We start from the raw sequence: 144,179 nt of genomic DNA on the forward strand, positions 1-144,179 counted from the left end.
CAAGCAAAAGTTAAGAATATTCAGCACCACCAAACCTTTGGGCTTCCCACATATGACTCAGTGGTAAAGAATCTGCCTGCCAATGAAGAAGATGCAGGAGACAAGGGTTCAGTCCCTGGGTTGAGAAGATGCCCTGGAGGAGGAAATAGCAACCCACTCCAGTACCTTGCCTGGAAAATGCCATGGACAAAGAAGCCTAGTGGGCTACAATCTATGGGGTCTCAAAAAGTTGGATATGACTGAGCACGCACACACGCAAACCAGCTTTACACCAAATGCTAAAGGGACTTCTCCAGGTATGAAGGACAAGAGAAGTAAAAGTCTACAAAAACAAACCCAAAACAATTAAGAAAATGCCAATAGGAACATATATATCAATAATTACTTTATTTATTTCTTTACAGACCAACTGAATGGATAAAAAAACAAGACCTGTATACCTGCTGTATACAAAAATCCCTCTTCAGATCTAGATACATATTCAGAGGGAAAGTGAGGGGATGGAAAAATATATTCTATGCGAATGGAAGTCAAAAGAAAGCCAGATTAGCCAATCTCACATGAGATTAAATAGACTATAAAATAAAGACTATCACAAAAGAAAAGGAAGGACACTATATAATGATGAAGGGACCAATCCAAGAAGACATAACAATTGTAAACATTTATGCACTCTACATAGGAGCACCTCAATACATAAGGCAAACACTAATGGACATAAAAGGGGAAACTGACAGTATCAAATTAATGGGGACTTTAACACCCCACTCACACCAATGGACAGATCATCCAGACATAAAATAAGGAAACACGAGCTTAAATGACATTATATCAGATGGATCTAATTGATACCCATAGGAAATTCCAGCCAAAGAAGCAGAATACATTTTTTTCCTCAAGTGTACATGGAACAGTCTTCAGGATAGATCACATACTGGGTCACAAATCAAGCCTTGGTTATTAATAAACTTATGAAGATTGAAATCATATCAAGCATCATTTCTGAACACTACACTATGAGATTATGCTTCCTTAGTGGCTCAGACAGTAAAGAATCTACCTGCAATGTGGGAAACCTGGGTTTGATCCCTGGGTTGGGAAGATCCCTTGGAGGAGGAAATGGCAACCCACTCCAGTATTCTTGCCTAGAGAATCCCATGGACAAAGGAACCTGCTGGGCCACAGTCCATAGGGTTGAAGAAGTTGGACATGACTGAGTGATTAAGCACAGCATAGAAAAAAAAAAAAAACAACTGTAAAAAACACACACACATGGAGACTAAACAATACGCTTCTTAATAACCAAAGGGCACTGGAAGAATCAAAGAGGAAATAAAAACATGCCTTGGAAAAATGATAACAAAACACAGTGACCCAAAGCATGTGGGATGGTGGGATGGTACAAAAGCAGTTCTAAGAGGGAAATTTATAGCAATACAATCCTACCTCAAGAAGTGAGAAAAATATCACACAAACACCTTACCTTATACCTAAAGTAACTAGAAAAGGAGGAATAAAAACCCCAAAGTTAGTAGAAGAAAAGAAATCATAAAGATCAGAGCAGAAATAAGTGAAAAAGAAAAGAATGAAACTAGAACACTTTCTAACACCATACACAAAAATAAACTCAAAATGGATTAAAGATCTAAATATAAGACCAGAAACTATAAAACTCCTAGAGGACAAACACTCTCTGACATAAATCACAGCAAGATCCTCTATGACCCACCTCCCAAAATACTGGAAATAAAAGCAAAAATAAACAAATGGGACCTAATGAAACTTAAAAGCTTTTGCACAACAAAGGAAACTATAAGTAAGGTGAAAAGACAGCCCTCAGATTGGGAGAAAATAATAGCAAATGAAGCAACAGACAAAGGATTAATCTCAAAAATATACAAGCAACTCCTGAAGCTCAATTCCAGAAAAATAAATGACCCAATCAAAAAATGCCGGCCAAAGAACTAAACAGACATTTCTCCAAGAAGACATATAGATGGCTAACAAACACATGAAAAGATGCTCAACATCACTCATTATTAGAGAAATGCAAATCAAAACCACAATGAGGTACCATTACACGCCAGTCAGGATGGCTGCTATCCAAAAGTCTACAAGCAATAAATGCTGGAGAGGGTGTGGAGAAAAGGGAACCCTCTTACACTGTTGGTGGGAATGCAAACTAGTACAGCCACTATGGAAAACAGTGTGGAGATTTCTTAAAAAACTGGAAATAGAACTGCCATATGACCCAGCAATCCCACTTCTGGGCATACACACTGAGGAAACCAGATCTGAAAGAGACACGTGCACCCCAATGTTCATCGCAGCACTGTTTATAATAGCCAGGACATGGAAGTAACCTAGATGCCCATCAGCAGACGAATGGATAAGGAAGCTGTGGTACATATACACTATGGAATATTACTCAGCCATTAAAAAGAATTCATTTGAATCAGTTCTAATGAGATGGATGAAATTGGAGCCCATTATACAGAGTGAAGTAAGCCAGAAAGATAAAGAACATTACAGCATACTAACACATATAAATGGAATTTAGAAAGATGGTAATGATAACCCTATATGCAAAACAGAAGAAGAGACACAGAAGTACATAACAGACTTTTGAACTCTGTGGGAGAAGGTGAGGGTGGGATGTTTCAAAAGAACAGCATGTATATTATCTATAGTGAAACAGATCACCAGCCCAGGTGGGATGCATGAGACAAGTGCTCGGGCCTGGTGCACTGGGAAGACCCAGAGGAATCGGGTGGAGAGGGAGGTGGGAGGCGGGATCGGGATGGGGAATACATGTAACTCCATGGCTGATTCATGTCAATATATGACGTAACCCACTGAAATGTTGTGAAGTATTAGCCTCCAACTAAAAAAAAAAAAAAAGAAATGAAGAAAACAACAACAAATATCAATACAACTAAGAGCTGGTTCTTTGAAAAGGGAAACAAAAAAGACTCAAGTCAAGAAAATTAAAGGAGAAGACTTAAATCAATAAAATTTGAAATGAAAAAGGAGAAGTTACAACAGACAACACAGAAATACAAAGGATCATTGACTACTACAAGCAACTATATGCCAATAAAATGGACAATCTGGAAAAAATTGACACATTCTTAACAAAAGTATAATCTTCCAAGACAAAACCAGGAAGAAATAGAAATTATGAGCAAATGAGTCACAAGCATTGAAATTGAAACTGGTCAAAAACTGTTTAACAAACAAAAGCCCGGGCCAGGTGGCTTCACAGGTGAATTCTATCAAATATTTAGAGATGAGCTAACACCTATCCTGTTCAAACTGTTTCAAAAAATTGCAGGGGGAGGAAAACTCCATAACTCATTCTATGAAAACTCCCAAACTCATCACCCTCATACCAAAATCAGACAAAGATATCACAAAAAAGAAAATTACAGGCCAATATCACTGATTAACACAAATGCAGAAATTGTCAACAAAGTACTAGCAAACAGAATCCAGTATCACATTAAAAGGATTATACACCATGATCAAGTGGGGTTTATCACAGGGATGCAAGGATTCTTCAATATATGCATATCAATCAATATAATACCTCATATTAACAAACTGAAAAATAAAAACCATATGATAATCTCTATAGATACAGAGAAAGCTTTTGACAAAATACAACACCCATTTATGATTAAAAACTCTCCAGATAATGGGCATAGAAGAAACACACCTCAACATAATAAAGGCTATATATGAGAAACCCATAGTAAACACTATTCTCAATGGTGAAAAGCTGAAAACATTTCCTCTAATATCAGGAATAAGACAAGGGTGCCCACTCTTGCTATTATCACTTAACATATTTTTGGAAGTCCAAGCCATGGCAGTCAGAGAACAAAAATAAATAAAAGGAATCCAGATTGGAAAAGAAGAAGCAAAACTCACACTGTTTGCAGCTGACATGAGATACATAGAAAACCCTAAAGATATCACCAGAAAATTACCAAAGCTAATTAATGAAGTTAGTAATGTCACAGTATACAAAATTAAGACACAAAAATCCCTTGCATTTTTATACACCACCAATGAACAATCAGAGAGAGAGAAATTAAGGAAACAATCCCATTTACCATTGCAACAAAAAGAATAAAATTGTTGTTCAGTTGCTAAGTCGCGTCCAACTCTTTGCAACCCCATGGACTGCAGCGTGCCAGGCTCCTCTGTCCTTCTCTGCTCAAACTCATGTCCACTGAGTCAATGATGCCATCCAACCATCTCATTCCCTGTCACCCCCTTCTCCTCCTGCCTTCAATCTTTCCTAGCATCAGGTCTTTTCCAGTGAGTTGGCTCTTTGCATCAGGTGCCAAAGTATTGGAGCTTCAGCTTCAGCATCAGTCATTCCAATGAATATTCAGGGTTGATTTACGATTGACTGGTTTGATCTCCTTGCTGTCCAAGGGACTCTCAAGAGTCTTCTCCAGTACCGCAATTCAAAAACGTCAATTCTTCCGCACTCTGCCTTCTTCGTGGTTCAACTCTCATATTCGTACATGACTGCTGGAAAAACCATAGCTTTGATTATACAGACTTTCGTCAGCAAATTGATGTCTCTGGTTTTTAAAATGCTGTCTAGTTTGGCATAGCTTTCCTTCCAAGGAGCAAGTGTCTTTTAGTTTCATGGCTGTAGTCACCATCCACAGTGACTTTAAGAGCACAAGAAAGTAAACGTGTCTCACTGTTTCCATTGTTTCCCCATCTATTTGCCATGAAGTGATGGGATCAGATGCCATGATCTTAGTTTTCTACATGTAGAGTTTTAAGCCAGCTTTTTCACTCTCCTCTTTCACCTTCATCCAAGAGTCTCTTTAATTCCTCTTTGCTTTCTGCAATTAGGGTACTATCATCTGCATATCTGAGGTTGTTGATATTTCTCCCAGCAATCTTGATTCCAGCTTGTGATTCATTTGGCCTGGCATTTTGCATGATGTACTCTGCAGAGAAGTTAAACAGCAGGATAACCATATATAGCCTTGACATACTCCTTTCCCAATTTTGAACCAGTCTGTTGTTCTATGTCCAGTTCTAACTGTTGCTTATTCACCTGCATACAGGTTTCTCAGGAGGCAGGTAAGGTGTTCTGGTATTCCTGTCTCTTAAAGAATTTTTCCACAGTTTGTTGTGATCCAATAAAATTGTTGGATCTTTAGCATAGTCAATGAAGCAGATGTTTTTCTGGAATTCTCTTGACTTTTCTGTGATCCAATGGATGTTGACAATTTGATATCTGGTTCCTCTGCCTTTTCTAAATCTAGCTTGTACATCTGAAGTTCTTGGTTCATGTACTGTTGAAGCCTGGCTTGAAGGATTTGGAGCATTACCTTGCTAGCATGTGAAATGAGCACAACTGTACGACAGTTTGAACATTCTTTGGCATTGCCCTTCTTTGGGATTGGAATGAAAACTGACCTTTTCCAGTGGCCACTGCTGTGTTTTCCAAATCTGCTGTCTTATTGAGTGCAGCACTTTAAAAGCATCATATTTTAGAATTTTTAAATAGTGCAGCTGGAATTTTATCACCTCCATTAGCTTTGTTCATAGTAATACCTAGGAATAAACCTACCTAAGGTGGCAAAAGACCTGTATGCAGAAAACTATAAGACACTGATGAAAGAAATGAAAGATGACACAAACAGATGGAGAGATATATCATGTTCTTGGAAGACTCAATAGTGTCAAAATGACTATCCTATCCAAAGCAATCTATAGATTCAATGCAATCCCTATCAAATTACCAATGGCATTTTTCACAGAACTAGAACAAAATATTTTACAATTTGTATGGAAAGACAAAAGACCCTGAATAGCCAAAGCAATCATGAGAAAGAAAAATGGAGGTGGAGGAATCAAGCTTTCTGACTTCAGACTACTACAGTAATCAAGACAGTACGGTACTGGCACAAAAACAGAAATATAAATCAGCAGAACTATATAGAAAGCTCAGAGATAAACCCATGCATCTATGGGCACCTATCTTTGACAATGGAGGAGAGGATATACAATGAGGAGAAAACAGCCTCTTGAATAAGTGATGCTGGGAAAATTGGACAGCTATGTGTAAAAGACTGAAATTAGAACACTTCCTAACAGCACACACAAATATAAACTCAAAATGGAATAAAGACCTAAATGTATGTCCAGAAAGTATAAAACTCTTTTAGGCAAACATAGGCAGAACACTCTTAGACATAAATTGTGACAAAATCTTCTTGGATCCACCTCCTAGAGTAATGGAAATAAAAACTAAAATAAACAAATTTCTCCTGACTTTGATGACTTTTGATTCCATGAGGAATGCCTGGTTTAAGCTTCTTATCAACACAAATCTTTACACAAGTAATATGTGTCTGACTGCCACAGATATCAGAAAGTTCAGAAGAAATCTGCAGCCACACTTTAGCAAATCTGTAAAGTCAGAGGACCTTTATCTATCCACATGACAACTCTACTGAGCTACTCATCTGCTTTTCTATTATTTTCCTTGAATAATTCTGATCAATTTCTATATCTACCCATGCCATGTTAACGAACCACCTAAAATCCATTATTAAAAAGGTGTTAATGAGCAACTCACCTGAGACATGTTCATTCTCTGCTGCTACTGGGAGAATGCAGAGAACTGTGGAAGATACACTTAGGGTAAAGAAAAAAGGAACAGAGTCAGAAAAGGTCTGGTGAGCTTCTGTATTCACTTGCCAAATTTCATCACACTAGTTGGGGAAAAAGTCTCTCTATGGAAAATGTTCTGTTGATCTTTGAGAAGGGGCAGGAAACACGCTAGAGATAGCGCTCCCTGAATATGTACATCTCTGATATGATCACATGGATTTAACCCTGCTGTTTTTCACTGGGTGACTATAAATTATTTTCCTATTGATTTAAAAAAATGTATGTCCCCTCAACTAATTAACAAAAAAATTGAGCAGATTAGTATTAATACTTTAGTATTATCACTTACACCTTGAATTATAAAATCAACAGAAAACTCTGAACAAAAATATAATAAAATCTTTTTAATTAGTTGTAATTTCTCAAAAAGACTTTTGATAAGACTTTTAGTGACTTACCTGTGACAGAATGTATAGTACTGTGCCTTGAACAGCACTGTGCTTTTGCTCCTAGCTCTGTCCCGGGTGACCATGGGACATATATCTCAAGCTCAATATTTTATTTTAAAGTGTTAAGAATCAAAAGTATAAATCATTTCCTGTATTACCATTTTGTGATTTTGTATGTTCAGGATAAAGGAAGCCTCAGTCTATCTCTAGATGCCACATGTCACGAACATGGTGTGAGAGTGGTTCAGAATCTGGAAAGGGTGAGGGAAGAATGAAGAAAGTAGGGGGTTATTTAAGGACTAAAGGCAATTTCTTTGACTTTGGCTGTGGCTTTACCTATGTGGTCTACCAGTCACCGATCCCTTTCCACTCCCATTCATCACCTTCTGCGAGCTGACATGGATCACAGTTTGTGATGGCTTCTGGATGTGGTGGCATCACCAAGTCTGGCTCTCTCTAGGCAAGATGATTAAGACCTACTACTTGTGGAGCAATTCACACCCTGTTCCTTTCTGGGTTTTTCTGCATCTGTTCTTAAGCTCTAAGGAGGGTAGTCTCTCTGAGGCAGGCTGTTCTTCCAGGTGGGACTTTGTGCCACAAAAGAGCTGCTTTCCAGAGGTGCTGAGACTTAGGCCTAGGAAACAAATTCATTTTAGTTGAAACTTTCACAGAGAGCAGTGTTTTTGAGCTTCAGCACTAATGATGTTGTAGGTTGGATAACTGTTTGTCATGGGGCGGGGGCAGGGTGGGCACTGTCCTGTGCATTGTAGGATGCCAAGCAGCATTTCTGCCCACCAGGTGCCAATAGCACTTTTCCTCCCAGTTGTGACAATCTGAAGTGTCTCTTGACATTTCAAAGGTCCTCTGGGGAGCAAACCCTGGTTGGGACCACTAGTGCAGGGCCTTAAACTTGATTCTCTTGGAATTCATTAGAACTGTTCTACCCATTATGTAGCCACTAGCACATCCCACTATCCAGCACTCTAAGTGTGGCTACTGCCACATGCTAAGGTAACATTTTTGATTACTGAGATAGACACAATAGGTTCTTAGAATTAATTTCAAGTTTCTTTTTAGTTTTTAACGTGGCTACTACACATGCGGCACATCTCTATTGGAGGAGACTGCATTGGAATATCAGATTGCTTTCTGAAGACAGAGACAGCCTGGACAGTGCAGAAGTTGCTAGGAACCTTAGTCTTAACCCAGAGGCTCTGGAGACAGTCAGAAATCATAGAATAAACACTCCTGTCACAGAGGGAGATTAAATTCACACTGACTTTACGATCACAATCCTGGGGATTTGAGGGCAAGTCACCCTGTTAGTGAAGTGATAGCTGCAACGCTGGGTGGGCAAGATATTAGCAATAGCCTGAATCTAGGAGTAAAGTATACCTTTCTTACATCCTAGCTTCCTCACTTCTGTGACCTTGGGTCTGTTATTCCACTGCTGTGAGCCCATTTTCTCTTTTTTTTAAATGATGAGTTATACCCATAAATAGGGTGGTTGTGAGGATTAAATACTAAATGAAAAGAATAAAGTGTCTCCTAAGTATGATGTGAACCAACTTTCTATGTCAGCTTATTAACTATTGCTTATTAGTGCTTATTACCTAGCACTTGACCGAATGCTTTACTGGTGAAAACTTATCTCTCTCACAACGCCACGAAACAGTTAATAATAACCTTATTATTAGATGAGAAACCTGACTCACGCCCAAGTAACAGTGAAGTAATTCACTTAATCTTTTTGGCTCCAAAGCTTGGGATCTCAATGCAGACCCAACGGTCGCGCGCTTCGTGGCTGGTTCACGGTCAGTATTGTAAAGGCGCACTCCCTTCCAGCTGCTGGCAAGGGGCTTCCCCAGGTCCGGCTGCATCAACTCCCACACCCCTGCCTCACCGAGCATTTCTGACCAGCACTCAGCCTTCCATCGCTAGCCCGGGGCCCGCCCCTATCTGCCTTTCCCAGGTTTACCCCCTGGACGGACGTGGAAACACGCGGTGGGACTCCCTCCTTGGGTCAGGAGAGGTTCCAGAGACGTGCTGCTCCTTGACCACGGGCACGCGCCCACCCTTCCAGGCCGGAGGCACAGACCTAAAACGCCCTCACCTCAGGGGTGAACCCCTCCCCGCCAGCGTCTCTGGAAAGAGCAGAAGTAGGAAAAAAGGACAGACTGCACCCTCGCAGAGAAAAGCCCCGACATCCCTTCCCAGGATGCTGCGCGATAACCCGTGAAGTTCACGACTACGTTTCCCATAAACACCGCAACCGCTCGCAAATTTTGGGGGGTGGGTGTGGGTGTGTGTATGGAGGGGGTGGGTGTTAGGGAGCAATGAGATGTTAGTAAGTCTGTACTGATAAATGGCGCTCAGATTATACCCAAACCCCGGAGGTTATGGATTAGACTCTGACACTGTAGCAAATCCAGTGTGTGGTCCTCGATCAATGATTTCTCTTTGGAGAAATCAAGCTATTTGAAAAACAATTGTGGAAATTTGTATATGGACAGGATGTTGGAAACATTAAGGGAAGTTACCATTACTTTTGTTAATTGTTATATAATATTGAGATTATATAGGTAAAGTTACTTTTTTAAAAGAAATGTATATTAAAGTACTTATCAAAGTATTATGTATTTGTAAGCCAAAATGGTTGTCTGACGAGGCCTTACAAATAGCTGTGAAAAGAAGAGAAGCCAAAAGCAATGGAGAAAAGGAAAGATATTCCCATTTGAATGCAGAGTTCCAAAGAATAGCAAGGAGAGAAAAGAAAGCCTTCCTCAGTGATCAATGCAAAGAAATAGAGGAAAACAACAGAATGGGAAAGACTAGACATCTCTTCAAGAAAATTAGATATCAGGGGAAAATTTCAGGCAAAGATGGGTTCGATAAAGGACAGAAATGGTATGGACCTAACAGAAGCAGAAGATATTAAGAAGAGGTGGCAAGAATACACAGAAGAACTGTACAAAAAAGATCTTCATGACCCAGATAATCAGGATGGTGTAATCACTCACCTAGAGCCAGACATCCTGGAATGTAAAGTCAAGTGGGCCTTAGAAAGCATCACTACGAACAAAGCTAGTGGAGGTGATGGAATTCCAGTTGAGCTATTTCAAATCCTAAAAGATGATGCTGTGAAAGTGCTGCACTCAATATGCCAGCAAATTTGGAAAACTGAGCAGTGGCCACAGGACTGGAAAAGGTCAGTTTTCATTCCAATCCCTAAGAAAGGCAATCCGAAAGAATGCTCAAACTACCTCACAATTGCACTCGTCTCACACACTAGTAAAGTAATGCTCAAAATTCTCCAAACCAGGCTTCAGCAATACGAGAACCATGAACTTCCAGATGTTTAAGCTGGTTTTAGAAAAGGCAGAGGAGCCAGAGATCAAATGGCCAATATCCGCTGGATCATCGAAAAAGCAAGAGAGTTCCAGAAAAACGTCTATTTCTGCTTTATTGACGATGCCAAAGCCTTTGACTGTGTGGATCACAATAAACTGGAAAATTCTGAAAGAGACGGGAATACCAGACCACCTGACCTGCCTCTTGAGAAACCTGTATGCAGGTAAGGAAGCAACAGTTAGAACTGGACATGGAACAACAGACTGGTTCCAAATAGGAAAAGGAGTACGTCAAGGCTGTATATTGTCACCCTGCTTATCTACCTTATATGCAGAGTACATTATGAGAAATGTTGGGCTGGAGGAAGCACAAGCTGGAATCAAGATTGCCAGGAGGAATATCAATAATCAGATATGCAGATGACACCACCCTTATGGCAGAGAGTGAAGAGGAACTAAAAAGCTCCTTGATGAAAGTGAAGAGGAGGGTGAAAAAGTTGGCTTAAAGCTTAACATTCAGAAAACTAAGATCATGGCATCTGGACCCATCACCTCATGGGAAATAGATGGCGAGACAGTGGAAACAGTGTCAGACTTCATTTTTCTGGGCTCCAAAATCACTGCAGATGGTGACTGCAGCCATGAAATTAAAAGACACTTACTCCTTGGAAGGAAAGTATGACCAACCTAGACAGCATATTAAAAAGCAGAGACATTACTTTGCCAACAAAGGTCCGTCTGGTCAAGCCTATGGTTTTTCCAGTGGTCATGTATGGATGTGAGAGTCAGACTGTGAAGAAAGCTGAGCACCGAAAAATTGATGCTTTTGAACTGTGGTGTTGGAGAAGACTCTTGAGAGTCCCTTGGACTGCAAGGAGATCCAACCAGTCCTTCCTAAAGGAGATCGGTCCTGGGTGTTCATTGGAAGGACTGATGCTGAAGCTGAAACTCCAGTTCTTTGGCCACCTCATGTGAAGAGTTGACTTATTGGAAAAGACACTGATGCTGGGAGGGATTGGGGGCAGGAGGAGAAGGGGATGACAGAGGATGAGATGGCTGGATGGCATCACTGACTCGATGGGCATGAGTTTGAGTAAACTCCGGGAGTTGGTGATGGACAGGGAGGCCTGGCGTGCTGCGATTCATGGGGTCGCAAAGAGTCGGACACAACTGAGTGACTGAACTGACTGACTGAATCAAAAATAACTAGAAAAGGCAAATACAGTAAAATGTTGAGAATTTCTGCCTCTAGAAAAAAGCAGTGGAACACACTATTCTGAGGGGTTTGGGGCAAAAGGCAGCATACAAACAGGACATGATTGGATATGAGGTGAGAGATTTTGGTATAAGGCAGGTCCTATTTTCTAAATTAATCTGGCTAAAGGTAAGTTGGAGGATTGTGATTGGTGTGTGTTAAATTTCATGACAGTTGTACCTGTCCCATAAGTGCAAGCCAGCTTAGGCTTTGACTTGCAATGTGAGCCCCCATTTTGTGGGTCCTGATAAACAATTTATCACATAAAAAGAGCTTTTGTAAATAAAACTATAAAATGTAACAAATACTAGAAAATGGAGCCAATGATTAACATAAAAGAATAGTGTCTATAATCGTTAGAGTTTATTTCTGAAGAAAAAAGAAGAAAAGGAAAGCAATACCTGAAAGTACACATAACTCAAATAAGGAAATGATTGTCATGCAAATTATGCATCTCCTACGGGTGAACTAGCTTAAAATTTGTGTGCACACTTCTGAAATTAGAACTAGAGACTTCTGCTTATCTTGTATATAAACACACACATCTTTCTTGGTTAATATTTTATAACACTGATCATTTTATATGACAATGATGAAAAGTAGTTGTTTTGATTAGTGAGAAAGAAGGATTGACATTATCAGTAAGTGCAATTTTGTGAATCAAGATATACAACTTAAATCTGCTGACACTTCAGAACCTTTAATAAATACTATTTCCTAGATGAAAATAATTAAAATTCCAATCAGAATTCTAAAGAATTTTTTATGTGTGTTTTTCTCTTTGACATTAGTATTTTTTGTTTATTAAGCCTAAGAGAAAAGTTCTGACTTTCATCACAATAAAAATGTTTAGTAATGATTAGAAAAAAAATTGAAAATGCATAGCCGTGTGTCCATATTAACATGTATGCTGCTGCTAAAACATTTAAAAACTGATCATTGTGCAATAAAAGTTCAAATCCAGGAAGAAAATAAAGTGAGAATGTTTTTTTTTGTATCAGAACTGGCTTCAGTAGTGGAAAAAGAACCTTCAGTAACCTTGTTAAACAGTGAGGTAGGTGTGGGAACAAATTAAGGCTATACCCATGGCATTTATATTACAAGAAATAACTTTCATAGGGATTCAAGTTGTAAGCACTTAAAAGACAATTCTGAAGTTCTAAAATTTAAATTTCTTAAATTCTTAAGGAATATACAAATGTTTGTAAAATATAAGGCCTTTCAGCTTCTTTCCCTGGAAACCCTTGCCCTTCACTCCTATCTCATGCCTGGGACCTGCCCCAGGTTTGGGAACACAGCCTAGGTGTCCTGTGACAGGCCACGGATATGCACAGCGCTCCACCTCTTCCAAGTCCTGTGCTATCACAGTAGATGTGGCACCACTAGAATTAATAATAAATATTTGCAGAGAGATACATTGATGCTGTAAAAGATTATTTCTCCTTAAAGCATCAATCACCAATTTAGTGTTCATCCATGGATCTTGCCTGCATTAGTTATCACTCTGGTGTTCTAATGGTGAATTCAATTTTTGTCTTCCTTTGACAAAGTATAAAGGAGCCTCTGACATTAGGGAACTGGCCTGACATTTACAGCCTGGCTGTCAATTAAAGCTCTTCTTGTCTCAGAGCAACACAGTGCTGTTTTCCTGTTGGACATAAACAATCTCACTGAACACCAAGTGGACAAGGTCATTTTATGACTACAATGATGTAAGACAAGCAAGACCACTTTATCCTTTGTATCCTTGTATCCTTTGTACAATGTATCCATTGTATTCATTTCCTCAGTCCTGTCTGACTGTTTGTGACCCCATGGACTTTAGCCTGCCAGGCTCCTCTGTCCATGGTATTTTCCAGGCAAGAATGTTGGAGCGGGTTGCCATTTCCGATGCCAGGGTACTTCCCTGACTCAGGGATCGAACCCATATCTCTTGCGCATCCTGCATTGCAGATGGATTCTTTATCACTGTGCCAGCTGGGAAACCCATAATCTTGATAAGTAGGGACAAAAACAACATGGTTCTGCTTTGTTCTGCTACTCTCAAAATTAGAAATGTCCCTTCTCAGTTTATATGACTGACTGCTGCCTCATTTTTCAACGACACCCAACCCAGACTAAATTCAGTTGCCTTCACACCTCTGCAAAATGAACCTCTGCAAAGCTCAAATCTGTTAGTTCCTTCCTAATCAGTTCAGTTCAGTCGTTCAGTCGTGTCCGACTCTGTGCGACCCCATAGACAGCAGCCCACCAGGCTCTTCTGTCCCTGGGATTCTCCAGGTAAGAATACTAGAGTGGGCTGCCATTTCTTTCTCCAGTGCATGAAAGTGAAAAGTGAAAGGGAAGTCGCTCAGTCGTGTTGACTCTTGGCGACCCCATGGCTTAGCCTCTTTGGTAAAGTTTTCCAATCTTTTCGTATTATTTAGCTATAAACTGCCCCTTAGCAGTGTTTTCATTGTATCCCAAAAAGACCCTACCAGGCTCTTCCATCCATGGGATTTCACAGGCAAGAGTAGTGGAGTGGGTTGCCATTGCCTTCCCCAGATGTTGTTGAGAGCTAAGTATTGTACGTGTCAGCAGCTGTTGTGCACTCTTTCATGCACACAAGCTACTCTTTGCTCTTAAAGATTACACAGAAAAGGCAGATGTATAGGAAACATTGCTTGACAGCCTGAAGCTTACAGCAAGCAGACCAGCAAAAACACCTGCCATGATCCCCAGGATCCTGAAAGCCCCTGGCACCAGTTGTTACCTACCCTGGATTGTTCTCTGTCAAATCAGGCAGAACTAGAAATCCCAGAGGCTTCTGATCCTCAATAGCCATTACAGATTTTGATCTGGGAAGTTGCTCAAACCTTGTAGCCTGGCTTGTATTTCCAGTGTGGTACTAGCAGGGCTTTATAGGAGGCCCCTGAAGTCTACCTGGTTTGCCTGTTTGGAGACATCAACCTCTGTGCTATCTGTGCCAGAAAGGTCACTTTCATGTCCAGGACCTGCCAGCTACAAAGGGGCTTCCATGAGACAAACACTTGGCTTGGAGACTCAGGATAAGATATTGCTCAGCCTCCTACAGAGATTAGACATTGCATTTTGCTTTTTCCAAGGATAAGTCACCAAAACATATGTTGTAAATTGAAAAATAAAGGCCCCAAACCCTCACTTCCATTTAAAATCTGTGGATATAAAGCATTAGTTCAGGGAATAAAGTTCCACAATTGATGGCAAAGTGGCTTCTGTTGCATGCTTAAATATGATCACATCTTTTCAGTATAATTTTCTATACTTATTTTTTCCTGTATCTTGTGACTACGGTTTGTTTCTGTGCTGTTCCAATAATTTTGACATGAAAATGTTATACTATCAAGTAAAAAACCCCTTTGTCTCATCACTCCATTTGATTTCATCTCACCTACTGCTGAAGCATTTACAGGTACAGTCATGCCTTCACCACTGATGACTGTAAGTTTCCCTTAGGAATATGGAGGGGCCTCTGAGAATTGAGTTAAATATTTTCTTCCTATTAAAGTTTCTTTTTTATTGGAGTATGTTGCTTTACAATGTTGTTAATTTCTAATGTACAACAAAGGGAATCAGCTTTGTATATCAACCCAAGTGACATACATTCCCTCCCTTGGGAACCTCCCTCCCGCCTCCCCATCCCATCCCTCTAGGTCATCACAGAGCACCGAGCAGAGTTTCCTGGAAATAGATGGGGAAACAGTGGAAACAGTGGCTGACTTAATTCTTTTGGGCTCTAAAATCACTGCAGATGGTGATTGCAGCCATGAAATTAAAAGATGCTTACTCCTTGGAAGGGAAGTTATGACCAACCTAGATAGCATATTAAAAAGCAGAGATGTTACTTTGCCAACAAAGGTCCATCTAGTCAAGGCTATGGTTTTTCCAGAGGTCATGTATGGATGTGAGAGTTGGACTGTGAAGAAAGCTGAGCGCCGAAGAATTGATGCTTTTGAATTGTGGTGTTGGAGAAGACTCTTTGAGAGTCCCTTGGACTGCGAGAAGATCCAGCCAGTCCATCCTAAAGGAGATCAGTCCTGGGTGTTCATTGGAAGGACTGAAGCTGAAGCTGAAACTCCAATACTTTGGCCACCTGATGCTACGAGTTGACTCACTGGAAAAGAACCTGATGCTGGGCGGGACCAGGGGCAGGAGGAGAAGGGGGTGACAGAGGATGAGATGGCTGGATGGCATCACTGACTCGATAGACATTAGTTAGAGTAAACTCCGGGAGTTGGTGATGGATAGGAATGCCTTGTGTGCTGTGATTCATGGGGTCGCAAAGAGTCGGACACGACTGAGCGACTGAACTGAACAGAACAGCAGTTTCCCACTAGCTAACTGTTTACACATGGTAGTGAATGTATGTCACTCTAGTCTCCAAATTTGCCTCATCAAGCTCAATCTTATCTCAAGGTCCTTCTCAAAATTCTCCACTGATCTTGAAGATGAGTTCTCAAACTCCGGCCCAAGTCATGCCCCTCAAAACTCTGTAACCTGGCAGGTGGCTATCTACTACTTGAAATGGTGTCTTTTTAAGGTTCTGACATAAGCTCTGCTAAAGAACGCAAAATTTCATGCCTTTTGCCCATGATTAGGGCCAAATCACCTGCTGATCTCTAAATCTTCTTTCATCAGAGAGGTCACCATGAAGTGATTCCTGTACACAAGAGAAGTCAACATGCAGTTCCTGTGTTAAAAGGCATTAATGGAATCACCTTCAGTATGGCAGGGAAACAGGACTCAGGGCAGTGGTGACCATTAGAGGATGTGTGTGTGTGTGTTGCTGGTACTATCTTAAAGGGTGACTTCTGTCTAGAATATTTATACATCTGCTGTGTAACTCCTACCCTGGATGCAAGAACTTGTAACAGAGAACCCAAGTGACAATATTCCAGTGTAGCTCAGGCTTCTATCAGAGAAGCTCTGGGGGGAAGGGGATAGATGGTGGTGATTTTCCTGCTTTTGTGGAAAAGCAATTTCCTGGGAATTGGACACTTGGAAAACATTTTTGGCTGAGGTACATAGGCCAGTGCACAGATCTGAAGCTTCCAAATTTCAGGAATTGTATCAGATAAAAAGTAATGCCTCAAGAGTATGAGGAACTCCCACCTATATCAAGGCTGAATCTCCTTTAGGCCTAATGTATTTTTTATTATTATCAGCTATAATTTTGGTTTAAGCTCTGTTTTTAATAATAGTAGTAAAATAGATAATGGTTTGTTGTTGTTCAGTTGCTAAGTCAAGTCTGATTCTTTGCTATCCCATGGACTGCAGCACACCAGACTTCCCTGTCCTTCACTGTCCCTCAGAGTTCGCTCAAACTCATGTCCACTGAGTTGATGATGCCATCCAACCATCTCATCCTCTGTTGCCCTCTTCTCCTCCTGCCCTCAATCTTTGCCAGCATCAGGGTCTTTTCCAATGAGTCAGCTCTTTATATTAGGAGGCCAAAGTATTGGAGCTTCAGCATCAGTTCAGAACCTGAATATTCAAGGTGGATTTCCTTTCAGAGTGACTGGTTTGATCTCTTTGCTGTCCAAGGAACTCTCAAGAGTCTACTCCAGCACCACAGTTCAAAAGATAATGGTTAGTTATTACTTTTAGCTCATTTACTCTGTGCCAGGCATTGTTTAAAATGACTGACACATATTAACTCAGAAAATGCCCTCAAGAAGCATTGTAGGTAACTACCATCATTATGCACCCCCTCACAAATGAGGAAACTGAGGGATATAAAGGAGAATTGTCTTGCCCAAGGTCACACAGCCACATTGGAGGGAGAAGGGAATAAATACACAAGTAGTAAAGCCAGTGAGCCATGTGACGAATTTAGAATCTGAGTCCCATAATATGCTGGAGATCCAAAATTCACTTTTATAATCTTTAAAATCAAATATATTGATGTGTAATTTATATAAATATGTGGCTCAGATGGTAAACAATCTCTCTGCAATGCAGGAGACCTAGGTTTGATCTCTGGGTCAGGAAGATCCCCTGGAGGAGAGTATGGCAACCCCCTCCAGCACTCTTCCCTGGAGAATTCCATGGACAGAGGAGTCTGGCAGGCTACAGTCCAAAATCAACGAACAACTCTCAGTTACATTTCAGATCATTAGAGAGCCAGAAAAAGCACTGTTCCTATTCTTAAATAAGAAGATAGCTGGGAAGAGTTTCAATTAACAACTTTTTTTGACTACATCAGATATCTGAGTTTATGGGGCAAAAAAACAGTCCACAGTCTGGAGAGCTAGGTAGCTGCAGGGAGAAACAAGAACTCAAGCAGTTGTTTAACTGAGACAGAGAATGCCAGCCACCATATAAAATGACTGTAAAAGAAGCTAAATAACATGCAACATCAGAAGGTTAGTTCAGAAGAGAGAGAAATTATAGCAAAATTTAAATGCTGGAAATAAAAAACACAACAAATGAAGAATGCCTTTTAAAGGATGGATTATCAATATACTTGATACAACGGAGGAAGGATTCAGTGACATTGAAGACAGGCAGAATACAAACACATTTATATAAATCTGTATGTGTGTAGGCTTCAACACAATATTTGTATTAGTGACCCTGAGATAATACAAAAGTACACAGAAAACAGGGTTTGCCTTTGTTGAAAAAAGGCAGCTTAGTAAAAATGGCAACAAGAGAAAAGAAATGTGGTATAGGATTCCAAATTTTCAGATACTTCCTGTGAAAGGTTTATTTGTTATTAATATACATGTAGATGATGTATTAATATACATAGCTGATCAGAATAGTTACTAAATAAGGGGTACATAATTCTATTACAATGCTGTAGAGTTCTAGGATACATACAAAACAAACACTGAAGTGGCATGCACATACAAACTGATGTAGACAACAGAAAACTCAGAAGATATTCACATATATTCAACACTGTGTAGCTTATACCATTTATTTCTTATTTTTAAAAATCTTCTTATTCTAGTAAATGTCCATGAACCAATACTGTTATAGTTCATTAAATGTCTCAATATTATGCAAGGAACAACAGTTTTGATTAACATAAAGGCTATTAACTTTCTCAAACTGATAAATTTTTCCCTCATAACAAACTCTGAGTGATATTAAACTTTGACGACTCATTAAAAGCTTTGACACATTCACAGCTCAATTATCAGATATTCAATGAGATTTCATTTTTTGGGTAATGGATTACCTATATATGCAGTAATATTAGATATCTTCCCCTGATACTCACCTGATTGACGAGGAAGAGTTATGGACAAAAGCTACGGTCATTCAGGATTTGCCAGGTGTTTTTCCTGTGTGATATTTCTGATATACTACACTGAGTTCACATGTCCACAGAAATCATATTCATAGGTTTGATGAGTATATGTCAGTATTAAGTATACTCAAACCTGCAGAAGCTCAGCAAAGAACAAGTCTATTTCCTCATAGCAAAAAGTCTGTGTACACGCAGGAGAAAATTCCATTCAATATTTATTCTTTGGCCCTGTTTCTTTCTATTTTGTACTCTTTCATCTTCTGTGCATAAGCCCCTTAGTTTTTCTGGGGGTAATAATCACTGCATTCTGACAAGGGACAGGAGAAAACATTAAGAATTTGAGAGATGTATTTAGTAAGACCTGTCATTGACCCCTACATTTCACTATCCAGAGGTTAAAAATATGATTTCAAGTTGGATGACAGTAGTTGAGAAATTTAAGCTAGGTGTGGCATTAGAAAAAGAGGAAATGGTTATTGGTGAACAATGAATATGTCATTATGTCATATATCATATGACATATGTCATATAGTTATTACTCTTGTGTTAGTCAAATTGAGGTTTGACATAGCAGGATTCCCCACATCCATTACCTTGTTTTCTTGTCTGCTTTAATATACTGTAAGGTCTCTACCCTTTATGTTATTTTCTGCTTATTGAAAAAACTGGTGTTTGACTAACATTTACTATCACACACTTACTCCATTCCCAATTTTCTCACTGTTAGATTTCTCTGATGATGAATGAATTTTGATTTGCTGGGACAAAGTTTTGACATATTCATTACATTCCCAGAGTTCTTCTGCAGTGTGAGTTTTCTAAGGATTGAATGCCTAGAGTATTTCTTGTATTATTTTAGTTTCTTTACTGGATTGCATTCTCTGATCTACAATGAGGACTACACTCAAGATGAAACTGCCCATATAAAATATATTCTAAGAGATTTGCTCATGTTAAGTTCTCTGATGTTGAGTGAAGCTAGTATCTTGCATAAGAACTTCCAAGTTTTTATTATATTCATAGGAGTTCTCTCATATGTGTTTTATTTTGTATTATGAGACTTTATTTTCAGCTCAGAGTTTTTCCATCTTAATTATATTTATATTTTTATTTCCCTGTATGGGCTTTCTGATGTTCTCTAAGGCTTGATTTTTGACTGAAAGTTTTTCCACATTGATCACATTTGTAGGGTTTCTCTCCAGTGTGAGTTCTCTGATGTACTCTGAGGTTTGACTTCTGGCTGAAAGCTTCACCACAGTGATTACAATTATACGGTTTCTCTCCTGTATGAGTTCTCTGATGTTTCCTTAGGATTGACCTCTCACTGAAAGATTTGGCACATTCGTTACATTCATAGGGTTTCTCCCCAGTGTGAGTTCTCTGATGTCCTCTAAGATTTGATTTCTGCCTGAAAGTTTTTCCACACTCATCACATCTATAGGGTCTTTCCCCAGTGTGAGTTCTGTGATGTACTCTGAGGTTTGACTTCTGGCTAAATGCTTCCCCACAATGATTACATGTATAGGGTTTTTCCCCTGTGTGAATTCTATGATGTCCTCTGAGTTGCGATTTCTGACCAAATGCTTTCCCACATTGATTACATTTATAGGGCTTCTCCCCTGTATGAGTTCTATGATGTTTCTTTAGGCCTGACTTCAGTTTGAAAGCCTTCCCACATTCATCACATTTATATGGTCTTTCACCTGTGTGAGTTCTCCAATGATTTCTCAGCCCTGACATATGGCTGAAAGATTTTCCACATTCATTACATTCAAAGGGTCTCTCCCCTGTGTGAGTTCTTTGATGTACTATGAGGATTGATTTATAGTTGAAAGATTTCCCACATTCATTACATTCAAAAGGTTTCTCTCCTGTGTGAGTTCTCTGATGTATTCTTAGTCCTGACTTTGCACTGAAAGCTTTCTCACATCCATCGCATTTATAGGGTTTCTCTCCTGTGTGAGTTCTCTCATGTTTTCTTAGACGTGACTTCTCACTGAAAGCTTTCCCACATTGAGGACATTCAAAAGGTTTCTCCTCCACGTGACTTTTCTGAGGCTGAATCAGGCATGAAGTTTTAGCGCAGGATTTTCCACATTCATTACACTCACAGGGTTTCAACATTATTTGAGTTTTCTTATGCACATTGCAAGTTGACTGGTAACCCAATGTTTCTGTACATGTGCCATAGTCAGAGGATTGGTCTACTGTGTGAATTCTCTGATGCACTGGGAGGGTTGAATTATGGCTGAAATTCTTTTCATATTTAAAGGATTTCACCCCTATATAAAATTTTTCCTGTTCTTTAATGTGTAATTTTTGGCTGAAAGATTTCCCTTCTATGTCAGTTTTTTGAGTGATCCTACTAAAGTTATTTCCATTTTTAGTACATTCATATTTATTAAACTCATAGTGACTCTTCTCTGGATGACTGCTCTGAGAAACTATCAAGGTTGATTTCTCATGTTGGTTTTCCCCAAATTTATTGAATTTATAAGGTTTCATTTTTGGATGGGTACTCTTAGACATAACAAGGGCAGTCTTTTCAAGAAAATGTTTTCTACATTCATTATATTCAAAAGCTTGCTGCAAAGTCTGAATTGTCTGATGCTGGATAACTTTGTCTTTATGTCCAAAGGTTTTCACATTTTTACTATAAACCAAAGAATTCTCTCCAGTATTAGTTCTGCCATCCTTAATGCTGAAGAGCCAATTCTCACAAACATTAGGCACATAAGTCTTCTTTCTTGAATACTGACAGTGTGGGGCCAGTGAGCTAAGAAGCAAGTAAGTAGACCCTGTAGTGTCAAATTTACAGGGGATTGTTTCTGCAGGAAAAATGTTTATGTCCAGAGTACATGGTTTTCCTGATATTTCTTGCTCCACAGTCAATGATTTGTTGATGAATAAAACTTGCCTCAAACGTTTGCCTTGGTTTTCTAGGCTCTCCTCTAAGAGTTCATCAGGTTGGGATTCTTCTAAAAATGAGAAAATTAAAAATATTTTATGATATTTAACACACTTATGAAATGAGATTTATATACCTATGCCCCATTATGTGTTTACTCCTTGGTGTCTGGCTCAGTTTCCCCAAAGTAATGTAATTTCAAGTTTATAGTCTCTCTTCTTTTGTTGTTAAAAACTTTTTCTACTGGAAAAAGAGAGAGCAATCTAGAAATGAAATTACACATATCTTTGGTAACTTAAAGCATAATTTTCAAAACGGGGAAAAGAAGAGGATATAAAGGAAAGCAACAATTAAGAAAGGAGGATATGTTTAAGAGAACTGAATCCTAGGAACAGAGAAACAAAGACTGGAATGAATTCAGCAAGAATTTTGCTCTAAGTAGACAACAAAAAGTATCAATGGAGAATTGCTTTTAGTGGCTTTACTGAGATAGAGTTTGCATTAGGGAAGCACACCAGTGACTATATTCACAGTGAAACAGAGTACAATGGTAAGAAAACCACTAGTCTGTATGTTTCCAACTGGAGCCCCACCCTGGTCTGGGAACTAAGATTCTGCAAGCTACATGGTAGGGCAAACAAACAAACAAGAATCGTGACACCAACTTTCTTACATTGAAAAAGAGAATCAGAAACATAAACGTATAGGTGGAAGTGAGAAAACTGATGAGAGAGTAATTTTTCTGCCTCTGTTGGAGTTACCCCTCTTTCCTGGTTCTAGTGCCTTGGTATTATATCAGGGTTGTTCAGTAGTGAATCCCTCTTAATCATCAAATCTTTACTTTTCTTTTTTTCAATTTGTTCACTTATATCCCCCAAACCAGTCTTGCTCCTGTCCAGTCCTTAATTTCCATCTATTTTCCCACATATCTAGTTTTTATTCACTGCAAGATCTTAAGGATTGTGTTTCAAGTTGGCCCTAGGAACCTTATAAGTATCCTTTTTTTATATTTATTTACCACAAATTTCCTGTGCATATTTGACTGCTACTGTCCTCTTGCTACCCACACTCCATGTAAAAATGTCATGCCCATGCTAAAAATATTTGAAGGCTTTGGCTATACTACCTTAGGTAGCAACAGATGAAAGATTAAAGTGATATAATTCAGAAAAAGAAAGTTTTACACTAACTATATGCTCATTATGTGTTCTTGCTACCAATCCTCTTAGCATGAGCATGCATGCATACTCAGCTGTGTTTGATTTTTTGCAAGCCCATGGACTACAGCCCACCAGGATCCTCTGTCCATGGAATTTCCCAGTTAAGAATACTGGAGTGGGTTGCCATTTCCTCCTCCAGGGGATCTTCCTGACCCAGGGATTGAACCCACGTCTCCTGTCTAGTACACATTATTTTCTGCTCTAATTCTTGATAGAGTATCAGTCCTCATTAAGTGGTTCATTTCCAACAATAACTTCATACTCACATTCTTTCCCTAAATTATCCTCCATTCTAGCCTTAGGACTATTGAGAACCTAGGTACCCTTCAGGCAGGGCACACTATTTTCCCAAATCTTAACAACAAAAAACAAACTTTGTAACATCCTTCTCACAAATTTAAACAACATTTATTTTAAAATCTTAAAGAAGCTACTACCTATATATCATTCACTTTATAAAGGGATAAAAGCATCCATATCTGTGACTTTATAGTAAATACCCATCACCAAAATCAAGAGGCATCTTAAAATTGAAGGAAAATCCATAGTTAAATGAGAAGTATTTTCTCTTTCTTGGTTGTACCGAAAATAATAGCTCACCTTTTAATCTATAGCACCATATATAAGCTTTATGAAGCTTTGCTCACTTTTTCAAAATAAAACCTTCACTGTGATATTCTTTGCATCCCTCTATAATATAAATTTAGAGGTACATAAAAAGCTTCATGTCTAAAATTTACCTAGAGTTCTTTCACATATAAGGGCTCAGATGCAATAACAACCCATACCTGATGATTCCAAAGTCACAGAAATTTACATTTGTGGACAGTGTTTTCTGAGTGAATCAATGTGAAATACCTCTCCCCACCTGACTTTGGAATCAGCCTACAATATTATTATATAATATTTATTATGTGACAAGTGCCCAGGCAGGAAAAGTGAAACAGAGACCATTCTTCTTGGGAGATTGTAATCCAGGTGAGGAAAGGAACTCTCAGTAACTTATACTATCTGGCACAGAATCTCATTTTCTTTAGACACATCCATCACATGGGTTAAGAGTTTACAAAAGTAAGAGATTACATATAGACTAAAATATTCTGAGATTATATGATATAAGTAGGACTCTGAGCCAAAATTTAAAATGAGTAATAGTACTTTCTTCTCTTTTTCTAGCTGAGGTTAGCTATTTTATTTGCTTTTATTCCAAGAACCACCAGCTTTATAATTATAATGACTTATAACTATAATATTTTATCTTTATTGCATCTTTTGGTTTGCTTAGTTTTCTTCTAAAACTTTATTGCTTTTAAAAACAAGTACATGAGGTGAAAATAGTTTCCTCTAAGCATTGCTTCATGTACAGCTGAAAGGGTCTAATAATCATGCTTTTCATTAAAAAAAAATTTCTGCATATCGTACAATTTTAATTTTGAAGAATAGGTTTTTAAAGAGAGAGATATATATATTCATTATTAGTTTTAAGATAGAAGAATTTAAAATTTTCTCTTATTGTGTGCAATTTTTAGTGTTATATAATAATATCTTTACTTTGTAGAATTTGCCTAAAATAACTTTGCTAAGTTACTTCAGTTGTGTCCAACTCTTTGCGACCCTAGGGACTGTAGCCCACCAAGCTCCTATGTCCCTGGTATTCTTCCAGCAAGAATACTGGAATGGGTTGTCATGCCCTCCTCCAAGGGATCTTACACACCCAGGGATGAAACTACGTCTCTTATGCATCCCGCATTGGCAGGCTGGTTCTTTACTGTTAGCGCCACCTGGTGCCACCTTTACATTTTATCAATGTTCTAAGGTCATTTAAAAGGAAGTTTATTCTTTAAGAATAGTTATGTAGTGTGTTTGCATAGCTTTGTTTTCAGAACATATTAGATTCATCTTTATAAAATATGCTATTTATATTTCTAGATAAGATGTTGGTAAACTTTTTCTGTGAAAGGCCATAAAGTTAATGATTTAGGCTTTACTGGTTATTCAGTCTCTATTGTAGCTATTCAAGTCTGCCTTGTAGCTTGAATACGTAAACAAATGAATGTTGCTGTGTTCCGATAAATGTTTCTTTGCCAAAACAATCAGTAGGCAGGATTTGGCATGTGGGCCACAGTTTGCCAAGCACTATTCTAGAGTCCTGGAGAAGGAAATGGCAACCCACTCCAGTACTCTTGCCTGGAAAATTCCATGGATGGAGGAGCCTGGTAGGCTACAGTCCATGGGGTTGCAAAGAGTCAGACATGACTGAGCGACTTCACTTTCTTTCTTTCTATAGCTCCTTTTGGAGAAGGAAATGGCAACCCTCTCCAGTGTTCTTGCCTGGAGAATCGCATGGATGGAGGGGCCTGGTGGGCTGCAGTCTATGGGGTTGCAGAGGGTCGGACACGACTGAGTAACTAACACACACACACACACACACACACACACACACACACATTCTAGAGTCCACAGGCTGTGAAACAAAATTAGAGAGGCATATTAAGGTTGACTATATCTAATGGGTTCTTGTTTCTCCTTATAACTCTTGCAGTTTTTTGTTTTATGAATCGTGATGACAATTTATTTGGTGTACTAATATTTTGAACTTTTTTGTATCCTTTAAAAATTATCTTCTTTAGCATTATCAAAATGTCCTTTTTCCACCTGTTTTTGACCTGAACTGAACTTTGAAATAAATAATCACTGAGTTGCTTTTATGTTTGCTGGCTTAATAATTCATGACTGCATTTTCAAACTTCCTATTTTGTAGATGTACTCTTTGATGGGCTTCCCTAGTGGCTCAGTGGTTAAGAATCTGCCTGCCAAGCAGGAGATGCAGATTCGATCCCTACAGTGGGAAGATCCCTTGGAGAAGGAAATGGCAACCCACTCCAGTATTCTTGCCTGGGAAATCCCATGGACAGAGGAGCCTGGAGGGCTACAGTCCATGGGGTCGTCAAAGAGTCAGATATGACTTAGTGACTAAGCAAGAACAATATCTTTGATACAATATGATAGCCTTTTCTCTTAATAGGTGCATTTCCATTTACATTGAGAGTTGATATGTCAGATATGTGTGTCTTCCTCTGTTGTATGTTGTGTGTCTGCATAGCTTTTGTGGTGAAAACTTTTAACACAGCAGGCCTAACTTTACCCTTAGAAAGGCCTGCTTACAAGATGAGCCCTTAACTAGCATTTGGGAACTCAGATTTCAAGATGGTTACCAAGATTCCCAGAACTGCTAAGAGGGGCTCAATGTGCTTAAACTGTTTGTACAAACAATATATTTATGCTGAATAATTAGTTTCTATCTGAAAGCCTAGAATTTGATACACGGGAGCCTATAGTAAAAACTCTGGGTAACTCATTGCAAATGAACTTTCCAGGTAGATATCTCACACAAGTTGTCGTAACTGGTTTTCTACTGACTTTGCCCCATACACCTGTTCTTTTTGCTGATTTTGCTCTGTATGATTTCACTGTATAAATCTTAGTTATGAGTATGCCTGTGCGCTGAGTCCTCCAGGTGAATTAATAAACCTGATGATGATCCTGAGGACCCTGATACAGTATTTATAAGAAAGTTCTCTAGTAACAGGTCTGTTTCCTTTGGTTTGTCAAATGTAAATAACTTTTAACAGTTAGGAAGGTTGCACTTTGCTCTAGTCTTTATCCTTTCTAACTATACAATTCCTTAATCATTTATTAATTTAGATGATTATTTAGATTAATTATCTAATAATTTATTATATAATGATAAAATTAATTTCTTTCTTTCTTCTGATCTGTTACTCCCAATTTCAGTTTTTTATTAACTTTTCTTAGTTTTTATCTTTTTACTGTTAAATAGGCATCCATTATTTAATTTTTTAGTTTCAAATGGCATACTTAGCTCCCATCTTTTAAAGAATATCAACATGCTTACATTCCATTCCTTTTTTTTAGTTGTCCCCTTCTCACATTTTATTAGATTTATTATTTCTAAAATTTCAAATGTAAAGACCTCTAATAGGAGAGTGCTAAAAAACATTTCAAACTGCTCACTTCTATCTAGGTGATCACTTCAGATCTAATTTTCTTGGCTGCCTTGTGCCAGTATTCAATAACTCACCTGGGGAACTTCTGTTTATAAATTCTTTCTCTAATAACCATGGATCTTCTCCTTGTTCCAACATGAAGATCAGTTCTGGCTTTGTAAAGCAGTACCCTGTAAATGGGAAATACTTTAGCACTTGAGTTAGCTGCATAGGTTTCATTGTTTCTGAATGTGAAGAAAGGTACAGCTTCAGAAATGGCACATTGAGGGTGCTTGCTAGTTTTTTTTGGTGGAGGGAATGACAGCAAAAACCATTTTCTTATGAAGGATCACTCTTCTTAAACCTATAAATCACAAGCCTAAATAACATTAAGTTCTAAAATTGTCAATGTCTGTTCTTTAAACAAGATTTCATAAGGACCGACTCTATATCTGGCCGTAATGGAGTAAAAGAACCAATTTACCTCTCCATGAGGGCTTCTCAGGTGGTGCTAGTGGTAAAGAACCTGGCTGCTAATGTAGGCAACGCGGGTTACATCCCTAGGTGGGCATGGTAATCCACTCTACTATTCTTGCCGGGAGAATCCCACGGACTGAAGAGCCTGGTGGGCTACAGTCCATGCGATCACAGAGCTAGACACAACTGAAGTGACCACACACACACACACCCCTCCATACGACCACACACACACACACACACACACACCCCTCCATACGACCACACACACACACACACACACACACACACACCCCTCCATACAACCACACACACACACACCCCCCTCCATACGAACACACACACACACACACACACACACACACACACCCCTCCATACCAGACATCTGAACAAATCATACAAAGTATATGAAATGGGTTTTAGACTTTAGAAAACTGGCAGTACAGACAGTGATACTTGAGAACAGAGAAACAAATGAGGTGAGCCCTGTGATTACCACAGCTTATTGCTTAGAGAGTTTTCAACCCTAAACAAAAAGAGACCACCAAAACAGAGCCTCGCGGACTCACTAAGTTAAGGCAATAGAGTTAGACTTCAAGAGAGTCATGACAAATAGGATTTGTAAGATAAAATACAAGAGAAAAAGGATACAGAGCCTTTGTCTGATCTGCAGGAGGGTCTCCTGAGTACTAACTTTTGAAAATGTAAGGAAAACACTTGAGGTTGGGGGAAAACCAGAGAAAAAAAGTAGGCTGAAATATCCCCAAAGCACACAGAGAGGTATAAAACTTCCTAACCCACGGCCAATGGGATAGAATAACCAGAAGGGCATTTATTGCCTTGGTAGAGGAGCCAAATGAGTCTGAGAGTAAAATGAGTTCTGAATCCAATACAACAAAACTTAAAGCAAACCTTAAAAGGATTAAAGTAATTCCAAGTAATTTAAATTCATCCCAGGGAAGGGCCCAGAAGATTTCAGACAATACAACAAAACTACCACTTAACAACATAAAATCTGTAACATCTAGCCCTCAATAAAAAATTACTTGATATGAATAAAAGGGATGTATTATTGTAATCAAGAAGAAAAATCAATCAGTAAGCCACAGAGAAAGAAACGACACATAAAATTAATAATCAAGGCCATTAAAACCGTAAAAATACTCTATATGTTCAAGAATATGATAAGAGAAAGAGAATTTATTTTAAAAAGTTCCTAACTGGAATTCTCAATATGAAAAACATCTGAAATGAGTAAACAAATCAACCAAACAAGAAACAAAAAAAATGGATAAGATTAATATCCACCACATATGGAAGGTTAAACGACAAAAGGCACAATGGATAACTTTAAGGTTAAAAACTATGAAAGAAGAAACCCACAATGAATAAAGACTAGAAAATAATAAACAGAGTTATCTCTGACCTGTGGGATAAAGTTGTCTAATATGGGTAACTAGCATTTCAGAAGGAACAAAGAGAGACTGAAAAGAGCAATAATGGGCAAAAGTTAGATTTTTAAAAGTGAAGTGAAAGTGAAAGTCGCTCAGTTGTGTCTGACTCTTTGCAACCCCATGGACTATATAGTCTATGGAATTCTCTAGGCCCAGAATACTGAAGTGGGTAGCCTTTCCCTTCTCCAAACGATCTTGCCAACCCAGGGATTGAACCAAGGTCTTCTGCATTAGAGGCAGATTCTTTACCAGCTGAGCCACAAGGGAAACCCAAGAAGTGTATAAATCCATGGACCTAAGAAGCTAAATGAATGCCAAGGAAAAGAAACATGAAGAAAACCACACCAAGAAACATTATAATTAAATTGCTAAAGTCACAGATAAAAAGAAAATGTTGAATAGATAGAAAAAGACATAATATGCATGGAGGAAGAAAAAAGAATGGATGCCTACTTTTTGTCAGAAATTATACATCTGAAGACTATGAAGTAACAATTTTAAAGTACTGAAAGAAAAAAAGCCCACCTAGAATTTTACACTTGACTAATATAAGGCATTTTCAAACAAATAAAAATTGAAAGACTTTATAACCAACTGCCATGTATTACAGGCAAGTTAATTCTCTGAAAGAAATTCTTCAGCTAGAAGAAAAATGAGATCAGGTGGAAACTTGGATTAATACATAGGAAAAAAGAGCAACATAATCTGGACACAAGTGGATAAAAATAAAATAAACTTTTATCATTTTCAGGACTCTTAAAAATAGTAAATTGTGTTTTAAAACAACAGTAATGTACTGTAGGAGATGGGAAATAGTGAGAGTTAGGAATATTGGGGATTTTAAACTTATGTAGATCAGGCATGCAGAGCTGCTGATAAATTGACCAATATTTATTATGAGTTCAGTTCAGTCATTCACTCAGTTGTGTCCAACTCTGTGACCCCATGGACTGCAGCATGCCAGGCTTCCCTGTCCATCACCAACACCTGGAGCTTGCTCAAACTCATGTCCATTGAGTTGGTGAGGCCATCCAACCATCTTACCCTCTGTCATCCCCTTCTCCTCCCGCCTTCAATCTTTCCCAGCACAAGGGTCTTTTCCAATGAGTCAGTTCTTAGCATCAGGTGGCCAAAGTATTGGAGTTTCAGCTTCAACATCAGTCCTTCCAATGAATATTCAGGACTGATTTCCTTTAGGGTTGATTGGTTTGATCTCCTTGCAGTCCAAGGGACTCTCAAGAGTTTTTTCCAACACCACAGTTCAAGAGCATCAATTCTTCGGCACTCAGCTAGTCCAACTCTCACATCCATACATGACCACTGGAAAAACCATAGTTTTGATTAGATGGACCTTTGTTGGCAATAGTAATGTCTCTACTTTTTAATATGCTGTCTAGGTTGGCCATAGCTTTTCTTCCAAGGAGCAAGTGTCTTTTCATTTCAAGGCTGCAGTCACCATCTGCAGTGATTTTGGAGCCCCCCAAAATAAAGTCTCTCACTGTTTCCATTGTTTCCTCATCTATTTGCCATGAAGTGATGGGACCAGATGCCATGATCTTAGTTTTCTGAATGTTGAGCTTTAAGCCAACTTTTTCACTGTCCTCTTTCACTTTCATCAAGAGGCCCTTTAGTTCTTCACTTTCTGCCATAAGGGTGGTGTCATCTGCATATCTGAGGTTATTGATATCTCTCCTGGCAATCTTGATTCCAGTTTGTGCTTCATCCAGCTCGGCATTTCTCATGATGTACTTTGCATATAAATTAAATAAGCAGGGTGACAATATATAGCCTTGATGAAGTCCTTTTCTGATTTGGAACCAGTCTGTTGTTCCATGTCCAGTTCTAACTGTTGCTTCTGGATCTGCATACAGATTTCTCAGGAGTCAGGTAAGGTGGTCTGGTATTCCCATCTCTTGAAGAATTTTTCAGTTTGTTGTGATCTACACAATTAGAGGCTTAGTCAATAAAGCAGAAGCAGATGTTTTTCTGGTATTCCTTTGCTTTCTCAATGATCCAACAGATGTTGGCAATTTGATCCCTGGTTCCTCTGCCTTTTCTAAATCCAGCTTGAACATTTGGAAGTTCACGGTTCACATACTGTTGAAGCCTGGCTTGGAGAATTTTGAGCATTACTTTGCTAGTGTGTGAGATGACTGCAGTTGTGTGGTAGTTCATTTATTATAAAACAATGGACAAAAGAAGATGGGCACTAACCAGGCTGAATCTGGACAAGGCCATTTTGATATGGAATGGAATTTGTTACTATAGGGCTGGAAGCCCTAATTTTTTTTGAGATGTTGCCTTCTAGTGAGTCCCAGGCCAATCTGTTAAATTGCTGGCCAGTTTGTGAGCAAGCTACTCAGGCCTAGACTACAGTTCCTTCTGTGACCAGTGGAACTGTGAAGTTTGATGGAAACACCCCGACTTCAACCAGAACTTCCTGCTGACCGTTCAGTCTACTCCTAACAATGCCATGTGGAAGACTACAAGTGACTGCTTCTGTTTTCAAGACTGGACTAGTAGTTAAAGGGGGCAAAATTCATACTCTTTTGGTCCATTAGTTCCAGCAACAGAAATTTATGTGAATTAGTTCATTACATTGGGGAAGCACTAAAAACTAGTATGTGCTAAATCTATTTAATTTTTTTATTTCTAGAAGCACCTTTTCTAGCAGCTGCCAGTTTGAACCGCTGCCCTTAAGAGATTTAATGCTAGTTTTCTACATGTCTTATACATGTTTCACTAATGACATTCTTACCGTAACATTAAACCCAGGATGTCTGTACTAACATACTCATTGTGAGCCTGGCATATCACAATAATGAAATCCTTTTATAGTGTTATCTATGGATATCAGCACAATGTAGCTCTCTGGGAGGAAGTGGAGTATTTTTTGTTATTAGGTTAATTTTGCAGTATAACATGTACCTGTTTTTTGGTAAACACTGGTAATGCAGTTCTAATATGTCTTTTTCAAACTACTTCAATGAACACATTACTAATTTAGGTTTACATAACCACTCTGACATACTAGAATCACATGTAGGTATGTTCAGTAGTCTTTTTATGTTAAGAAATGTGTTTTTTTTTTTAAACTGTTGGCATGTTTTCTTCTGAATTAATATACTGGAGAGGTGTAAAATGTTCTGGAGTGGTACCTTTGAGTATTGGATACATTCAGTGGCTTAAAAGCAAAACTTCTCAAAAACATTTTTCTTGGTAGCTCCAGATCTAAAACTTTAGATAGTGAACCATAGTAGGATTAATACCTTTAAGGGGAGAATGAGGAATGAAAAATGTAGAGATCTGAGGTTGGTCAAAAGTAAGGAGGAGTGGTCAAACGGTACACTTTTGGTACTTGTTTTCTACCTCCTAAATATGTAACCTAATTTTATGATTTAGGTCATTAAAGTAATAAAGTATACTTACCAAATGATCATGAATGTCACTTTTGTTCCAAGAATTATCCTCAAAGGTTTTTCCAATTCACCTCAAACTTATCACAATTGAATGTATCAATTATATTCAACAACTTATGGGGGTAAAATGTCAGCAATAAGCCTGACCCTGCAGCAGGGTCTGAAAGGCAAGCTGGAAACAAAACCATCCCTCTCTATTTGGGAGTCTTAACTTCTAAGCCTTCCATGTGAACTTCAGACCAGAAGTCTCTTGAGAGTCACTCAGTCATGTGCGACCCCATGGACTGCAGCCCACCAGGCTCCTATGTCCATGGAGTTCTGCAGTCAAGAATATGGGAGTGGGTAGCCATTCCCTTCTTCAAAAGACTCTTCAGTTCAGTCGCTTGGTCATGTTCGACTCTTTGCCACCCCATGAACTGCAGCATCCCAGGCCTCCCTGTCCATTACCAACTCCTGGAGTCCACCCAAACCCATGTCCATTGAGCCGGTGATGCCATCCAACCATCTTATCCTCTGTCATCCTCTTCTCCTCCTGCCCTCAATGTTTCCCAGCATCAGGGTCTTTTCAAATGAGTCAGCTCTTCGCATCAGGTGGCCAAAGTATTGGAGTTTCAGCTTCAATATCAGTCCTTCCAATGAACACCCAGGACTGATCTCCTTTAGGATGGACTGGTTGGATCTCCTTGCAGTCCAAGGGACTCTCAAGAGTCTTCTCCAACATCACAGTTCAAAAGCATCATCTTTGACAATCAGCTTTCTTTATAGTCCAACTCTCACATCCATACATGACCACTGGAAAAACCATAGCCTTGACTAGATGGACCTCTGTTGACAAAATAATGTCTCTGCTTTTCAACATGCTGTCTAGGTTGGTCATAACTTTCCTTCCAAGGAGTAAGCGTCTTAATTTCAAAGCTGCAATCACCATCTGCAGTGATTTTGGAGCCCAGAAAAACAAAGTCAGCCATTGTTTCCACTGTTTCCCCATCTATTTGCCATGAAGTGATGGGACCAGATGCCATGATCTTAGTCTTCTGAATGTTGAGCTTTAAGCCAACTTTTTCACTCTCCTCTTTCACTTTCATCAAGAGGCTTTTTAGTTCTTCTTCATTTTCTGCCATTAAGGGTGGTGTCATCTGCATATCTGAGGTTATTGATATTTCTCCTGGCAATCTTGATTCCAGCTTGTGCTTCTTCCAGGCCAGTGTTTCTCATGATGTACTCTGCATATAAATTAAATAAGCAGGGTGACAATATATAGCCTTGACATATTCCTTTTCCTATTTGGAACGAGTCTGTTGTTCCATGTCCAGTTCTAAATGTTGCTTCCTGGCTTGCATACAGATTTCTCAAGAGGCAGGTCAGGTGGTCTGGTATTCTCATCTCTTTCAGAATTTTCCACAGTTTATTGTGATCCACAGAGCCAAAGGCTTTGGCATAGTCAATAAAGCAGAAATAGATGTTTTTCTGGATCTCTCTTGCTTTTTCGATGATCCAGCGGATGTTGGCAATTTGATCCCTGGTTCCTCTGCCTTTTTTAAAACCAGCTTGAACATCTGAAAGTTCACGGTTCACATATCACTGAAGCCTGGCTTGGAGAATTTTGAGCATTACTTTACTAGCGTGTGAGATGAGTGCAATTGTGTGGTAGTTTGAGCATTCTTTGGCTTACCCACCCACAAATGAGTGATTTGTTCCCTGTGTTTACACTGTCAACTGCATGATCTTTTTTTACTAAAGTTAAAATTATTTATATTTTGAAGATTGACCCTTTGTCAGTTGTTTTGTTTGCAAATATTTTTCCCCATTCTGAGGGTTGTCTTTATGTCTTGTTTGTGGTTTCCTTTGTTCTGCAAAAGCTTTTAACTAGGTCCCACTTGTTTATTTTTATTTTCATTACTCTGGGAAATGGGTCAAAAAAATCTTGTTCTGATTTATGTCAAGTAGGTAAGTAAGTGTTAGTCGCTCAGTTGTGCCCGACTCTTTGCGACCCCAAGGACTGAAGCCCACCAGGCTCCTCTGTCCATCATATTTTCCAGGCAAGTATACTGGAGTGGGTTGCCATTTCCTTCAAGGAGTGTTCTTATGTTTTCCTCTAAGAGTTTTATAGGGTCCAGTCTTACATTTAGGTCCTTAATCCATTCTGATTTTATTTTTGTAGATGGTGTTAGTGAATGTCCTAATTTCATTCTTTTACATGCAACTGTCCAGTCTTCCCAGTACCACTTATGGAAGAGACTGCCTTTTTGCCATTGTATATTCTTGCCTCACTGTCATAGATTAGGTGACCACAGGTGCATGGGTTTATCTCTGGGCTTTCTGTCCTGTTCCATTGATCTATATTTGTTTTTGTGTCAGTACCAAATTGTCTTTTTTTTCTCTTAAAATGAAACAAAGATGAATATTTTATTAATAAGAGGTACAACTCACAAAGAAGATAGACATCATAAACTGTTAGACACCTAACAACCAAGAAACAAAGATACATAAAGCAAAAATAAGAAATATAAGGGAAAACAAAAAATATATAATCATAGTGAGACATAATAACATTTCTTTGAGAATATTTTATCAAGTGCAGAAAAAAATAAGAATAGGAGCACCTTGATTGAGGTCATTAGTAATTTAAATATAGTAGATTTCTATTTATAGTACTCATATCCTATACAAATATATTTAAAATTTTGTATCTCATACATTGTTATTAGACATCCATAGGACATTTAGAAAAACTGGCAAAAAGATAAACATTACTAAATTTCAAAAAGTAGAATTCTTTTTTTGTGTGATTCAGTTATACATATACATATATATTATTTTTGAAATTATTATCCATTATAGGTTATTTTAAGATATTGACTATAGTTTCCTATGCTACACAGTAAACTTTTGTTGTTTGTTGCATATCTATTTAAGTTAGAAATCTAACATTCTATTTATACTAAGTCAAACAAGTGCAATAAAAATGCCATAAATTTTTTAGTTAGGCAAAAATTCATAAGTTTTCTAAAACATATATATTATATGTATTATTTATATATGTGTATACAAGAGCATTTCTACTATGCTTGATAAAGACTTGAGAAAGAACATCAAAAAAAAAAAGAAGAGATGGAGAAATTGGAAATATAAATGAAATGGGAGCACTAAATATGAAATAGAAAAAGTGAAACAAACTAGATAAAAGTAAAAGATCTTCATATAGTCCAGTAGTCTTTAAACATGGCTACTCATTAGAAACATATCTGGAGCTCTGGTGGAAAAAAAAAAAAAGCAAAACCTGGGCATTTGTATTTTTCAAAAAATTCCAAGATAATTCTTATATGCATCTGGATTTTAAAAAGTGGTTACAGGTTTTTCTATTAAATGGTAGTTTTCGTGATATAAAATTCTATCACTTTTCTGTTGACCAATGATGATACAATGGTATTAAGTTAGAGTTACATAATCACAATAGAGAAAGATGTTTATCAGTTTTCATAATCAACAGACAAAAATAAAAGATAATTACAATTGCAAGTCATAATGGGAACATGATTAACCTAACAATATAAAATAAGTATATACAATCTGGGGGGATTAAGTAGAGTGATATGGTAAGTGGAATTGGATACATGCACATGTTTTCATCTGTTCAGTCAGTCTATATGTCTTTTGGTTGGTGCACTTAATCCATTTACATTTAAGGTAATTATTGATATGTATGATCCTATTACTGTTTTCTTAATTGTTTTGGGTTTATATTCTGTAGGTAGGTCTTTTCCTTTTCTTGTTTCCTGCCTAGAGAAGTTCCTTTAGCATTTGTTGTAAAGCTGGTTTAGTGGTGCTGAATTCTCTTAACTTTTGCTTATCTGGAAAGCTTTTGATTTCTTCAACAAATCTGAAGAAGAGTCTTTCTGGGTAGAGTATCCTTAGTTGTAGGTTCTCCCATTTCATCACTTTAAATATATCATGTCATTCCCTTCTGGTATGTAGAGTTTCTGTTGAGAACTCAGCTGATAGCCTGATGGGAGTTCCCTTTTATGTTGCTGTTTTTCCCTTGTTGGTTTTAATATTTTATCTCTGCCTTTTATCTAGTTTTTGTCAGTTTGATTACTATGTGTCTCAGTGTGTTCCCCCTTGGGTTTATCCTGCCTGGGGCTCTCGATGCTTCCTGGACTTGGTTGACTATTTCCTTTCCCATTAGGGATGTTTTCAGCTATTATCTCTTCAAATATTTTTTCAGGCCCTTTTCCTCTCCCTCTTCTTCTTCTGGGACCCCTATAATGCAAGTGTTGGTGCGTTTAATGTTGTCCCAGAGGTCTCTTGGGCTGTCTTCATTTCTTTTCATTCTTTTTTTTCCTATATTTTGTTCTGCGGCAGTGATTTCCACCATTCTGTCCTCCAGGCCACTTACCTGTTCTTTTGCCTCAGTTATTCTCCTATTGATTTCTTCTAGTGTATTATTCATCCCTGTTTGTTCTTTAGTCCTCCTAGGTCTTTGGTAAATATTTCTTGCATCTTCTCAATCTTTGCCTCCATTCTTTTTCCAAGCCCCTCAATCATCCTCAGTATCATTATTTGGAATTATTTTTCTGGAATGTTGCCTATCTCCACTTCATTTAGTTGTTTTTTTCTGGGGTTTTATCTTGTCCCTTCATCTAGGATATAACTTTCTGCTTTTCCAAGGTGACTAAGTTTCTGTAATGTGGCTTTCGTTTTAGTCACTGTTGGACTGTGGTTATTTTTGCTTCTTCTGTCTGCCCTCTGATGGAGGTTAAAAAGCCTGTGTAAGCTTCCTGATAGGAGGGGACTGACAGTGGGAAAAAACTGGGTCTTGCTCTCTTGGGCAGGGCCATGCTCAGTAAAGCTTTAATTCAATTATCTGCTGATGAGTGGGGTTGTGCTCCCTCCCTGGTAGTTTTTTGGCCTGAGGCAACCCAGGCCTTGGGTATACGGGCTCTTTAGTAGGGTTAATGGCAACTCCTAAGAGGGTTTACACCAAGGGGGACTTTCCCAGACTTCTGCTGTCCGTGCCCCCATCCCTGTGGTGAGCCCCTGCCAATCCATGCCCACACAGGAGACCTTCCAAAACTAGCAGGTCGTTTTGGTTCAGTCTCCTGTGGGGTCACAGATCCTTTCCTCTGAGTCTGGGTGTATGCAAGATTTTGCTTGTGCCCTCCAAGACTGGAGTCCGTTTCCCCCAGTTCTGTGGAAGTCTTATAATCAAATCCCACTGGCCTTCAAGGTCAGATTCCCTGGGGATTCCCAGTCCCTTTGTTGGATCCCCAGGCTGGGAAGCCTGACAGAAGATCTTCATAAGCCCAAACTTCAAAAGAACCAACAGATGCATTTTATGTCTCAATATCTAAAGAGAAAGAAATCTAGCTTTAGGTTTTGGTTAAACTTTAAATGTCTTTCCACTTTTGAATTTACTGTTTTCATGTTTTTACAACAGATATGCCAGCTTTGTTTCTTACACTGCAACTCAGTTAATGCTTCTTGTCACTTAATTTGGAAATCTTTATTTACCCTTGTACCAAACCCCAGATTACCTTTCTGATATATTAACAAAACAGAATTAAGTGATGGGGATGGAACTGAAATTAGACCACACTTTTTTATTATTGTTAATGTTCAGTTGTTAAGATTTGTCTGAATCTTTGTGACCCCATGAACTGCAGCACATCAGGCTTCCCTGTCCTTCACTATTTCCTGAAGTTTGCCCAAACTCATGTCCACTGAGTTGGTGATACCATCCAACCATCTCATCCTCTGTTGTCCCCTTCTCCTCCTGCTCTCAGTATTTCCCAGCATCATGGTCATTTCCAGTGAGTCAGCTCTTCATATCAGGTGGCCAAAGTCCTGGAGCTTCAGTTTCAGCATCAGTCCTTCCAACGAATATTTAGGGTCAATTTCCTTTAGATTGACTGGTTTTATCTTGCTGTCCAAGAGACTTTCAAGAGTTTTCTCCAGAATCAAAATTTGAAAGCATCAATTCTTCAGCACTCAGCCTTCTTTATGGTCTGACACTCTCATCCATACAAAACTGCTGGAAAAACCATAACTTATATGGACTTTTGCCGGCAAAGTGACGTCTCTGCTTTATTATACGATGTCCAGTTTTGTCCTAGTTTTTCTTCTAAGGAGCAATGGCTGCAGTCATTCTCCGCAGAGATTTTGGAGCCCAAGAAAATAAAATCTGTCACTAGTTTCCACTTTTTCTCTACCTATTTACCACGAAGTGATGGCACCAGATGCCATGATCTTAGTTTTTGAATGTGGAGTTTCAAGCCAGCTTTTTCATCACCCTCAGCTCTTTAGTTCCTCATTGCTCTCTGCCATTAGAATGGTATCATCTGCATACCTGAGGTTGTTTTCTTCCAACTACCTTGATTCCAGCTTGTGAGTCATCCAGCCCAGCATTTTGCATGATGTACTCTGTATGTAAATTAAAAACTTACATATTAAATTTGATTCAAAGTGAGCTTATTCTAATTTTGGTTTGACTTTTTAAAACCACAGTGTTAGCAGCAACAATCAGATTGCCCAAATAATGCACCTTCCCTTAGAGATGTTCTGCTTATCTGTATTCTACTTTTTCTCTTTGTGATGACTGAGCCATTTACATTGTTCTGTCATACAGTGATTCCCCTCTCCCTTTCCCCTCCATTCTGCTGTACTCATGCCTTGAGGAGGTTCCCCCCACCCCAAATAAATGTCTTATTTAAGAAAACTTCTAAATTCACAGAAAAATGGCAGAGAGAGAAAGGAGAATTCTTGTATAACTTGTATCCAACTTACCCTACTGTTAACATTGTTTATTACTAGCATGTTTGTCATACCTGTTAATATAATAATGATACACTATTATTAAGTAAAATCTATACTTTATTCAGATTTCCTTGTTTTTTTTAACCTAATCATTTTTCCTTTCCTGTTCCACAATTCCATCCAGGATACCACATTATATTTGGTTATCCTGTCTCTTTAGCCTCCTCTAGACTATAAGTAATCTTTTTTTTTTTTTTTAATATAATCTTGACAGTTTAGAGGACATTGTAAGAAGGTTCTCCAGTTTTGGTTTATCTGATGTTTTTCTCATAGTTAAAAATGGTGTTGTGTTTCTGGGAGAAGGACCCCAGAGGTAAAATGACTGGCATTCCTACCCCACCAAATCAAGGGTACATGCTATCAATATGATTAATCATTGATGACAACCTGGTTAAAAGTATACCAGGATTCTCCAATGTAGTTACTTCCCAACCTCACCCCCATACATATTGTATTCTTTATTATCATTATTATTATTAACTTTTAGCATGCAGAGTGGCATGCAGCATCTTTTTTCTGACCAGGGATTGAACCTGTGCCCTCTTCAGTGGAAGTGGGGAGTCTTAAACATTGGACTGTCAGCTAAGTCCCTATATTGTACTCTGAGAAGGAAGTCACTAGGCAAAGCCCACTAAAGTGAAAGTCACTCAACCATGTCCGACTCTTTGCAGCCCCATGGACTTTACAGTCCATGGAATTCTCCAGGCCAGAATACTAGAGTGGGTAGCCGTTCCCTTCTCCAGGGGATCTTCCCAACCCAGGGATCGAACCCTGGTCTCCTACATTGCAAGCAGATTCTTTACCAACTGAACCACAAGGGAAGCAAGCGGTGGGAAATTTTGCTCCACCTCCTTGAAGGTACAGTAACTATGTTGTTAGTAATTCTGTTTGGAGATTTTTCGGTTCTCTCCCATTTACTTACTTAATCATACTTATCTGTATGATTAATTGTATTAATCAACCACACTTACTAGTATGGACTCATAAGTAATTTATACTTTGAGTTATAAACCAACACTATTTTATTATTTATCATTTTATTGTTCAAATTGTTGCAGCTTTAGCTATTGCGAGCTCTTTCAGTTAGGCTCCTGTGGTCTTTGACATGCCCCCATCATTCTGTTTTTTGAGTATTTCCTTATGTTCTTACATACTCATCTTGCATGTTCCATGTTCCAGCTCTAGAACCAGCCATTTCTCCAACGAACTTTGGTTCCTCTTAATTGGAGAATTATACTAGAAACTACATATAGATCTAGGTTATTTTCTATTTCTTTATAATTTTGTTTTGGAAGACAAAGGGTTTCTAGGAATTTGACCATTTCGTCTAGGTTGTCCAATCTGCTGTCCTACACTCATAGTATTTTCATAGATATTTTATTTCTGTGGAATTGGTAATATTGCCCCAATTTCATATCTGATTTTGGTAATTTGAGCCTTCTTCTTCTTTTTTTTTTTTCTTATTCATCTAGCTAAGGTTTGTGAATTTTGCTTCTTTGTCAAAGAACTTTTGGTTTCACTGATTTCTTGTTTATCCGTTTACTTATCTCTTTTCTAATCTGTATTATAATATCTTCTTCTTTCTGCTAACTTTAGGTTTAGTTTGTTCTTTGGTCTCTACTTCCTTAAGGTGTAAAGTTAGGTCATTGATTTGAGATCTTTTTTCTTGTTTGATATATGTGTTTACAGGTATAAATTCCCACCTTAGTGTTATGTTCACCACATCCCATGAGTTTTGGTATACTGTATTTATATTTTTACTGTCTCAAGGTATTTTCTAATTTCCTTCGTGATTTCTTCACTCACTGGTTGTTTAACAGCATGCTATTTTCTACATGCTTCCCTGGTGGCTCAGACAGTCAAGCGTCTGCCTGCAATGAGCGAAACCCAGGTTCAATCCCTGGATCGGGAAGATCCCCTGGAGAAGGAAATAGCAATCCACTCCAGTATTCTTGCCTGGAAAATCCCATGGACAGAGGAGCCTGGTAGGCTACAGTCCATGAGTTTGCAAAGAGTCGGACACAACTGAGTGACTTCACTTTCTATTTTCTATATATTTATGACATTCCATTTTCTGTTAATGATTTCTTACTTTTATTAATTGTGTTTGGAATAGATACTACATTTGATTTCAGTCTTTTAGAATGTGTTAAAACTTGTTTTGTGGTCTATCTTAGAGAATGATCCACGTGCACATCAGAAAAAAATGTGTAGTTTACTGAACTTGGATGGAGTCTTCTCTGTCAGGTTCAGTTGTTTTATGATGTTCAAGTCCTTTATTTAATCTTTCTCTGGTTGTTTAATCCATTATTGAAAGTGGAATACAGAAGTGTTCATTATTGTAGAATCATATGCTTCTCCCTTCAATTGTCAGTGTTTGCTTCATATATTTTGAGACTCTGATGTTTGATACATATATGCTTATGCATTTCTTTTTCTGGTGGATTGACCCTTTTGTCAATAAATGATGTCCTTTTTTTCCCTCTTGTAACAGTTTCTGACTCCAAGTCTATTTTGTCTATTAATAGAATAGCCTCCTCTACTGTCTTTTGGTTACTATTTGCATAGAATATCTTTTCCCATCTTTCATTTTCAACCTAAGTGTGTTTTTAGATCTAAGTTAAGTCTCTTATAAGACAGCATAAAGTTGGTTAATTTTTTAAATTCTGACAATCTCTATATTTTGATACAGTTTAATCCATTTAAAGTATTTACTGACAAGGAATGACTTACTTCAGTCACTTTGCTACCAGCTTTTGGTATATATTATAGTTTTTTTTGCCCTCATTTTCTCCATGACTAGCACCATTTGTGTTTAGCTGATTGTTTTGTTCTGATAAATTTTGATTCATCTCATTTGTTTATGTATATTCTGTAGAATTTTTTTTGTGGTTATCACGGGGGTTATATACATAGTTATAAGAATTTAATTTAAATTGATGTCAACTTGACATCAATCATATGAAAGCTCTACAGTTCTATCCTCTATGTTTATGCTACTGATCTCACAAATTACATCTGTATACAATGTGAGCCCAATAATATAGATTCATAATCATTTTTATTTATTTGTTAGTTTTGCAGAATATAAACAGTGAAGCAACACACCAAAGTTAAAACTAAAACTGGCTTTTTTATTTGTCCATGACTTTGCCTTTACTGGAGATTCTAGATGACAGTCACCATCTAACATCCTTTCATTTCAACCTGAAGGACTTCCTTTAACATTCCTTAAGGGCAACTCCAGTGGTAATGAACTCCCTCTAATTTTCTTACAATTTCTTAATTTCTCCCTCAATTTTAAAGGACTATCTTGCTGCTGCTGCTGCTAAGTCGCTTCAGTCATGTCTGACTCTGTGCAACCCCACAGACGGCAGCCCACCAGGCTCCGCTGTCCCTGGGATTCTCCATGCAAGAACACTAGAGTGGGTTGCCATTTCCTATGGATATAGAATTCTCACTTGACAGTTCATTTCTTTTACCACTTTATACATTATTCCACTGCCTTCTGGTCTCCAAAGTTTCTGGGGGGAATAGGGAGATAATTGTGTTCAGGGTCCCTTGCATGTGATGAGTCACTTTACTCATTGCTTTCTAGATTCTCTGTATATATTTGGACAGAGTATGTTTCTCAGTTTGGGTCTTTTGGGGCTTACACTTGGAGTTCATCAAACTTGTTGGATTTATAGATTCATGTATTTCATCAAGTTTGGAGTTTTTAGCCATTATTTTTTCAAATAACTTTTTGTTCCTTTTTCTTTCTTCTCTTTTGGGACTCACATTATGCATTCATCGTTCCTCTTGATGGTACCCCGAAAGTCTTTTGGTCTGTTCACTTTTCCTCATTCTTGTTACTTTGTGATTCGCAGATTAGGTAATTTCAATTGTCCTATCTTCTAGCTCTTTTTCTGTCTTTCTGTTTCTTGTTGAAGTCCTATAGTGAATTTTTCATTTCAGAAAAATTTTCAACTGCAGAATTTGTTTTGTTCCTATTAATTTTCCCTTTTTTTTTTTTGCTGTTCCAATTGTATCCATATGTTGTTTTCCTAATGTCCTTTAGTTCTTTACTATGTTACCTTTTCGCTTTTTGGTCATATTTAAGACAGTTATCTTAAAATACTCATCCAGAAAATTTGATGTCTGGGTTCCTCAAGGGTGGTTCTTCCTGTCAAAGAATTTTGTTCCCTTCAATGAGGCATGTTTTCCCATTTCTCTGTATACTCTGTGATGTTTCATTGAAAATAGGGCATTTGATTATTAAAATATGTCAACTCTGGAAATCAGATTCTCCTCTTTTCCAGGGTTTGCTAATATTATTATTATTATTATTTTGACTGTTGGAGGCTGTAGTAGTCCAAGTGTCTTGAGACTTACCCAAACTACTTTTTTGTAAAGTCAATTGCTTGTAGTGTGTGGATCACCAACTCTCTGTTCCTCTGGTTCACATTTAGGTATTATTTTGATGGAATTCCTTGACAGAAGCTAAAAAAAAAACTGCCAAAAACAAAGAACACAAAAATGAGAACCACCTCTCCCTAACTTTACAAACTGGATCTATTCTGTGGCACTCCTTCACACTTACCTAGGTTTGTCTTATGCCACAAGTCAGACTGTGGTGGAAGCTTAAGGTCTTCTCCAGTCTTAGATTCTGAGTATGTGTCTTGCCCAGGCAAGTCAATGGCTTTTTAAATTTACCTATCTTTTTGGCTACTTTTGAATGTCCTAATTATCAAGACTCTCTCCCCAGCTTACCCTCTTTGTCTCAGATGGCCTATGATGTGTGTCCACTTATAGTCTCTTGCCCCAGGCATCTGTGGACTTGTAGCCTGCTTTGTCTTTTATGAGCATGTCTTGTCACTTTTCCTGCCTGTACTCTGTATTATGTGAAACAGATGAACATCTTGAGTTAACCCTTTAGGTATTCCCCTGATAGGTCAGAACAGACATACAAAATAATTTGCAAATTTTGCAAATTAATTTGTAAATTTTCTGGTTATAGGAAGGACCTGGAAACTGGGAAGCCATCTGCTCAAGACCAAGACCATCACTGTACTCAGCAATCTGAGGGACAAGGATGAGTAAAAACACTAAAGAATTTTCTACCATTTTGTAGATGACCTTTTCTTGATCGTGTATTTGTTTAGTTGCTTAACTGTAAAACTTCACTCTTCGGAGTTCTGACAAACTTTTAAAAAACTGTTTCTATGGGGGAATGAGAGCTTCAAGTTTTCTAGCTCACTATTTTACTGACATCATTATCTCTTACTATTGAATTTTAAGAGCTCTTTGTATATTCTGTACAATTCCTGAGTACAAGTACAATTAACAAATTTTCTTCCAGTCTGTGGTTTTTGTTTTCATTCTCTTAACAGTGTCTCTTAGAGCACCATTTAAAAATTATAATGAAGTCCAATATATCAATTTTTTTCTTTCATAAATCTTCTTTTGGTGTTGTATGTAAAAATGTATTGACAACCCTAGTTCACAGATATTCTCCTATGTTTTTGGCTTCTAGATGGTTCTGTTTTGCAATTTACACTTATGCCTGTGATCCACACTAAGCTGATTTTTGGGTAAGATATGAGGCCTGAATTTGAGGTTGTTGTTTCTATAATATATGGACATTCAATTGTTCTGGCACTACTTGATGAAAGGTTATACATTCTCCATTGAATTGCCTTTGAACTTTGTCAAAATTCACTTTATTATGTTTGTGTGTATCTACCTAAGTATCCATTCTGTTCCATTCAATAACAAGAGTATTCTTTCACCAATATCATAAACCTTGAAATCAGGAAATATCATTCTCTGTTCTTCATCAGATTTATTTTGGCTATTGTAGATCCCTTGATTTTTCCGTATAAATCTTAGAATCAGTTTATTGATAAAAATTTCCTATAATCATGATTGACACTGCCTTGAATCTATAGATCAAGATAGCAGAGAGAACTGATATCTTAAATTGTCCAATCCATAAATAAAAAACATCTCTCCATCATTTGGATATTGTTCAATTTCTTTCATCTGCATCTTATTGTTTTCTGCAAACACATTTTGTAGATTTATCCTTAAGTACTTCCTCTTTTTAACACAATTATTATTATATTTTGTACTTAAGTTTCAATTGTTCATTTTTAATATACAGGACAGAAATAACTTTTACAAATAGACCATGGATCCTGTAAAGTTGTTATATTTGCTTATTATTTCCAGGAATGTTTTGGTATATTTTGGGGGGTTTTCTATATAGGAAATGTCATGTGTGAATAAAGGCAGTTTTTTTTGTTCCTTTTCAATCTATATACTTTCTTCCCCCTTTTCTTAACCTTACTTTACTAGTAAGGAGTTCCAGTAAAACACTAAATAATAGTGATGAGAAATTAATCCTTACCTTATTTTCTAACTTAGAGGGAAAGTGTTCTGTCTCCCACAACAAGTATGTTGTTAGCATTAGATCTTTCACATATATATCCTTTATTGGGTCATATTCTCATATTCCTAATTTTCTGAGAGTGATTATTTTTTTCTCAATGAATGGTGTCTTAGTATGTTCAGGCTGCTGTAACAACAATTCCATAGACTGTGTGGTCTATAAACAACAAACACTTATTTCTTATAGTTCTGGAGGCTGGGAAGTCCAAGATCCAGGTGTCAGTAGATTCGCTGTGTGATGAGGACCCATTTCCTGGTTCATAGATGGTTGATTTCTTGAGGTATCCTCATATGATAGAAAGGTGAGTAAGCTCTCTGGGGTTCCTATTCTAAGGACACTGATCCCATTTATGATAGTTTTGGCCTCATGACCAAATAACTGCCTAGTGGCCCCACCTTTAAATACTTTGAAGGCTGGGATTTCAACATGATATTGTGGGGGATGCAAATATACAAATGCCTTGGAAATTTAGTGAAATTTTAAAAATTTTCCATTGCTATGATCACACAGTATTTCTTACTGTCTGTTACTGTGACTTACATTTATTGGTTTATACATGTAGAACCAGTCTTGCCTTTCTGGAGTGAAGCAAATTTGAATATAACACCCTTTAATAAATTGCTAGATTTGGTTTTTTTAATATTTATAAAAGATTTTAGATCTAAGGCCACGAGAAATATTAGTCTGTAGCTTTCTTCTAGTTTTCCCATTGTATATTAATACTGGACTAATGAAATGGTGGGGAATTCTTTCCTGCTGCTTACTTTTCTGGAAGAGTTTGTACAGAATTTGTATTATTCCTTAAAAGTTTAATAGAATTTACTGGTGAAATCATTTAGGTCTGGCGCTTTCTTTTTTAGATGGTTTTAAACTCTAAATAAAAATTCTTTCACAGGTATAGAACTATCCAAGTTAGGTATTTCATCACAAGTACATATGGACATTTGTGTTTCAAGGAACCAGTCTATTTCATTCAAATAATCCACTTTATGGGCACAGAACTGTTTGCAGTATTCCCTTATTATATATTTTTAGTGTCTAAGGGATCAGTAGTGCTGACTGTTCTTTTATAACTCATATTGGTAATTTGTCTTTCCTCTTTTCTCTATTAGCCTAGGGATTAATCAATTTAATGATCTTTTTAAAGAACTTATCTTATTCTTCTTCATTTTTTCCTATTTTCAATTTCACTGATTTCTGCCTTGTTATTATTTCCTTTTTCTGCTTGCTTCAGGTTTAACTTCCTTTTTCCAGTTTCCTAAGATGGAAACTTTGGTTACTGACCTTAGATCTTCTTTCCTACTATGTATAGCACTTAGTACTATAAACTAACCTCTGAGTGCTGCTTTAGCTGCATCTCACAAGTTTTGTTTTGTTTTTTTAATTTAAAAAAATTCTCAAGATTTCTTTTATGATTTCTTTTTCTGACTCATGCACAATTTAGAAATGTCTTGGCTAATTTGCAAATATTTTGGAGTATTCCAGCTATCTTTCTATATGTGATTTCTTGTTTACTTTTGGTGTAATCTGAGAATATATTTTTAATTTCTATACTTTTAAATTTGTTGAAGTGTGTTTTTGGCCTAGAATGTGTTCTATTTTGGTTAACACTTTATGTATCTGTTGTTTTCATTGTTTTTCAGTTGCTAAATCATGTGTGACTCTTTGCAACCCCATGGACTGCAGCATGTCATGCTTCCCTGTCCTTTGCTATATCCCAGAGTTGGCTCAAACTCATGTCCATTGGGTTGATGATGCTTTCCAACCATCTCATCCTGTTGCCCCCTTTTTCTCCTGTCCTCAATCTTTCCCAGCATCAGGATCTTTTCCAATGAGTTGGTTCTTTACAATAGGTGGCCAAAGTATTGGAATACATATTTCATGTATACTTGCAAATAAAGTGTATTCTCTTGTAGTTGGAATAGTCTGTGTGCGTGTGTGTACACACATATATGTACGTGTGTATGTATCAGTAGATCCAAATTAGTTGACAGCACTGTTCAGGTCATCTATATCCTTACTAAATTTATGCCTTCTTGATCTATTAATAGTGACAGAATAGAGTTTAAGGCTCCAACTCTAATAGTGGATTTAACTATTTCTCTTTCCAGTTCTATCAGTTTTTTCCTCCTGTATTTTGAATTTGAATTTCCTCCTGTATTTGAATTTATGTTAGGTGCATAAATATTTAGGACTGTAATGTCTTCTTAGAGAACTGACTTCAGTATATAATTTTCTCTATTCTTGCTATTTTTCCATGTTTTAAAGTATACTTTGTCTAAAATTAATATATTCAGTTCCTTTTCTTTTGGTTAGTGTTAGCATGGTGTATTACTCTTGTAGTCACTCTATTTATATGAATCCATTTCATTTCTTCTCTTAGTGTATCATTTACACTTCTTTTAAAATCTTTCTAGTGGTTGCCCAGTGTTTACAATATACGTTTTAAAGTAATCTGTGTCTGTATTACAGTAACACTCTAACAATTCACTTCAAATTTAGTGCAGGCACCTGTTAATAGCTTATTCCCTATGATCTTTGCCATCCCTTGTGCTACTGCAGTCATTAACGTATCCATATGCTTTAATTCACCTTATGCCTTATTACTGTTAATATTTTCAAATGCATCCTGATCACTCTAAGCATTATGTTATGTGACTGTGAATCTTCTTTATCTTCTATTATAGTAGGCTGCCTCTGACACCGTGGAAGCAAAAGAGATCCTGTTTTTTACTGCCAGATGAGGTTTGAAGTGCAGGTTCTCCACTTGGCCTTTCACCAGACACCCCGAGGGAGGGATTGGGGCTACGTTTTGCTGCTAATCAGTGCTGAAAGTCTTGGTCCTCATCAGGCTTTCTCGGTCAACACACTATTGGAAAGGTGGAGTGGTACTTGTTAGAGCAGAATAAGGGAAGTCAGTCTTTACTAATGGAGGTGGGCTTCAGTTTTTCCACAGTGTTTTAGCTGAGGTAGGGCAGCTATCTAAAATTTTCTATTTTTCTACACTGCCTCTATCCTTTTCCCTGTCTAGAGGAAGCAGGTTTTACTTGGGTTGTTTTTTTTTTTTTCCTGTCCCGTTGGTGTTTCTGGGTTGTTTTTTTAACCAACTGTTCAAAGTATTATGTTTGTTTTATATATAATGTCTAGGGTTTTAGCTGTACTAAAGAGAAGGAACAAGGTGAAGTATGTCTAATCAAAATTGTATGAAATAGTCTCCAAATTTTCACACTTACAAAAACTGCTTTAAAAATTTTCTGTAGTTTTTCAAATATGTAAAATATTTATGTAGTTAAAAAATTCAAATTGTATAAAAGGTATAATTAAAGTCACATCTATTCCTGTCCCCTCGAGTCATTCCCATCCCCTCCAGTCATTCCCCTCCCTCCCATTTTTATTATTTTCTGATTTTCTTCCAGTATTTTCATTTTTGCAGATATAAGCAATTGCATATATTCCTCTCTCCCTTTCTTTACTCAAAAGATAACTTTTAATACACACTGTTCTGCTTCTTTTTGATATAATATATACTGAATATTACTCCTTATCTGTGTATAAACTCTTCTTATATTATGGCTGCATAATATAAGACTGCATAACAGTCACTTGTGGGTAGATATAATCTAAGTTTAAGTCAATCAATCAATGATGAACATTTGGGTTGTTATTGTTTTATTCCTATTATCAACTATGTTGTGATGAATGACCTTGCATATGTATTATATTATATCTGTGCAGATATAGCTTTAGGATAGATTCCTGGAGATGAACTTGCAATGTAAAATCTAATACATCCGGAATGTTTTTTAGTGCCCAAAACATACATTTATTAAAGGAACAATCTGATTGAGTTACTATTTTATTTAAAACCCTTAATGACTACCTATTGCTTAAAAACTTCAGAATATTGCCTCAATATATTCTCTTGGTCCTTTTCCATATGTTATACCATATGCCTTCTTGCTTTCTTGTTGCCATTTCCTTCTCCAGGGGATCTTCCTGACCCAGGGATCAAACCCATGTCTTCTGTATTGCAGGCAAGTTCTTTACTGCTGAGTCACCATATACTTCTTGGAATATTTATATTTCCTTATTTCATTTCTTCCTATACTTTCTTTAGAGATGTGTTCAAGCAACACTTTACTTAATAATTCTTTTTCAATTTGAAAAACTTAATAAAATAGTACATAGTTCACTGAACACCTCTCTTGATGTATTCTTCATCCAGTATCAACAAATATCATACATTTTTCTTTTTATTAAAAAAATGTTTTCAGGTTGCACTATGAAGCACACAGAATCTTATTTCCTTAACCAGAGATAGAAACCATGTCCCATTGGGAGCATGAAGTCTTAACCACTGGAATGCCAAGGAAGTTTCATATCATCCTTTTTTTATAGAAAGATTTCATGGCACTCCCTAAAGTACGGTTACTAGAGAAACTGCATTATATATTTTTGCTTCCTGATGCCTATCAAATTTACTTACATTTGTTTATATAATTTATTTCCCTCTCAAAATGTCACACTCCCTGAAAGCAGAGATGCTCTGTATTTTGTTCATAATTATTAATACTTCTTTACTAGTTAGTTCAATGACTGGACTAAGTATTCAGACCATGCTACAAAAATTGAGGATATATCTTCAAGACTGTAAAGGGGTCTACCAAATAGTAGGTACTAAGTAAAGACCCAGATGCTGGGAAAAATTGAGGGCAGGAGGAGAAGGGGAAGGCAGAGGGTAAGTAAGATGGTTGGATGGCAACACCAACTCAATGGACATGAGTTTGAGCAAACTCTGGGAGACAGTGAAGGACAGGAAGCCTGGTGTGCTGCAGTCCATGGGGTCGCAAAGAGTCGGACATGACTTTGTGACCGAACAATAGCAAACAGTTATTACACTTTTATTTCATTTCTTCAAGATCATGTATCATGTGATGATTCTATCAGAGAAGGAGATATAAATTAAAAATTAGTGACTTTACATACAATTTGTATAATGCAGCTAGAACAGTGAAGAGAGAGAGATTTATATCATTAAGTTATTACATTAGAAAAGAAACATCTAAAACAGTCTCACAGGCAGAAACTATAAAAGACCACAACCCAACTTAAGCAGAAGGAAAAAAATAAAGAGCAGAAATCAGTGAAATTAAAAACAGAAAAACTACAGAGAAGAGTCTGTAGTTGACAGACAGAAGCTGGTTGAAAAAAGCAATGAAACTGACAAGTTTTATTTGAGAGGGAACAAATTATCAACATGATGAATAAAACAAGGATATAAATACAGATCCTACAGACATTAAAATGAAAATAAGAGAATATGAGAAACTCTACACTTTAAATCTAATAGACTCAATTTAAATAGTACTCTAACTATTAAGGAAACTGAGTTTGTAAGTTAAAACATCCAAAAAGGAAATTTCCTGGCTCTGGTGCTTTTGCTAGGGAATTCCTCCAAATATTTAAAGAAGAATAAACAAAACTTCTATATGGTCTCTTCCAGAAAACAGAAGAGATGGAAAAAATTTCCAACAAATTGAATGAGGCCAGCATTATATAAATAATATAAATTTATGTTATAAATTTATAAATCCTAGATAACACAGTATACATCCTTGGGAACCAGGTTCCTCTAGAGTGGGCCTTATTGCACTAAAGTTAGGCATGATGCCTTTATGGACCAAAGATGGTAAGAAGCATGTGGTCACATTACTTCAGGTACAAGACTGTCATGTCCTAAAATATACTCCAAAGGAAAATCATAATGGAAAAATGGCAGCCCTGACTGTAGGAGGAAAAACTGTGTCACATTTCCATAAATCTATATCTATATTTGAATTTTACCAAGAACTTGGACTGCCACCAAAGGAGAAAGTTAAAATGTTTAACGTAACAGATAATGCTGTTATTAAGCCAGGCACTCCTCTTTATGCTGCTCACTTTCGCCCAGGACAATATGTGGATGTCACAGCCAAAACTATTGGTAAAGGTTTTCAAAGTGTCATGAAAAGATGGGGATTTAAAGGCCAGCTGGCTACTCATGGTCAACCAAAAACCCACAGGAGGCCTGGAGCTATTTCAACTGGTGATGTTGCCAGAGTCTGGCCTGGAACTAAAAAGCCTTCTTTTTTAAAAAGAAAAACAAAATTGATAAACCTTCACTCAGACATATCAAGAAAAAAGAGAGGGCCAAAAATCAATAAAATTAGAATTGTAATAGTAGAAGTTACAACCCACACCACAGAAATAAAGGATCATAAATGACTACTACAGGCCAACAAAATCAACAATAAAATGGACACCCAAGAAGAAACAGTTAAATTCTTAAAAGGTAAAATCTCCCAAGATTGAACCAGGAAGATACAGAAAATATAAACAGACTAATTACAAGTATTGAAATTGAATCTGTGTTTAAAAAAACTCCCAACAAAGAGAAGTCCGGGACCAGATAGCTTCACAGGTGAATTCTAGCAAACATTTAGAGAAGAGCTAACACTTATCCTTCTGCAATTATTTCAAAAAATCGCAGAGGAAGGAATATTTCCAGACTCATTCTATGAGGCCACCACCATCCTGACACCCAAACTGTACAAGGACACCACAAAAAAGAAAGCCAGTATCAATAATGAACATAGATACAAACTTCCTAAACAAAGTACTATCAAATCAAGTCCAACAATACATTAAAAGGATCATACACCATAATCAAGTGGGATTTATCCCAGGGATGCAAGGATTTTTCAATAACCACAAATCAGTGTAATACATATCAACAAACTGAATAATAAAAACCATGTGATCCTAAACAGATGCAGAAAAAGCTTTTGATAAAATTCACCTTCCATTTACAATAAAAACTCTCTAGAAAGCAGGCACAGAGGGAACCTACCTCAATAAAGGCCACATATGACAAGTCCACAGCTAACATCATACACAATGCTGTAATCTGAAAGGATTTCCTCTAAGATCAGGAACAAGACAAGAGTGTGCACTCTTGATACTTCTATTCAACATAGTTTTGAAACTCTTAAACACAGCAATCAGATGAAGAAGAAAAAAAAAAAGATCCAAATTTAAAAAGAAAAAGTAAGACTATCACTGTTTGCAGATGATATGATACTATAAACAGAAAATCCTAAAAGTACTACCAGAATACTCCTTTATTGTTGTTGTTTAGTCACTAAGTCACGTCCAACTCTTTGTGATCCCATGTACTGCAGCACACCAGGCTTCCCTGTCCTTCACTATCTCCCAGAGTTTGCTCAAACTCATGTCCATTGAGTCGGTGATGCCATCCAACCATATCATCCTTTGTTGCCTCCCTTTCCTCCTGCCCTCAATCATTTCCAGCATCAGGGTCTTTTCCAATGAGTTGGCTCTTTGCATCAGGAAGCCAAAGTACTGAAGCTTCAGCTTCAGCATCAGTCCTTCCAATGAATATTCAGGGTTGATTTCCCTTAGGAGTGATTGGTTTGATCTCCTTGCTGTCCAAGGAACTCCCAAGAGTCTTCTCCAACACACAGTTCTAAAGCATCAATTCTTCAGTGTTCAGCCTTCTTTACAACCCAACTCTCATGTCTGTACATGATCAAAGGAAAAACCATAGCTCTGCCTATATAGATCTTTGTTGGCGAAGTGATGTCTCTACTTTTTAATACACTGTCTAGGTTTGTCATAGTTTTTCTTCCAAGGAGCAAGCATCTTTTAATTTCATGGCTGTAGTCACCATCTGCAGTGATTTTAGAGCCCAAGAAAAGAAAATCTGCCATTGTTTCCATTTTTTTCTGCATCAATTTGCCATGAAGTGATGGTACTGGACACCATGACCTTAGTTTATTGAACGCTGAGTTTTAAGCCAGCTTTTTCATTCTCCTCTTTCACCTTCATCAAGAGGCTCTTTAGTTCCTCTTGGCTTTCTGCCACTTGGATGGTGTCATCTGCATAACTGAGGTTTTTGATATTTCTCCCAGCCATCTTGATTCCAGCTTGTAATTCATCAAGCCCAGAATTTCACATAAAGTATCCTGCATAGACCTTAACTAAGCAGGGTGAAAATACAGAACCTTGGCATACTCCTTTCCCAATTTTAAAGTAGTCCATTGTACCATGTTGCTTCTTGACTTGCATACAGGTTTCTCAGGAGAGAGGTAAGGTGGTCTGGTATTCCCATCTCTTTAAGAATTTTCCACAGTTTGTTGTGATCCACACAGTCAAAGGCTTTAGCATAGTCAATGAAGTAGAAGTAGATGGTTTTTTTGGAACTCTCTTGCTTTTTCTATGACCCAACAGATTTTGGCAATTTGATCTCTGGTTCCTCTGCTTTCAAAATCCAGCATGTACATCTGGAAGTTCTTGATTCATGTACTATTGAAGTCTAGCTTGAAGGATTTTGAGCATGACCTTGCTAGCATGTGAGATGAGTGCAACTGTACAGTAGTTTGAACATTCTTTGGTATTGCCCTTCTTTGGGATTGGAAAGAAATCTGACCTTTTCCAGTCCTGTGGCCACTGCTGACATCCAAATCTGCTGGCAGACTTGAGTGTAGCATTGTAACAACATCATCTTTTAGGATGTGAAATATCTAAGCTGGAATTCCATCATCTCCACTAGTTTTCTTCATAGTAAAGCTTCCTAAGGCCCACTTGACTTCAACTACAGTATGACTTAACTCTAGGTGAGTGACTACATAATCATGGCTATCTGGGTCATTATGACCTTTTTAATATAGTTCTTCTGTGTAGGAAATGGCAATCTACTTCAGTATTCTTGCCACGAGAACCCCATGAACAGCATGAAACAGCAAAAAGATATGACACCAGAAGATGAGCCCCCAGGTTGGTAGGTTCCAATACGCTACTGGGGAAGAGCAGAGAAATGGCTCCAGAAGGAATAAAGAGGCTGAACCAAAGCAGAAATGATGCTCATGTGTGGATGTGTCTGGTGGTGGAAGCAAAGTCCGATGCTGTAAAGAACAATAATGAGTAGCAACCTGGAATGTTAGGTTCATGAATCAAGGTAAAGTGGATGTGGTCACACAGGAGATGGCAACAGTGAACATCAACATTTTAGGAATCACTGAACTAAAATGGACAGGAATGAGAGAATTTAATTCAGGTGACCATTATATCTACTAATGTAGGCAAGAATCCCTTAGAAGGATTGGAGTAGCCCTCATAGTGAACAAGAATTTGACAGAATGATCTCTGTTCATTTCCAACACAAACCATTCAACATCACAGTAATCCAAGTCTATGCTTCAACCACTAATGCCGAAGAAGCTGAAGTCAAATGTTCTATGAAGACCTACAAGACCTTCCAGAACTAACATCCAAAAAAGATATCCTTCTCATCGTAGGGGATTTGAATACAAAAGTAGGAAGTCAAGAGATACCTGGAGTAACAGGCAAGTTTGGCCTTAAGAGTACAAAATGAAGCAAGGCAAAGACAAACAAGAGTTTTGCCAAGAGAACACACTGATCATAGCAAACACCCTCTTCCAACAAACAAGAGATGACTCTACACATGGACATCACTGGATGGTCAATACTGAAATCAGATTGATTATACTCCTTGCAGCCAAAGATAGAGAAGCTCTACACAGTCAGCAAAAACAAGACCTGGAGCTGACTGTGGCTCAGGTCATGAGCTCCTTATTGCCAAATTCAGACTTAAAGAAAGTAGGGAAAACCATGAGACCATTCAGGTATGATCTAAATCAAGTCTGTTACGATTATGTCACACTGGAAGTGACAAATAGGTTAGACAATGGATTAGATCTGATAGACAAAGTCCCTGAGGAACTATGGGTGGAGGTTTGTAATTAGATCTACTAGACAAAGTGCCTGAGGAACTATGAATGGAGGTTCTCAATAAGGCATAGAAGGCAATGACCAAAACCATCCCAAAGAAAAGAAATGCAAGAAGGCAAAATGGTTGTCTGAGGAGGCCTTACAAAAAGCTGAGAAAAGAAAAGAAGTAAAAGGCAAAGGAGAAAGGGAAAGATATACCCAAGTGAATGTAGATTCCAAAGAATAGGAAGGAGAGATACAAAAGAATAGAATGGGAAAGACGAGAGATCTCTTTAAGAAAATTAGATACCAAAGGAACATTTCATGCAAAGATGGGCATAATAAAGGACAGAAACAGCAAGGACCTAACAGAAGCAGAAGAGATTAAGAGGTGGCAAGAATACACAGAAGAAAACTACTAGAGCTTACATATAAACTCAATAAAGTTGCAGGATACAAGATTAATACACAGAAATCTATGAATCTCTATACACTAGCAAGGAAAGATCAGAAGAGGAAATTAAGGAAACAATCCTTTTAACACTGCGTCAAAAAGAATAAAGTACCTAGCAATAAAACTACCTCAGGAGGCAAAAGACCTGTATTCTGATAACTGTTGATACAAGATGCTGATGAAAGAAAGAGAAGATGACATAAACAAATGGAAAGATATATCATGTTCTTGGATTGAAAGAATCAGTATTTTCAAAATGATCATATTGCCAAAGGCAATCTACAGATTCAATGCAATTTGTATCAAATTACTAATGGCTTTTTTCACATAACTAGAACCCAGTCTTTTTTATTTGAATGGGAACACAAAAGATCCTGAAACTTGACAAAGCAATCTTGAGAAAGAAAATCAGAGCTGGGGGAATCAGGGCCCCTGACTTCAGACCTGACTACAAAGCTGCAGTCATTAAAGCAGCATGGTGCTGGCACAAAAACACACAGAGATCAATGGAAGAGGATAGAAACCCAGACATAAACCCACACACTTATGGTCACTTAATCTATGACAAAGGGGGCAAGACTATACAATGGAGAAAACAGTCTCTTCCCCAACAAATGGTACTGGGAAAACTGAACAACTACATGAAAACAATGAAATTATGGACATTCTCTAACTCAATAAACTCAATAAAAATAAACTCAAAATGGATTAAAGACCTAAGTGTAAGACTGGGTACTATAAAAATCCTAGAGGAAAATACAGGCAGAACACTCTTTGACATAAATTGCAGCAATATTTTTTTGGATCTGTCTCCTACAGTAATGGAAATAAAAACAAAAATAAACAAATGGGGCCTAACGACACTTTTGCTTTTGCACAGCAAAGGAAACCATAATAAAAATGAAAGACAACCTACAAACTGGGAGAAAATATCTGCAAATGATGCTACCAACAAGGAGTTAATTTCCAAAACACATAACAGTTCATGAAACTCAGTAACAAAAGAAACCAAGCAACTCAATCAAAAAACAGGCAGACCTAAATGGACATTTCTCCAAAGAAGATGTACAGATGGCTAACAAGCATATGAAAAGATGCTGAATATCACTGATTATCAGAGAAATGCAAATCAAAAGTACAATGAGGTTATTACCTCACACTAGTCAGGATGGCCATCATCAAAACATCTATCAGTACCAAATGCTAGAGAAGCTGCTGGAGAAAAAAATCCTCCCACACTGCTGGTGGGAATGTAAATTGGTGTAGCCACTATGGAGTACAATATGGAGGTTCCTTAAAAAACTAAAAATGATAGGGCTATCACATGACCCATGGAAGCACATTCTAGGCATGTGCTCAGTCGCTAAGTTGTAACCCCATGGACTGTAGCCTTGCCAGGCTCCTCTGTCCACAGGATTCTCTAGGCAAGAATACTGGAGTGGGCTGCCACTTCCTTCTCCAAATCCTAGGCATATATTTGGTGAAAACCATGCTTTGAAGATACATATACTCCAATGTTACCACACCTCTATTTAAGATAGCTAGGACATGGAAGCAACCTAATGTCCATACACAGATGAGTGGATAAATAAGTTGTGGTAAGATAGATACATATAATCTCATACACAGAATGAAATATTATTCAGCCATAAGAAGAATAAAATCATGCCTTTTGCAGATACATGGTTGACCTATAAATTATCATGCTAAGTGAAGTAAACCAGATAGAAAAAGAAAAATATCATGAAATATGCTTTTGTGCAGAATAAAAAGAAAAAGATACAAATGAACTTAATTCAAAATAGAAACAGACTCAAACACAGAAAATAAACTTATGGTTACCAGAGGGGAAAGGAGAAGAAAGGGATACATTAGGAGTTTGGGATTAACCTATAAACACCGCTATGTATTGGGGTGGCTAAGAAGTTCCTTTGATTTAAAAAAGAAGACACATTTTCCATTTTCACCAAGAATTTTTTTGTGCCATGAATTCACTGTTTTGTTCCATTACCTTCTGCCATTTTTCAGGCAACTTCATAATTCCATTTCCCCAAAACTTTTTATCTTTTTGAGCAAAGAATTGTTCCAGGTTCCTTTTACAGTCTTCCAGGGAGTTGAAATTTCTTCCATTACGAGAATTTTGTAAAGACGAAAATAAAAGGAAATCTGAAGGTACAATGGCTGGTGAATATGGTGGGTGAATCAGAACTTCCAGCCAAAGTGTAACCGTTTTTGCCTAGTCATCAAAGAAATATGTGGTCTTACATTATCTGATAGAGACTAGGCATTTTCTGTTGACTAATTCTGGACACTCTTCATCAAGTGCTGCTGTCAGTTGGTCTAACGAGGAGCAATACTTGTTGGAATTTAATTGTTTGGTTCACCAGAAGGAGCTCATAACAGAGGATTCCCTTACAGTACCACCATATACACAACACCATCTTCCTTAGAAGAAGATACCTTTGGTGTGATTGGTGGTGGTTCATTTCACTTGCCCCCACAGTCTCTTCCATTCCACATTATTGTACAGTATCTACTTTTCAACACCCATCACAATTTGTTTTAAAAATGGAACATTTTTATTACGTTTCAGTAGAGAAACACATGTGAAATATGGTCAAGAAGGTTTTTTCACTTAGCCTAGGTGGAACCTAAACATCAAGGTGATTAACATAACCAAGCTGGTGCAAATGACTTTCAAATCTTTATTTGAATATTTTGAGTATGCCAGCTATCTCCTGCATGGTATAACATTGATTCTTCTCAATTATGTCTCTATTCGATCATTATCAACTTCAACTGGTCTACCTGACCATGGAGAACCGTCCAGCAAGAAATCTCCAGCACGAAACTTCACAAACCACTTTTGTCATGTTTGATCAGTCACAATACCTTCTCCATACACTGCACAAATCTATTTTTGTGTTTTAGTTACATTTTTACCTTTGTTGAAATAATAAGGCATAATATGTCAAAACTGTTGCTTTTTTCTTCCATCTTCAATATTAAAATGGCTACACAAAAATTCACCAATTTTGGTAAGTTTTTTTTAAAATAGATGCTGGTATGACAGCTGTCACAATAAAATTTAACAAACTGGTTTAGAACGACATTAAAGACAACTAAAGCACTCCTAGAGCCATCTTATGGGAAAAAACCAAATGAACCTTTTGGCCAACCCAATATAAAACAGATAACGATTGGAGGAGCCAAGATGGCGGAGGAATAGGACCGGGAGACCACTTTCTCTCCTACAAATTCATCAAAAGAATAACTGAACGCAGAGCAAACTTCACAAAACAACTTCTGATCACTAGCTGAGGTCATCAGGCGCCCAGAAAAGCAACCCATTGTCTTTGAAAGGAGGTAGGACAAAATATAAAAGATAAAAAGAGAGACAAAAGAGCTAAGGACGGAGATCCATCCTGGGAAGGGAGTCTTAATAGAGGAAGTTTCCAAACACCAGGAAACCTTCACACTGGCGGGTCTGGGGGAAGTTTTTGAATCTCGGAGGGCAACCTGACTGGGAGGGGAACAATAAATAAAAGCCACAGATTACGTGCCTAAAAGCAACTCCCAGCAGAAGAGTACCCCAGACACCCGCATCCGCCACCAGCAAGTGGGGGCAGAACGGAGAGGAGCGGGTGGCATTGCTTAGGGTAAGGACCGGGCCTGAGTGCCCTGAGGACAATCAGAGGGAGCTTTTGTGAGTTACCAACTTAAACTGTGGGATAGCAAAAGAGAGAGAGAAAATTAACCGGCCCGAACACACTGCCGGCCCTTCGCAGAACAAAGGGACCGAGCAAGTCCAGAGAAGAGCTCGCAGGCTGCGGACTGGCCCAGCCCCCGCCGGAGGCTGGAGGCAGGGGGGAGGGGAAAGGGGCAGGTTCGGCCCCAAGGACCTACCACACTGCAAACAGGCCTCCAGTTTCCAATCAAAGACCTCCTGAGATTCTGGATGGTCGACATCCGCCGAGGGTCGTGGTGAGACACAGGGAGCAGGCATCCCACCGGCGCGGGCAGGGACTGGGGCTGGGGACGCGGAGGGCAGAAGGCGCGCCACACCTGGGGAGAGTGCGCCCGTCAAGCCCCTGGCTGCCTGAGCCGCTCTGACGGGGAAGGCACAAAAAGCAGGAGCAGCTTTTTGTTCCGTGCTTTTGTGGAACACCCGAGGGCTGGAACCTCGCGCAGCGCGGGGCGCGCTCCATATAGAACAGCCGGGAGCCTGAGCAGCGCAGACGGAGAAAGCAGCATCAGCCCCTCCCGGCAGCATCAGCCCGTCTCCGCGGCGCCAGCCCGTCTCCGCGGCGCCAGCCCCTCCCCGCGGCGCCAGCCCCTCCCCGCGGCGCCAGCCCCTCCCCGCGGCGCCAGCCCCTCCCCGCAGAGCGACAGAACTAGCTACCTGAATAAGAGTCCACCTCCGCCAGCCTGTGTCAGGGCAGAAATGAGGAACTGAAGAGACCGGCAAACAGAAGCCATATAAACAAAGGGAACCGCTTCAGAAGGGACCGATGCAACAGATTAAAATCCCTATAGATAACACCGACTACAGCGGAAGGGGCCTGTAGATATCGAGAAGTGTAAGCTGGAACGAGGAGCTATCTGAAACTGAACCGAACCCATACTGACCGCAACAGCTCCAGAGAAATTCCTAGATATATTTTTACTTTTTTTTTTTCTTTTTTTTAAGTTAAAAAAAATTTTTTTTTCTTTCTTATTTTTTCTCTTTTATTTTCTTTTAAAATTCCCTATTACTCCCCCATTACTCCTTAACTTCCATTTTCATAGATTTTTACGATTTTTTTAATTAGGAAAATTTTTTTTCTTTTTTTTCTTTTCTTTCCTTTTTCTCTTCTATTTTCTATTTTTCTTTTTCTCTTATTTCCTTTTAAAGTCCTCTATTACTCCTCTACTACTCCTTAATTTTCATTTTCATTACACTATAACCTTACAAAAAAAAAGAGAGAGAAGCCCTATTTTTAAACCAAACTTCATATATATTTCTAAAATTTTTTTGTGTGTTTTTGTTTTTAATATAGTATTTTTAAGAGTCTAACCTCTACTCTAGATTTTTAATCTTTGTTTTTCAGTATATGATATAAATTGTGGACATTTAAGAATCCAATATTTAGTTCCCATTTTTATTCAGGAGTGTGTTGATTATTCTCTCCCAATCTTGACTCTCCGTTTTCTACCTCAGAACACCTCTATTTCCTCCTTTCCCCTTCTCTTCCAAATCCAATTCTGTGAATCTTTGTGGGTGTCTGGGCTACAGAGAACACTCTGGGAACAGACAACTGCGTAGATCTGTCTCTCTCCTCTTGAGTCCCCCTTTTTCTCCTCCTGCTCATCTCTATCTCCCTCCTCCCTCTCCTCTTCTTCATGTAACTCTGTGAACCTCTCTGGGTGTCCCTCACGGTGGAGAATCTTTTCGCCATTAACCTAGAAGTTTTATTATCAGTGCTGCATAGTTGAAGAAGTCGAGACTACTGGAAGAATAAAACTGAAATCCAGAGGCAGGAGACTTAAGCCCAAAACCTGAGAACACCAGAAAACTCCTGACGACATGGAACTTTAAGTAATAAGAGACCGTCCAAAAGCCTCCATACCTACACTGAAACCAGCCACCACCCAAGAGCCAATAAGTTTTAGAGCAAGACATACCACGCAAATTCTCCAGCAACGCAGGAACATAGCCCTGAACGTCAACATACAGGCTGCCCAAGGTCACACCTAACACATAGACCCATCTCAAAACTCATTACTTGCACTCCAGAGAGAAGAAATCAAGTTCCACGCACCAGAACACCGACGCAAGCTTCCCTAACCAGGAAACCTTGACAAGCCAATCATCCAACCCCAGTCACTGGGTAAAACCTCCACAATGAAAAGGAACCACAGACATCCAGAATACAGAAAGCCCACTCCAGACACAGCAATCTAAACAAGATGAAAAGGCAGAAAAATACCCAACAGGTAAAGGAACATGAAAAATGCCCACCAAGTCAAACAAAAGAGGAGGAGATAGGGAATCTACCTGAAAAAGAATTTAGAATAATGATAATAAAAATGATTCAAAATATTGAAAACAAAATGGAGTTACAGATGAATAGCCTGGAGACAAAGATTGAAAAGATGCAAGAAATGTTTAATAAAGACCTAGAAGAAATAAAAAAGAGTCAATTAAAAATGAATAATGCAATAAATGAGATAAAAAACACTCTGGAGGGAACCAAGAGTAGAATAACCGAGGCAGAAGATAGTATAAGTGAGGTAGAAGATAAAATGGTGGAAATAAATGAAGCAGAGAGGAAAAAAGAAAAAAGAATCAAAAGAAATGAGGACAACCTCAGGGACCTCTGGGACAATGTGAAATGCCCCAACATTCCAATCATAGGAGTCCCAGAAGAAGAAGACAAAAAGAAAGGCCATGAGAAAATACTCAAGGAGATAATAGCTGAAAAGTTCCCTAAAATGGGGAAGGAAATAGCCACCCAAGTCCAAGAAACCCAGAGAGTCCCAAACAGGATAAACCCAAGGCGAAACACCCCAAGACACACATTAATCAAATTAACAAAGATCAAACACAAAGAACAAATATTAAAAGCAGCAAGGGAGAAACAACAAATAACAACAAAGGGATTCCCATAAGGATAACTGCTGATCTATCAATAGAAGCCCTCCAGGCCAGAAGGGAATGGCAGGACGTACTGAAAGTAATGAAAGAGAATAACCTACAACCTAGATTACTGTACCCAGCAAGGATCTCATTCAGATATGAAGGAGAATTCAAAAGCTTTACAGACAAGCAAAAGCTGAGAGAATTCAGCACCACCAAACCAGCTCTTCAACAAATGCTAAAGGATCTTCTCTAGATAGGAAATGCAGAAAGGTTGTATAAACGTGAACCCAAAACAACAAAGTAAATGGCAATGGGACCACACCTATCAATAATTACCTTAGATGTAAATGGGTTGAATGCTCCAACCAAAAGACAAAGATTGGCTGAATGGATACAAAAACAAGACCCCTATATATGTCTACAAGAGACCCACCTCAAAACAAGAGACACATACAGACTGAAAGTGAAGGGCTGGAAAAAAATATTTCATGCAAACGGAGACCAAAAGAAAGCAGGAGTCGCAATACTCATATCAGATAAAATAGACTTTCGAATAAAGGATGTGAAAAGAGACAAAGAAGGACACTACAAAATGATCAAAGGATCAATCCAAGAAGATATAACAATTATAAATATATATGCACCCAACATAGGAGCACCGCAATATGTATGGCAAACGCTAACGAGTATGAAAGAGGAAATTAATAGTAACACAATAATAGTGGGAGACTTTAATACCCCACTCACAACTATGGATAGATCAACTAAACAGAAAATTAACAAGGAAACACAAACCTTAAATGACACAATGGACCAGCTTAGACCTAATTGATATCTATAGGACATTTCACCCCAAAACAATCAACTTCACCTTTTTCTCAAGTGCACACGGAACCTTCTCTAGAATAGATCACATCCTGGGCCATAAATCTGGTCTTGGAAGATTCAAAAAAATTGAAATCATTCCAGTCATCTTTTCTGACCACAGTGCAGTAAGATTAGATCTCAATTACAGGAAAAAAAACTGTTAAAAATTCAAACATGTGGAGGCTAAATAACACGCTTCTGAATAACCAACAAATCATAGAAGAAATCAAAAAAGAAATCAAAATATGCATAGAAATGAATGAAAATGAAAACACAACAACCCAAAACCTATGGGACACTGTAAAAGCAGTGCTAAGGGGAAGATTCATAGCATTACAGGCTTACATCAAGAAACAAGAAAAAAGCCAAATAAATAACCTAACTCTACATCTAAAGCAATTAGAGAAGGAAGAAATGAAGAACCCCAGGGTTAGTAGAAGGAAAGAAATCTTAAAAATTAGGGCAGAAATAAATGCAAAAGAAACTAAAGAGACCATAGCAAAAATCAACAAAGCTAAAAGCTGGTTTTTTGAAAAAATAAACAAAATTGACAAACCATTAGCAAGACTCATTAAGAAACAAAGAGAGAAGAACCAAATTAACAAAATTAGAAATGAAAATGGAGAGATCACAACAGACAACACTGAAATACAAAGGATCATAAGAGACTACTACCAGCAGCTCTATGCCAATAAAATGGACAACTTGGATGAAATGGACAAATTCTTAGAAAAGTATAACTTTCCAAAACTGAACCAGGAAGAAATAGAAGATCTTAACAGACCCATCACAGGCAAGGAAATCGAAACTGTAATCAAAAATCTTCCAGCAAACAAAAGCCCAGGACCAGATGGCTTCACAGCTGAATTCTACCAAAAATTTAGAGAAGAGCTAACACCTATCTTACTCAAACTCTTCCAGAAAATTGCAGAAGAAGGTAAACTTCCAAACTCATTCTATGAGGCCACCATCACCCTAATTCCAAAACCAGACAAAGATGCCACAAAAAAAGAAAACTACAGGCCAATATCACTGATGAACATAGATGCAAAAATCCTTAACAAAATTCTAGCAAACAGAATCCAACAACATATTAAAAAAATCATACACCATGACCAAGTGGGCTTTATCCCAGGAATGCAAGGATTCTTTAATATCCGCAAATCAATCAATGTAATACACCACATTAACAAATTGAAAGATAAAAACCATATGATTATCTCAATAGATGCAGAGAAAGCCTTTGACAAAATTCAACACTCATTTATGATTAAAACTCTCCAAAAAGCAGGAATAGAAGGAACATACCTCAACATAATAAAAGCTATATATGACAAACCCACAGCAAGCATCACCCTCAATGGTGAAAAATTGAAAGCATTTCCCCTGAAATCAGGAACAAGACAAGGGTGCCCACTCTCACCACTACTATTCAACATAGTGTTGGAAGTTTTGGCCACAGCAATCAGAGCAGAAAAAGAAGTAAAAGGAATCCAGATAGGAAAAGAAGAAGTGAAACTCTCACTGTTTGCAGATGACATGATCCTCTACATAGAAAACCCTAAAGACTCTACCAGAAAATTACTAGAGCTAATCAATGAATATAGTAAAGTTGCAGGATATAAAATTAACACACAGAAATCCCTTGCATTCCTATACACTAACAATGAGAAAACAGAAAGAGAAATTAAGGAAACAATACCATTCACCATTGCAACAAAAAGAATAAAATACTTAGGAGTATATCTACCTAAAGAAACAAAAGACCTATACATAGAAAACTATAAAACACTGATGAAAGAAATCAAAGAGGACACAAACAGATGGAGAAACATACCGTGTTCATGGATTGGAAGAATCAATATTGTCAAAATGGCTATTCTACCCAAAGCAATCTATAGATTCAATGCAATCCCTATCAAGCTACCAACGGTATTTTTCACAGAACTAGACCAAAGAATTTCACAATTTGTATGGAAATACAAAAAACCTCGAATAGCCAAAATAATCTTGAGAAAGAAGAATGGAACTGGAGGAATCAACCTGCCTGACTTCAGACTCTACTACAAAGCCACAGTCATCAAGACAGTATGGTACTGGCACAAAGACAGAAATATAGATCAATGGAACAGAATAGAAAGCCCAGAGATAAATCCACGAACCTATGGACACCTTATCTTTGACAAAGGAGGCAAGGATATACAATGGAAAAAAGACAACCTCTTTAACAAGTGGTGCTGGGAAAACTGGTCAACCACTTGTAAAAGAATGAAACTAGAACACTTTCTAACACCATACACAAAAATAAACTCAAAATGGATTAAAGATCTAAATGTAAGACCAGAAACTACAAAACTCCTAGAGGAGAACATAGGCAAAACACTCTCTGACATAAATCACAGCAGGATCCTCTATGACCCACCTCCCAGAATATTGGAAATAAAAGCAAAAATAAAAGCAAAAAAAAAAAAAGGGTGAAACAGATCACCAGCTCAGGTGGGATGCATGAGACAAGTGCTCGGGCCTGGTGCACTGGGAAGACTCAGAGGAATCGGGTGGAGAGGGAGGTGGGAGGGGGGATTGGGATGGGGAATACAGGTAACTCCATGGCTGATTCATGTCAATGTATGACAAAACCCACTGAAATGTTGTGAAGTAATTAGCCTCCAACTAATAAAAATAAATGAAAAAAAAAAAAAAACAGATAACAACAAGGATGTACTCTGTAGCACGGAGAACTACACTCAGTATTTTGTAATAACCTATCAGGGAAAAGAATCTGGAAAAGAATATATAACTGAATCACTCTGCTGTACACCTGAAACCAACATGATATTATAAATCAACCACGCTTCAATAAAAAATTATAAAGTAAAAAAATGATACAGAGCTATTCACATTCCTTATACCAATGCCTATTTCCTTGTGTTAAGACTATACTATAGTTATGTAAGATATAACTATTAGGGGAAACATGAAGAATGTAATTGTTCTAAATCCCTGAATCTTAATCATGTCATACAAAAATTTTTTAAGTATATATACAAACCAAAACCATCTGTAAACATTTTCTTCTAAAAATACAAGCCAGACCTGGAGAAGAAACATTTTCAAAACATGTATCTGGTAAGATCTGATCTCCTTCTACTCAACAATAAGACCCAAACTAAAAACCAAAATGAAAAAAATGGGCAAAAAATTTGATGAAACACTTCATTAAAGGAGATTATGAATGGTTAAAAAGCACATGAAAAGAAGTTCAACATTGTTAATTACCAGAGAAATGCAAATTAAAATCCAATAAGATGCAACTAGACATCAACTACAATGGTTGAAAATAGTAAGACTTAACAAACCAAATGCTGGTAACCAAACAGCAACGAGAACTCTTAGGCATTGCTTACAGGCATGAAAAACAGCAGACTCCATGGGGAAACATCTGGAACTTTCTGAATAAGTTACATACAAACTTACCAGAAGACTAGTAAGCCCACTCCTAGGTATTTACATAAGAAATGAAAACATATTGACACAAAGACTTATATGTGAATGTTAACAGAAGCTTTATTCATAACAGCTCCAAACTGGAAAAACACCCATGTATCCATGAGCTGAAAGAATAACAAACTGTGGTATATGCACACAAAAGAATTCTACTCAGGATAAAAAGAATAAATTGGGGACCCACACACAGGAGTCTCAAAAGCATCATGCTAAATGTGGAAGTCAGACACAAGATACTATATATAAATTCATTTATATAAGATTCAAAACAAGGAAAAAGCATTGAAATAGAAAATAGATCAGTGATTGCCTGGCATCTAAGAAGAGGTATGAGAGGAAGGGACTCACTGCAAAGGGGTACAAGGAATTTTGGGGGGATGATGAAAATATTCCAAACCATGACTCTGATGATGGTAATCTACTGCATAACTTTTTTTTTTTGCATAACTTTTTAAACTTATTGATTTGTACAATGAAGTGCTGAATTTTATTTTTCATTTAATATTCCTCTATAAAAGTGGTTAATATTTTTAAAAAGAATAAACTGAATCTGCATTCTTGAGGAGGTTGCATGGGAAGGTCTGCTCACCCACTGAGACGAGGTGGCTGTAGATCTCCAGCATCACATCTCTGTACAGCGTCCTCTGAGCAGAGTCCATCTGATGCCACTCTTCCCGGGTGAATTCCACGGTCACATCCTTGAATGACACTGACGCCTGTAACGACATATTTCTACTCAATCTGAGGGTTCAGAATGTGGATGTGGAAAATATTTTTGAAAACTAACTCTTACTATGTTTTCTGTTTATGTTTTAATTATTATTTTATATTGGTCTCTAGGTGATTTACAATATTCTCTAAGTTTCAAGTGTACAGCAAAGAGATTTATATATATATGTATATATATATTTCTTTTTCAAATTCCTTTCTCATTTAGGTTATGACAGAATACTGAGCAGAGTTCCTTGTGCTATACAGTAGGTCTTTGTTTATTATCATTTTAAATATAGCAGTGTGTATATGTCAATTCCAAACTCCCAATTTATCCCTCCCTCCCCACCTTTCCATCCATGATGCTGCAAATGGCATTATTTCATTTTTTAATGGCTGAGTAACATTCCATTGCATATATGCCCCACACCTATATAGATTCTTTGATTTAGGCTGCTTCCAGGCTGTGGCTACTGTAAATAGCACTGCAGTGAACACTGGGGTGAGTGTATACTTTCAAACCATGGTTTTCTCCTAACATATGTTTAACTGTTGAGTTTAAAACAAAATGCTATAAAAGATGAGCAACTCTGCCTTTGCTCTAGAACAGGGTTTCTTCAATTTGTCACTACTGACACTCTGGACCAGATAAAGCTATTTCTGTAGAAGACTGTCCTGTGTATTCCAGGATGTTTACCAGTATCCCTACTTCTACTAATCAGGTATCAATAGCATCAATTAAAAATATCTTCCAATACTTGCAAATGTCTCCTAGGAAGAAAAATCTCTCCTCATTAGGAACTACCACTCTATATGAATAGTGGACAATATCTTCAGCAACAAAACAAACTACCCAGTTTTAGGGATGATCTATCCTAAGGCAAAGCAACAGAGATAAAGAATGGGAATTAATCCTTAGAGGAAAAAAATCTGGTCACTATGTTTTTTTGTATAGCTATACAAAGAAATACTCTGCAACCAACTGATAGATGCTGATGCCATACACAGAGACTGGAAAAATAAATAAGAATCAGAGGTTGGGTCACAGAGAGTAGATGTTCAATTGTACTCAAAAAACCTGCAGAATTTACAAATGGAATTATTTCATCATTGGCTGCATGATCCTGGAATGGAGAAGGGAGGTCTAAAATGAAAAAAAGGATTTAGGAGACATTAGTCCTTAAGATGGTAATTGAAGTCATTAGAGAAAAAGGGCTGGTTCAGAAAGGATATAGAAATTTTAGGAAAGAAAACAACCAAGGAATAAATTCAAGAGAATAGCAAAATTTAAAAGTAAGGTATAAAGATAAGCCAGGAAGGCTGAGAAATAAATTCTCAGTGGTGAAAAGAGAAAACAAAAATATTAAAGAGTACTGAAAACTAAAAGTAGAGAGAATTACAACCAAAAATTGTTTCTCTAGTCTTAAGGGAATAGACTAAACACATATACTTATATCTCCTGTCTCCAAAAACACATTCAGGTACAATACAAAGCTTTTAAAGTAATAAAAATATGACAAAAGAGGAATGCAGAAAAACATCGCAGCACAAGGCCTGAATTTTGAAAAAATTCTGGAAGATAGAGGGTAAGGTAATACTAGATAAAAAAAATTACAACACTATTGCCCACAGTCTAATGTAAATGTAGAAGTGGGCAAAAGGAGCAGTGCCCTAGTGAGAGCCCAGACAGATGTCTAAGCTTGAACTAGAGAAAGTGGATAGCAGGAGGAACGATAAACAGAATCACTTTCCTATTTGAATACAGATAACATCATTTAATGAGTGAGAAAAGGCTGGATACAAATGTCATTTGGATAAACAGATGGCCATCTGGAAAAGAGAGGTCTATATATCGCACCACAGAACAGGGAAAATTAAAATATATTCAAGATTTAAATGTAAAAAAATAAACCACATTCTAAAAGACTACACAGAACAATTCTTTTATATCATTATAGTGGGTAAGGCCCAACAATGACTAAAAATCAACAAAGCATAAAATAAAAAAAATGCTAAATTCGACAATATAAAGATCAAATATCTTCAAAAGACCCTGAATAGACAAAGTAATTTTGAATAAGAAAATAGAACTAGGGGGATGGGGAGAGGGGATCAGGCTACCTGACTAGAGATCATACTACAAAGCTATAGTCATCAAAACAGTATGGTACTACCCCAAAAAAAGACAACTCAAAACTTATGGGATGCAATAAAAGAAGTGTTAAGATGAAAGTTTACAGAAATACAAGTCAACCTCAAGAAACAAGAAACATCAAATAAACAATCTAACCTTAGAATATAAAGAAACTAGAAAAAGAACAAAAAATCTGATGAAGTTAGTAGAAGGAAAGAAATCATAGAGATCAGAGCAGAAATAAATGAAAAAATAAGAAAGAAGAGCAAAGTTCAATAAAACTAAAAGCTGGTTCTTTGAGACAATAAACCAAATTGACAATTAGCCAGACCCATCAAAGAAGCACAGAGAAGACTCAAATCAATGCAATTAGAAATGAAAAAGAAGAAGCTACAACAGACAATGCAGAAATACAAAGGATCATAAGAGACTACTACTATGAGCAACTATATGCCAAAAAAAATGGACAACCTGGAACAAACGGACACATTCTTACAAAAGCATAACCTTCCAAGACTGAATCAGGAAGAAACAGAAAATATGAACAGACCAATCACAAGCACTGAAGTCAAAACCATGATCAAAAATCTTTCAACAAACAAAAGCCCAGTGCCACATGGCTTCACAGGCAAATTCTATCAAACATTTAGAGAATAGTTAACACCTATCCTACTCAAACTTTTCCAAAAAGTTGCAGAAGGAAGAATACTCCTAAACTTATTCTATGAGGCCACTATCACCCTGATACCAAAACGAGACAAAGATACCACAAAAAAAGAAAATCACAGGCCAATATCACTGATGAATATAGATGCAAAAATCCTCAAAAAAATTACAGCAAACAGAATCCAACAACACATTAAAAGGATCCTACACCATGATCAACTGGGGTTTATCCCAGGGCTGCAAGGATTCTTGAATACACATAAGTCAATAAATGTGATACACCATATTAACAAATTGAGAAATAAAACCATATGATCATCTCAATAGATGCAGAGAAAGCTTTTGACAAAATTCAACACCCATTTATGATAAAGATTCTCCAGAAAACTGGAATAGAAAGAACCTACCTGAATATAAAGAAGGCCACATACAACAAACCCACACCAAAAAACATTCTCAATGGGGAAAAATTAAAAGCATTTCCTCTAAGATCAGGAACATGACATGGGCGCCCACTCCTGCCACTGATAGCTTACAGTGAATGATGTCAGATTTGTGATCTCTGAAGAAGATTTAGCTTTGAGACCAAGGACCAGGCTTGATCACTCAAAAGAGTTTTTGTGTAGCAGTTTTATTAAAGTAGGAAAAGGGACAGAGAAAGCTTCTGACATAGACATCAGAAGGGGGATGCAGAATGCTCCCCTTGCTAGTGTTAGCAAGCGAGTTACATACTTTTTAAATTAGTTATTCAGTCAGTTCAGTTCAGTCTCTCAGTCGTGTCCGACTCTTTGCGACCCCATGAATTGCAGCACGCCAGGCCTCCCTGTCCATCACCAACTCCCGGAGTTTACTCAAACTCATGTCCATCAAGTCAGTGATGCCATCCAGCCATTTCATCCTCTGTCATCCCCTTCTCCTCCTGCCCCCAGTCCCTCCCAGCATCAGGGTCTTTTCCAATGAGTCAGTTCTTCGCATGAGGTGGCCAAAGTATTGGAGTTTCAGCTTCAGCATCAGTCCTTCCAATGAACACCCAAGACTGATCTCCTTTAGGATGGACTGGTTGGATCTCCTTGCAGTCCAAGGGACTCTCAAGGGTCTTCTCCAACACTGTAGTTCAAAAGCATCAATTTTTCGGCGCTCAGCTTTCTTCACAGTCCAACTCTCACATCCATACATGACCACTAGAAAAACCATAGCCTGGACTAGATGGATCTTTGTTGGCAAAGTAATGTCTTTGCTTTTTAATATGCTATGTAGGTTGGTCATAACTTTCCTTCCAAGGAGCAAGTGTCTTTTAATTTCATGGCTGCAGTCACCATCTGCAGTGATTTTGGAGCCCAAAAAAATAAAGTCTGACACTGTTTCCACTGTACCCCCATCTATTTCCCATGAAGTAATGAGACCGGATGCCATGATCTTAGTTTTCTGAATGTTGAGCTTTAAACCAACTTTTTCACTCTCCTCTTTCATTTTCATCAGGAAGCTTTTTAGTTCATCTTCACTTTCTGCCATAAGGGTGGTGTCATCTGCATATAATTAGTTATTACAACACATCAAAAGAATGTCTCAAGGTTGTAAAGATCTTACTAGACCCACTCCCACAATTTACATTTTAAGATAACAGGATTAGCCAGAAGGTTTTCAGGAAGGAGAAACTGTCCTCAAGCGGGATACATTATTGTTATACAATCCTTCAGTTCAGTTCAGTTCAGTTACTCAGTCCTGTCCCATGAACCACAGCACGCCAGGCCTCTCTATCCATCACCAACTCCTGGAGTTTGCTCAAACTCATGTCCATTGAGTCGGTGATGCCATCCAACCATCTCATCCTCTGTCATCCCCTTCTCCTCCTGCCCTCAATCTTTCCCAGCATCAGGGCCTTTTCAAATGAGTCAGCTCTTCACATCAGGTGGTCAAAGTACTGGCGTTTCAGCTTCAACATCAGCCCTTAGTACAGAGTTTAAACTGAGTTGTTTGTTATGTAATCATCAGACTAAGGAATGTAGAGGAAAAAAAAGATGTCCTTTCCTCCTCCTTGAGAATTCCAGACCCCTATCTCTGCTTTGAGAGCCCAAGACCCCTTTCTCCTCCTCAGGGACCCCAGACTTCTTATCAACCTGCCTAGGAATTGACTCTCTCATCGCTATTATTCAATATAGATTTGGAAGTCCTAGCCATGGCAATCAGAAAGGAAAAAGAAATAAAAGGAATCCAGACTGAAAAACAAGAAGCAAAGCTTTCACTATCTGCAGATGACATGATACTAAACATAGAATACCCTAAAGATGCCACCAGAAAATTGCTAGAGCTAATCAATGCATTCAGTAATGTTGTAGGACCAAAACGATACAGAGAAATCCCCTGTATCCTATACTAACAATAAAAAATCAAAAACGGAAATCAGAAAGTAAACAATCCCCTTCATCCCTGAAACAACAAGAATAAAATATCTAGGAATAAACCTACCTAAAGAGATAAAAGACATGTATGCAAAAAACTATAAGATATTGATGAAAGAGATCAAACAGATGGAGAAATATACCACGTTCTTAGGTTAGGAGAATCAATATTGTGAAAATTTAAGAATACTACCCAAAGTCATCTACATATTCAATGCAATTCCTATCCAATTACCAATGGAATTTTCCCAGAACTAGAACAAAAAATTTTACACATTGTTTGTAAACCCAAAAGACCCCAAATAGGCAAAGCAATTGTGAGAAAGAAAAATGGAGATAGATAAATCAATCTTACCGACTTCAAACTATATTACAAAGCTACAAAGACAAAGACTATATTATACTAAGTCTATATATATACAAAGACTATATTACAAAGCTATTACAAAGACAATATGGTACTGGCACAAAAAACAAAAATACAGCTAAACAGAATAGACAGAAATCCCAGAAATAAACCCGTGTACCCATGAGTACCTTATTTTTTTAAAAGGAGGCAGGAATATACAATGGAGAAAAGATAGCCTGTTAGCTGGAAAAACTGGACAGCTACATGTAAGCGAATGAAATTAGAACACTTCCTAACAATGAACTCAAGTTGAATTAAAGACTTAAAGGTGAGGCCAGAAAATATATAGCTCTTAGAGGAAAACACAGACAGTACACTCCTTAACATAAATCACAACAAGATCCTCTTTGACCCCCTCCTAGAGGAAGGGAAATAAAAACAAAAATAAACAAATAGAACTTTATTAAACTTAAAAGTTTTTGCACAGCAAAGGAAACTGTAAAGATGCAAAGACAACCCTCAGAATGGGAGACAATAATTACAAACAAAGTAACTGACAATTAATCTACAAAATACATAAACAGCTCAATATAAGAAAAACAAAGCCCAATAAAAAAAAGTGAGAAGACCTAAACAGACATTTCTCCAAAGAAGACATACAGATGGACAATAAACACGTGAAAAGATGCTTAAAGTCACTCATTACCAGAGAAATGCAAATCAAAACTACAATGAGGTATCACCTCACACCAATTAGAATTGTCATCAAAAAATCTACCAACAATAAACAGTGGAGAGGATGTGGAGAAAGGGAACCCTCCTGTACTACTGATGAGAATGTAAATTGGTACAGCCACTGCGGAGAACATCATGAAGATTCCTTAACCAACTAGGAATAAATTCACTATATGACTTAGCAACCCCATTACTGAGCATATAGCATGAAAACATGACAATTCAAAAAGACACACACCCCAATGTTCATACAACAGTATTTACAATAGCCAGGGCATGGCCGAGTACAAGGATGTGCACCCTTCTCCTCCAGTGAGAACATCAAAATCACAACTAGCAGCTGAACAACCACCAACAGAAGGATGTTGGAACCCACCAAAAAAAAGATAACCCACGTCCAAGGACAAAGGAGAAGTCGCAACGAGATGGCAGGAGGGGCACGATCATGTTAAAACCAAACCCTATACCTGCCAGAGACTCATGGAGGGCATAAATAAAATCTTGTGCACACCAGGACCCAGGGGAAAGGAGCAATGACCTCCACAAGAGACTGAGCCAGACCTGCCTGTGAGTGTCTCAGGGTCTCCTGAAGAGGTGTGGGTCAGCAGCGGCCTGCTGTGGGGACAGGAGCACTAGCAGCAGCAGTCTTGGGAGGTGCAATTTGTTGACATTAGCCCTAGCATAGAGCCTGGAGCCCTACCATAGAGCCACCAGGTGGGTGATGCACAAACTGGAGAACAACTATAACAAAAAAGTTCTCAATGTGATTCGAAGGTTCTAGGCCCCTCATCAGACTTCCCAATCTGGGGATCTGACAAAGGGACCAGGAATCCCCAGATTTGAAGGTCAGTGCAATTTGACTACAGAACAATTTCCAGAGGACTAGGGAAACAGAGACTCTTGGAAGGCATCAGGACTCAGGGGAAAGGAGCAGTGACCCAACAAGAGACTGAGCCAGACTTGCCTGTGAGTGTGCGGGAGTCTCCTGCAGAGGTGGAGGTTGACAGTGGCCTGCCGCAGGGTCAAGGGCACTGGCAGCAGCAGTCCTGCTAGGTGCGGTGTGTCGGCATAAGTCCTCTTGGAGGAGGTCAACATTAGCACTACATAGAGAATGCAGACTCCAGGATGGGTCCATCTCAGGCCAAACTACAGGGAGGGCACTCAATCCCACCCATGAACAGAAAATTGGATTAAAGATTTACTGAGCAGGGTCCTGCCCACCAGAGCAAGACCCAGTTATCCTCACAGCCATTCCCTCCCATCAGGAAGCTTGCACAGGCCTCTTATCCTCATCCGTCAGAGGGTAGACACAAGAAGCAGGAACTGCAATCCCATGGCCTCCAGAATGAAAACCACAATCACAGAAAGCTAACCAAAATGATAACATCAATTACAGCCTTGTAATTCAATGTAACTCAATGAAACTATGAGCTGTGCCATTCAGGGCCACCCAAGACAGATGGGTCATGGTAGAGGGTTCTGACAAAATGAGGTCCACTGGAGAAAGGAATGTCAAACTACTTCATTTTTCTTGGTTTGAGAACACCATGAACACTATGAAATGGCAAAAAGACATGAAACTGGAAGATAAGCCCCCCAGGTTGGTAGATGTCCAATATACTCCTAGAGAAGAGTGAAGAAATAGCTCCAGAAAGAATGAAGAGGCTGAGCCAAAGTGGAAACAATGCTCAGTTGTGGATGTATCTGGTGGTGAAAGTAAAGTGCAATGCTATCAAGAACAGTATTGCATAGGAACCTGAATGTTAGGTCCATGAATCAAGGTAAAGTGGATGTGGTCAAACAGGAGATGGCAAGAGTGAACATCAACATTTTAGGAAGGGAATGGGCGAATTTAATTCAGATGACAATTAAATCTACTATTGTGGACAATAATCCCTTAGAAGGAATGGAGTAGCACTCATAGTCAACAAGAGTCTGAAATGCAGTACTTGGGTGCAATCCCAAAGATGACAGAATGATCTAGGTTCAATTCCAAGGCAAACCATTCAACATCACAGTAATACAAGTCTATGCCCCAGAAAATAATGCCAAAGAAGTTGAAGCCAAACAGTTCTATATGAAGACCTACAAGATATTTCAGAACTAACACCAAAAAAAGATGTCCTTTTCATCATAGGGGATTGGAATGCAGAAGTAGGAAGTCAAGAAACACCTGGAGTAACAGTCAAGTTTGGCCTTGGAGTACAGAATGAAGCAGGGCAAAGACTAACAAGAGTTTTGCCAAGATAACACACTGATAAAAGCAAACACCCTCTTCCAACAACACAAGAGACGGCTCTACATATGGACATCAATGGATGGTCAATACCTAAATCAGATTAATTATATTTCTTGCAGACAAAGATGGAGCTCTACACAGTCAAGAAAAACAAGACTGGAAGTTGACTATGCCTCAGATCATGAGCTCATTATTGCAAAATTCAGACTTAAATTTAGGGGAGTAGTGAAACCACTAGGCCATTCAGGTATGAACTAAATGAAATCCCTTGATTATACAGTGGAAGTGACAAATAGATTCAAGGGATTAGATCTGATGGACAAAGTGCCTGACAAACTACGGATGGAGGTTCATAACACTGCATAGGAAGTGGTGACCAAAACCATCCCAAAGAAAAGAAATGCAAGAAGGCAAATGGCTGTCTGAGGAGGCCTTACAAATAGCTGAGAAAAGAAGAAAAGCAAAAAGTAAAGGAGAAAGGGAAAGATAGACCCAAGTGAATGCAAAGTTTCAAAAAATAGCAAGGAGAGATAAGAAAGCCTTCTTAAGTGAACAATGCAAAGAAAGAGAGGGAAACAATAAAATGGGAAAGACTAGAGATCTCTTCAACAAAATTAGAGATACCAAGGGAACATTTCATGCAAAGATGGGCACAATAAGGGACAGAAAAAAGTATCGAACAGAAGCAGAAGAGATTAAGAAGAGATATCAAGAACAAAGAAGAACTATACAAAAAAGGTCTTAATGATCCAGATAACCATGAAGGTGTCGTCACAAACCTAAAGCCAGACTAGGTTTAGAGTTGAAGTCAAGTGGACCTTAGGAAGCATTACTACAAAAAAAACTAGTGGCGATGATATTATTCCAGCTGAGATATTTAAAATCCTAAAAGATGATGCAGTTAAAGTGCCACACTCAATATGCCATCAAATTTGGAAAAGTCAGCAGTGGCCACAGGACTAGAAAAGGTCAGTATTCATTCCAATCCCAAAGAAGAGCTATGCCAAAGAATGTTCAAACTACTTGAATGAGTCAAACAATTGCACTCATCTCACATGCTACCAAGGTCATGCTCAACATCCTTCAAGCTAGGCTTCAACAATATGTGAACTGAGAACTCCCAGATGTACAAGCTAGATTTAGAAAAGGCAGAGGAACCAGAGATCAAATTGTCAACATCCACTGGATCAGAGGAAAAGCAAGAGAATTCCAGGAAAACATCTACTTCTGCTTCATTGACTATGCTACAGCCTTTGACTGTGTGGATCACAACAAACTGTGGAAATTTCTTAAAGAGAGATGGGAATACCAGACCACCTTATCTGTCTCCTGAGAAACCTGTATGCAGGTCAAGAAGCAACAGGTAGAACTGGCCATGGAACAATGGACTGATTCAAAACTGGGAAAGGAGTATGTCAAGGCTGCATACTGTCACCCTGCTTATTTAAGTTTTACGCAGAGTACATCATGTAAAATGCCAGGCTGGATGAATCACAAGCTGGAATCAAGATGGCTGGGAGAAATATCAACAACCTCAGATATGAAGGTGATACCACTCTAATGACAGAAAGCAAAGATGTACTAAAGAGCCACTTGATGAAAGTGAAATAGGACATTGAAAAAACTGGCTTAAACTTAACATTAAAAAAACTAAGATCATGGCATCTGGTCCCATCACTTTATGGCAAATAGATGGGGGGAAAAATGGAAATAGTGATGGACTTTATTTTCTTGGACTCCAATATCACTGCAGACGGTTGACAGCAGCCATGAAATTAAAAGATGCTTACTTCTTGGAAAAAAAGCTATGACAAACTTAGTGTATTAAAAAGCAGAGACATCAATTTGCCAACAAATGTCTATATAGCCAAAGCTATGGTTTTTTCCAGTAGTCAGGTTTGGATGTGAGAGTTGGACCATAAAGAACACTGAGCATCAAAGAACTGATGCTTTCAAACTGTGGTGCTGGAGAAGACTCTTAAGAGTCCCTTTGACAGTAAGGAGATCAAACCAGTCAACCCTAAAGGAAATCAACCCTGAATATTTACTGGAAGGACTGATGCTGAAGCTGAGGTTCCAATAATTTGGCCACCTGACGCAAAGAGCCAACACATTGGAAAAGACGGTGATGCCGGGAAAGACTGCAGAAAGGTGGAGGGGGGGGCAAAAGAGGATGAGATTGTTGGATGACATCACTGACTCAATGGACATGAGTTTGAGCAAAACTCCAGGAGATAGTAAAGCACAGAGGAGGCTGGCATGCTGCAGTCCATGGGCTCACAAACAGTCAGACACAACTTAGTGACTGAACAACGACACCAACAGGACATGGAAGCAACCTAGATATCCATCACCAGATGAATCAAGAAAGATGATGTGATATATATACAATGGAACATTAGTCAGCATAAAGAGGAACAAATTTTATACAGTTGTAGTGAGGTGAATGAACCTAGAGCCTGTTATACAGAATGAAATACATCTGAAACATAAAAACAAAGAATGAATCTATATGGTTTCTAGAAAAATAGTACAGTTCTACTACACAGAAGTAGAGAAGAGACTTGTGGACACAGTGGGGGAAGGAGAGAGAAGGTCAAAATGAGGAAGTAATACTGACATCTGTACACTATGAGGTGTAAAATATGTAGCTAATGTGAAACTTCTATTTAACACAGGGAGCCCAGCCTGGCACCCTGTGACAAACTAGAGGTGTGAGATGGGAGTGAGGAGGGAGGCTCGAGAGGAAGAGGACATATATACACACACATATGTATATAATTATAGCTGATTCATGTTGTTGTACAGCAGAAATCAACACTACATTGTAAACCAAGTTGCTGTTGTGCTGTTCAGTTGCTGAGTTGTGTCCAACTCTTTGCAACCTCATGGACTGTAGAACGTCAGACTCCTCTGTCCTCCACCATCTCCCAGAGTTTACTCAAATTCACGTCCATTGAGGCGGGGATGCTGTCTCATCTCCAACCATCTCATCCTCTGATGCCTCCTTCTCCTTTTCCCTTCAGTCGTTCCGAGCATCAGCGTCTCTTCCAACGAGTTGGCTCTTCACATCGGGTGGCCAAATTATTGGAGCTTCAGCAACAGTACTTCCAATGAATATTCTGAGTTGATTTCCTTTAACACTGACTAATTTGATCTCCTTGCACTCCAAGGGACTCTGAAGAGTCTTCTCCAGCACCACAATCCTAAAATCAATTCTTCAGTGCTCAGCCTTCTTATACAGCCCAACTCTCACATTCGTACATGACTGGTGGAAAAACCATAGCTTTGAGTATAAAGGCCTTTTTCAGCAAATTGATGTTTCTGTTTTTTAATACTCTGTCTAGGTTTGTCATAGGTTTCTTTCCAAGGAGCAAGCGTCTTTTAATTTCATGGCTGCAGTCACCATCTGCACTGATTTTGGAGCCCACGAAAAGAAAATCTGTCACTGCTTCCCCTGTTTCCCCTTCCATTTGCCATGAAGTGATGGGACTGGATGCTGTGATCTTAGTTTTTTGAATGTTGAGTTTCAAGCCAGCTTTTTCACCCTCCACTTTCACCCTCATCATGAGTGTCTTTAGTTCCTCTTCACATTCTGCCATTAGAGTGGGATCATCTGCATATCTGAGGTTGTTGATATTTCTCCTGGCAATGTTGATTTCAGCATGGGATTCATCCAGCCTGGAGTTCTTAATGGCTTGGATAACCACAATGGTGCGGTCACTAACCTAGAGCCGGACATCCTGGACTATGAAGTCAAGTGGGCCTTTGGAAGCATTACTACGAACAAAGCTAGTGGAGGTGACAGAATTCCAGCTGAGCTATTTCAAATCCTAAAAAATGATGCTGTTAAAGTACTGCACCTAGTATATCAGCAAATTTGGAAATCTCAGCAGTGGCCACAGGACTGGAAAAGGTGTTGTCACTCCAATCCCAAAGAAGACCAGTGCCAAAGAATGCTCAAACTAACATACAGCTGCACTCATTTCATATGGTAACAAGGTCATGTTCAAAATCCTTCAAGCTAGGCTTCAGCAAGATGTGATGCTAAATCCAGCCTGTACATCTGTATTTTCCCGGTTCACGTATTGCTGAAGCCTAGCTTGGAGAATAACTGCTTTACAATATTGTGTTGGCTTCTGCCATAAAACAACATGAAAGCAGCTATATGTATACAAAATGTCCTCGCCCTCTTGAACCTCCCCTCCACGCCCCCACCCCCTCCAACCTCTTTAGGTTATCACAGACTACCGCACTGAGCTCCCAGTGTTATATAGCAACTCCCATTAGCTTTCTATTTTACATATGGTGACGTATATGTTTCAAAGCTATTCTCTTTGATTAGTCCCTTCCTCCCCTTCCCTCACTGTGTCCAAAATCTGTTCTCTAAGTCTACATTTCAATTCCTGCCTCGCAAATAGGTTCATTAGTACCAGTTTTCTAGATTTCATATATATGTGTTAAGGTATATTTTTTACTTTCTCACTTATTTCACTCTGTATATCAGGTTCCAGGTCCATCCACCTCACAAGAACTCACTTAAATGTGTTCCTTTTTACGGCTGACTAATATCCCATTGTATACATGTATCACAATTTCTTTACGCATTCATTTGTCAATGGACATCTAGGCTGCTTCAGTGTCCTAGCTATTGTAAATAGTGCTGTAATGAACACCGGGATGGGCAGAAGACCTAAGCAGACATTTCTCCAAAGAAGACATACAGATGGCCAACAACACCATGAAAAGATGCTCAAGATGGCTCATTACTAGAGAAATGAAAATCAAAACTAAAATGAGTATCACTTCACACCAGTCAGAATGGCCATCATCGAAAAATCCCCAAACAATAAATGCAGGAGAGGGTGTGGAGAAAAAGTAACCCTCTTGCACTGCTGGTGGGAATGCAAACTGCTACAGCCACGATGGAGAACAGTATGGAGATTCCCTAAAAAAACTAGGAATAAAATTACCATATATCTAGCAATCCCACTACTGGGCACATATTCTGAGAAAATCATGACTGAAAAGACCTTTATTGTGTGGTTCTGAATAATCTTCTTTCTTAATCTCTTCTACTTCTCTTAGGTCCTTACCGTATCTGTCCTTTATCATGCCCATTCTTGCATGAAATGTTCCTTTGATATCTCCAATTTTCTTTAGAGACCTCTAGTCCTCCCCATTTTATAGTTTTCCTCTATTTCTTTGCATTGTTCACTTAAGAAGACCTTCTTATCTCTCCTTGCTATTCTCTGGAACTCTAAATTCAACTGGGTATATCTTTCCCTTTTTCCCTTGCCTTTTGCTTCTCTTTCCTCGGCTATTTGTAAAGCCTCCTCAAATACCACCTTGTCTTCTTATATTTCTTTTTCTTTGGGATAGTTTTGGTCACTGTAACACTGTACAATTTTATGAACCTCTGTCCACAGTTCTTCAAGTAGTCTGTCTACCAAATCTAATCCCCTGAATCTATTCATCACCTCCATCATAAGGGATTTGATTTAGGTCATACCTGAATGGCCTAGTGGTTTTTCTCTAATTCCTTCAGTTTGAGCCTGAACTTTGAAATAAGCTGAAGATCTGAGCCACAGTCAGCTCCAGGTCTTATTTTAACTGACTTCACAGAGCTTCTCCATCTTTTGCTGCAAAGGACATAATCAATCTGAAACTGGTACTGACCATCTGGTGATGCCCATGTATAGAGTTATCTCTTGCTCTTCCCCAGTAGCATACCCCAGTAGGACACCTTCTGACCTGGGAGGCTCATTTTTCTTTTTGCCCTTTCGTACTTTCCATGGCTTCTCCAGGCAAGAATACTGGTGTGTGTTGCCATTTCCTTCCCCAGTAGAACACATTTTGTCAGAATTTGTTAATATGACCCATTCGTCTTGGGTGGCCACCCATAGCTTCACTGAGGTATGCAAGTCCCTTCTCCATGATAAGGCTGTGATCTATGATGGGATTATTAAAACAGTTATCCTCTGATTTAAAAATATGTTAAAAAAATAAATAGGAAAAAATCCAATATGGTATTGACACAAAAACAGACATACAGATTAATGAAACAGAATAGAAAACCCAGAAGTAAAGCCAATCACTTATGGTCAATTAATCTACAACAAAGGAGGCAAGATTATACAAGGGGGAAAAGAGAGTCTCTTCTTCAACCAGTGGTACTGGGAAAACTGAACAGCTACATGTAAAATAATGAACTAATGCTATATAGAAAAATAAATGGATTAAAGTCGTAATGTAAGGCTGGTTAATATAAAAATCCTAGAGGAAAATACAGGCAGAACACTCTTTGACATAAGTCGCAGCAATATTTTTCTGGATCTATCTCCTGCAATAATTTAAATAAAAACAAAACTAAACAAATGGGACCTAAATTGAATGGAACAGCTTCTGCACAGCAAAGGAAACCATAAACAAAATGGAAGACAACCTACAGATGGGGAGAAAATATCTGCAAATGATGCTACCAACAAAGGATTACTCCCTAAAATATACAAACAGCTCATATAACTCAGTAACAAAAGAAATCAAGTAACCCAATCAAAAAATGGGCAGAAGACTTAAATGGATATTTCTCCAAAGAAGACAAAAGATGGCTAACAGGCATATGAAAAGATGCTCAGTACCACTAATTATTAGATAAATGCAAATCACAAGTACAATGAGGTATCACCTCACACCAGTCAGAATGGCCATCATCAAAACATTTACCAGTAACAAATGCTGGAGAGTGTATGGAGAAAAGAAAACCCTCCTACACAGTTAGTGGGAATGTAAATTGGTGCAGTCACTATGGAGAACATTATGGAAGGTCCTTAAAATAACTAAGAATAGAGTTACCATATGATTCAGCAATCCAACTCCTAAGTATATATCTGGAGAAAACCATACTTTGAAAATACATGCACCCCAATACTTACCACAGCACTGTTTATAATAACCATTCAATATCACAGTAATCTGAGTTTATGCCCCGACCAGTAACGCTGAAGAAGATGAAGTTGAACAGTTTTATGAAGACCTACAAGACATTTTAGAACTAACACCCAAAAAAGATGTCCTTTTCATTATAGGGGACTGGAATGCAAAAGTAGGAAGTCAAGAAACACCTGGAGTAACAGGCATATTTGGCCTTGGAATACAGAATGAAGCAGGGCAAAGTTTAATAGAGTTTTGCCAAAAGAACACACTGGTTATAGCAAACACCCTCTTCCAACTTCACAACAGACAACTCTACACATGGACATCACCAGATGGCCAACACCAAAATCAGATTGATTATATTCTTTGCAGCCAAAGATGGAGAAGCTCTATACAGTCAGCAAAAACAAGACTGGGAGCTGACTGTGGCTCAGATCCTGAACTCCTTATTGCAAAATTTAGACTTAAATTGAAGAAAGTGGGGAAAACCACTAGACCATTCAGGTATGACCTAAATCAAATCCCTTATGATTATACAGTGGAAGTGAGAAATAGATTTAAGGGACTACATCTGATAGACAGAGTGCCTGATGAACTATGGACGGAGGTTCATGACATTGTACAGGAGACAGGAATCAAGACCATCCCCAAGAAAAAGAAATGCAAAAAAGCAAAATGGCTGTCTGAGGAGGCCTTACAAATAGTTGTGAAAAGAAGAGAAGAGAAAAGCAAAGGAGAAAAGGAAAGATATACCTATTTGAATGCAGAATGCCAAAGAATAGCAAGGAGAGATAAGAAAGCCTTCCCCAGTGATCAATGCAAAGAAATAGAGGAAAACAATAGAATGGGAAAGACTAGACATCTCTTCACGAAAATTAGAGATACCAAGGGAACATTTCATGCAAAGATGGGCTCAATAAAGGACAGGAATGGTATGGACCTAACAGAAGCAGAAGATATTAAGAAGAGGTGGCAAGACAGAAGAACTGTACAAAAAAGATCTTCATGACCCAGATAACCGCGATGGTGTGATCACTCACCTAGAGCCAGACATCCTGGAATGTGAAGTCAAGTGGGCCTAGGAAGCATCACTACAAACAAAGCTAGTGGAGGTGATAGAATTCCAGTTGAGCTCTTTCAAATCCTAAAAGATGATGTTGTGAAAGTGCTGCACTCAACATATCACCAAATTTGGAAAACTCAGCAGTGGCCACAGGACTGGAAAAGGTCAGTTTTCATTCCAATCCCAAAGAAAGGCAATGTCAAAGAATGCTCAAACTACCACACAATTGCACCCATCTCACACACTAGCAAAGTAATGTTCAAAATTCTCCAAGCCAGGCTTCAGTAATATGTGAATCATGAACTTCCAGATGTTCAAGCTGGTTTTAGAAAAGGCAGAGGAACCAGGGATCAAATTGCCAACATCCGCTGGATCATTGAAAAAGCAAGAGAGATCCAGAAAAACATCTATTTCTGCTTTATTGACTATGCCAAAGCCTTTCGACTGTGTGGATCACAATAAAGTGTGGAAAATTCTGAAAGAGGTGGGAATACCAGACCACCTGACCTGCCTCTTGAGAAACCTGTATGCAGGTCAGGAAGCAACAGTTAGAACTGGACATGGAACAACAGACTGGTTCCAAATAGGAAAAGGAGTACGTCAAGGCTGTATATTGTCACCCTGATTATTTAACTTATGTGCCGAGTACATCATGAGAAATACTGGGCTGGAGGAAGCTAAAGCTGGAATAAGATTGCCAGGAGAAATATCAATAACCTCAGATATGCAGATGACACCACCCTTATGGCAGAAAGTGAAGAAGAACTAAAGAGCCTCTTGATGAAAGTGAAAAAGGAGAGTGAAAAAGTTGGCTTAAAAGTCAACATTCCAAAAACTAAGATCATGGCATCCCGTCCTGTCATTCATGGCAAATAGATGGGGAAACAGTGGAAACAGTGGCTGTCTTTACTTTTTTCAGCTCCAAAATCACTGCAGATGGTGACTGCAGCCATGAAATTAAAAGACGCTTACCCCTTGGAAGGAAAGTTATGACTAATCTAGGCAGCATATTAAAAAGCAGAGACATTACTTTGTCAACAGAGGTCCATCTAGTCAAGGCTATGGTTTTTCTAGTAGTCATGTATGGATATGAGAGTTGGACTATAAAGAAAGTTGAGTGCAGAGGAATTGATGCTTTTGAACTGTGGTGTTGGAGAAGACTCTTGAGAGTCCCTTGGTTTGCGAGGAGATCCAACCAGTCCATCCTAAAGGAGATCAGCCCTGGGTGTTCATTGGAAGGACTGATGTTGAAGCTGAAACTCCAATACTTTGGCCACCTGATGCGAAGGGCAGACTCATTTGAAAAGACCCTGATGCTGGGAAACATTGAGGGCAGGAGGAGAAGGGGACGACAGAGGATGAGATGGTTGGATGGCATCACTGACTCAACGGACATGAGTTTAGGTAGGCTCCGGGAGTTGGTGATGGACAGGGAGGCCTGGTGTACTGTGGTTCGTGGGATCACAAAGTGTCAGACATGACTGAGCGACTGAACTGAACCGATTTATAATAGCTAAGACATGGAAACAACCTAAATGTTCTTCCACAATAAAATGGATAAAGAAGATATACATATACACAAAAGCAGACATACATACATACATACAATGGAATACAGTTCAGCCACAAAAAAGGAAATTATGCCATTTGCAAAAACATGGATGAATCCAGAGATTATCATATTAAGTGAAGTAAGTCCTAAAGAGAAAAGGATAAATACAGGATATCATTTATATGTAAAATCTAAAAAGATACCAAAACTTATCTGCAAAAGAGAAATAAACTTAAAGACATAGAAAACAACTTATGGGTACCAAACAGAAAAAGCGTGGAGGGATAAAATAGGAGTTTGGGATTAACATATGGACATCACTATATATAAAATAGAGAACCAACAAGAACCGACTGTATAGCACAGGAAACTATACTCATTATCTTGTATTAACCTTTAATGGGAAAGAATCTCAAAAAGAATATATACACTGTATATATATACATGTATGTGTGTGTGTTTGTGTACAAATATGTGTGTGTGTATAACTGAATCATTTTGCTATATACCTGAAACTAACACAACATTGTAAATCAACTATATTTCAATAAATATTTTTCAAATGCCAAAACAATTCACCACAGTTAAAAACAAAAATAAAAATAAAAAGCATGGGCAGAGAAAAAATACAAAAAACTAGGAAAATTGTGCAATTTACTATTTACTTACTATTTACTGCCAAAAAATGGCTATAAAGACATGCTAGATATAGTAATTAAAAATTAGCACATCAATGGGAAAATGGATAAGAAAAAAGTTTAATAAAAAAAGAAATATATATTAATTACAAACAAAAAAGGTGTTCCACTTCACTGATGAGAAGAGGAAAGCTTGTAAAACTAAATTTTAGTTATCATTTTTTAATCACATTTGTAAAAATGCAAAAAGTTTGATGACATACTCTATTTGTAAAGTTGTGGAGAAGAAACACACACTCTTAAACTGTTGGCTCTTACCTAAGGTACCTCCAGAATCCGACTACTTCTTGTAAATAACTCTCTTACGATCATCATCCCTTGCTAGGATTTTACAGAAATAGCTTCCTATATTGTTCCTGCTTTCACTACTACACCACTAGAGTCTTATCTTCAAAACACAGACTTCTTTTAAACTGTAAAAACTGTAAGTCAGAACTATGATTTTGACTCAAAAGAATAAAAATGAAAACCTTGGGACTTCCCTGGAGACTCAGTGGTTAAGATTTCACCTTTCAATGCAGGGGGTATGGGTTCCATCTCTGATCAGGGAGCAAAGACCCCACATGCCTCATGACCAAAAACCCAAAACACAAAACAGAAGCAATACTGTAAGAAATTTAATAAAGACTTGAAAAAAGTGGTCCACATCAACAACAACAACAACTTAAAAAAAAAAAATGAAAACCCTCTGAAACCCCCAGTGAGAGAGATAACGTGCTCATGGATTGGAAGACTCATTTTGAACAAGATGCCAATTCTCCTCAAATTGAGCTATATTACAGATTCTATAGAGTCAGTGCAGTCAAAATCAAAATCTCAGCAGGTTTTCCTGAGATCAACAAGCTGATTTTCAAAACTTTCTACAGAGAAGCAAAGAACTTTGAATCTCCAAAACACTCTTTAAAAAAGTTGGAAGACACATGTTATTTGATTTCAAGAGTTACTGTAAAGAGACACTCATCAAGAAAATGTGGTATTAGCAAAAGGATTTAAGATCATCAGAAATGAACAGAGTCCACAAAGATATAAAAAGTAGACTTGTGGTTGCCAAGTGGGAGCAGAGGCAGGGGAGGGAAGGAGTGGGAGTTTGGGAGTAGCAGATGCAAACTACTATGTATATGATGGATAAACAACAAGGTCTTACTATGTAGCACAGGGAACTATATTCTATATCCTGTGATAAACTATAATGGAACAGAATATAAAAAAGAATGTACTGAATATATATATACACACACATATATACATTCAACTTATTCAATTTGTTATGCAACAGAAATTAACACTGTAAATCAACTATACTTCAATAAAAATATTTAGAAAATAAAAAAAGAAGTAAACAGAATCCAGAAACAGATCCATACATAGGATGCTAGTTGATTTCCCTCAGAAGTGCTAATGCAATTCAATGGAGAAAGTATATTCTTGTCAACGAATGGTGCTGACAGGTACATACCCAAAGGTAAAAATCACAAACAAGGCAAGTGTATGCTCTTCTACTCACAATATTTAGATTCCTCTGCTAGCACAGAATACTAAGACCCTCAGACACAGAAATTCTTAGCTTTAGATTAGGCCTAATAGAACATACTTTGTCCTTTCCTGAATGGCAACAATTATACTGAAATAAAATTTTAAAGCTGATCAAAAAGGAAATTACTGATATAAGAAACAAATACTTTGAAATCCTAAGAGAATACTATAAACAAGCTCATAAAAATACATTTAAATAAAAATGAACAATTTTCTATGAAAATGTAATAATGAAAGAAAAAAATACAAATCCAGCATAGACTTATGACCAATAAATACTAAAAATCTTCATGCAAAAAGTCTTCATAAGGCCATAATTCATAGGTGAGCTTCACAAAACCTACACGTAACACAGTTTTCTCATCTAAAACATTATTGAAGGGGCAGGAAAATGTCCCATTTCCTTTCATGAGACTATGACCATGCCATGATACCATAATTGGACACAGAAACAAAAGGGTATGTGTAATACAAAAATAAAAATCCTAAATACAGTACTAGCAAAAAGTCCTAGGAAAACATGTAAGAAGTAACTTACCAAACTTATTAGCAATTAAGGTCTACACAGGGATTTTAGCACGCTGCTGCTGCTGCTGCTGCTAAGTCACTTCAGTCGTGTCCGACTCTGTGCGACCCCATAGACGGCAGCCCACCAGGCTTCCCCATCCCTGGGATTCTCCAGGCAAGAACACTGGAGTGGGTTGCCATTTCCTTCTCCAATGCATGAATGGGAAAAGTGAAAGTGAAGTCGATCAGTCATGTCCGACTCTTAGTGACCCCATGGACTGCAGCCCACCAGGCTCCTCCACCCATGGGGTTGTCCAGGCAAGAGTACTGGAATGGGGTGCCATTGCCTTCTGCATTTAGTACACTAGAAAATCTATTATACTGTTTACAGTATTTATAAAGGAAATAAGCTATAGCTTTGCTCCAATAGATAAACAAAATGTGTGTGTGTGTGTATGTGTGTGTTAGTTATTCAGTCATGTCCAACTCTTTGCAATCCCATGGACTATAGCCTGCCAGGATACTCTGTCCGTGGAATTCTCCAGGGAACAATACTGGAGTGGGTAGCCATTCCCTTCTCCAGGGGATCTTCTCAACCCAGGGATCAAACCTGGGTCTCCTGCATTTCAGGCAGGTTCTTTAATCCACATAATTTAATACACATTCATGACTAATGTAAAATCTTAACAAACTGGTTCCTGGAAGTAACCTACTTACCCTGACAAAGGTTACCTATCAAAGGCTGACAGCAAACATCACAGTGAATAGTAAGACAGTGTATATATTATCCCTCAAGATTGACTTGATCTATTTTTCCTTTTCCATTAATACATGGATGCTTCTTAGACGTATAAATCCAGTACAATGCAGAATGGGGAAAGAATAAAGAGCTCACCTGAATTATGTTCATTTTCTGCTTTCGGGAGAGTAGAGAATTGTGGTTCAGCTGAGAGGACAGAAAGAAGATGGATGTCATGAGATTTAACCTATCATGTAGCTCCCAGATTCACCCCCCCAAATCTCAGCACCCCAATTGGGGATCATCTTCCTTATTTTCCTCATCTTCCTCTGGGCCTTGAAAAGGCACGAGAGGGATCATGTCCAGGTGGCATCACCTCTCTTTGTGTGACTCTGAGATGAACGTGAGGATTACATCTGTGGTTTTTTACTAAGTGAATGTAAACTTTTCTCAACTGTTTAAAAATACTGCATTTGTCCTTATAACATAAATAAATAAAAACAACAGATTAGTTGAATTAAATACACCAAAGAATAAGACACTATTCTTTCATGAAAACTAACTTAGCAGAAAAATACTCCGTATATATCATTTATCTATTTTTCTTACTAGTAATATTATTATTTACCCACTGGTATAAAGAATCCACAAAAAGCCTAGATGGGATGCTATAAGGCAAGAAATTTTAGTTGTTTTAGCTGTGATGTATTTGTTAAAAGGCCTTTTTGATAAGATGCTTTTGGTGACAAACCTATGACAGCATCAAGTGCACTCTTCTCCTCCTAATTCTGTCACAAACTGAGTTTCCCTGGACAAATTACTGAACCTTTCAGGTTCGTCTTTAAAGTTTTCAAGACAGTTAAAATAGCTGACCTTGGAAAGCCCTTCACATATCATCATTCTGGGATGCTGTGAGGTCAGGATGTCACAAGTGTCACATGTGATGGACACGTATGACAGCAGCACAGCACCTGTAATAAGTGGGGGCCGTTTAAGGGGAGCAGAGACAGCATTTCCTCCCTCTGCTGGTTATTACCCCCAGCCCTTGCCCTCACAAGCTCTCCAACAAAATGTCTCTTCCTGAGTAGCCTGCCCCTGGACCACCTTAGCTCACTTTGCTCTTCTCAGCAATGGCCCAAACTCCCCACTGTCAAGAGTCTGGTGGCTTCTGGAGGTGGCATCATCACGAAGACTGGCTCATTCTGAGCAGGGGGATTAAGAACAGCTTCTGATCTTGCAAATTTAGGATCTACTCCTTTCTAGGCCCGGTCTGTCTCTGCGGTGAGATTCTGGAGTGAGGTCTACAGTCTTATGCATGCTCTCTTCCAGGTAAGACTCCCTTTTATAGAGACTCCCTGCTTCCAAGGATCGCTTTATTTCAAGGTAAGTGGGATGTGGATCTAAGAAACAAATTCATTTTAGGAGCAAACGCCTAATTCTTGGAATTCATTATTATATTACATGTAAAAGAGAGACATCCTGACAATGCAGAAGGGGCCAGGGAACTCTGTCTGCCCCAAGTGACATGAAAAGACACTAGAATTCCCAGAACACATCTGACACATGGTAGGATTCCATCTACATTCACGTTCCTTATATTCTGGAAACTGGGGGCAGGCCACTTTGCCAAGGGCTGTGAAGGCTACAATGGCGGTTTTAGGCTGGTGTGATATTTAGATAAAGCCTGAGGCTGTAAGTAAAGCACACCTGCCCTTGAATCTGAATTCCCTTACCCCTAACTTATGACCTGAGCACATCGTTCCACCATCCTGAGCCTCCCATTTTTGTTAAACTGGTTGTGAGCTTACATAAAGCCGTTCAATGAAAAAGAATAAAGTGTCTTCCAACTATAATAGCACTGTAACTTACTCAGTGCTCATTATCTGGCACTTGTCTAAATACTTTGCAAGGGATGACTTAGGTCTAAGTTTCAAAGCAACACCATGAAACAGTCATCATTAGTCATTTTCATATGAGAAACTGGATTCTTATCCAGGTTCCTTCTGTAACCCTGCTTACAGGTGACAGACCTGGCATTTACCCAGGCCCTTCTGGCTCCAGAGCTAGGGTTCTCATTGCAGACCCATGGCCATCATCAGCGGTATAAATTCACTTTCTCTCCTGTCGCCGACATGGGTTTTTTCCCCTGTCAGGCTGCAGGCGGGGCCAAGTCCAAGGTCCCACACAACCAGGCCTAGATTGAACACGTGCTGTTAACCGGACCAACCCGACCTGCACGCTGGGATCCCGAGGGCCCGGGTCACCCCTTACTGGCCTTCCCCAGGCTGAGGGCCCGCTCCGGCATGTACACCAGCGTTGGTGGGAGTGCGTTTCAAAGATTTTCCGCTCTCATCCCTAGGCACAAAGGCACCCCCTCCCAGCTGACCCCCCGCCCCCTCGCACTCTCACCCCAGGTGCGCACCCTTCACTTTCCGAGCAGAACCCACGTTACGACACCGCTCCCCTAGAGTTCAGAGAAGACGAGTGAGGAGGCGGGGCTACGGCTGCACACGCGCGGAAGAAGCCCAGAATGCTCTTCCCAGAGTGCCGCGCGGTGAAACAGACGGAATCAAGACTACATTTCCCATAGACCTCCGCGACCACAGTTGTGGTCTCTCTGGAGGCTTTTATGCATTTCAGAAAGCACTAGAGCAGTGTCTTTAAAGTAACCTGTCCAGAATCTCAAGGATCTTGAAGAGAACAGGTTAAATTTTAACTTAACTGCCAAATGCAACGGGTGGTCCTCTATTGGCTCCCGATTGAAATAGCAGTTTTTTCCTAAATCATTTGGAGACAGTTTGGGAAACTTGAATATGTGTTCAGTTCAGGCGCTCAGTTGTGTCCTGACTCTTTGCGACCCCCATGGACTGCAGCACTCCAGGCTTCCCTGCCCATCACCAACTCCAGGAGCTTGCTCAAACTCATGTCCCTTGAGTCAGTGATACATCCAACCATCTCATCCTCTGTCTTCCCTTTCTCCTCCTGCCTTCAATCTTTCCCAGCATCAGGGTCTTTTCAAATGAGTCAGTTCTCTGCATCAGGTGGCCCAAGTATTGGAGTTTCAGCTTCAACATCATTCCTTCCAATTGAATACTCAGGACTGATTTCCTTTATGATTGACTGGTTTTATCTCCTTGCAGTCCAAGGGACTCTCAAGAGTCTTCTTCAAAACCTCAGTTCAAAATCATCAGTCCTTTGTGCTCAGCTTTTTTATAGTCCAACTCACATCCATACATGACTACTGGAAAAACCATAGCTTTGAATATACTGACTTTTGTCAGTAAAGTAATGTCTCTGCTTTTTAATATGCTCTCTAGGTTGGTCATAGCTTTTCTTCCAAGGAGCAAGCATCTTTTAATATCATGGCTACAGTTACCATCTGCAGTGATTTTAGAGCCCAAGAAAATAAAGTCTCTCACTGTTTCCATTGTTTCCCCATCCATTTGTCATGGAGTGATGGGACCAGATGCCAAGATCTTTGTTTTTTGAGTGTTGACTTTTAAGCCAGCTTTTTCACTCTCCTTTTTCACTTACATCAAGAGGCTCTTTCGTTCCTCTTCACTTTCTGCCAATAAGGGTGGTGCCATCTACATATCTGAGTTTATTGATATTTTCTTCCAGCAATCTTGATTCCAGCTTGTGATTCATCCAGCCTGGCATTTCACATGATGTACTCTACATATAAGTTTAATAAGCAGGGTGACAATGTACAGCCTTGACATACTCCTTTCCCAATTTGGAACCAGTCTGTTGTCCAATGTCTGGTTCTAACTGTTGCTTGGAGTCCTGCTTTAATACCTAACATTTATTCCATAACTATGTTTTTCACATTTTTTTAAATACAAAGAAAAGAATAGGTGTTCTTCTTCCATCAATGCTTCTATTAAAACTCAAGGTTGCCAAAAGAAGTCAAGACTCATTTTGGGAATAAGGCAAATAAGATGTTTGAACATTGAGCACAGCAATGCTATAAAAGAAAGTATTTGAGACAAACAGAATTTATCTCAGGAAAGGGAAAAGAGGAATTTAAAAAATGATTAATATATGAAAATGCACACAATCCAAAATAAGAAAATGATTATCAAGAAAAGCACTGGCAGTCCCATGGTTAAGACTCTGAGCTCCCTTGGGTTGGCTCCCTGCTCAGGTAACTAAGCTCCCACAACAGTGTGAAAAAAACAAAAAACACGTATTTCTCAGAGATGACTCTGCTGCCACCTTAAGTAAACATCCTGGTTTGTTTTTAACCAAATTAGGTACATGTGAGAATAATATTATAGGGACATTTTTAACTAAATTACATATATTGTGCTTGTTAACATGTGCAGTATGTTACTATATTAACTAAATAACTAATATATTAATATATATATATTAATATTAACTTGATCTTAGTTAATATTAATATAAATTACTAGTAAATATTTATATACTTAAAGTCAATATACTAACTAAATATACGCAATCTGGTTAATATTAATAAGGTCAATATTAATTCACATCAAACATCATTTTTTCTATAACAATGATTTTTAAAGTTTGGTCCTATTCATAAGGTGAAAAGAGGAATACAGTCATCAAGAAGTTAGTGCAACCTACGTAAGCAGAGACATAAAGCTTCAGCAGCTTTCCTAGGAAATTCTCACCCCCTCCCGTGCCTGGAACACCCTGCCCCTGGTGCTCAGCCTCCTCAGAGTTCCCTGCTGCCAGGGTGGACAGGGCTCTGGGCCAGCAGAGAGGGCAGTGGGCACAGTGCAGTGGACACAGTTCAGCAGCGCTAACGGGCTCTGTCCTTGCGCCCCAGCCGCCACCCGCCGCGACTCCCTCTTGGCGTCCTCTGGCCGCGCTATGCCTCCTTCAGGGAATCCATCGCGGTCATGCGTCTGGGCGTCTCCCGCCTGGCTTGGCTGGATCCGGAGGCGTCTTCCCGGCAGAGAGGATGTGCTACTGCTGGACTGGGCGCGTCCTCAGCTGCCCTGCAGGAATTTGTGGGCGTGCTCCCACGCCTGGGTCTTGGTGTTGCAGAAACCAAGAACCACACTGGGGAGAGTTGGCCAACTCAGGTTTATTACGCCAGCGGGCCCAAAGGAGTTAACACTCTAATCTCTGAGCCCAGAATAAAGGGGTTACAGAGTTTTTATAGACAGACTATAGTGGGCAACACCAGCTACTAATAAGCTGGTTTAAACTAAGGGGTTTTGCACGCTTGGGAACAGCAGTCAAGATGGGGAGGGAGATGCCTGATCTTTACATGGACAGGCATGATTAAGCAGGTTTGCAGGGACTGGGCAGTTGCAAAGAGCAGGACAAGGGTGAGTGCGATAAGCTCCAGTTCCTAGTATTGTTAAGTCCCCCCTTTCTGAGACTACATGACCTACGTGATCCAGACTTTGCAAGGGGCAAGCTGACTTACAGAGGCAGAAGGAGCAGGAGGTTATGTAAAAATTTAACTTTTCCTCTTTATTGGAAGACAGGGTGGGTTTCCCCAAAGTCGGGGATCTAGGCATGTCTCCTGCGGAGATGAGCTCCTGCTACCTCCCACACCCCACCCTTGACCCTCTTCCCTGGCTAGTCCCCAGGTCAGCGTGAAAGGAATTCAGGTTTACCTCAGCTGCCTAAGGAGTCTTCTACACTGGTCAACTCCTGATGATCATGGATATATCTCGTTAATCAGATTGAATTTTTCCATCTTTGCAAAAATGGACCCTACTCGGTGTCATGTGGACTCTTTGGGAAGGACAAAAAATGTATTTTTCGTAAGCAATGCAGTTGGTTTGTTAACAATCAAATACCCTTCTTTTTCTTTAAATGCAGCTTTTAAGGTAAATACCATTGAACTTGTACTAGGAAAGCAAAATGTGACAGTTCAGTAGATGGTCATCCCTACTACATTTATTAGTGTTGTAATAAGCTTCGCAACTTGATATTTTATCGCCTTTCCATTCTGTGCTGAGCAGAGCTATTAAATAAGCCTGATTTCTTTTAAACACTTCAGTTGTCCTTGTTTATTTTTTTTCATTTATTTTTATTAGTTGGAGGCTAATTACTTTACAATATTGTAGTGGTTTTTGCCATACATTGACATGAATCAGTCATGGATTTGCATGTATTCCCCATCCTGATCCCCCCTCCCACCTCCCTCTCCACCCGATCCCCTGTTTATTTTTTAATGTAAGTACATTTTAATGTTTCTCTTTAAATTATAAGTCCTTGCTTGATAATGGAATTTCCCTCTACTCTCCATCCCATCTTCCATATAAAACCAGTATTAACTGATGTTGACTTCTAGACTTTATGTTAGAGCTAACTGTGTTTTTCAAAAAGCGTGATCACTACTTATTTACTACTTGTTTTTGTACAAGGTGTCTCCTAATCCAGTTAGCTGGTCAGGTTGAAAGTGAAGTGAAAGTCAATCAATTGTGTCCAACTTTTTGCGACCCCAATGGACTGTAGCCCACTAGATTTCTTTGTCCACGGAATTCTCCAGGCAAGAATACTGGAGTGGGTAGCCATTTCCTTCTCCAGGGTATCTTCCTGAGGCAGGGGTTGAACCTTGATCTCCTGCATTGCAGACAGATTCTTTACAGTCTAAGCCACCAGGGAAGCCCATCTAGTCAGGCTATGTAGAACTAAAGAATTCTTTTCCTTGGCTGCATTGTAGGGGTATATCATGTTTATTTAATCAATCTCTTTGTGACTGATGTTCAGTTTGTTTCCAGTTTTCACTTTTGTAAATAATATATAGCACACATCATTGCTGATACATTTTTTGTATGTCTGTAATTATTTCTTTAACAGAAATCGCAAAATGATAGCATAAATGCCAAAATGATAGACTTGCCCAGTTACAATGTATACACATGGGAATTCCCTGGTGATCCAGTAGTTAGGATTCTGTGCTTTCACTGTCAAGCGCCTGATTCAGTCCTTGGGCAGGGGAATCAAGATCCTGAAAGCCAGGTGGCATAAAAAAAAAGGGGGGGGGTACGTTTATAAGGCGAGTGTGGAGAAAAGAGAGTGAGCTGGACAGTCAGGCAAGAAAAGGAAACTTATTAAAGGGAAGAGAGTGACTGGCCCTTGAGAAGAACCAGTGTCCTGTCTTCCTGATGGGGTCCTTCTTATACCTCACCAATGGAAAATTCTCTGAGTGGGTGGTTAATTTTTAGCCTGCAGCTAGGGTCTTCTGGTCACATAACCTGAGGTCTGGAATCTGGTGGTTGCATAGCCTTGAGAAAGTCGGCACTAGTGGGAAAACAGAATGTCTGCTTGAGCAATGTGATCAATCTCAAGGGTCAGTGCGACTTCATTCTTTGTTTGTGAGGTCATGGTCATAATGAGCCATTTTAACCATGAGCCTCCATATAGGCCCTGTCAATGTTAAATATTTAATAGATGCTAACAAATTGTCCTCAGAAAAACTGTACCAGTTTATGTTGTTTTCTCATATCCATTCCAACACCAGATAGCAGATAACATGCATTTTTGAAAACTAATTATTAATGATGCCAAATGAATTGCTATTCATGTTGTGAAATGGAGTGTCTCCTGCCATATCAGTAAACAATGATGTCACAGTCATGAGCGTTGCAGCTCTTCTGTGTGAGCCGGTGAGTCCTAAGGGAATTCAGGAAGAAGAATGCCTGCTCTCTAATAGCCATCAGGCTGCAGCCACTCCCTGTAGGGAGTGTGAAAACCCAAGATGGAGATGTAAAAACCCAAGATGCTGGCCACAGACAGCCGAAATGCATCTGAAAGGAATGATTTTAGTAAGCCCAGACCCTTGCATCTTCCCTTGCACAGAATAGTGCTAAATTCCTTAATTTATTGAATTATTGAAACAATAATCTTTGCTGTTCAGACTACCTGCTCCCTTTATTGCAAATTTGAATATGGCCGGACTTCTTCCCCTTTCCTCCTCTGAACAATTCTCTGAGGGTCACTTGAGATGCTGTCTCCAAGGCTCGAAGTCCTAAACATTCCAACAACAACAACAAAAAAACCAAAAATGTAACTCTCAGTTTCTAGGTTGTGACTATTTTTAAGTCTATAGTGTTCTAATGGAGAGAAAGTGGGCCGTACATATATTTGTTCAACAAACATTTATTGAAAACCTGCTGTGTGGTAGACCTGATTCTAGATGCTGGGATTTTAACAAACAATATTAAGAGATAAAAAGCCCTACTCTTGTGGAGTTTATGAACAGGGTTGCTGTGGTCAGTTGTTAGGAAACAATGGGATACTTAAGGAGAGCTAATAAAAAACAGGCAGGGTTGGTGAGACACCCTGTGACTAGTGACTGTATGGAGCCATTATCACCACGAGGCCTATGGTGGGGGGCTGGGTATACAACTACAGCTTGGCAAGAAAGATCGCCCCAAGAGGAGCTATGGTCTTCAGAAGAGGAACATTAAAATGGCCAACTCAAGGCTTAGTAAAAAAGGCCAAAGTAATAAATACCCAAATTTTACTTGTTTTTCACCCTCTCTTGTCCTGTCCACTAGTGACTATTTGTATCCTCCCTCTCTGTTTGGTTCCTAGAAGTGCATCCACATAGTCTCTTCCAAGTCTCCTCGATAATTTTCCAGTCCCAGACTACCAGTGAACTCATTGAATCATTAATCTTGAATTAGTATGATTTTAAACATCAGCTCAGTTCACTCAGTCTTGTCCGACTCTTTGCGACCCCGTGGACTGCAGCACGCCAGGCCTCCTTGTCCATTACCAACTCCCGGACTTTACTCAAACTCATGTCCATTGAGTCGGTGATGCCATCCAACCATCTTATCCTCTGTCGTCCCCTTCTCCTCCTGCCTTCAATCTTTCCCAGCTTCAGGGTCTTTTCCAATGAGTCAATTCTTCGCATCAGGTGGCCAAAGTATTGGAGTTTCAGCCTCAACATCAGTCCTTCCAATGAATATTCAGGACTGATTTCCTTTAGGATGGATTGGTTGTATCTCCTTGCAGTCCAAGGGAATTAGTATGATTTTAAACATATCTTCCTCCAAACAAAGTGGACAATTAAATATACCTCCCCAAACTCTGCCCACTAAGGAGGATTTATCTTCACTACAGCTTTTTAGGGTCACCATTCTGCCACCATCCCTTGCAGACGTATCTGTAACCTAAGAAGAGTACTCTTTCCTCCTCTGTTAAATGTTTATAGAGGACTCCCCATGGGGCTTTAAGGTGCATTCAGGGTCATGTGTTGAGTCAGTAAGAGTAAGTGTTGCAGGAAGGGGACCCTTTCCAAGGCCTCTGAGAGTGGGCTTTTGTCTAACACTTGGAAATGAATTGTCCAAGGAGACACCCATACTGACAAGGCAAAAAATTTTATTGGGAAGCGGTATTCGGGCAGAGAGCAGCAGAGTAAGGGAAGCCAGGAGAACTGCTCTAACATGTGGCTTACAATCTCGGGTTTTATGGTAATGGGATTACTTCCTGGGTTTTCTCTGGCCAATCACCTTGCTTGACCTGTATTCGGTATGACTCAGGGTCCTTCCGGGTGGTGTGTGCGTCTCTCAGCCAAGATGAATTTTAGTGAGAAGGATTATGGGAGTTTGGTAGAATATGGACTGACATCTCCCTCTTTTAGGCCCCTCCTGAGTTCTCCCAGTTAGTTTTTGGCTACAGCACCATATTCCTTATCTGGACCTCTTGTTGCAAAACATCTCTTGCAAGTTATTATCATTATGGCTGCCCAAGTATGCAGGTGGTTTTGGTCAACAGTTTCCTAAAATAAGTATTGATACCATGATACTGTGAACTACTTTATTATACAGTTTGCTTATACTTTCTGATTCTGTTTTGGTCTGGTCTCTTTTTAAAATATAATTTATTTATTTTCGGCTGCACTGAATCTTCGTTGCTGTGTGTGGGCTTTCTCCAGTTGTAGTGAGCAGGCTTCTCATTATGGTGGCTTCTCTTGTTGCAGAGTATGAACTACACAGTGCATGGGCTTTAGTAGTTACTGTTGGCAGGTTCCAGAGCATGGGTTCAGAAGTTGTGGCACACAGACTCAGGTGCCCCTTGGCATGTGGGATCTTCTAGGACCAGGGGTCAAAACTGTGTCCCTTGCATTAGCAGATGGATTCTTAACCACTGGAGCACAGGGGAGCCCTGGTCTGGTCTTATATTTTGCTACCCATTTAACAAAGAAATAGCTTTATGTATCCGTTATTTTGATTCAGTGAAGCAGATTACACAAGTAAATGATGGATATTTTGGGTCACATAGTGACTTGCTTTCCCATGTTCAGGAGTTTAGGATCCAATGGCGAATCAGAAGCTGCTTTTCAGATGGAGGATGGTTATCATGAGGTAAACGCAAACTTTACTCCAAAACCTCAGGAATCTGAGCCATACTGAGTCTTTTAATCTATGAACATGGCATGTATCTCCATTTGTTTTCTTTATTTTTTTAGTCAACATTTTGTATTTTTTGCCATACAGATCCTGCTCATGTTTTATCAAATTTGTTTTATTCTTTTTTGGAGAATTGTAAATAAAAATAATATGTTTATAAAAATTTCAATTTCTGATGTTATGTCACCCCCAGTTTCACTAAGGTATAATTGACAAATAAAAATCATTTACATTCAAGGTGTATAACTTGATACTTTGATTTACATATATAGTGTGATAACCACAAAGAATCTAATTTACATATTCATCACCTCACACAGTTACCATTTTCTTTTTCTTTTTTTCTGTGGTGAAAACAGTTAAGATTTAATCTCATAGCAAATTTCAAGTACTGTTGATTGTAGTCACATTGCCCGCTGTTCTTTACATTTCCAGAATTTATTTATCTTGCATAACTGAAATGTTATACCTTGTGACCAGCATCTCCCCATTTCCTCCTCCTCCCAACCCTGGGCAATTATAATTCTACTCTCAGCTTCTGTAAGGTTGACTAGATTCCACACATTATTATATCTTTAAATGTTTGGTAGATTCACCAGTGAAGACAATTGATCTGGAGATTTCCTTTTTTGCCGGTTTTTTTGTTTGTTTTCTTTTTACTGTACATTCAATTTATTTAACATAAGACTACTTAAACAATCAGCTTCATCCTGGATGAGTTCTATGTTTGTGGTTTTCAGGGAATTAGGCCATTTTGTCTAATCTGTTGAATTTCTATGTATAGACTTGTTCATGTTATTGTCTTATTATCCTTTCTAATATCTGTGGATTCTGTAGGAATTCTCTTTCATCCCTGATGTTGGTATTTGTATCTTCCTTTTATCATTGTCAGTCTTGCTAGAAGTTTATCAATTTCATTTGTATTTTAAAAAAGCCCAAAGCTTTGACTTTGATTTTTCTCTTTTGCTTTCACGTTTTCAATTTTACTGATTCTTGTTTTTATCTTTATCATTCCCTTTCTTCTAGCTTTCTGTTTAGTTTCTCTTCTTTTACTGTTCTCTTGAGGTGGAAGCTTAGATTATTGGTTTTATTTCCTACTATATAACTTTAGTCCTCTAAATTTCCTGATAAGCACTGCTTTAACCACATCCAACAGATGTTATGCTATAGTTTTACTTTCACACACACATTTTTTTCATGAAGTTTCATTTTGACCATTAGAATGTTGAGTTTGTCATAATTGAGAAAAGTGTTATTTAATTTCCAAGGTTAGGAGGCTTTCTGATCACTGTTATTGCTTTCAAATTTGATTCCCCCGTGGTCAGAGAATATATTTTGTATGACTTAATTCTTTTAATGTTTCTCATATTTGTTTTATACCCTAGTACATCAGCTCAGTTCAGTTCAGTTGCTCAGTTGTGTCTGACTCTTTGCGACCCCATGAATCGCAGCACGCCAGGCCTCCCTGTCTATCACCAACTCCCGGAGTCCACCTAAACCCATGTCCATTGAGTCAGTAATGCCATCCAACCATCTCATCCTCTGTCATCCCCTTCTCCTCCTGCCCTCAATCTTTCCCAGAATCAAGGTCTTTTCAAATGAATCAGCTCTTCGCATCAGGTGTCCAAAGTATTGAAGTTTCAGCTTCAACATCAGTCCTTCCAATGAACACCCAGGACATAGACTGTCTTTATCTTCTAGGTATACTTGAAATGATGTATTCTGCTGTTGTTCAGTACATTTCAATTAGATCCTGGCTTTTTGCTTGTGTATGCATGTGTGTGTGTGTGTGTGTGTGTGGCCATGCTACACGGCTTTTGGGATCTTATTTCTCTGACCAGGCATCAAACCCAGCCCACAGCAGTGAAAGCACCAAGTCCTAACCACTGGGCAACCAAGGAGTTCCCTAGATTATGTTGATTGATTGGGTCCTTCAGTTCTTTTCTATCTCTTCTGAATTTCTGTTCATTACTTCTGTCAGTTACTGAGGGAGGGGTGTTAAAATCCCAAACTATGTGAGTGTGCTAACTCGCTTCAGTCACATCTGACTCTTTGTGACTCTATGCATTGTTGCCCTCCAGACTCCTCTGTTCAAAGGATTCTCCAGATAAGAACTTTGGAGGGGGTTGCCATGTCTGCCTTCAGGGGATCTTACTGACCCAGAGATAGAACCTGAATCTGTTTGCATCTCCTGCATTGGCAAGAGGGTTCTTTACCACTAGCACCACCTGGATAGCCCAACATCCAAACTATAATGTATTGTCCATTTCTCCTCTCAATTCTGTCAGATTTTACTTCATCTACTGTGTTTTGAATCTCTGTTGTTTGATGAAGATATATTTAGAACTGTTAATTTTCTTCATGAATAGACTATTTTATTTTATAGTTATATAATGTTGCTTTTGTCTCTGGCAAATTTTTTGCTCTGAAATTTACTTTGTCTGATATTAATATAGTCATTCCAAGTTTCTTGGCTTAGTGTTTGCATGTTATATCTTTTTGGTATTTTTAGGTTTAGCATACCTAAATCATTACATTTCATGTGAGATTTTGTACATAGCATATAGTTTGGTTTTTTAAAATTTTGCCTTTATCTTTTGTAATCTATTCTCCCAAGGTCTGTAACATATCATTGGCTACTAGTATCAATATTTTACTGCTTCAAAGATTATATAGAAACTTTATGAGCCCTTAACCTCCCTCTTTATAATATAATTGTCTTAAATATTACTACTACTTACACTGAGAATCACATTAGACAATGTTATCATTTTTGCTTTCACCCACTAAAAAGGAAAACCTCAAAAGATAGAAAAAATACTATATTGTATTAGCTATATATTTACTCTTCCTGTACTTTTCTCCATTTTGAGTGTTCTAAGTTTTCTTTTGCTCTCGTTTCTTTTCTGTCTGAAGAACTTACTTTAATCATTCTTTTAGAGAAGATCTGCTGGTGACAGATTCTCTTAGTTTTGTTTCATTTGAAAATATATATTTCATCTTTGTTCTTAGAGAATATTTTTTTTCTGGATGTAAAACTTTGGTTGACAGTTCATTCTTTTAGCACTTTAGAAAGGTTGTGCCTTTTCTGGCTTCCATCATTTCTAATGATAAATCAGCTGTTACTCAAATCATTATTTGCCTGTAGGTTAATCCTCATTTATCTCTGGCTGCTTTCAAGGATGTTTCTTTGTGTTTATTTTTCAAAAATTTTCTTCTGATATGTCTTGGTACAGATTATTTGGATTTTTCTTTTAGTGTTTGCTCAGCTTCCTCAGACATTAGATTTTTTTGTGTGTCTTTTTCTAAGTGTTGGAACTTCACAGTTACTGTTTCTTCAAATATTTATTCAGTAAATATTTATTCACACTCTTTCTTCTCTCTTTCTTGTGCTTTGATGATTTAAATGTCACACCTTTGGTTTCTGTCCCATAGGTCCCTCAGGTTGTTTTCTCTCTGTGATTTATTGGGTTGGCCAAAAGTTTCTTTAATTTTTGTTCCTCTTATGAAGGCTCTAGTAGCACTTATTTGTCTTTAACTTCATTTGAAACAATTAGATTTTGTCGTAACAGCTGTCACAATGCATGCATTAAAAAAAACCTTATCAAAATTGGTGAATTTTTTGTAGCCATTTTAATATTGAGGATGAAAAAAAAGTAACGTTTTGGCATATTATGCTTTATTGTTTCAGGAAAGGTGAAAACACAACTGAAACACAAAAATTGATTTGTGCAGTGTATGGAGAAAGTGCTGTGACTGATCAAACATGTCAAAAGTGGTTTGCGAAGTTTTGTGCTGGAGATTTCTTGCTGGACAGTGCTTCATGGTTGGGTAGACCAGTTGAAGTTGATAGCAATCAAACTGAGACATTAAGAACAATCAATATTATACCTGGAAGGAAAGTTATGACCAACCTAGATAGCATATTAAAAAGCAGAGACATTACTTTGTCAACAAAGGTCCGTCTAGTCAAGGCTATGGTTTTTCCAGGAGTCATGTATGGATGTGAGAGTTGGACTGTAAAGAAAGCTGAGCACAGAAGAATTGATGCTTTTAAACTGTGGTGTTGGAGAAGACTCTTGAGAGTCCCTTGGACTGCAAGGAGATCCAGCCAGTCCATCCTAAAGGAGATCAGTCCTGGATGTTCATTGGAAGGACTGATGTTGAAGTTGAAACTCCAATACTTTGACCACCTGATGTGAAGAACTGACTCATTTGAAAAGACCCTGATGCTGGGAGGGATTGGGGGCAGGAGGAGAAGGGGACAACAGAGAATGAGATGGTTGGATGGCATCACTGACTTGATGGACATGGGTTTGGGTAGACTCCGGGAGTTGGTGATGGACAGGGAGGCCTGGCGTGCTGCGGTTCATGGGGTCGCAAAGAGTTGGACGTGACTGAGCAACTGAACTGAACTGAACTGAATGTTATACCATGCAGGAGATAGCTGACATACTCAAAATATACAAATTAGGCATTGAAGATCATTTGCACAAGTTTGATTATGTTAATCACTTTAATGTTTGGGTTCCACATAACTTATGTGAAAAAAACCTTCTTGACTATATTTCTGCATGCAATTCTCTACTGAAACATAAGGAAAATGTTCCCTTTATAAAACAAATTGTGATGGGTGATGGAAAGTGGATACCATACAATAATGTGAAAGGGGAGAGATCACAAGGCAAGTGAAATAAACCACTACCAACCACACCAAAGGCCGATCTTCATCCAAAGAGGGTGATGTGTATTTGGTGGGATTGTAAGGCATTCCTCTATTATGAACCCTTTCTGGAAAACTAAACAATTAATTCCAACAAGCACTGCTCCCAGTTAGACCAACTGAAAGCAGCACTCACAGAAAAGCTTCCAGAATTGGCAACAGAAAATGCATAATCTTCCATCGGGATAAAACAAGGCCTCATGTTTCTTTGATGATCATGCAAAAACTGTTACAGCTTGTCTGGGAAGTTCTGATTCATCTGCCGTATTTACCAGACATTACACCTTCAGATTTCCATTTATTTTTTGTCTTTACAAAATTTGCTTATTGGAAAAAATTTCAATTCCCTGGAAGACTATAAAAGGCACCTGGAAGTGTTCTTTGCTCGAAAAGATAAACATTTTGGAAAGATGGAAGTGAGAAGTCACCTGAAAAATGTCAGAAAGCAGTGGAACAAACCCCTTCATATATCACAGGGGCTTGTGTGATGAAGAGGCTTGCATAACTCAGTGAAGCTATGAGCCATGCAGGGCAGGGCCACTGAAGACAGATAGGTCATAGTGAAGAATTCTGACAAAACATGGTCCACTGGAGGAGGGAATAGCAAACCACTCCAGTATTCTTGCCATAAGAACCCCATAGACAGTATGAAAAGGCAAAAATATATGAAACTAGAAGATGAGCTCCCCCCACAAGACACCCAGGAAGATGTCCAACATGCTACTGAGGAAGTGTGTGTGCATGTTAAGTCACTTCAGTTGTGTCCGACTCTTAGCGACCCTATGGACTGTTGCCCACCAGGCTCCTCTATCCATGAGATTCTCCAGGCAAGAATACTGGAGTGGGTTGCCATGCCCTCTTCCTGGGGATCTTTCTGACCCAGGGATTGAACCCACGTCTCTTGAGTCTCCTGCATTGGCAGACAGGTTCTTTACCACTAACACCTCCTGGGAAGCCCCAGTGTAACTAATCCCTTGTGGGAGGCAATTACTAATAGCTCCGGAAAGAATGAAGTAGCTGGGCAAAAGCAGAAACATTCCTCAGTTGTGGATGTGTCTGGTGGTGAAAGTAAAGTCTGATGCTGTAAAATACAATATTGCATAAGAACCTGGAATGTTGGGTCCACAAGGTAAATTGGATGTGGTCAAGCAGGAGATGGCAAGAGTGAACATTGACATATTAGGAATCCATGAACTCAAGTGGATGAGAATGGGTGAATTTAATTCAGATGACCATCTTATCTACTACTGTGGACAGTAATCCCTTGGAAGAAATTGAGTAGCCCTCATAGTCAACCAAAGAGTCTGAAATTCAGTAGTTGGGTGCAATCTTAAAAATGAAAGAATGATCTCAGTTCATTTCAAGGCAAACCATTCAACATCACAGTAATCCCAAGTCTATGCTCCAAGCACTAATGCTGAAGAAGCTGAACTTGACTGGTTCTATGAAGACTTACAACACCTTCTAGAACTAGCACTCAAAAAATTAAAAATGTCCTTTACATCATAGCAGACTAGAATGCAAAAATAGGAAGTCAAGAGATACCTAGAATAACAGGCAAGTTTCACCTTGGAGTATAAAATGAACAGGGCAAAGAGTAACAAAGTTTTATCAAGAGAACACTGTTCATGGCAAACTTTTTCAACAACCCAAGGGATGATGATGGAGAAGCTCTATGCAGTCAGCTAAAGCAAGACCTGGAGCTGACTGTGGCTCATATAATGAGCTCCTTATTGCAAAATTCAGGGTTTTTTTTTAACTTTTAATTTTTTAAAATTATTACAGCATTTGAAACCTGGGCAGAATTCCACACCAGTTTTCAGTTCTTAAACCTTTTCTTATTTTTTTGGTTTATGCATGGGCTGTTCAGAGTTCTGCCCAGGACTTCATGCAAAGATTAAGAAAATTCCTTTCTCTAGTTCAACCCTCTCTATAGTCTTCTGTACTCCCACCCCGTATTAATTAGTCAAAAGGTGTATCCCCGTTTCTGAAGGGTGGTAAGCATAGACAGAACTTTGCTGATATTCTCTGCAACTGCAGTGTCCCATGTGGAGGGAAAGGGACACCACCTTGCTATTGCAGATCAGTGATGAAAGGCAAGTGTGTTCCCACAGTCTGTGGTCATTTGGCGAGGGCTGAGTTCCACCTAGTTACTGAAGAGAAGAGACCAAAAATCAGTCTTTGCCCAGAGTCTCCATGGCTGTAAATGTAAAGCGCTACTCCATTATTACTTGTCAGGAATGAGTGTCAAGACTTCATGTCAGCTCCGTGGCTGACAAAAAGGTGTCTCCCTGTTATTGCAGGGTGGGGTAAAAGACAAGACTGTCTACAATCCTTGTAGCTGCAATGGCCAATGACAATTAAGGGGTGAGTGTGTCTGTCTTTGTGTGTGCTCTTTTCTGTTTTCCTAAATTGGGAAGGAATGGTCAAAGTTTTTTGTCTTTTTCCTGGTTCTTATGCTGGAGAAAGTGGGCTTTTTCTGGAAGTTTTTCTCTTTTTGCCCATTGTTCTTTCCAGGTCACAAGACTCTTAAGTGCCCAGGCTATGATATGTGAGGCAAAAAACAAAGACAGACAGACAAACAAACAAAACCTACAGGCAATCACCACTGGCTTTTCTCTAGTCTCTAGGTCTCTATACAATCTATCTTCTTCCCTCTTCTTACTTCTTACTTCTGGGATCTTTTCTTGCTTGCTTTGTAAATTTCGTCTAAAATTATTTTGGCTCTCTGTTTGTTTTGAAGGCAGTGTGAGGAACATAGATAGGGGCATGTGCTTACATCTAGCCTGGAACCAGAAAAGTGTCAGTCATTTAATTTTAGCCACTCAGTTGGATGGAGATTTCACTTGCATCTCTGGGATAGACAATTATGTTGAACATATTTTCCTGTCATTATTTGTATGCAACTTTTTCAGTGAGTGGTCTGTTCAAATTTTTTACCTTTATTAAGGTTCATCATCTTACATTTTTAGCTCTAAAATCTTGAAATATATTTTGTATATAGGCTGTTTGTTAGATATATATTTTGCAAATGTTTTCTCTCAGTTTGCCATGTGCTCTTTTTAGATTAAGTCTTTAATTTGAGATAATTATAAAGAGTCGGACACGACTGAGTGACTGAACTGAACTGAACTGATAGACTAATATGCAGTTGCTAGAAATGTAAAGAGATATACCCATTTTATTCCAATGGTAATATCTTGCAAAACTATAGTGCAGTATCATAACCAGGATTTGACATCGATGATCATGGTATATAAAACGTTTCATCACATGGTTAATCTTTGTTTTCTTAAGAGATTCTCTCAAATTGCAGAAGGTTTAATTATGATGAATTCTATTTATTGATTTTTTCTTTTTGCTTAACGTTACTTGTAAAGAAATCCTTGTTACAAAAATTTTTCACCCTTTAGAAACTATATTTTTCACCTTTAAAGTAAGGTCTATGATCTACTTTGTGTTAATTTTTATGCATAATAAGGAGTATGGGGTAAGGATTAAGCTTTCTCCCTATACAAATATTCAGTTATTCCATCACTATTTATGGAAAAGATTATCATTGTTCATTGAAGTACTTTGGCTCCTGTATAGAAAATTAATTGAACAGACATAAATGTTTGTGTCTATTTCTGGATTTGCCATTCTGCTCTGTTGTTCTATAGGCCCATCCTTATGCCAATATCACACTATCCTGATTATTATAGTTTTTTTGACATTTTAAAAAAGTTTACTTTTAACTGGAAGATAATTGCTTTGCAAAATATTGTGTTGATTTCTGCCATATATCAACATGAATTGACCATAGGTCAGTCCATAGGTATGTCCCCTTCCTCCCGCCTCCCACCCCATTCCAATTACTATAGTTTTTTTTTTTCAATTACTATAGTTTTATAGTAATTTTTCAAATCAAATAATATAAGTTTTCCAACTTTATTTTTATATTATAAAATTGTTTTAGTTATTTAGATCTTTTGCATTTCCACCTGAGTATTAAACTTTTCTTGTTAATTTAACAAAAAGCACCTGGAATGCATAAAATGAAATATTTTGGAAATGTGTGTGTGTGTGCTTATTCTAACAACATATTATCAGAGATCTAATAAAATGTGGAAAATCATATTTATATTAAAAGTGTTCAGAATTTAGTCAATTACTTCACATTTATGTAGATTGATGTGACCAAAAAATAGGCTAAGCCCAAAGGACCTAGATTCATGAAAAGTCAATTCTATTTTAAGATTCTACAGTTTTCTGTGAACAGCGGGATTTTAAAGGCTGTGAGAAAAGTGACTATCAGTTCAGTTCAGTTGCTCATTCGTGTCAGACCCTTTGCGACCCCGTGGACTGCACAACATCATGATACCCTGTCTATCACCAACTCTCAAAGCATACTCAAACTCACGTCCATTGAGTCAGTGATGCCACCCAATCATCTCATCCTCTGTTGTCCCCTTCTCCTCTCACCTTCAATCTTTCCCAGCATCAGGGTCTTTTCAAATGAGTCAGTTCTTCACATCAGGTGGCCAAAGTATTGGAGTTTCAGCTTCAGCATCAATCCTTCCAGTGAATATTCAGGACTGATTTCCTTTAGGATGGACTGGTTGGATCTCCTTGAAGTCCAAGGGACTCTCAAAAGTTTTCTCCAACACCACAGTTCAAAAGCATCAGTTCTTTGGAGCTCAGTATAAAGATATACAGATATTGTCCAACAACATAAAGATATTTTTCAACTCTCACATCCAACATGACTACTGGAAAAACCATAGATTTGAATATACTGACTTTTGTTGGCAAAGCAATGTCTCTGCTTTTCATGCTGCCTAGGTTGGGCTTAGATTTTCTTCCAAAGAGGAAGCGTCTTTTAATTTCATGGCTGCAGCCACCATCTTTGGTGATTTTGAAGCTCAAGAAAACAAAGTCTCTCGCTGTTTCCATTATTTTCCCCATCTATTTGCCATGAACTGATGGTACCGGATGCCAGGACCTTAGTTTTCTGAATGTTGAGTTTTAAGCCAGCTTTGTCACTCTCCTCTTTCACTTTCATCCAGAGTTTCTTTAGTTCTTCACTTTCTGCCATAAGGGTGATATCATCTGCATATCTGATATTTCTCCCGGCAATCTTGATTTCAGCTTGTGCTTCTTCCAGCCCAGCGTTTCTCATGATATACTCTGCATATAAGTTAAATAAGCAGGGTGACAATATACAGCCTTGACATACTCCTTTCCCAATTTGGAACCAGTCTGTTGTTCCATGTCCAGTTCTAACTATTGCTTCTTGACCTGCATACAGATTTCTCAAGAGGCAGATCAGGTGGTCTGGTATTCTCATCTCTTTAAGAATTTTCCACAGTTTGTTGTGATCCACACAGTCAAAGGCTTTGGAGTAGTCAATAAAACAGAAATAGATGTTTTTCTGGAACTCACATTTTTTTATGATCCAGCGGATGTTGGCAATTTGATCTCTGGTTCCTCTGCCTTTTCTAAAACCAGCTTGAACATCTGGAACTTCACTGTTCATGTACTGTTGAAGCCTGGCTTGGAGAATTTTAAGCATTACTTTGCTAGTGTGTGAGATGAGCACAGTTGTGTGATAGTTTGAACATTCTTTGGCATTGCCCTTCTTTGGGATTGGAATGAAAACTGAACTTTTCCAGTCCTGTGGCCACTGCTGAGTTTTCCTAATTTGCTGACCTATTGACTGCAGTACTTTCACAGCATCATCTTTTAGGATTCAAAATAGCTCAACTGGAATTCCATCACCTCCAGTAGTTTGTTTGTCGTGATGCTTCCTAAGGCCCACTTGACTTCACATTCCAGGATGTCTGGCTCTAGGTGAGTGATCATACCGTCATGGTTATCTGGGTCATGAAGATCTTTTCATTTTAAAAAATACAAACTACTTGCTGAGTTATTGGAGGGAAGCAGCCTTAGTTATTTAGAATTAGAGCATATTTATCTATTAGTAACCATAAGGAAGACATATTAGTAGCCTTTTACCAGTAAGTTTTTCATTATTTCCTTATGCAAATTTCACATGAATGAATTATTTTTAAACATGAGTACCAGTGGAAAATTGGCCATTTCTAAAAGAAGGATAGGCTTCCTTTAATAAGGGATTTTGAGTTATCTTTTGATTCTCAACTAGAAAAATTAATTTCTTGATAAAATTATTTTCTATTTCATTTTAAAAGATGACTTTTTAGACTCGTTTTAATCTTTATTGCTTGGCAACTGTGGAACCAAGCCTCTGACTTAAAAAATTGCTAAAACATTAGTAGGGAAGAATCAGTCTCTTGGTCTTAGTCATGTGGAAAGTGTTTTATGTATTAATTTTAACTGGTTTATATCTAATTATAAAATGTTAATGTCAATACAGAAATTTTAAACTTGAAAAACACGTCCTATCTTTCCACATTGTTGGATGTAAAAGACTAGCTGAAGTTTCCTTTACTTCAATTATCAAAATTGATAACTGAATTGATAATAATTGATAATTGAAAATGATAACTTTTTCTTCTTCTTCTTTTTTTTAAAGGAAACCATTGTATGTTTAATTTACCTTTTTTGTCTATTGGTCTCCTCTTCGTCATGACCCCCTCTTCCTCCTCCCCCCTTTTCCCAATGAAAGCCATGTTAAATTAATCACTGGATTGACTGCTTCATCTTTTTATTTTTAATGAAAGGTGTGCCACAGTCGTAAAGTCATGAGATTTGAGGTAAACATATGAAATTTTGCTTTTATCTAAATGGTAGCAAGTTGAACAGTAATCAAAAAATGTAGAAGGTTTTAGTTAAAAGTTATTGCTTCTTTCTCTACCTGAATTTTTAAAAAAATCAGTTATCATCTAATACGAGTTTATATTCTATATACAAAAATAGGGATGTCCAAAAAAATCATGACTTTGAACTTCCATTGATGGGACAGGTAGGAGATGAAGATGAATTCTGAACTGCTACCTAAGTATTCATGTTTTTTACCATGGGGCAGGGCAGGGAATTGAGGTTGCCTGTGAAGAGGAACTAAAAATCCTCTTGATGAAAGTGAAAGAGGAGAGTGAAAAAGTTGGCTTAAAGCTCAACATTCAGAAAACTAAGCTCATGGCATCTGGTCCCATCACTTCATGGGAAATAGATGGGGAAACAGTGGAAACAGTGTCAGACTTTATTTTTTTGGGTTCCAAAATCACTGCAGATGGTGATTGCAGCCAAGAAATTAAAAGACACCTGCTCCTTGGAAGGAAAGTTATGACCAACCTACATAGCATATTAAAAAGCAGAGACATTACTTTGCCAACAAAGGTCCATCTAGTCAAGGCTATGGTTTTTCCAGTGGTCATGTATGGATGTGAGAGTTGGACTGTGAAGAAAGCTGAGCGCCAAAGAACTGATGCTTTTGAACTGTGGAGAGTCCCTTGGACTGCAAGGAGATCCAACCTGTCCATCCTGAAGGAGATCGGTCCTGGGTGTTCATTGGAAGGACTGATGCTGAAGCTGAAACTCCAATACTTTGGCCACCTGATGGAAGAACTGACTCATTGGAAAAGACCCTGATGCTGGGAGTGATTGGGGGCAGGAGGAGAAGGGGGTGACAGAGGATGAGATGGCTGGCATCACTGACTTGATGGACATGAGTTTGAGTAAGCTCTGGGAGTTGGTGATAGACAGGGAGGCCTGGCGTGCTGAGATTCATGGGGTTGCAAAGAGTCGGACATGACTGAGCGACTGAACTGAACTGAATTGAAACTTGTTTGGGGATGTAGGTTGGTTGGTTTGTTTTAGTTTCATCACTTGTTGTCTCTAGGAGACTCGGAGCCAGTGGTCCTTTTATTCTGCTACAGTCTTTAAAGAACTTTAAAAAAAAAAAGAGCAAGGGCCACCAAAACTTAAATCTTTCTTGATTCCCTATTTCATTCTCTAATGGTTCATGTATCTGTTCTGTTTCTTGGATAAAAATTTTTTATCAAGGATCAAAAGAAGAAACCATAGAATTTGGATGGAGAGATCTATGTATCTAAGTGGATTACTTCTCAAACTGACAATGCTTAGGTTTTAAGCAAATAAAGTGCCAGTTAATGTGAAACTCAATTACAAAGACTTGAGATTTTTGGTTTATGAAAACAAAGATTTGAAATTCTTTTATGCCATAATTGTGCATTCAGAGGCCATGAACTGCACTCTGTTTTTATTTAGGGATAGAATGTTTCCCTGTCAGACCTGCTTCTTCTGATTTCTTGGTAGAAACATGGTGTGAAGTGCATCTCTTGGCTACCTACTAGTGCACAAGACACTCCTACACAGCCTACTTGCAGTGTCCACCAGCCCTGCTCTAGGACACGACTTCTCCTGGTTCTGTTCTTCACTTACTTCATATCCTGTGCTTGATGGGAGTATGTGAAAAGCTGTTCTGACACTATTCAATTAGCATTTGTCTTTATACTGATGCACTTGTTTACTGCATATGTCCCTTACAACAGCAGTTTAAGAAGCTCTGTAGGACTAGAGAAACTACGCATTCAGGAGGCCTGTGTGCAGCTGATAGCAGACCAGTTACATGCCTTAGGAAAGCAGTCAGCAGACAGACCTGTAGGTTTACTTCTCCTCATTCTGATACCATGAGCTAATGGGAACAAGGTTTAGGGGGTCTTAATGCGCTAATGGGCTTCCCCGGTGGTTCAGTTGGCTAAAGAAACTGCCTACAATGCAGGAGATGCCACAGACATGGATTCAGTTCCTGGATTGGGAAGATCCCCTAGAGGATGGCATGGCAACCCACTCTAGTATTCTTGCCTGGAGAATCCCCATGGACAGAGGAGCCTGGCTGACTACAGTTCATAGGTTGCAAAGAGTCAAACATGACTGAAACGACTGAGCACATCATCATTGAACTTGTGGGAGGGATGGCTTAAATCAGTCATTGACTCAAAACGAGAATTCTCTCTTCTGTTTGGATAACCTGTGAATACCTGTGATGCCACTGTATCCATGAAGAAACAATGCAAAGAGAATACCATACAGACTGTTCTGAGAAGAATGAACGATAGAAAATGAAGAATAAAAAGAGAGGGGATTCTTGGAAGACAATGAAAGTGTCAGAAAAGTTGTTTAGTCATAAAAAAAAAAAAAACAGAACAACTAGATATCAAAACAAAACTAAACATCAAGCATCAGGGACAAATTTACCAAAAAAAAAAGGAAAAAAGATGACAAGATATCCCCATAAATCCCAAAATATGGGTGTAGAGACACACCATCTGCACACTAGTAGCATCTGTGCAAGAGAATGCAAGGGAAACAATGAGATAGGCTAGTTTGAGAACAGCAGCTCTAAAAGGAAGTTCATTGTCTCCTGTGCCACTTTGGTGCAAGCGGCCTATGTTAAGAAAGAATAAAAAGAGAGAGAGCAATATAACTGCTATGAATTCTGAGTTGACCTGCTGGGGTTCCCTTTTTGTGAGACAAGGTCCCACAATGAAAAGAAATTGCTTGCCATTGAATCAAAATCAAGCATGATAAGGAAAACAGAGATGATGAAAAGAGGAGATTTAAATTGAAATGAGAGAGGAGAATACAAACAGGAGCTCTCACAAAACAAAGCCATCACATTTTAAAACCCAGACACAAATAAGCAGAGAAAGAATAGTATTGAAAGGGCTGAAATTCCATACTTTGCTAGATGCAGGCAGTGGCCTGAGTCCCCCTGCTTCTTCAGGAGAACATCAGTGGGGTCAAGCCTTGAACTGATCCTCCGCTCCCACATGGCCACAGTGAAACTTCACAAGGTTGTACAAGGCAGACCTAGTTACAGCGAGGCTTCACCTCTCTTACCCCGTCATCAAGCTCTATTGGGGAGCTAACTCTCTACCTTATCTGGCATCAGTGAGGCAGAATGGAATGGTGCAATGACAAGCAGTTCATGCTTTGCTTCTCCCCTCGCCTTATGTCAGTGTGGCCCCATAGGGAGCTGACCCTTTAACCCTACCCGCAGTAACAAAATGGTGTAAGTCAGCCTTCTGCTCACTCTTCTTCCCCACCTGGGAGGCAGCAGAGCCAAGCAGTGAGTTGATCATACAACATCGCTCAGAGACAACGATGAGATGTGAGTCAGTGCCCCACCTTTGCCAGACAGATGACAACGAGGTGATGAGGGTTCTGAACTTTTACCCTACCCATTCACAATAAAGGAACGTAAGTCAGTGCCCCATTTTGGCCAGGATGTTTTGGAAGATCCTGACAGGAAGCTGAACAAACACACCCACCTGGCCCTTGAACTATGACTGCTAAAAGAGGATTAAATAAGATCCATAATCTCATAATATAATATATAAAATATCTCAGATATAACAACAACAACAAAAACACACATGTTTTACCAAAACCAGGAAAATCACAAAAGAAATGAGAAAAGACAATGAACAGACACCAACCCCAAAATATATCTGATATAATTATCTGACAAGGGTTTTAAAGTAGTCATCTTAAAAATGTTTCAACAAGCAGTTACATATTTTTGGAAACATAAAAAATAGAAAATCTAACCAAAGAAATAAAAATTCAAAAAATACGCAAATGAAGAGAACTGAAAAATACAATAATCAAAATGAAAAACTTGCTGTATAAACTCAGTAGTAAGGTGGACACAACAGAGGGTAGATTCAGAGATCTGAAGACAAATCAATAGAAATCACCATATGTGAGAAACCACCACAACAAAATAGAATTTAAAAAAAGACAGCATCTCAAGGACTTGTAGGATAATACCAAAAGAGTTAATACACATGCCATCAGAAACACAGAAAGAGAGGAGAGAGAGTAGCACTGAAAAAGTACTTGAAAAAATAGTGTCTGAAGCTTCTCAAATTTGGGAAAAGATATAAATCCTGGAGTGCAAAGTCAAGTGGGCCTTAGGAAGCATCACTGGGAACAAAGCTAGTGGAGGTGATGGAATTCCATCTGACCAGGCTCCTTTGTTCATGGGAATTCTCCAGGCAATAATACTGGAGTGGGTTGCCATTTGCTCTTCCTGGGGATCTTCCCAACCCAGGGATCAAACCCAGGTCTCCTGCATTGCAGGCAGATTCTTTACCAAGTAAGCCACAAGGGAAGACCAAAAATACTGGAGTGAATAGCCTATCCCTTTCCCAGGGGATCTTCCTGACCCAAGAATCAAACTGGTGTCTCCTGCATTGCAGGTAGATTCTTTACCAACTGAGCTATGAGGGAAGCTGCAAGAACTATGGCCCAATTAGAGTATTTTCCTAGCCTCTGGCAGTTAGCATTCCAAGGGCCTCTTTGGCTGGTTCTTCTCTGTTGCTCCACACATTAGGCACTTAAAGGGCCACCCTCCATGGAGTCTTTCTCTATTGCTCTGTTGCTGGTGCTGGTGTGTGGGAAGAGAGAGGCTGCAGTGATGGTTCCACCCGCTGTGTGTGACTCAGGAGTATCGCCCCCACAGCTGCCCAGCTCTCCTCCACAGGCATTTCAAACTGGATCTCCTGACTCACATGCCCTTGGGCCATTTACCCATAATCATTAGCAGACTTCACCCTGGGACTGCTCTCCAATCCCTGCACTTGAGCTTCCAGCTACCATGGTTTCTAGGAACTGTCTCCCTGTCCAGTCCAGGGTATGTAGGGCTACAGCAAGAATTGCTGACCGCTGTGTCAGTTCCCCCACCCAGTGGGTGCAGATCCAGTCCTGCTCACTCTCCTTTTTCCCCCCTCTTTCCTACATCTTACCAAGTTTTATATGGATCTATATATTCCTTTCTGGTGGTCAGGGACTCCTGGCCACTCTGAGCTGGTGTTCTGCAAAATATTCTTTGTCTAAGGTATATTCCTGATGCATCCAAGGAGAGAGATGTCCTCCACGTTCACCTACTCTTCTGCCATCTTGTCTGTCACCCTCATCAAGAGGCTCTTTAGTTCCTCTTCACTTTCTGCCATTAGAGTGGTATCATCTGCATATCTGAGGTTGTTGATATTTCTCCTGGCAATCTTGATTCCAGCTTGTTATTCATCAAGGCTGGCATTTCACATGATGTACTCTGTGTATAAGTTAAATAAGCAGGGTGACAGTATACAGTCCTGATATACTTCTTTCCCAATTTCGAACCAGTCCATGGTTCCATGTCCAGTTCTAACTGTTGCTTCTTGACCTGCATACAGATTTCTCAGGAGATAGGTAAGCTGGTCTGGTATTCCCCTCTCTTTAAGAATTTTCCACAGTTTGTTGTGATCCACATAGTCAAAGACTTTCATGTAGTCAATGAAGCAAAAGTGGATGTTTTTCTGAAATTCCCTTGCTTTCTCTATGATCCAATGTATGTTGGCAATTTGATCTCTGGTTCCTCTGCCTCTTCTAAACCCAGTTTGTACATCAAGAAGTTTTTGGTTCACATACTGCTGAAGCCTAGTTTCAAGGATTTTGAGCATAACCTTGCTAGCATGTGAAATGAGTGCAATTATATGGTAGTTTGAACAAGCTGGCAAGGTTATGCTCAAAATCCTTGCACCCAAGTCTAGCATTTCAGACTCTTTGGTTGACTTTGAGGGCTACTCCATTTCTTCTAAGGGATTCTTTTCCATAGTCATGGATATAATGGTTATATTAACTATATTCACCCATTCTTGTCCATTTTAGTTCATTGATTCCTAAGATGTTGGTGTTCACTCTTGTCATCTCCTGCTTGACCACATCAAATTTACCTTGGTTCATAGAACTAACATTTCAGGTTCCTATGCAATATTGTTAATAGCATCAGACTTTACTTTCACCACCAGATACATCCACAACTGAGCATTTTTCCACTTTTTCCCAGCCTCTTCCTTCTCTCTGGAGCTATTATTAATTGTCCTGCTTTCTTCCCCAGTAGCAAACTTCCAACCTGTGGGGCTCATCTTCTGGTGTCATATACTTTTGCCTTTTCATACTGGTCATGGGGTTCTTCAGAAACAATACTGAAGTGGTTTGTCATTCCCTCTTCCAGTGGAGCACATTTTGTCAGAACTTTTCACTATGACCCGTCTTTCTTGGGTGGCCCTGCATGGCATGGCTTCATTAAGTTATGCAAGTCCCTTCACCACGACAAAGTTGTGATTCATGAAGGGGTTACATGTGGACTGAGGGCTATTATGGTAGGAAAAGCCTATTGGAAGCCACTAGAACTGCCTCTATCAAGCACAATATTAATAATAAACCAAAAGGAATGACTCATGCCCTCAAGATTACAATGATTAGTACCACCATCAAGAACTTGATGGATGCAAGGGTTGTAATTTTCACCCCATTCTCTTTCTACTTGCCTATTTGACTTGTGAAGAAAACAGATGTATTTGGGGGACATACAGTGAATTATCATTAATATAACCTGGTGGTAACTCCAATTGTAGATGCTATTCCAGATGTTCCATTAAATAGCTTAAGCAAATTAATAATCCCCTAGTTTCTGGTATACAGTATATTGATTTGGCAAATGCTTTTCTCTCCATACATATTAGGATAGATCACTAGAAACAGTTTGTCTTCAACTGGTAAGGTCAATAATACATTATAATTGTCTTGCCTTGGGTATATATCAACTCTCTAGCTCTATGTCATAATTTAGATTGCATGGGTCTTGATTGTCTTCTCCTTCATCAAGACATCATATTGACCCATTACACTGGTGACATTATGTTAAATGAAACTAGTGAGCAAGAAGTAGCAACTACTGTGGACTTATTTGTCCCATTAGTAAGACACTTTCATGTCAGAGGGTGGGTAATAAATTCTACAAAAATTCAGTGGTTCCTCATCTCAGTTAAATTTCTAGTTGTTCAGTTGAATCTGTCAAGATATCCCTTCTAAGAAGAAGGATGAGTTGTTTTATCCAGCCCCTCTTATAACCAAAAAAGAGGCACAATGCTTAGTGTGCTTCTTGAGGCAACATAGTTCTCATTTGGGCAAGCTACTTTGGTCCATTGATTGAGCAACCCAAATAGCTTAGTTTTGAGTGGGACTCAGACAAACACAATTGCACTCATCTCCCATGCTAGTAAAGTGAAAGTGAAAGTTGCTCAGTCGTGTCCAACTCTGCGACTTCATGACTATACAATCCATGGAATTTTCCAGGCCAGAATTCTCCAGGCTATCACTGGAGTGGGTAGCCTTTCCCTTGTCCAGGAGCTCCTCCCAACCCAGGGATTGAACTCAGGTCTCGTGCAATGCAGGCAGATTCTTTACCAGCTGAGCCCCACCATGCTAGTAAGGTCATGCTTAAAATCTTGCCTGCTAAGCTTCAGCTTTATGCGAACTAAGAACTTCCAGTGTCCAAGCTGAGTTTAGGAAAGGAAGAGGAGCCAGAGATCAAATTGTCAATATTTGCTGGATCATAGAGAAAGCTAGGGAATTCCAGAAACGCATCTACTTCTGTTTCATTGACTATACCAAAGCCTTTGACTGTGTGGATCATAATAAACTATGGAAAGCTCTTAAAGAGATGGGAATACCAGACCATCTTACCTGTCTCCTGAGAAACCTGTATGCAGGTCAAGAAACAACAGTTAGAACCCTGTATGGAACAATTCATTGGTTCAAGATTGAGAAAGAAGTACGACAGAACTGTCTGCTGTCACCCTGCTTGTTTAATCTGTATGCTGAGCACATCATGAGAAATGCTGGGCTGGATGAGTTACAAGTTGGAATCAAGGTAGGGGGAAAAACATAAACAACCTTAGATATGCAGGAAGGGAAAAGGAACTAAAGAGACTCTTGATGAGGGTGAAGGAGGAGAGTGAAAGAGTCAGCTTAAAACTGAATACTAGAAAAACTAAGATCATGGCATCCCGCCCCATGACTTCACGGCAAATGGAGGGAGAAAAGGTGGTAGTGACAGCTTTCCTCTTCTTGGGCTCTAAAATCACTGCAGATGATGACTGTGGCCATGAAATCAGAAGACATTTGCTTCTTAGCAGGAAAGCTAGACAGTGTTGAAAAGCAGAGACATTACTCTGCCAATAAAAGTCCATATAATCAAGGCTATGGTCTTCCCAGTGGTCATGTATGGTTGTTGAGAGCTGGACCATAAAGAAGGCAGAGTGACAAAGAATTGATGCCTTCAAATTGTGGTGCTGGGGAAGATTCCTCAGAGTCCCTTGGACAGCAAGGAGATCAAAGTAGTCCATCTTAAGGGACATCAACCCTGAATACTCAGAGGACTGACGCTGAAGCTGAAACTCCAGTGTTTTGGTCATTTGATGTGTGTGAAAAGCTGACTCATTGGAAAAGTCCCTGATGCTGGGAAAGATTGATGGCAGAAGAGGGCGTCAGAGGATGAGATGGCTGGATGGCATCACTGATGCAAGGGACATGAACTTGGGCAAACTTCTGGAGATGGTGAGGGACAGAGAGGCCTGGTGCTCTGCAGTCCATGGGCCGCAGAGAGTCAGACATGACTGGGCAACTGAACAACAACAAGAGAACAAGATTCCCTAGTAAGTCCAGGATGCCAGTGTTGCCATGTAAGTTGCTCTGCCACTTGGGCTAGGTGATCCGGTAGATCTAATCGTGTTTAAAGTATCAGTAGCAAAGAAAAGATGCTATTTGGAACCATTGAGACTGACAGGCAAATCATAATGCAGACCCTTGGCTTTTGGAGCAAAGTCATGGTATCCTCTGTGGATAACTACTTTCTTTTGAGAAACAGCTTTTATATTGCTACTGGGTCTTAGTAGAGAATGAATGTTTAAATATGAGCTACAGATGGTTTTGCATGATATGCAGGCGCCAAGTGAAATGGACAGCTGCAGCACTAAAGTCCGTTTCTGGGACACTCTTAGGGCAGGGATAAAGGATAATTCTCCCTGTGAGCAGAATGTTGAGCATCTTGTTCATTTTGCTTAGAAGGAAAAATGGCCAGATGTCTAAGTATACACTGATCCATGGACTGTGGCCATGGTTTGGCTCGAAGATCGGAGATCTGGAACATAACTGGAAAATTGCCAACAAAGAGGTCTGGAGAAGAGGTATGTGGATAGAGCTCTCTGAATGGGCAAAAAGCATTGGTATATCTGAGTCCTAGGTGAATGCTCACCTAAGGGTGACCTCGGTAAATCAAGTGAATAGGATGAAGTGTGCTGTGGATACCAGATTCTTTACCCAGCCACTCCTATCATTACCAATGGGCTTGTGAACAAAGTGGCCATTGCGGCAGGGATGGAGGTTATGCATGGGCTCAGCAACATGAGAATGTGTGCTCCATGATGGAGGGACTGTGACTGTTTGCTATGCTCCCATGCCCCCAGAGCCCATACAGTGTTGTCACATAAAAGTGGGAATTTAATACTTGAATATATATAAACCACAAAAGTTTCAAAATATAGTACTAAGGAACAAGACCATGGGGCAACTCTTAGCAATAGTTTATTATTTAGAAATAGAGAAGATCATGGACATTTGTGAAATTCTGTGCTTAAAGTGAGTCAGTGAGTGAGTGATAGTCGCTGAGTCATCTCCGACTCAGCTTTCTTTACTTCCTTTGAAATTTAACTATTATAAGGAACTATTCAAATATCTGGACTATAGGAAATACTTGTAGTAAGTTAAATTTGTTTCCAGCTCTACTTCAAGTCTATTGTCTCCTCTGAAAAAAAAATCCTGTTAGATGATAGATGTGGTTTAGAAACATCAAATATACTAAAATACAATTTAGACATCTACAGGAGGTATTCTGCTTTTGCAGACTTGAAACTTTATTAAATAAAAAGCCATCATACTTTCACTCAATTTAGCATCTACATGTTTCCTTAGTCTTTAGTTGCTTCAGGAGTTTGTAGACAGCACCGAGTTAGCCTGCTGTTGTAAAGTAAGATGAAGGAAAGCCTGGCTGAATGTGGTAAACTGTATTTTCCAGAAATGGCTGTGGACAAAGACTATTAAAGGTTTTGTGGGATATGAGGTTCCAGTTGTCCTCCATCTCTCATTTCCTTCACAATAGATTACAGCTAAATTAAATATTTCTGCAGCTTATTCTTTGTATTTCTTTGACTGGGAACATGAGACTTTTTAAACATGTATGCGTGCTTCTTTAGCATGCAGGAAATGTACATGTATTTTTACAATTTTTTTTCCTAATAAAAATACATAGTTTCTTCACAACAGCTTAAAGAAAATAATCATCCCTAATTCATCCAGAAGTTGGCATATTTCCTTCCCCTCTTTTTTATTTCCTTCCCATCTTTTAAGTATACAAAAATACTGTTTTATTTGTAGTCACTGTGTAGCCATATGATTAGCCTCTTTTGTTCCTTTCTGAGGTTCTTTAATTCAGAGATTAGGTAGCTTAAGCCCAAGTGTGCCCTAGTGATTTCTCATTAGTCTTCTGAGGCCAGAGGACTATTCTTGTAGCTCAGCCTCATTTCTTATGAATCTTGAACACATTTCTCCAGTTATTAACAAGCACCTGAAAACCTGTTAATCACAACTATTAAATTTACTTTTGGAAACATTAGGTAACACAGTTGACGTAAAATACGCATGTTTAAAACTAGAATATTTAGAAAGTCACCCAGCGTCTAGTCCTAATGCAACATTGGCACATTCACTTATGTCTTTATAGGCCAATTATATACCCCAACTACTACAAGTTAATGCATTAAAAAGAGAAAGTTCCACCTTTATGTATTGAATTAAAATTTATTGTAAAAGGCAGAGTTTTATATATCCTTTTAAAAAATGAAAATTCAAAAATCTTAGAGTTAAGCAATGAGGCTTCAACATTATAAAGCTATTTATAATAGTAATTAAAGTAGTGGTAACATTTTACCCTTATAAAAATGTCACAGCATTCAAATCACAACTTGGATCCTCAATGATTCAAGCGTATGATCTTATACAGTAAGGGTTTGGTCAGTTTTAAGATAAAATTCCTCCTGATATGCTGTCCTCGAGTCCTCTACCATCACCATCCATCAGCTCACACAGTGGGATAGCTGGCTGCTGTGGCAATTCCACAATGGTTGTTCTGGTCTTTGGCCATTTTTACGTAGCCATTCCAGCCCCATTCTGGACCCCAACTGAAAGAAGAACATGTTTTCCGTTTTATACAAAGAATCAAGTACACGTTAGTTTCATTAATAGTAGCTAATAATTAAAATAGTACTTATCATGTATTAGGTACAATTGTAAGTTTTGTTACATATATTTATATTACTCCTGTGGGTCCTTATCTTTACTTTTTAAGGTAGGAAATTGAGGCAGAACTGAGATTCCAATGTAGCAGCCTCTCTCCACAGGCTATCTTACACCTCACTTTAAAGCGCTTTAGCTGTGAAAATTGATTCTTACAACCCTCAAAGACCTCTAAGTGCTGGGAGTAAAATGCAATGGCAGGACATCAAATGATAATAGAAAGAAAGGATGCACAGAGGCCACTGGACTCTTGGACAATCTTTCAGATTGAAAGAATCAGTAGAGGCAGATGTTTTTTGCCCACTATTCCTTGTTCAAAAATTAGAGACAGAAAAAGGAAGGCAGCTCTCAACTCTACAGGTGAAAAATTCTTTTATCTAAAACCCTTGGGCTGGATGTGCTTCTGAATTAAGAAAATTTTCAGAATTTAAAAATGCAATGTTACAAATACATACTAATAACCCCAACAAACTCGCTACAGAATCTTATAATCACATATTAGTACTTCTCCGTTTACTCCAACAAGGAGAAAGACTTTCTGGGATTTCAAAATTTTTGTACCTGTAATTAAATACTTCTCTTTTCAAGTTAAAATATAACATTTGGGGTTTTATACCTGTTCTTGACAATCCAAAATTTATTGTTATTTGAATCTGTTCCTTCAAAGCCATAGCCAACCACCAAAACACCATGATCCAGGTCTTTGCTGCTGCAGTCTGGATCATAATAAATACCTGGGAGAGTAAAACTCAGTGTTGGGATAAGGAGCTCCAAGTGACACATGAAAGTAACCCATCTTATCAACTAATTAAGAGAAGCATCTCAAAATTCAATGAAACATCATAAACAAATTCCAAATAAGACTTAAATAGTCAACCAAAAATAATGACTGATGAAAAATAAAAATAAAAATGACTTACTAGAAATCAACAAAATTCAACAAAATAGATAAATTTTCCACCTAAAAAAGGTTTCCAATAATACCTACTAATAATAATTAGCATAATCCTCTTGACTCCTTGAATGTCAACTAAGAAAATAGCACAAAACAAAAAAATACTTGAACTATTGGATTCTTTACAGTTCTAACTATAATAGTAAAACACTTTGAAGAAGGGCCCAACAATTGAAGAATAGTTACATACAGATTATATATAAAGAATTAATTACATAGCCATTTAAAAATATTTATGAAGAGTTTGTCATCATGAGAAAATGCTTAAAGCATAATGTCAAATGGAAACACTGTTATTAAATGAATACACTCAAAAAAATAATAAATAAATGAATAGACTCAAAATTCTTTAGTCCTAGAAAACAGGACTCCATCCCAAAGTCAATCATGGTGGTGTTTTCCAATTTTGACTGCCTGAATTTCTATAATAAAAGACAAACACCTACCAGATTTATAGAACTGGAAGGATGCATGGCCTGCATCAATAGCAACAGCGATGGGGCCCACAGTTGCCACTGCCTTCATAAGGGCCTTCTCCCGCTGAGGGATGTCAACGAAGCCGGTGTCATTGGCAGCAGAACACTCAGGCTTATAGTTACAGCTATTTGTGTCCTTTTAAAGGTAAAGGGGAAAAAACTTGATTACTACCATTCACCTCCTGGGTAACATGAATTCTAGGACCATTAAGACTCAGCAGTTTGCAACTTAATGATTTCTAAGTCAATTTTGTTATAAAGCAGCCCAGAAAAATGCTACTGATTGGTTTGAAGTTGAAAAAGTAGTAGATATTTCTTCAATGAGGCCGGCCATTAAGATCTACCTGGCCATAATAAATTATTCACTATGGAGAAATATGCATTATATACAGAATGGTGTTTCCTACCTGGCGCTAGGGGTAAAGAATCCACCTGCCAATTCAGGAGACATAATAAGACATGGGTTAGGAAGATCCCCTGGAGGAGGGCATGGCAACCCACCCCAGCATTCTTGCCTGGAGAATCCCATGGACAGAGGAGCCTGGCAGGCTACAGTCCATGATGTCACGAAGATGACATGATTGGTGCAACTTAGCACGCATGCACACATAGAATGGTGCGCATATTCTCCATGTGGCATAGAAGACAAACTATGTTAACCATCTAAAATCAGAGACCTCTGCAATAGCTGATAATTTATAGTGGCAGTTCTAACAGTTTGCATCTAAAATGTGAATGCAGAATAAGGTGTCTCTTATCTCTGAAAATGTTAGAAAGAAGAGCTGTAATGACAAGAAAAGGAGCTCCTTTTACCGTTGCAAGATATGGATAAGATTCCTCTGAGTCCAGGCCTCCGTTGTCCTTAATATACTGGAAGGCATTATCCATGAGGCCACCATTGCAACCCTGATTGCCTTGAGGCCGAGAGCAGTCCACCAGGTTCTGCTCACTCAGCGAAACAAGTTTGCCAGTTTTCCGGAACATCTGTCCTTCAAGAGCACCGGTGGCACTAAATGCCCAACAAGAACCACACTGACCCTGAAAATAAAAGAGACATCAGTTTACAAGACATATACAAAGACCAACAACAATCCATATACCTAAACACTCTTAAGAAGATCTGAATTTGAATACTGTCATACCTGATTCTTCACAGGAGTTACATAGCCTTTCTTAGTCCAATCCACAGATTTGGGGACATCAATAAGGAGAGGTTCACGGAACACTTTCCCCTTCTTATGCTTCTGATTTTGAAAACCATTCATCACCTGCCTAAATTCTTCATTGGTCTTTAAGGAAAAGTAAATAAAATGTAGAAAAATAAGAAGTTATTTTGCTAAAGCACTGAGGAGAGGAGGCACAAGAAATTCAGCAACTCATGCTACACTCACCATGTCACCAAAGGCATTCATTGCCATGGTGAAGCCATGTTTCCCTTGGCTGTATTCCTGATTATGCAGGTCAATTATTTTCTTATTCTTTTCCCACACTGCTCTCCTCCATCCTTCTTCATTCTAGATATAAACATGTAACTGATCATTTTAATTTCTACTTAAAACCCAACCCACGTTCACCAAATGGATTTTCAGACAGAGAAAAATTATTGTTAGGAATGGCTTTATACTTCTGGGAGCTGTTCTCCAAACTCCCACACAGGAATATATGCCCATGCTGTGCTCAGAAATATATGCTATTAAGTTACTACCTTGGTCAAAGTTGACAAAACTACTCCAGAAATTATTCAGACCAACAGCACAGACCATTCTCTGTGGGGGTCCCTCTGGACATTTTCAGATGTTACCAACCATGCCATATAACCTCTTGTGCGTTGCCTTCCACTGGTGCCAATGTGCATCTAAATTTGGATCAAGTTTAGGAGCAGCTGAGGCTACTCCCAAGCAAAGGACAGTCAGGAAGAATGAAGGATTCATGTTTCAAAAGCCTAAGAAAGAAAAAGAAATTAGTAAGTATTTGATGAGGCCAATCCTTAAATAAAAAAAGCTTTCTTCTGAGATGTTACAGTCACTATAGTGGACTGAGAACACTTAAATGATCTTCTCAAATATTTATGAAAGGTCTGTAGAAAAAGATTAAAGATACAGATGGAGAAAAACATAAAATATTACACAAAATTATTACATTTTGATTCAGCCATCAAATTGAAAAAACAGGCTGACAAGTGCTATAGGAACTGAAACCAACTTCACTATGCGTGCACTGAAAATTCACCATGGTAAGGATCGCTCAGCTGGTAAAGAACCCGCCTGCCAATGAAGGAGACGAAACAGACTCCAGTTCAACCCCTCAGTCGGGAAGATCCTCTGGAGAAGGAAATGGCAACCCACTTAGATATTCCTGCCTGGAAAATTCCATGGCCAGAGGAGCTTGGCGGCTACAGTCCATGGGTCGCAGAGTCGGACAAGACTGAATGCACATGTATACAGGCACGCAAGGGTCTCTGCCATCTTATGGGTCGGAGTCTTCAGATAATAATAGCTAGGAAACCGTTGGTTCAGGTTACTTACTGAAGGTATGGAGGTGACGAAAAATTTTTATTTATCAGGACGTCTGATCCAAAGTAGGGACAGACATGAATCCCGAAGAATTAGGTGCTACCTCATACCTTTCTTCTTGACTAATATACGGCAGAGGGAGTTACACCTTCGAATCTTCGCTACCTGAAAACTTTCTGAAAAGCCTCCCCAAAACAAGGTGGGCCAAAGTGCACCCAGCCTTCCACCCGTCCCTCCCCTTGTCCTGTGTAGCCCACACTCCTTCCCTCTCCCTCAAACTGGCACGCGATCACGACGGCGACCTGAGCCCCAGTTCTCGAGCCGGACAGGGCCCGACTCTGACTCCTAGGGCTGGGAGAACCCGGCCGGGCTGAGCTCGCACCAGCGCTGCAGGTGGGGCCAGCCTAGGAACGTGCCGCCCCACTCTCAGGCCTCCGCACGCCGGTCGCTTCCAGAGGATGTTTATGGTGGCGCAGCGACCGACTGGTCCCGTAACCCGGCGTTCGGGGGTCAGACTACCGCGATCCACCGGGACTCTGTGCCCGCTGTCGCCCAGAGACTGACCGGCCTAGTCCCCCCTGTGGTCTCAGCTTCGCCCTGGGTTTCCCAAAAATGGCCCTTCCCCCTTCACCACCTCAAGGAGGCCAAAGCTCCAGGCAGTGCCGACCCAACTTCGTTAACTCCCGGCGGGTAGACGCTGTTGTTTCCTGGAGGTCGCGCCTATTCCCTCCCCCGAGTCCCTGGATATCGCCTCCTCCAGTCTCTGGCCCGGACCCGCCTCAGCCCGACTGGGTCCCTGACCTGCGGCTTCCAAAGCTGCGCAGGCGCACTCCACGGTCGCACGTATCTCTCCTAAGGTCGCCGAGGTCCGAGGTGCTGGCCAGGTCGCGCTTGACTCAGCCTTTAAGGCCTGGGTTTGCGGCCCGCCCGGCCCCGCCCCTCCCGCCTGCCCGCGCGGCGATTGGCTGAGCTGTCAGCGGGCAGGGCCTCCGGGCGTGGGTAGGGTACTCCGGGCGCGTGATGCGACTCTGTTCCAACTTGTCCCCGGGAAGGCCGTCGCAGCCTCCATGGAACCGAATACGAAGAGCTGGGGGTCCGTGGGCAGTTATGAGGAGGGGTCCGGCGCCTTCCTGGGGACCAACATCAACTAATTACCTCCAATCCCTATGCTCGGCTGGTTCACCAAAAGTAGCTTACAGGGAGCCCCAACTGGATTTTCAGTGTAACTCTGTACCTCCTTTAGTCCTAGAGTTTTTAGTGAAAATCCGCGGGAGGACTGAGAACTGTCTTGTCTAGGGGTTCCCGCTTTTTCAACAGCAAAGGTGAAGCAGGCTGGAGGAACCCTGGGCCCGCAGGCGGATGTGGTCCCTCCCGGGTTGAGGGTGGTACCAGCTGGATTTGAGAAGAATCAGAGCGGAATGGCAGTTCCTCAAAGCTTGTGACTGGTCACTGCCCAAATCTCAGGAGGCAAAGGGGTGGGCTGGGTGGGTATGCAGAGAGGCGTGCATTTCTTTATGCCCCTTTCCTGTTTTTCCCGGTCAGGGGGTCTTCTCGCCTTTCAAGCCTGTCTTAAAACCAACAGAAACGAGCTATTTACAGAAAATTTGTCTTAATATAAAGGAGAAGAGTCGAGGAAAAAGGGTGGAAACCACTTTTGCTTCCCCACTCTCTGGATTATGGATTATTGTCTTCCTTCAAGAGAAGGATAGACTGTCTTACTTCAGGAGAAGTATCCAAAGTACTTCTCTTGAGATGTGAGAAATCCACTTCTAAAATGTGGTTTAATTATGTTTAATGTGAGGATTTAGGTTTACATGGTTAGAAGAAATGTTTTGGATAGAGGAAAAAATGGAGAGCTAGAAATTTGAGGAAATTAATTCAGAAACTTTTTAAAAAGTTACTTAAAAAAATTATATAAGAAACATATTCGTTATAGAAAGTATATTTTAGAAAATAAACACCCTCAACTGCTCACCCATAACTCTTTCATATTGTATAACAAAAATAGAGTCATGGTGCATATTGATTTGAAAACTCTTAGTTAAAATTAAATTAGTAACCTTCGTAGAAGCACAAATATTTTTTTAAAATCAATTTATTTAAAATGTCTATTTTATGCTCTTTGAAGTAGAATCTCTTTCCTTTCAAACACAGCTAGCAGCCAGGAATTCTCGGGTGCTTACAGAAATATATATTGTATGGCAAATGACTAGAAATTTTTGTTTTGTTCTTTTTCTTTTCTTTATTTAGAAGTAGTTGGGGTGATCAATGGGGCTTCCTAAGTGGTTCGGTGGTAAAGAATCCACCTGCCAATGCAGGAGACGCAGGAGATGCGTCTTTCTGGATTAGGAGGATCCCATGGAGGAGGGCATGGCAATCCACTCCAGTATTCTTGAGTGGAGAATCCCTTGGACAGAGGATCCTTACGGGTTACAGTCCATAGGGTGGCAAAGAATTGGACACTTGAGCAACTTAGTATGTACACACACATGGCCGTTCACGCAATTACCATTCACACGTGGAAATAAGTGAAGAGCACCTGCATGGGAACAACTTGTTCCCTACATGGAAACAACAAGATATAAGGAAGGACACAAATCTTGTCTGGGTGATGGAAAGCTTTATCATGAGAAAAGTGAAAAGTTTCCATAATCCCTGATTGGAGGCTGTTATTATAAGCAAGCTGGAAGAAGAGTACCTAAAAATGATACATTTTACGTTTTGGGAGAATATTTTGATTTCTCTGGTTTGTCCTGGAATTGGAAGCAAAAAAGAAGTTGTTAGCCACTCACTAAGTCCTGACAGTTCTGAAGTGGTTGCTGCAAAGTTTTCTTTTGTGGGTCAGAGTTCTGTTGTCAGCTGAAGTCGAACCATTGTCCATTTGTTTACTCAGTCTATCACAAGAAATCTAAGTTATTCTAACACGTGGGTTTTACAGTTGCCCTTGGGTCACAGCTCCTTGAGATTGCAGAAGGTAGAAAAACCTGCCACTTTGTGACTGTCTGCCTTGAGCAATACAGACTGGAGGCTGCTCCAAAGAATGGCATCTCCTTTGTTTCTTGGAACGTGAGAAAAACACAATGGAGGGGAAATGGACTCTTTTTTTCCGTTTAAGCAAATATGCTCAAACCCTAAAATTAAGAAATACCTAAATTCAGGAAAAGGCCATTTAAACAAGACCATGAATTATTGCTCAAACTCATGAAATCTGCTAACAACATTATCTCTTAAATGATGCATTACAGAGTTGTGTTATTACTAATCATTATGTTCCTTTTCTTCTTCTATTCCCACTTCTTTGCAAAGTAACTTAGGTGAGTGTCAATTATTGAAACAGTCACATTTTAGCCAAGTAACCAAGCCTTAGCTCTGCTTTTGATAAAATGCAGTTGGTATAACAATTATCTGTGAAGGGATATTTTTGTGTGAATCTGTCTAGATTTCTTTTGCTTACTTGTGACAGGATATAAATTCTTTATACCATCTCTGGAAGTTTAAACCAGTAGTGGAATGAACGAATCTTATGTGGTGGTATTCAAGACCCTGAGGTCACTTAACATCTCTCCCCAATATAACAGCCCCCTCTAATTTGTTTAACTTCAATGAGCCATTAATTACTCCTAAAAATCATTATTCAATCCATTTGTAAAGTGTTTTACTAGTTATAATTTAATAGAAAAGTGTTTATAATTTTATAGAAAAGTGTTTGTTTATGATTAGATGTTCAAATGAAGCCACTTAAGAAATAACCTATTTTTCTAACCTCTGTAACCTGCTTTTCCTATAGGGTTAAACAACCAATTTGTAAAGTGAGTAAGTAAATCAATCTACAAGAATTAATCAAATTCTTACTTTGTGCTTGTTGACCACTCCTGGTGTAGTTTGTTCATTTACTTAGACATGTCTACATGTAAAGACTTCCCCAGTGGCTCAATAGTAAAGAATCTGCTTGCAGTGTAGGAGACACGGGAGACATGGGTTCAATCATCGAGTCAGGAAGATCTCCTGGAGGAGGAAATGGCAATCTAACTCCAGTATCCTTGCCAGGAAAATCCTGTGGATACCGAAGCCTGGTGGGCGGCAGTCCCTAGGGTTGTAAAGAGTCGGACACAACTGAGTGGCAGAGCACACAGCACACACATTGTACATATAACTTTCCTGACAGCTTTTCTGGAGCTCAGCCTTTCCATTTAAAAAAAACTAAGATTAACTCAGTAGTCTTGATTTTACAGCATATGTGCACATCCATGATCAATATATTTAAATGAGATTATGGCAAAGCATATTGGTGCAGTAGGGAACATAGGAGCTGACCTTGGGGGATTTTCCCCTACTCTTAAGATCATAAGGAGCTTCCCTTGTGGCTCAGCTGGTAAAGAATCCACCTGCAAGGCGGGAGACCTGGGGTCGATCCCTGGATTGGGAAGATCCCCTGGAGAAGGGAAAGGCTACTCACTCCAGTATTCTGGCCTAGAGAATTCCATGGACTGTATAGTCCATGGGGTCTCAAAGAGTCGGACACGACTGAACAACTTTTTTTATTTTTTATTTAAGATTATAAGAGGATCTCTTCCTAAAATCTGAAAGTCTCTTAATGAAACAAGGTATGTTAGTTTCTTATGGTTGCTATAGCAAATTCCCACAAGCTTGGTAGCTTAAAACAACAAAAATTTATTCTCTCACAGTTGTGGAGATCAGAAGTCCAAAATCGGCATCACTTTGGGTTGAAAACCAGGGGCTGATAGGAAAGAACCTGCTCCTCCCTTCTTCCAGCTTCTGAGACCGCCAGGCATGCCTTGGTTTGCGGCTCCATCACTCTCATCTCGGCCTCTGTGGTCACATTGCCTTCTCCCCTTCAGTCTGTGTCAAATATCCCCCCACCTCCCTCTTATAAGAATATTTAGGCCCACCCAGATAATTCAGGGTAATCTTTCCATCTCAAATACTTAATCACATTTGCAAATTATTTATAATATAAGGTAACACAGGTTCCAAGAATTAAGACCTTATTAAAGAACGGTATAAGTGAGAATCAATTTTTTTTATTGTGTTTCAAACTTGTGTTTAACATATCTTTAGGCTGGCTTCACTAGTTCAGCTAGGCCCTGTATGGCACCTTCCCACTCTGTAACTTCTTTGCTCATGTACCCTATTGCAGACAACAGTTTTTGCCTTGACTCTCCTGTTAGTACAAAGTTTGACACAGTTTTTTAGGTTTCAAGACTCCCACACAAAAGTTTTTATTACCTCCCTTTCCCTCCTCTTTTCACAACCACCTATTCCATGGTCTCTGCATATAAAAGCATTGCTCACCCACTCCTACCCTGAGATACTTCTGGTTTAGGCTTTGAGCATCTTTCTATTGCAATCATCCCTATTAATAAAGTCTTTCCCTGGGCATACTGCATCATTATGTGAAGAGGTCAAGACAGAGAAGACCTTTGTGCTGTTAATAGAGCTTGCATATATTCATGGGGTGGGGGTGTGGGGGAGCAGTGTTCCATAGGAAAGATAACTCCATCTCTGAATACCTGGTACTTTTGGAAATTAAAACATGATCGGAAAAAATTCCCCTGATGATAATGATGATTCTAATAGCTAAATAACACAGGTGCCAGGCACTGTTCTAAGAATGTTATTTGGGGGCCTTCATTTAAGTTCCCAACAACACTATGACAGTAATTCTCAAACTTGAAGTGCATCAGAATCACCCAGGGGGCAGGGCAGTGGCTTGTAACAACTCAGACTGCTGACCTCTAACCCCCAGTGTCTGAGTCAGTGGATCTAGCATAGGGTTCCTAAATTTGCTTTTCTAATAAGTTCCCGAGTGATGTAGATGTTTCAGATAAGGGGACCCACATGGAGAACGACTGCCCCAGGAGACAGGTGCCCCATTTTACAGATGGAGATGGTCATGGCAGTGGGCTATACAAAATCAAGGGTGGTTCCAGATTCCTCTCTAAAGTGAAGAAACAAAAGCACTTTAGGCAGGCAGAGCTTAGATAAGGAAGCTGAGCTTTGGAGACTTGGCCTTTGTCCCTCACCCCCAGCCCCCATCCCTCACTCTGCAAATTGGATTCTGGTTGCCAGAGGGCACAAGGGAAATGAAGCACTGAGGAAACGTGAGATAAGGAACCACAGTTTCTCAGGACAGGCTCTGGAGTTCAATGCTGATGCTGGCTTGCCTGGTGTCATGTGAAAGGAGGAAAGGACAGATGAGTCACGCAGAAGGCATGTGACTGCCCTCAGGAGTCATGCCTGCCCGGGGCTGGGCCTCTTCCCACCCGATTAGCTCCCAGCAGGGTGTTCTGCCTTGTGCCTCCTGAGTGTTTTCCTGCTTGATCATTTCTCGGAGACAAAAGCCCTACATCTTACCTATAATCAAGGCATTGTTAGATTTTTAAGCCTACCTTTGATGACAGTGCTTGAACAACCCATGATTTTGAGAAGCTCAGGTATTAAAAAAGTGAGGTTCATTCATTCACCAATTCTAAAAACATACACATGAAATACTCCTTTTTAAAAAATTGAAGCCTCAGAAAGAAAATATAACCATATAATTAGGTATATCCAATTCACTGACTCGATGGACATGGGTTTGAGTAGACTCCGGGAGTTGGTGATGGACAGGGAGGCCTGGCGTGCTGCGATTCATGGGGTCGCAAAGAGTTGGACACGACTGAGCGACTGAACTGACTGAACTGAACAATTCCTATATAATCATCTCAAAAACCAAAACCAGGGAAATTTTTTCAATAGAAGCTCTGGTAATTTTACTGAGTTACCGAAACCACTCTGGTCATTTATGTATGCTTTTTCTTGTGTCCTGTGTGGTCAACCCTCCACTCCCTGCCCCCCACCAAAAAAACCTGTGATTACTACCACTCTATCTTAGTTTCATTGTCCTCAAAGCAGTCCTATAGCTATGGTCTCAATCACATCTAAACTTCATCCTTATGTCCATAATATCCACGGAGGAACTCCGCTTCTCCTTTGAGAAGTAACCTACCCTTATAAATATGGAATCTGATCTTTATTGGGAATCACTGCTAACATGGCCAGATAAAATAGCATGTAAGAGTTCTGTATAGAACACACAACTCTGGTTGAAGATGATATTCTCCAACTCTAGGAAGAGAAAACAGGCAGATGGTAGAATGCATAGGTTCTCACCAGTCTTGTAGCCCCACCACACCATTGAATTAGTAAGCTTGCAGTCTGATTATTCTGCCTTAGTGTTTCCTTCCCATCGTGCTATGCTTCTTGTCTAAAGTACAAAGATCACACAAGGTGGCCATTCTAAGGCTAATGAGTATCTACACTTTGGATATGACATGTATGTCTTCTAAATGAACCCACCCCTCTGCATAGCACTTTACCCCTAACACACACTTTCCCAGTTTTGAAGCTTCCCTGTCAGTCCAGTGGTTAGGACTCTGTGCTTTCACTGCCAAGGGCCCAGATTCAGTTCCTGGTTGAGGAACTAGGATCCCGCATACTGTGTGTCAAGGCCAATAAATAAATAAATAAAGTAAAAGTAAAAATAAGGAAAATTTCCATAGCTCATTGTAAAAATTATTGTCATGCAATGCCCAGTAACAGTGTCCAGTGATGGTTGTGTGACTCTGTGGAAAGCGAATGAAATTTGTGAACATTTGGATAGTAGTAAAAGAAGAATTTTTTTTCTCCAAGCTCAAAAAGGGAAATGGAACTAAAGGATAATTTGATGTAAAAATATGTGTTTTAGTTGTACAAGGAGGACTGACAAAGCTAAGTTTCGTATTTGATCTCCCCAACAAAATCATTTTGAGGAAAAAGACTTTGTTTTACAGTCTTGGGGTCTCCAGTGTGTGACAGATATGCAATAAACATCACTGCAGAATGACAATCGTTGGGCTAAGAGAGGGATTGTTGCCAATTTGACTACAATTTCCTGGGGACTGTGGTACTTGGTCCAGAAATCAGTGGATCTCATATGGACTTGGGGAGCTTCTCTTGCTCCCAGAACACAGAAATCCTAGACCCTCTTTACTATCTTTAGATGCTTAGAAATATCACAGGGAGCTTAGAACTATTTCTTTCCTTAGAGAATCTCCAAGATCAGGAGCTAATCTGCAAAGGTGCCCTGAGTCCTCACCACAGCATCCTCAGAGTACTGATGAATTCAAGAACTCTGCTGGAATCCACCAAGGCAGTCCAGGAGGTCACAGTAAGTGGTCTCTTTAGATGGTAAGCCAAGAAGCTCTCATGCCTGCCTGATCCCAAGGAGATGTGCTACTCTTCTCCTGCCCTTCTCTTAGGAGAACCCTAAAGGGACATTAAGGAAAAAGAAATAGAGATGCATGAGAGAAATGGTAAAAATGAGCATGGAGGTAAGACTCATCTAATCAAGTGTTTAATCTAGTGATTTCCAAGAACACACTGTACTAACATAATAAATTCATTTGGTATCGTGTGGCATTTCCCCCTGTTGAATATTCTGAAAATCTAGGCACTGAATCCAATAGACAATGAAATCTTTCTGTAAGAACAATGGGGAGTTGCCACTGAAAGCTGAAAGCTGATAGTTTGATCATTTTGCCCAGTAAATGAAAGAGCGGGAAACACTGGGGACTTGTGTAAACTTTCATTTCTGTTTTACCTTTACAGTTTTTCTTTTGGATTGAGAAGCTGTGAAAAACATTTATACTTTCTCTTCTTCCTATTTATTATTTTGATTGAAATGGAGGAGAGAACTGAAAAATAAAAATGCTTTGCTGAAAACATTAAACTTTGATATCCAATTAAATAATATTCCAAAGCTTCTACTTTAAAACTTTTCTATGTTACGACCGTGTCTTCATAAAAAAGTCAATGGAAAAAATGACAAATCAATAAAAGCAACAACTTTCAGTACCCTTTGACCCAATTTACTACCCAATCGCACTATCTTCAAAATATAGATAGTTCCAATCTCAGCTTTGGTAGTCATAAACTTTGTACAAATAACATATCCTCTCCAAGCTTCATCCACTATAAGATGTGGTTTCATCCACTATCAGATGTGGATAATGCTAATCACTTCATAAGATTGTATTAAAAATTAAATGAGATAACATGAATACTGATACAAGCAGCCACATTCAGAATTTCTCTAAAATGGACATATCCTTTAATGACATTCATTCCAAAGGCACACTAACATTGCTATGACCTCTGTTGCAACTGAGATAAGATCTGTTGGTCATGTTAGTGCTTTTACCATTCATCTAGAATCCTACTGTAAGGCAGTAGAGAAGGTTGTAACTTGATCCAGGGAAACAGCCCTCAATTACCACAGAACCATGGGAACTGGCATCCTTCCCATTCAGGATGATCCTCTGCCAAATTTCTTCCATTTTTTTTCATGTTATTGTCCTAGGAAGGTCTCCCCTCCAGGAACTCAATATGAACCTATGAGAGGATTTGAAATCCTCTAAAAGAGTAATAGAATTGTAAAATATGTTTCCAATTTCATTTAAGGAATTTGAGCGGTAGGCATGAGACAAAGGGTCTTGAGGAGTTTCGGCATCATGTACCAAGCCTGCATCCAGGATGACTGAGCCTCGCCCTTACTGCTAGCCCTTTAGCCAGATCTATAGGACTGTGTGTTACATCCATCTCTTCCCCACTCTCTGCCTCCTAGGGATAGTGTATAAGAGGTTGGAATGGAAGGGTGGAGCCTTGGGATAATAACAGCACAGTGGCTGGATTCAGGAAGTGATGTTTTGCTGTTCATCCTAGGAATCCTTACTGAGTCCCTTTTATGTCAGGCCCTGTGCTGAGGAAGCAGTGATGAACAGTGATACTTACCTGTGCCGGAGGAGCTTACATCCGTGCAGTAGAGAAGAATCAAGTATTCCCGTTGGATAATATATAGACTTGTGCTTGCTTTCTTCCCCTGTTCACCTAACAATCTTGGCACCTTCTTATTTTGTGGGTCCCCAGGTAATGAAATTTCCATACAGCCATTCCATGCCCCTGGTAGAGGGAGGCTCAGAATGCGTGGCCACTTGTATCCTCTCTGGATTTCATCAGGAAAAAGAGGAGTCCTGAACGACATCAGATGAAAGACCTTCTGACCTTCATTACAGCTCAGACTTGCCTGGTTGATTCAGATGTTTCTGCTATAACCACAGGGCCTCCTGGCTCTGCTCCAACTCACCCGACTGTGACCTGATGTCTGATCTCTGTCTTCAAGAAGTTGTCTGACTGCACCACTGGCCCTCAGGCTGTCCTCATTGTGTCCTTGTGGTGACCTCACCATTACCTTCTGCAGGTCCCCCTGTGTTAACAGAGAAAACAGGGGCCAATATTCCAATCAGAGAGGACAGGTAGTGGAGGAATGGTGCAGCCTTTGAGGTTTTAACCAAAACACTTTTATCACCACCTTCAAGTTATTTCTCCAGGGGAAAATGTTTGTTTTAACAGAATGGGTACAGGACCGTCCCCTGTCTACCACCAAAGGTATTACCTGAAACATCTAGGATCATGTTGTTGTTCAGTCACCAAGTTGTATCTGACTCCTTGCAACCCTGAGAATTGTAGCACCCGTGAACTGTAGCACGCCAGGTCTCCCTGTCCTTCACTATCTCCTGGATGATAAATGGCATCAATAATACAAACTCGGGTCTTCCCTGGCGACTCAGTGGTAAAGAATCTGTCTGCTAATGCAAGACACATGGGTTCAACCCCTGGTCTGGGGAGATCCTACATGCCATGGAGCAACTAAGCCCGTGTAACAGAGCTATTGAGCCTGTGGTCTAGAGCCTGGGAGCCATAACTACTGAGTCCACCTGCCACGACTACTGAAGCCTGCATGCCCTAGAGCCTGTGTTCCACAACAAGAGAAGCCACCACAATGAGAAGCCCACACATCGCAACTAGAGAGTAGCTCCTGCTCTCCACAACTAGGGAAAAGCTCATGCAGCCGTGAAGACCCAGCAGAGCCAAAAACAAACTAATAAATAAAAATAAAATTTTAAAAATGCAGACTCTTCTATTTTAGATCTGATACTATACCATGGATATAATTTCTTTTCAATACATATAGTATTCCCTTGTTTGACTATATCGTAATACCTTTAATACTCTCCATGAGGGTGTGTTAAAAATTAAAAGTACTATATATCTGCAAAGTATTTTAGGATGTCTGTGAATTGTGTGATATGATACATTTACATTTTAAATATCCTGGGGAGGATGGCAGAATAGAAAGAAGACTGAAAAGGCTGGGTCCTGGGGTGTTTTTTAACCACCAACAGGCTGTATAAATCTGAATGAATGACATTATTTCTGAGCCTCCATTTCCTCACTTAAAAATATAAAAATAGAGAGTTCCACTAGATGATCTCTAAGGACTTTTCAGGGCTAAAATTTTGAATTTGAATTTGCTTTATATCCACAATCAGGCTTTAAAATCTTTGTTATTGTCAGCTTTGTGGTATCATTCACAAACAAAGAAATTCATTAGTTTTAAGTGCACAGGTTGATGAGTTTGACAAATACATCCAGTCAAGTAACCACTACCACCATGATTATGAGCACAGAGCATTTCCATCACTCCACTAATTTCACTCCTGCCCATTTGTAGTCCTTCCCCTCCCCCAAGCCCAGGCCCTGGAAATCAGCTTTCTGATTTCCGTCACTGTAGCTTTGCCTTTATTAAAAGTTCATATAAATGGACTCACACAGTATGCTTTCTCTCGTGTCTCACTTCTTTCACTTAGCACTGTGCTTTTGAGATTCATATCTTTGATTACTAGTGCATTTTGCTATAATTTCACACTGGTTCTTTGCATTTGTTCTAAAATCAAGTGTTTCTGTAGTTTTCCCATTTTCTATTGGTTTATTGCTTTTCTCCTGTAAATTTATGGAAGCAAAATATTTAAAAAGTCAGTGAATAACCTAGAAGTTGATTTTATTTTTCTAAAGCTTCCTGAGTTTCTTTTTCCACCCAAGGGCCTCCTTGAGCAGCGATAGGCATAGATGTCACCTTCATCCTCTCTTATGTCACCTCTCGAGGTGCTTCTTCCCTCCCACTTCCCAGCTCGCCGCAGAGGAGCACACGCTGGCCTGCTGCTCACACCGCCCGGGTGGACCTGAGGGGTCCTGGAAGGGGACAGCAGAGGACAGAGCCCCTGCTTCCGCCCCTGCTCCTCGGCGCCCATCTAGGGTGATGTCCCTGCTGCACACTTCTGTCTCCAGACCCTGCTCACTGTTCATGAGCCTGTGCATTTGGTCCTGGGACCAGAGATCCTGCTTGGCCAAAGCCCGGATTTGCTCTGACCTGCAGCAAGCCTCCTTTTCGTCCTGTGCGATGGGATGAACCAAGGGGTGGAGGAGGGACTGTCGCCCTCATTCTGCCTTGTTTCCCCCATAAAGACTCAGAAAACCTCCACAGAGAGGGTAGTCTTTGCAGCGGCCACTTCCTTTTAGCGAAAAGGGAAGTCTGGGCAGGTGTACGGGGCTGGGGAACAAAGGGTGGTGGGAAACCTCCTGGGACAGACAGGGTCCCATCCGTTCCCACAGCCTGAGGCTGCCTGGGTGCCACCCCCATGCCTCCTCTCTCCCAGGCTGCACTATAACGTCGTGATGCTGGAAGAGCCCGCCATCTCTCAGGCCCCATAGGCCTGGATCTGCTGCGCTAGGACAGGTGTGTGCCTGGCTTCCCGGGAGAGCTTACTGCCCACTGTGAGGTTCTATTGGGTGCCATCAGCAGGGTCAGACCTCACGGGCACCCCGGGTTAACGGGCTATCCAGTACCAGCCTCAGTGCCTAACCACCGAACAGTTGGCGCTTGAAGGAAAATATGTCTTGCTTTCCAATCATCCCACTGGGCACACACTAAGGACACACACCTTGCTTGCTTATAAACTGGGGTTACTCTGTTTAAATCTCATAGAAAGCTTAGGAGTGCTTCTAAGTCAGGCTCAGGTGGATTTTGCTCAGTTTTCCTTTTTATTCTGTCTATATCTAATTCAAGATGGCATTGAAGAGGACATACAGCAGCATGGAGTAATTCAAAATGAGAATGATGATGATGGTGGAAAAAATAGTCTTGGTTCAATTCCAATGTGTACCTGAAACTTATTAAAAACTATTAACTGGAAAATATGTATAGAACTGTCCTCCTATGATGATTTCATATGTGTTTTTGTTCCAGAATTTCTTTATGGAACTCTCCAAAATTCCCAGCCCTTAACCAACTGAATCTTCCCTAGAATCTTCAAATTCCCTGTCTTTAGAGATTTGATGGGCCTTGTAAAAGGATTCTGGAGATTTTAACTCAATAGTCAATAAAGGCCCTCCCAAATGTTTTGTCTGGCTCTGGGGTCCACAAAGAGACTGGAAGCCCTTCTCAGCCTCTTTATGTGGAAAGACCATCCTCTGTTGCAACACAAATAACCACTGTGAAGCTTGATGGTTAGTTTCAAAGAGTTTATTTTACCACATGTGACCCAGGTAGGCTTGGACTTACAGGTATGTTTATGCTATGTTTCATATTCAAATGCACAGTTCCAGCAGTTTACTTTATAAGTTGTTCTCTCTTTGTCTTCCTTGTATTCTGTCAAGCACCAGGTACAGTGTCATCTCCGTGTGGGTGCTCTGCAAACACTAATTGGTGGTGATCAGGATAATGATGTTGACAAATGACTCCATGAAACTGATGAATCATCTGGTGGAAGAGGCCAGGTACAGCCATTACGTAACTTTGCTTTACCAAACAGGTAATGTTTCATACCTCACAGCAATACAGAATATTTTGCCTGTCAGTCACTATTTCCAGTCATAGTCAAAAAGGCTTCTTTGTAGACAGCAGAACTTTTGAAACATATTGACCATGTAGACAGACTCAGTGTAAGAGATAGAGCTATTTCCTTTTGGTTCAGGCTACTATCAAAACATGGCTCCCTCATAAACAAAAAGATGAAGTAAGAAGTTTGAATCAGCTAATAAAAACAAATAAACTAATTCATGTAAGCATTAACACTTCAAAGGTATTGTTCCAACTCCCCCACTTCCCACTCCCATAGAAAGATCTGGACTTTTAAAATAAATTGCCTGTGGAATAGACAAGTTTACAGAAAAGCTTTTGGTTTATCCATATGAGGTTGCACACATTCAACTACTTCTTTATCTTCAAGATGGCAATTTCATGTGGTTCAACTGAATGAAAGGCTGAAGAATTCTTTTGCTCAGAATGTGTCTGTATAAACAGAGATAAATACTAAAGTAAAGAAACAAATTTCTAATATTTGCTTTCTGGCAGATTCATTATTTCACTTGATCTTCCTTTTAAGATGTAGATGGGGCAAAAAAAGTGCTTTATATGTTTATTAGAAACTAAGCTTTATCTTAATTTTTAAACAAAAATTAACAAAAACCATAGTTTAAAATTTTTTAAATAATTATAATCAATATTAGAATTTTTAATAGAAGGGCATATTTTTCTACGGAAATCATGTATTTAGATGTACTTCTTTGGCTAATCAGAGTCTTCATCATTTTAGGTCAGAGGCTGCAATATCATAAACAAGTGTGTCCAATTATTAACACTAAAGAAAATGTGAATCCTTTATAAATAAAGGTTACACTCTCCAGTTTGCAAAGACCCCACTACTCTCTGTTGTTTCCCTTCAGCATTTATTTGCATTTTCCTAAGGGATACCAAAGTATTTCAATTTGCAACCTCCGTTTTAGATGAAATTACGTCTCATTACTTTTGCTTCTCTGATGTGTTGAGAACATTCTGAGTCAAGGAATTAAGAGGGTATATCCTGCTCCCTCCACAGATTTCACCTTAATGCCTATTTTGTTCTGAGGGTGAATAAAAAGAGATGAAATAACAGAAGATGCTTAGCCCCTCTCATAATCCAGGAGCTACAATTTAGAATAAGATCTCTATTTTTAACCTCTGAGCTTTACAAAAGTAAAAAGATTGATGATATTTAGGGTTGGAAAGAATGTGAAGAAATGGAAATTTGCTTATAAACTGATGCCTTTTTTTGACCAAAAGATAGGAAATGTTTGTAATTTTGTAAATGTATATACTGTTTGTCTCAACAAATCTACTTTTTCCTAAAAATGTAGTTTACATAAGCATGGGTATTACATACTTCACATATTGGAAGACTTTTGTTGTAGCATAGTTTGTTATAGGAAAAAGCTGAAAATAATCTAAATGCTTATTGACAGAGAAATGTTTTATCATGGCTACATAAAACCTTTAAAAAATGAAGTGTATTTCTGTGTGTAATGGAAAGGTGTAAAGGACATGTCTGAGTGCAAAAAGCAAACTTCAGAACAATGTTTATAATATAATCTCATTCAAAAAATAAGATGACTATATATGTGTATTTTAACAGGCAGGTGTAGGTATATACATTGAGAAGGGTGTATCCATAATATTTTGCTGTATTTGAGTAAATTTCTATATCAATGTATTTCTTTGAAATTAAAACAAATGAGAAATACTAGACTTTGGCTGGGAGGAGTTGGAAATTGTAGGGAAAGGTTACTCATTTTCATTCACAAAGATAGTCCACTTCTAGCAGTTGGGAAGCTAAACAGTAATTTTAAAATTGAGACAAAGTAGTTCTTTTGGGGGAAGAAGTATTTGTCCCAGTAGTTCATGGGGTCACAAAGAGTTGGATACAACTGAGTGACTGAACTGAACTGAACTGAACTAACAAATTTATCCTTGGAATACTGATTTTGCTCTATTTAGAAAGATAGTTCCACATTTTAGATGGTTAGTGTTTCTTTACTCTGAATACCTCTATAAAGCCTCCAGAGTTATCGGTCACAGTTCCTCTCCTAAGTACGGCACAGAACTGAGACAGCCCACATTACTGCTGGCAGGAAGCTGAAGGTAGCTTTGGTCCAACAGCCACTAGAAACTGAAGTCCTCAGTCCCTCAGTATTTGTGAAACTGAAATTCTGCCAATAAGCATGTGAGCTTGATGATGGATTCTTCCCTAGTTGAGACTTCATTCTGCCAGCCTGCCAGACACCTGGATTACAGCCTAAAGGAGAGGCCCAGGAGCAGAGGACCTGCTAAACTGTATCCAGACTCCTGATCCACAAAAACCATAAGATATGAAATGTATGTTGTTTTGAGCTGCTGTTTGTGATAATTTTTAACGTACCAATAGATAACTGTTACAGTTGTGAAATCTCACAAGTTTTGACAATGAGTCAGTGCTAGAGCAGCTGCTAATCACTGAATTTTCCTTTGCCACAAGAGTGCCATAACATCATTCCACTGGTCAAGAGAGTTAGGTTAAAAGGAATCAGAGAAGACAAATAAAATTACCTCCATGACAAGTTAAGGCATTTAGGATTTGTGTATCTGAAAGACGCAAGTGCTATCCTCAAGTGTATTTTCACTCTAAAATACTTTAAAATCTGATACACATCATATCCATACACAACCATTATTCTGGACCATACACCAAGAACTCAGGGATGATGGTCCACCAGGCTCCTTTTGGTTTAAAAGCTTCCAAAGGAAAATGCCCCCTGGTGAGGGAGTTTCTATTGCCTTGTGAAAAATTTGTTTCCTGGGAACTGAACTTATTGAAAGTATTTTGAAGTGAGTCATGTCAGTCAGTTCACAGGGGCACATAAGGCCCTGGGGCCAACAGCCAACCACATGAGCCTGACAATGTTCCCTAGTTCCAATCTTCTCTAGTTGAGACTTCATTCTGCCTGTCTGTCAGACATCTAGTTTACAGTCTTGAGGAGACGTTGGGGTTCAAGATTTCAGGAGTGGGTATCATCAGATAAACAGTACTCTCTTAAAACTGATGACCATCCCCTTGGTGTGAGGACCTCCCACAGAGTTGTCACATTGAGAAATGTCTCCTTGAGCCCTAATTTACTTTCTTGTTTTATGATGAGCTATTATCTTTCTTCAAGCTCCTTTAAAGGAATACAGATCATTACTTTGATTTTAGCAGTACTAGTAAAATAGATAATGATGACAGTTATTACTTTCTGATATCTTACTTTGTGCTAGACATTGTTTTAAGTGACTAATGTAAATTATCTTAGGAAACATTTCCTAAAAGAACTGTAGTTAATAATAATCATTATCCACCATTTCTCAGAGGAGGAAGCGGGATTTATGAGTGAGATGTGACTTGCCCAAGATCATACATGGACAGGGAGCAGGGAATAAATACCCAGTGAGGTCAACAAGGAATTTGGTAAATTTACAACTAACTGTTGCATCAAAAAATGAGATCCTACAACTCACCAAATCATTTCTAAAATCAATTGAGGTATAATTCACATACTGTAGGTGGTATACATTTTCCCATACACTTTAATGATTTTAAATATTTATACAGCTGTGTAATTACCATCAAAATCTAAATTTAGACATTTCCATCATCCCAAAATTTTCCTGTTTCCCTACCTATCAATCCCCACACCTACTTCCAGGCAGCCACTGCTCTGTTTCCTGTCCCTCCAGGCTAGATTTGTCTTTCCTAGAATTTCGTATAAGTAGGATCATAGAGTTGTGCTCTCCTGTGTCTGACTTTTTTCTTTCAATATAGTCTTGAGATTTATCAATACTGTTTTGTGTTGAGTGAAAGTGAAAGTGAAGTCGCTCAGTCCTTTCCGACTCTTTGCGACCCTGTGGACTGTAGCCTACCAGGCTCCTCCGTCCATGGGATTCTCCAAGCAAGCATACTGGAGTGGGTTGCCATCTCCTTCTCCAGGGGATCTTCCCAACCCAGGG

General features: G+C 39.0%; 2 protein-coding genes and 1 pseudogene across 9 annotated transcripts; 1 reads left to right on the forward strand and 2 right to left on the reverse strand.

Annotated features, from left to right (window-relative positions):
* Positions 1-18,904: 18,904 nt before the first annotated feature.
* On the reverse strand, positions 18,905-91,720 carry ZNF782 (zinc finger protein 782). 6 transcript variants are annotated; one of them, XM_043453189.1, is made up of 6 exons: positions 91,626-91,707; positions 90,090-90,187; positions 89,373-89,423; positions 67,545-67,671; positions 27,218-27,313; positions 18,905-21,965 (listed from the first exon to the last, which is right to left on the reverse strand). In XM_043453189.1, the coding sequence occupies exons 2-6, from the start codon at positions 90,114-90,116 to the stop codon at positions 20,095-20,097; spliced, it is 2,172 nt and encodes a 723-aa protein (XP_043309124.1). In that variant the 5' UTR covers positions 90,117-90,187; positions 91,626-91,707; the 3' UTR covers positions 18,905-20,094. The 6 variants fall into 6 exon arrangements, with proteins under 6 accessions (XP_043309124.1, XP_043309125.1, XP_043309127.1 ...); XM_043453190.1 differs by having other exon boundaries at positions 91,639-91,706; XM_043453192.1 differs by lacking the exon at positions 90,090-90,187 and having other exon boundaries at positions 91,639-91,720.
* LOC122431754 lies at positions 31,243-31,581 on the forward strand (annotated as a pseudogene).
* A 30,234-nt stretch (positions 91,721-121,954) lies between the features above and the next one.
* Positions 121,955-127,358, reverse strand: CTSV (cathepsin V). 3 transcript variants are annotated; one of them, XM_043453594.1, is made up of 8 exons: positions 127,211-127,358; positions 125,702-125,838; positions 125,288-125,410; positions 125,039-125,185; positions 124,710-124,934; positions 123,867-124,032; positions 123,082-123,199; positions 121,955-122,350 (listed from the first exon to the last, which is right to left on the reverse strand). In XM_043453594.1, exons 2-8 carry the CDS (start codon positions 125,825-125,827, stop codon positions 122,251-122,253), a joined length of 1,005 nt encoding a protein of 334 aa, XP_043309529.1. In that variant the 5' UTR covers positions 125,828-125,838; positions 127,211-127,358; the 3' UTR covers positions 121,955-122,250. The 3 variants fall into 3 exon arrangements, with proteins under 3 accessions (XP_043309529.1, XP_043309530.1, XP_043309531.1); XM_043453595.1 differs by lacking the exon at positions 127,211-127,358 and adding an exon at positions 127,044-127,202; XM_043453596.1 differs by lacking the exon at positions 123,082-123,199.
* Positions 127,359-144,179: the final 16,821 nt, after the last annotated feature.

The sequence above is a fragment of the Cervus canadensis genome, chromosome 30, assembly GCF_019320065.1.
Source record: "Cervus canadensis isolate Bull #8, Minnesota chromosome 30, ASM1932006v1, whole genome shotgun sequence".
Classification (NCBI taxonomy): domain Eukaryota; kingdom Metazoa; phylum Chordata; class Mammalia; order Artiodactyla; family Cervidae; genus Cervus; species Cervus canadensis.

Coding starts and splice junctions, on each gene's coding strand:
- ZNF782 (XM_043453188.1), bottom strand. CDS start 91,521: ATGCCGGAGCGGGCCCTCAGCCTGGGGAAG. Junction 67,672..89,372: donor AGAAAATGAACATAATTCAG/GTGAGCTCTTTA, acceptor ATGTCGTTACAG/GCGTCAGTGTCATTCAAGGA. Junction 27,314..67,544: donor CAGCCACCTCGTCTCAGTGG/GTGAGCAGACCT, acceptor TCCCATTTACAG/GGTACTGCTTTACAAAGCCA.
- CTSV (XM_043453594.1), bottom strand. CDS start 125,827: ATGAATCCTTCATTCTTCCTGACTGTCCTTTGCTTGGGAGTAGCCTCA. Junction 125,186..125,287: donor TGAATGCCTTTGGTGACATG/GTGAGTGTAGCA, acceptor TTTTCCTTAAAG/ACCAATGAAGAATTTAGGCA. Junction 124,935..125,038: donor TAACTCCTGTGAAGAATCAG/GTATGACAGTAT, acceptor TTTTATTTTCAG/GGTCAGTGTGGTTCTTGTTG.